Here is a 123,284-nt window from a genome sequence, read left to right as displayed (position 1 = left end):
GTCCTTCAGATGGTCACAATTTGAGACCCAAAATATCCACAGGAAAATACACAACGCCGGCATACTAATAAGTGATAGAAATTTCAACTTCAGTACCGCCACTCTAAAAAGTTGTATTAACAGTACATTCCTGTGGATATTTTGACCATCTGAAGGATCAACACCACGGACCACCAGTAGAGTAAGTGTTAAATAAAATGACATTGAAATTCTGGCTTGTAGAGAGAACTGAAATGATTTTGCAATCATTAGTTTCAGTCTGTATACCAGAAGGTGGTAAGTGCCTTCCGAAAGCATTCATACCCCTTGACCTATTTCACTTTTTTTTTTTGTGACAGCCTGAATTCAAAACGGATGAAATAAAAAATTCTAACCAGTCTACACAAAATACCCCATAATGACAGTGAAAATATTTTGGGAAATATTTGCGTGATTATTGAAAATGAAACCATTTTCAGGTCTTGCTGTAGATTTGTCAAAACTGTAACTTCGGCCACTCTGGAACATTCTGTCTTGGTAAACGACTCCAATGCAGATTTGCCCTTGTGTTTTAGGTTATTGTTCTGCTGAAAGGTGAATTATTTTCCCAGTGTCTGGTGGAAAGCAGACAATACCAGGATTTTCTCTAGGATCTTGCTTGTGTTTAGCTCATTCTGTCTTTTTTCGTTTTTATCCTGAAACTTCCCCAGTCCGCAATGATAAGCATACCCATAACATGATGCAACCACCACTGCTTGAAAATATGAAGTGGTACTCAATAATCTATTGGATTAGCCTCTCATTACACTCTGTATTCAAGACAAAAGATAATTGCTTTGACATTTTTGCACTATTACTTTAGTGCCTTATTGCAAACAGGATGCATGTTTTGGAATTGTATTCTATACAGGCTTCCTTTTCACTGTCAATCAGGTTAGTATTGTAGAGTAACTACAATGTTGTTCCATTCTCAGTTTTCTCCTATCACAGCCATTAAAGTCACCATTGGGCTCGTGGTGAAATCCCTGAGCGGTTTCCTTCTTCTCCGGCAACTGACTCAGGAAAGATACCTGTGTGTTTGTAGGGACTGGGTGATTAGATTTGGAACACCTAGTATTGAGTTGCACCCCCCTTTGCCCTCAGAAAAGCCTCAATTCGTCAGGGCATGGACTCTACAAGATGTCGAGCGTTCCACAGGAATGCTGGCCCCATGATTTCCCCAATGCTTCCCATCGTTGTGCCCAGTTGGCTGGTAGTGGATCTCTAATCCGAAATGGCTCGTTCCATCTCATCCCACAGATGCTTAATTGGATTGAGATCTGGTGACTGGGCAGGCCACTGCATTAAGCTGAATTCACTGTCATGTTTGTGGAACCATTCCTGGCCTTGTGGCATGGGGCATTATCCTGCTGAAAAATCCCTTCACAGATGGATACACTACTGCCATGAAGGGATGCACCTGGTTTTCAATTATGTTCAGATATCCTGTGGCGTTCAAACGTTGCTCTACTTTTATCATGTGTGCCGTGAACGTGTCACACTGCCTCTCACCAGCCTGCAATGTTGCCTCACGGCATGATGGATGCATGTGGTTTTCTCTATACCCTAGTCCTCCCATCAGCGTGAAATTGCAAAAACGGGATTCATCAGACCAGATGACAGATTTTTAAGACTAGGTGTTTTGTTCTACAGGAAGACCGATTAGCTGTGAAGTCACTTTGGCCGGAGAATGAAGGAGTCACTTCTATCCCCTACAAGATCAACGGTGATCTGGGTGAGTGTCGAATACAGTAGGAGAGATGAGCACTAACACTAGATGATTTCTAATACAGTGAGAATGATATGCATTGTCTCTGATCCCCCACAGTGGACAGAAAGGAAACTATGCTAGCAGCGTTCAAGATGATTTCAGACCAGACGTGTATCCTCTTCCACGAATACACCAATGAGATTAACTACATAGAGTTCATCTCTGGGACAGGGTGAGTCCAAAATGGTCACATTAACACACTCTCCTTCCCAGCAGTTTACAGTTAACTCACAACCGCTCCTTCATTTCCCCTTTATTTTTCTCTCTTCCTGTCATATCCACTCTTTCTCCCCCCCTTCTCTCACCTTTCTTCCCTTAACTCTAGCTGTGCGTCGTATGTAGGTTTTCAGGGCGGGGCCCAGCCTCTGTACTTCGGTAGAGCCTGTAACGTGGGGAACCTGTGTCATGAGCTGATGCATGCCCTGGGCCTGCACCACGAGCACACACGGCCAGACCGTGACCAATACATCACCATACAGTGGGACAACGTGGTCTCAGGTAACTCACACCAACACATGCTAAACCACCTCACGGGCATTGTATGTGGACCAGGGGCAGGGCTGGTCAATTTGTCCCATGAAGAGCTGCAGTGTGCAGGCATTTGTACCAGCCCAACACTAGCACACCTTGTTGAGCTTTTGTAGTCTGGAGTGAAGACCGTATAGAATAACTATTGACATTAGGTACTGCTAAAGCAGCAGCTGCTCTTCCTGGGGTCCAGACACCATGAAAACCTACATAACAAAAATAGACAGTACACCACAAGGACAGAACAACAGGCGTTCATATATAAATGTTCCATTTATCATGTACTCATTACTGCAGCCATTAATTTCCCCATACATTGCAACCCTGTTCTCTACTGTTAAAATAGCTTTGTCTAAGCAGGTCCTGATAGCCTAATATCATAGTAACCTTGAATCCTGATATCCTAATCTCACAGCACCAGCTCTATAACCATCAGTGTTCTTCAGTTTGAAACCAATACTATGTATTTCATAGACTAATTTCCAATTATGTGGAATATAACTGAATTCGTTAACTCCTGCGAATTTCCCCTGGTGTGAACGCAGCAACCTTGTTCGCTAAATTCCCCTTACATGAATAGCACCACATTGTCATCTACAGTTGCCACCCGTAATGGGTATCCTGGGATAACATGTAAGCTCTTGAACTTGAAGGCCACCCGCTACGGGTTTCCTTAGGTAAGATGCAATAGTCATGCCTTGAATCGTGTAGAGTTTCCTCCTGCTAGAGGTTCAACTTAATGGTTTCCATCTCAACAACTTGTCTAGATTTCCACTTTCATTCCCCTATATCACAATCACACCCAGCAGTGTCCACCAGTCACGTCTGCCTCTTTTAACTTCCAGGAAAAGAAGATAACTTTAAGGTGAAGGAAGGAGACACTCAGGATCTGGCCTATGACTACGACTCCATAATGCACTACGGAACGTCAGTCACACTCCTCTCCTCCTTCTTCCCAATGAAGTCTCAATTTTCCTCGCCTTGTTTTTAAACTGCTAGCAATAAGTAAAGATGAGTTGTACAGTATCCAGCTCCAGTAACCTTTCTCTGTGTCCCAAATGGCTCCCTATTTAAGTCACGACTTTTTTACCTGGGCTCTGGTCAAACTAGGTGCACTATATTGGGAATAGGGTGACATTGTGATGCAGTCCTTGTTAAAGTAGCATTTCCTCAAATCCCCATTGTTGGGTTTCTCCTGGCAGTTATTACTTCTCATCAAACCAGAACCCCACTATTGACTCCAAGAAGAGTGGAGTCCAGATTGGACAGAGAAATCACCTGAGCCCCTGGACATAGCACGCCTTAACAAACTCTATCAATGTGGTAAAGACGTGTGCACACAGACAGGAAAAATATCAGAATTGGGCTGCCTTTGTAAATGTAGTTATTATCACACTGTATTCTAACCATGTTCCTGTCCTGTCTTTCCCAGAATAACAATGCACAGTTTAGCATTTATTACACCATCGAAGAAGATTCCAACACCACTGCTGCCGACTGATTCCAACACACATGGCACTGACATCCTAACTTCTCTTCACAACAATGAATAAGTTGGACAAGTCCCTTAAAGCTTTCTGATGTATTATACGTGTGGCTGACTGCAGGCAGTGGTTTTATTTCTCCTGTGTACTCTTGCTGCCTTGAATTAGGCCTATACCACTGCACTTGTCTTGGAAATAAATAAAATGACCTAGACTGAAAAGAATCCACTGTGTGATGTTGCTTGCAGTGTTCTATTTCATTCTAGAATGGACCTTCTCAGCTATGCTCATCATACGTCCCAGGGTGGGATCAGAGAGGAAGTAGATGTAGTGTACCAGGAGAGACTTAAATTAATGGTTGTTTATACCTTGAACTTGGCCGACTAGCTAGGCAACAAATTATTTAAACGATGACGCTGTAACTCAGGACTTACACAGCAGGGCTCATAGATTCACCAAAATCTGAATGTTGCCCTCTAGGAAGGTGTAGTACGAAACCGGTTTGAGGAGTTGGCGAGGTAACTTTGGTGAGCTCAACTCAGGATAACCGGTAGCATTAAAAGTGGCTCACCTTTTAGCAAGGAATATATTTGTTTTTTTAACTTGGCAAGTGAGTTAAGAATAAATTCTTATTTACAATGACGGCCAAACCTGGATGACCCTGGGCCAATTGTGAGCCGCCCTATGGGACTCCCAATCACGGCCGAATGTGATGCAGCCTGGATTCAAACCAGGGACTGTGGTGTCGCCTCTTGCACGGAGATGCAGTGCTTTAAACCTCTGCGCCACTCGGGAGGCCAATATAAACGTAACTTCAAAGAATTTACTGAGTTAGTCCATATAAGGAAGTCAGTCAATTGAAATGAATTCATTAGTCCTAATCTATGGATTTCGCATGACAGTGCAAGGGTGCAGCCATGGGGTGGGCCTTGGAGGCTCTTGCAGCCAGGCCCGGCCAGGCCAATCAGAATGAGTTCGTCCCCACAAAAGGGGCAATATTAGATGGAAATAGTAGCCAGCGGGGTTACAACTTCTCTGAAACGATGTTTGAGGCAGCTTATGGTAAAGAAATGAACATTCAATTCTCTAGCAACTGCTCTGGTGGGCCTTCCTGCAGTCAGCATGCCAATTGCACACTCCCTCAACTTGAGACATCTGTGCCTTTGTGGCTTTTTATTGTCCCCAGCATAAGGTGCACCTGTGTAATGACCATGCTATTTCAGTTTCTTGATATGCCACACCTGTCAGGTGGAAGGATTATCTTGGCAAAGGAGAAATCCTCACACTAACAGCAATGTAAACAAATGTGTGCACAAAAGATGGCAAAGTACTTAAGTAAAAATAATTTAAAGTACTACTAAAGTCATTTTTTTTGGGGGTATCTGTACTTTACTATTTATATTTTTGACAGTTGACTTTTCCTCCACTACATTTCTAAAGAAAATATGTACTTTTACACCCGTACAATTTCCCTGACACCAAGAAGTACTTATTTAGAATGTTCATGCAGGAAAGCATTATGGTCCGATTCAAGCGCCTATCAATATGTATATTGTCATAAGTTGTCATACTCTTTTTTTATTTCACCTTTATTTAACCAGGTAGGCTTGTTGAGAACAAGTTCTCGTTTGCAAATGCGACTTGGCTAAGATAAAGCATAGCAATTCAACACATAACAACACAGAGTTACACATGGAATAAACAAAACATACAGTCAATAATACATTAGAAAAACTAAAAGTCTGTATACAGTGAGTGCAAATGAGGTAAGACAAGGGAGTTAAGGCAATAAATAGGCCATGGTGGCGAAGTAATTACAATATGGCAATTAAAAACTGGAATGGTAGATGTGCAGAAGATGAATGTGGAAGTCGAGATACTGGGGTGTAAAGGAGCAAAAAAATACAGCATGGGGATGAGGTAGATAGATAGTCTGTTTACAGATGGGCTATGTACAGGTGCAGTGATCTGTGAGCTGCTCTGACAGCTGGTGTTTAAAGCTAGTGAGGGAGATATGAGTCTCCAGCTTCAGTGATTTTTGCAGTTCGTTCCAGTCATTGGCAGCAGAGAACTGCAAGGAAAGGCGACCATAGGAGGAATTGGCTTTGGGGTGACCAGTGAGATATACCTGCTGGAGCGCGTGCTACGAGTGAGTGCTGCTATGGTGACCAGTGAGCTGAGATAAGGCGGGCCTTTACCTAGCAGAGACTTGTAGATGACCTGTAGCCAGTGGGTTTGGCGACGAGTATGAAGCGAGGGCCAACCAACGAGAGCGTACAGGTTGAAGCGGTGGTAGTTGTTAAAGGAATTTCATTCCTATATGTTCATCAACCAATTCAATTAAAACACTGCACATTTCTAAGAATTTGTAAGATACTTATTTGCATAAAATGGACAGAAACCAGTCTCAAAATCAATCAATAGCGTTTATTCTCGAGAGTACTACATATAAATCATGTACATTAGTTTATATACCTCCTATTTTGTCATAAACGCTCAAGGTACTAAAAGATATCATAACCGCCATCGATAAAAGACAGTACTGTGCAGCCGTCTTCATCGACCTTGCCAAGGCACGAGGCATTGACTCTGTCAATCACCATATTCTTATCGGCAGACTCAGTAGCCTCGGTTTTTCTGATGACTGCCTTGCCTGGTTCACCAACTACTTTGCAGACCGAGTTCAGTGTGTCAAATCGGAGGTTATGCTGTCCACAGGGTTCAATTATCGGGCCGACTCTTTTCTCTGTATATATCAATGATGTTGCTCTTGCTGCGGGCGATTCCCTGATCCACCTCTACGCAGACGACACCATTCTGTATACTTCCGGCCCGTCCTTGGACACTGTGCTATCTAACCTCCAAACGAGCTTCAATGCCATACAACACTCCTTCCGTGGCCTCCAACTGCTCTTAAACGCTAGTAAAACCAAATGCATGCTTTTCAACCGTTCGCTGCCTGCACCCGCACGCCCGACTAGCATCACCACCCTGGATGGCTCCGACCTAGAATATGTGGACATCTATCAGTACCTAGGTGTCTGGCTAGACTGTATACTCTCCTTCCAGACTCATATCAAACATCTCCAATCTAAAATCAAATCTAGAGTCGGCTTTCTATTCCGCAACAAAGCCTCCTTCACTCACGCCGCCAAACTTACCCTAGTAAAACTGACTATCCTACCGATCCTCAACTTCGGCGATGTCATCTACAAAATAGCTTCCAATACTCTACTCAGCAAACTGGATGCAGTTTATCACAGTGCCAACCGTTTTGTTACTAAAGCACCTTATACCACCCACCACTGCGACCTGTATGCTCTAACCGGCTGGCCCTCGCTACATATTCGTCGCCAGACCCACTGGCTCCAGGTCATCAACAAGTCCATGCTATGTAAAGCTCCTCCTTATCTCAGTTCACTGGTCACGATGGCAACACCCACCCGTAGCACGAGCTCCAGCAGGTGTATCTCACTGATCATCCCTAAAGCCAATACCTCATTTGGAGGTGAAGTTTGAAGTTGGAGACTTTTATCTCCCTCACCAACTTCAAACATCTGCTATCTGAGCAGGTAACCGATCGCTGCAGCTGTACATAGTCTATCGGTAAATAGCCCACCCAATTTTACCTACCCCATCCCCATACTGTTTATATTTATGTACTTTTCTGCTCTTTTGCACACCAATATCTCTACCTGTACATGACCATCTGATCATTTATCACTCCAGTGTTAATCTGCTAAATTGTAATTATTCACCTACCTCCTCGTGCCTTTTGCACACAATGTATATAGACTCTCTTTTTTGTCTACTGTGTTATTGACTTGTTAATTGTTTACTCCATGTGTAACTCTGTGTTGTCTGTTCACACTGCTATGCTTTGTCTTGGCCAGGTCGCAGTTGCAAATGAGAACGAAGTCGAGGATCGGTAGGATGGTCAGTTTTACGAGGTTTTTACAGTTCCTGCGTCTTTTAGGCTGATGAATCCGATTGATACCACCTTCTGGTATACACAGCCTGAAGCTAATGACTGCAAAATAATTCAAGCCAGATTGTTGACTAGAAGTACATTTGAACTTGCTCTACCGGTTGGTTGTCCATGGTGTTGGTCCTTCAGATGGTCACAATTTGAGACCCAAAATATCCACAGGAAAATACACAACGCCGGCATACTAATAAGTGATAGAAATTTCAACTTCAGTACCGCCACTCTAAAAAGTTGTATTAACAGTACATTCCTGTGGATATTTTGACCATCTGAAGGATCAACACCACGGACCACCAGTAGAGTAAGTGTTAAATAAAATGACATTGAAATTCTGGCTTGTAGAGAGAACTGAAATGATTTTGCAATCATTAGTTTCAGTCTGTATACCAGAAGGTGGTAAGTGCCTTCCCGAAAGCATTCATACCCCTTGACCTATTTCACTTTTTTTTGTGACAGCCTGAATTCAAAACGGATGAAATAAAAATTCTAACCAGTCTACACAAAATACCCCATAATGACAGTGAAAATATTTTGGGAAATATTTGCGTGATTATTGAAAATGAAACCATTTTCAGGTCTTGCTGTAGATTTGTCAAAACTGTAACTCGGCCACTCTGGAACATTCTGTCTTGGTAAACGACTCCAGTGCAGATTTGCCCTTGTGTTTTAGGTTATTGTTCTGCTGAAAGGTGAATTATTTTCCCAGTGTCTGGTGGAAAGCAGACGATACCAGGATTTTCTCTAGGATCTTGCTTGTGTTTAGCTCATTCTGTCTTTTTCGTTTTTATCCTGAAACTTCCCAGTCCGCAATGATAAGCATACCCATAACATGATGCAACCACCACTGCTTGAAAATATGAAGTGGTACTCAATAATCTATTGGATTAGCCTCTCATTACACTCTGTATTCAAGACAAAAAGATAATTGCTTTGACATTTTTGCACTATTACTTTAGTGCCTTGTTGCAAACAGGATGCATGTTTTGGAATTGTATTCTATACAGGCTTCCTTTTCACTGTCAATCAGGTTAGTATTGTAGAGTAACTACAATGTTGTTCCATTCTCAGTTTTCTCCTATCACAGCCATTAAAGTCACCATTGGGCTCGTGGTGAAATCCCTGAGCGGTTTCCTTCTTCTCCGGCAACTGACTCAGGAAAGATACCTGTGTGTTTGTAGGGACTGGGTGATTAGATTAGGAACACCTAGTATTGAGTTGCACCCCCCTTTGCCCTCAGAAAAGCCTCAATTCGTCAGGGCATGGACTCTACAAGATGTCGAGCGTTCCACAGGAATGCTGGCCCCATGATTTCCCCAATGCTTCCCATCGTTGTGCCCAGTTGGCTGGTAGTGGATCTCTAATCCGAAATGGCTCGTTCCATCTCATCCCACAGATGCTTAATTGGATTGAGATCTGGTGACTGGGCAGGCCACTGCATTAAGCTGAATTCACTGTCATGTTTGTGGAACCATTCCTGGCCTTGTGGCATGGGGCATTATCCTGCTGAAAAAAATCCCTTCACAGATGGATACACTACTGCCATGAAGGGATGCACCTGGTTTTCAATTATGTTCAGATATCCTGTGGCGTTCAAACGTTGCTCTACTTTTATCATGTGTGCCGTGAACGTGTCACACTGCCTCTCACCAGCCTGCAATGTTGCCTCACGGCATGATGGATGCATGTGGTTTTCTCTATACCCTAGTCCTCCCATCAGCGTGAAATTGCAAAAACGGGATTCATCAGACCAGATGACAGATTTTTAAGACTAGGTGTTTTGTTCTACAGGAAGACCGATTAGCTGTGAAGTCACTTTGGCCGGAGAATGAAGGAGTCACTTCTATCCCCTACAAGATCAACGGTGATCTGGGTGAGTGTCGAATACAGTAGGAGAGATGAGCACTAACACTAGATGATTTCTAATACAGTGAGAATGATATGCATTGTCTCTGATCCCCCACAGTGGACAGAAAGGAAACTATGCTAGCAGCGTTCAAGATGATTTCAGACCAGACGTGTATCCTCTTCCACGAATACACCAATGAGATTAACTACATAGAGTTCATCTCTGGGACAGGGTGAGTCCAAAATGGTCACATTAACACACTCTCCTTCCCAGCAGTTTACAGTTAACTCACAACCGCTCCTTCATTTCCCTTTATTTTCTCTCTTCCTGTCATATCCACTCTTTCTCCCCCTTCTCTCACCTTTCTTCCCTTAACTCTAGCTGTGCGTCGTATGTAGGTTTTCAGGGCGGGGCCCAGCCTCTGTACTTCGGTAGAGCCTGTAACGTGGGAACCTGTGTCATGAGCTGATGCATGCCCTGGGCCTGCACCACGAGCACACACGGCCAGACCGTGACCAATACATCACCATACAGTGGGACAACGTGGTCTCAGGTAACTCACACCAACACATGCTAAACCACCTCACGGGCATTGTATGTGGACCAGGGGCAGGGCTGGTCAATTTGTCCCATGAAGAGCTGCAGTGTGCAGGCATTTGTACCAGCCCAACACTAGCACACCTTGTTGAGCTTTTTGTAGTCTGGAGTGAAGACCGTATAGAATAACTATTGACATTAGGTACTGCTAAAGCAGCAGCTGCTCTTCCTGGGGTCCAGACACCATGAAAACCTACATAACAAAAATAGACAGTACACCACAAGGACAGAACAACAGGCGTTCATATATAAATGTTCCATTCATCATGTACTCATTACTGCAGCCATTAATTTCCCCATACATTGCAACCCTGTTCTCTACTGTTAAAATAGCTTTGTCTAAGCAGGTCCTGATAGCCTAATATCATAGTAACCTTGAATCCTGATATCCTAATCTCACAGCACCAGCTCTATAACCATCAGTGTTCTTCAGTTTGAAACCAATACTATGTATTTCATAGACTAATTTCCAATTATGTGGAATATAACTGAATTCGTTAACTCCTGCGAATTTCCCCTGGTGTGAACGCAGCAACCTTGTTCGCTAAATTCCCTTACATGAATAGCACCACATTGTCATCTACAGTTGCCACCCGCTACGGGTTTCCTTAGGTAAGATGCAATAGTCATGCCTTGAATCGTGTAGAGTTTCCTCCTGCTAGAGGTTCAACTTAATGGTTTCCATCTCAACAACTTGTCTAGATTTCCACTTTCATTCCCCTATATCACAATCACACCCAGCAGTGTCCACCAGTCACGTCTGCCTCTTTTAACTTCCAGGAAAAGAAGATAACTTTAAGGTGAAGGAAGGAGACACTCAGGATCTGGCCTATGACTACGACTCCATAATGCACTACGGAACGTCAGTCACACTCCTCTCCTCCTTCTTCCCAATGAAGTCTCAATTTTCCTCGCCTTGTTTTTAAACTGCTAGCAATAAGTAAAGATGAGTTGTACAGTATCCAGCTCCAGTAACCTTTCTCTGTGTCCCAAATGGCTCCCTATTTAAGTCACAACTTTTTTACCTGGGCTCTGGTCAAACTAGGTGCACTATATTGGGAATAGGGTGACATTGTGATGCAGTCCTTGTTAAAGTAGCATTTCCTCAAATCCCCATTGTTGGGTTTCTCCTGGCAGTTATTACTTCTCATCAAACCAGAACCCCACTATTGACTCCAAGAAGAGTGGAGTCCAGATTGGACAGAGAAATCACCTGAGCCCCCTGGACATAGCACGCCTTAACAAACTCTATCAATGTGGTAAAGACGTGTGCACACAGACAGGAAAAATATCAGAATTGGGCTGCCTTTGTAAATGTAGTTATTATCACACTGTATTCTAACCATGTTCCTGTCCTGTCTTTCCCAGAATAACAATGCACAGTTTAGCATTTATTACACCATCGAAGAAGATTCCAACACCACTGCTGCCGACTGATTCCAACACACATGGCACTGACATCCTAACTTCTCTTCACAACAATGAATAAGTTGGACAAGTCCCTTAAAGCTTTCTGATGTATTATACGTGTGGCTGACTGCAGGCAGTGGTTTTATTTCTCCTGTGTACTCTTGCTGCCTTGAATTAGGCCTATACCACTGCACTTGTCTTGGAAATAAATAAAATGACCTAGACTGAAAAGAATCCACTGTGTGATGTTGCTTGCAGTGTTCTATTTCATTCTAGAATGGACCTTCTCAGCTATGCTCATCATACGTCCCAGGGTGGGATCAGAGAGGAAGTAGATGTAGTGTACCAGGAGAGACTTAAATTAATGGTTGTTTATACCTTGAACTTGGCCGACTAGCTAGGCAACAAATTATTTAAACGATGACGCTGTAACTCAGGACTTACACAGCAGGGCTCATAGATTCACCAAAATCTGAATGTTGCCCTCTAGGAAGGTGTAGTACGAAACCGGTTTGAGGAGTTGGCGAGGTAACTTTGGTGAGCTCAACTCAGGATAACCGGTAGCATTAAAAGTGGCTCACCTTTTAGCAAGGAATATATTTGTTTTTTTAACTTGGCAAGTGAGTTAAGAATAAATTCTTATTTACAATGACGGCCAAACCTGGATGACCCTGGGCCAATTGTGAGCCGCCCTATGGGACTCCCAATCACGGCCGAATGTGATGCAGCCTGGATTCAAACCAGGGACTGTGGTGTCGCCTCTTGCACGGAGATGCAGTGCTTTAAACCTCTGCGCCACTCGGGAGGCCAATATAAACGTAACTTCAAAGAATTTACTGAGTTAGTCCATATAAGGAAGTCAGTCAATTGAAATGAATTCATTAGTCCCTAATCTATGGATTTCGCATGACAGTGCAAGGGTGCAGCCATGGGGTGGGCCTTGGAGGGCTCTTGCAGCCAGGCCCGGCCAGGCCAATCAGAATGAGTTCGTCCCCACAAAAGGGGCAATATTAGATGGAAATAGTAGCCAGCGGGGTTACAACTTCTCTGAAACGATGTTTGAGGCAGCTTATGGTAAAGAAATGAACATTCAATTCTCTAGCAACTGCTCTGGTGGGCCTTCCTGCAGTCAGCATGCCAATTGCACACTCCCTCAACTTGAGACATCTGTGCCTTTGTGGCTTTTTATTGTCCCCAGCATAAGGTGCACCTGTGTAATGACCATGCTATTTCAGTTTCTTGATATGCCACACCTGTCAGGTGGAAGGATTATCTTGGCAAAGGAGAAATCCTCACACTAACAGCAATGTAAACAAATGTGTGCACAAAAGATGGCAAAGTACTTAAGTAAAAATAATTTAAAGTACTACTAAAGTCATTTTTGGGGGTATCTGTACTTTACTATTTATATTTTTGACAGTTGACTTTTCCTCCACTACATTTCTAAAGAAAATATGTACTTTTTACACCCGTACAATTTCCCTGACACCAAGAAGTACTTATTTAGAATGTTCATGCAGGAAAGCATTATGGTCCGATTCAAGCGCCTATCAATATGTATATTGTCATAAGTTGTCATACTCTTTTTTTATTTCACCTTTATTTAACCAGGTAGGCTTGTTGAGAACAAGTTCTCGTTTGCAAATGCGACTTGGCTAAGATAAAGCATAGCAATTCAACACATAACAACACAGAGTTACACATGGAATAAACAAAACATACAGTCAATAATACATTAGAAAAACTAAAAGTCTGTATACAGTGAGTGCAAATGAGGTAAGACAAGGGAGTTAAGGCAATAAATAGGCCATGGTGGCGAAGTAATTACAATATGGCAATTAAAAACTGGAATGGTAGATGTGCAGAAGATGAATGTGGAAGTCGAGATACTGGGGTGTAAAGGAGCAAAAAAATACAGCATGGGGATGAGGTAGATAGATAGTCTGTTTACAGATGGGCTATGTACAGGTGCAGTGATCTGTGAGCTGCTCTGACAGCTGGTGTTTAAAGCTAGTGAGGGAGATATGAGTCTCCAGCTTCAGTGATTTTTGCAGTTCGTTCAGTCATTGGCAGCAGAGAACTGCAAGGAAAGGCGACCATAGGAGGAATTGGCTTTGGGGGTGACCAGTGAGATATACCTGCTGGAGCGCGTGCTACGAGTGAGTGCTGCTATGGTGACCAGTGAGCTGAGATAAGGCGGGCCTTTACCTAGCAGAGACTTGTAGATGACCTGTAGCCAGTGGGTTTGGCGACGAGTATGAAGCGAGGGCCAACCAACGAGAGCGTACAGGTCGAAGCGGTGGGTAGTTGTTAAAGGAATTTCATTCCTATATGTTCATCAACCAATTCAATTAAAACACTGCACATTTCTAAGAATTTGTAAGATACTTATTTGCATAAAATGGACAGAAACCAGTCTCAAAATCAATCAATAGCGTTTATTCTCGAGAGTACTACATATAAATCATGTACATTAGTTTATATACCTCCTATTTTGTCATAAACGCTCAAGGTACTAAAAGATATCATAACCGCCATCGATAAAAGACAGTACTGTGCAGCCGTCTTCATCGACCTTGCCAAGGCACGAGGCATTGACTCTGTCAATCACCATATTCTTATCGGCAAACTCAGTAGCCTCGGTTTTTCTGATGACTGCCTTGCCTGGTTCACCAACTACTTTGCAGACCGAGTTCAGTGTGTCAAATCGGAGGTTATGCTGTCCACAGGGTTCAATTATCGGGCCGACTCTTTTCTCTGTATATATCAATGATGTTGCTCTTGCTGCGGGCGATTCCCTGATCCACCTCTACGCAGACGACACCATTCTGTATACTTCCGGCCCGTCCTTGGACACTGTTCTATCTAACCTCCAAACGAGCTTCAATGCCATACAACACTCCTTCCATGGCCTCCAACTGCTCTTAAACGCTAGTAAAACCAAATGCATGCTTTTCAACCGTTCGCTGCCTGCACCCGCACGCCCGACTAGCATCACCACTCTGGATGGCTCCGACCTAGAATATGTGGACATCTATCAGTACCTAGGTGTCTGGCTAGACTGTATACTCTCCTTCCAGACTCATATCAAACATCTCCAATCTAAAATCAAATCTAGAGTCGGCTTTCTATTTCGCAACAAAGCCTCCTTCACTCACGCCGCCAAACTTACCCTAGTAAAACTGACTATCCTACCGATCCTCGACTTCGGCGATGTCATCTACAAAATTACTTACAATACTCTACTCAGCAAACTGGATGCAGTTTATCACAGTGCCATCCGCTTTGTTACTAAAGCACCTTATACCACCCACCACTGCGACCTGTATGCTCTAGTCGGCTGGCCCTCGCTACATATTTGTCGCCAGACCCACTGGCTCCAGGTCATCAACAAGTCCATGCTAGGTAAAGCTCTGCCTTATCTCAGTTCACTGGTCACGATGGCAACACCCACCCGTAACACGCACTCCAGCAGGTGTATCTCACTGATCATCCCTAAAGCCAACACCTCATTTGGCCGCCTTTCCTTCCAGTTCTCTGCTGCCTGTGACTGGAACGAATTGCAAAAATCGTTGAAGTTGGAGACTTTTATCTCCCTCACCAACTTTAAACATCTGCTATCTGAGCAGGTAATCGATCGCTGCAGCTGTACCTAGTCCATCGGTAAATAGCCCACCCAATTTACCTACCTCATCCCCATACTGTTTTTATTCATTTACTTTTCTGCTCTTTTGCACACCAGTATCTCTACCTGCACATGACCATCTGATCATTTATCACTCCAGTGTTAATCTGCTAAATTGTCATTATTCGCCTACCTCCTCATGCCTTTTGCACACAATGTATATAGATGCTTTTTTCATATATATATATATTTTTAAAGTCTACTGTGTTATTGACTTGTTTATTGTTTACTCCATGTGTAACTCTGTGTTGCTGTCTGTTCACACTGCTATGCTTTATCTTGGCCAGGTCGCAGTTGTAAATGAGAACTTGTTCTCAACTAGCCTACCTGGTTAAATAAATGTGAAATAAAAAATAATAAATACGTTTAAATCAGAACTATAACTAAACAGATTACTACTATGTTACTGTATGGATGTATGAATCTTATTATAATCATAATACTGAATGTAATGTGTGTAGTTTTCGTCAAGAATTAGAAGGACTTTCTGTTCCTTGTTGGAAACGAATGGAGCTATCGTCAGACTGGCTGGAATGCTGTGTTGCTTACAGGACATCCTGTCTCTATCCAGGGAGGGAGAGACCTTGGGCTAGTAGTAGATTGTTTACATTTACATTTAAGTCATTTAGCAGACGCTCTTATCCAGAGCGACTTACAAATTGGTGCTTTCACCTTATGACATCCAGTGGAACAGCCACTTTACAATAGTGCATCTAGGTCTTTTAAGGGGGGTGAGAAGGATTACTTTATCCTATCCTAGGTATTCCTTAAAGAGGTGGGGTTTCAGGTGTCTCCGGAAGGTGGTGATTGACTCCGCTGTCCTGGCGTCGTGAGGGAGTTTGTTCCACCATTGGGGGCCAGAGCAGCGAACAGTTTTGACTGGGCTGAGCGGGAACTGTACTTCCTCAGTGGTAGGGAGGCGAGCAGGCCAGAGGTGGATGAACGCAGTGCCCTTGTTTGGGTGTAGGGCCTGATCAGAGCCTGGAGGTACTGAGGTGCCGTTCCCCTCACAGCTCCGTAGGCAAGCACCATGGTCTTGTAGCGGATGCGAGCTTCAACTGGAAGCCAGTGGAGAGAGCGGAGGAGCGGGGTGACGTGAGAGAACTTGGGAAGGTTGAACACCAGACGGGCTGCGGCGTTCTGGATGAGTTGTAGGGGTTTAATGGCACAGGCAGGGAGCCCAGCCAACAGCGAGTTGCAGTAATCCAGACGGGAGATGACAAGTGCCTGGATTAGGACCTGCGCCGCTTCCTGTGTGAGGCAGGGTCGTACTCTGCGGATGTTGTAGAGCATGAACCTACAGGAACGGGCCACCGCCTTGATGTTATTTGAGAACGACAGGGTGTTGTCCAGGATCACGCCAAGGTTCTTAGCGCTCTGGGACGAGGACACAATGGAGTTGTCAACCGTGATGGCGAGATCATGGAACGGGCAGTCCTTCCCGGGAGGAAGAGCAGCTCCGTCTTGCCGAGGTTCAGCTTGAGGTGATGATCCGTCATCCACACTGATATGTCTGCCAGACATGCAGAGATGCGATTCGCCACCTGGTCGTCAGAAGGGGGAAAGGAGAAGATTAATTGTGTGTCGTCTGCATAGCAATGATAGGAGAGACCATGTGAGGTTATGACAGAGCCAAGTGACTTGGTGTATAGCGAGAATAGGAGAGGGCCTAGAACAGAGCCCTGGGGGACACCAGTGGTGAGAGCACGTGGTGAGGAGACGGATTCTCGCCACGCCACCTGGTAGGAGCGACCTGTCAGGTAGGACGCAATCCAAGCGTGGGCCGCGCCGGAGATGCCCAACTCGGAGAGGGTGGAGAGGAGGATCTGATGGTTCACAGTATCGAAGGCAGCTGATAGGTCTAGAAGGATGAGAGCAGAGGAGAGAGAGTTAGCTTTAGCAGTGCGGAGCGCCTCCGTGATACAGAGAAGAGCAGTCTCAGTTGAATGACTAGTCTTGAAACCTGACTGATTTGGATCAAGAAGGTCATTCTGAGAGAGATAGCGGGAGAGCTGGCCAAGGACGGCACGTTCAAGAGTTTTGGAGAGAAAAGAAAGAAGGGATACTGGTCTGTAGTTGTTGACATCGGAGGGATCGAGTGTAGGTTTTTTCAGAAGGGGTGCAACTCTCGCTCTCTTGAAGACGGGAGGGACGTAGCCAGCGGTCAGGGATGAGTTGATGAGCGAGGTGAGGTAAGGGAGAAGGTCACCGGAGATGGTCTGGAGAAGAGAGGGAGGGGATAGGGTCAAGCGGGCAGGTTGATGGGCGGCCGGCCGTCACAAGACGCGAGATGTCATCTGGAGAGAGAGGGGAGAAAGAGGTCAGAGCACAGGGTAGGGCAGTGTGAGCAGAACCAGCGGTGTCGTTTGACTTAGCAAACGAGGATCGGATGTCGTCGACCTTCTTTTCAAAATGGTTGACGAAGTCATCTGCAGAGAGGGAGGAGGGGGAGGGGAGGAGGATTCAAGAGGGAGGAGAAGGTGGCAAAGAGCTTCCTAGGGTTAGAGGCAGATGCTTGGAATTTAGAGTGGTAGAAAGTGGCTTTAGCAGCAGAGACAGAGGAGGAAAATGTAGAGAGGAGGGAGTGAAAGGATGCCAGGTCCGCAGGGAGGCGAGTTTTCCTCCATTTCCGCTCGGCTGCGATAAATGATAAGGATGTTAAGCTTGAAAGGGCTGGTAACTGTGACAGCATGGAATTCAAAGGAGGCGATAGACAGATGGGTAAGGGGAGAAAGAGAGAATGACCACTTGGGAGAGATGAGGATCCCGGTACCACCACCCCGCTGACCAGAAGCTCTCGGGGTGTGCGAGAGCACGCGGGCGGACGAAGAGAGAGCAGTAGGAGTAGCGGTGTTGTCTGTGGTGATCCATGTTTCCGTCAGAGCCAAGAAGTCGAGGGACTGGAGGGAGGCATAGGCTGAGATGAACTCTGCCTTGTTGGCCGCAGATCGGCAGTTCCAGAGGCTACCGGAGACCTGGAACTCCACGTGGGTCGTGCGCTGGGACCACCAGATTAGGGTGGCCGCGGCCATGCGGTGTGGAGCGTTTGTATGGTCTGTGCAGAGAGGAGAGAACAGGGATAGACAGACACATAGTTGACAGCCTAGAGAAGAGGCTACGCTGATGCAGAGGAGATTGGAATGACAAGTGGACTACATGTCTCGAATGTTCAGAAAGTTAAGCTTACGTAGCAAGAATCTAATTGACTAAAATGATTAAAATGATACAGTACTGCTGAGGTAGGCTAGCTGCGTTGTTGACACTACCCTAATCAAGTCGTTCCGTTGAGTGTGAAGTTTCTACAATGCTGCTTTTCGGGGGCAAGCTGGCTAGCTAGCAGTGTTGGTTACGTTACGTTGCGTTAGGAGAACGACAATAGCTGGCTAGCTAACCTAGAAAATCGCTCTAGACTACACAATTATCTTTGAAACAAAGACGGATATGTAGCTAGCTATGTAGCTAGCTACGATCAAACAAATCACACCGTTGGGACTGTAATGAAATGAAATGAAAATATGATACTACCTGTGGAGCGAAGCGGAATGCGACCGGAATGGTGGCAGACAATGTGGGAAGGCTTGTGAACTACACTGCTAAAATAAATAAAGGGAACACTAAAATAACACTTCCTAGATCTGAAGGAATGAAATATTCTTACTAAATACTTTTTTTCTTTACATAGTTGAATGTGCTGACAACAAAATCACACAAAAATGATCAATAGATATCAAATTTATCAACCCATGGAATTTGGAGTCACACTCAAAATTAAAGTGGAAAACCACACTACAGGCTGATCCAACTTTGATGTAATGTCCTTAAAACAAGTCAAAATGAGGCTCAGTAGTGTGTGTGTGGCCTCCACGTGCCTGTATGACCTCCCTACAACGCCTGGGCATGCTCCTGATGAGGTGGTGGATGGTCTCCTGAGGGATCTCCTCCCAAACCTGGACTAAAGCATCCGCCAACTCCTGGATAGTCTGTGGTGCAACATGGCATTGGTGGATGGAGCGAGACATGATGTCCCAGATGTGCTCATTTGGATTCAGGTCTGGGGAACGGGCGGGCCAGTCCATACCATCAATGCCTTCCTCTTGCAGGAACTGCTGACACACTCCAGCCACATGAGGTCTAGCATTGTCTTGCATTAGGAGGAACCCAGGGCCAACCGCACCAGCATATGGTCTCACAAGGGGTCTGAGGATCTCATCTCGGTACCTAATGGCAGTCAGGCTACCTCTGGCGAGCACACGGAGGGCTGTGCGGCCCCCCAAAGAAATACCACCCCACACCATGACTGATCCACCGCCAAACCGGTCATGCTGGAGGATGTTGCAGGCAGCAGAACGTTCTCCACGGCATTTCCAGACTGTCACGTCTGTCACGTGCTCAGTGTGACCCTGCTTTCATCTGTGAAGAGCACAGGGCGCCAGTGGCGAATTTGCCAATCTTGGTGTTCTCTGGCAAATGCCAAACGTCCTGCACGGTGTTGGGCTGTAAGCAGAACCCCCACCTGTGGACGTCAGGCCCTCATACCACCCTCATGGAGTCTGTTTCTGACCGTTTGAGCAGACACATGCACATTTGTGGCCTGCTGGCGGTCATTTTGCAGGGCTCTGGCAGTGCTCCTCCTGCTCCTCCTTGCACAAAGGCGGAGGTAGCGGTCCTGCTGCTGGGTTGTTGCCCTCCTACGGCCTCCTCCACGTCTCCTGATGTACTGGCCTGTCTCCTGGTAGCGCCTCCATGCTCTGGACACTACGCTGACAGACACAGCAAACCTTCTGGCCACAGCTCGTATTGATGTGCCATCCTGGATGAGCTGCACTACCTGAGCCACTTGTGTGGGTTTTAGACTCCGTCTCATGCTACCACTAGAGTGAAAGCACCGCCAGCATTCAAAAGTGACCAAAACATCAGCCAGGGAGCATAGGAACTGAGAAGGGGTCTGTGGTCACCACCTGCAGAACCACTCCTTTATTGGGGGTGTCTTGCTAATTGCCTATAATTTCCACCTGTTGTCTATTTCATTTGCACAACAGCATGTGAAATTTATTGTCAATCAGTGTTGCTTCCTAAGTGGACAGTTTGATTTCACAGTAGTGTGATTGACTTGGAGTTACATTGTGTTGTTTAAGTGTTCCCTTTATTCTTTTGAGCAGTGTATATTGCCATTGTATCTGAGAGGAGGAGAGACATTTTTTTGTTATTTTTTATTTTGTATTGATTTATTATGGTCCGATTCAAGCACCTATCAAGTTACCTATCAATATGTATATTGTCATAAGTTGTCATACTTTATGTTTTATTTCACCTTTATTTAACCAGGTAGGCTAGTTGAGAACAAGTTCTCATTTGCAACTGCGACCTGGCCAAGATAAAGCATAGCAGTGTGAACAGACAACACAGAGTTACACATGGAGTAAACAATTAACAAGTCAATAACACAGTAGACAAAAAAGAGAGTCTATATACATTGTGTGCAAAAGGCACGAGGAGGTAGGTGAATAATTAAAATTTAGCAGATTAACACTGGAGTGATAAATGATCAGATGGTCATGTACAGGTAGAGATATTGGTGTGCAAAAGAGCAGAAAAGTACATAAATATAAACAGTATGGGGATGGGGTAGGTAAAATTGGGTGGGCTATTTACCGATAGACTATGTACAGCTGCAGCGATCGGTTACCTGCTCAGATAGCAGATGTTTGAAGTTGGTGAGGGAGATAAAAGTCTCCAACTTCAAACTTCACCTCCAAATGAGGTGTTGGCTTTAGGGATGATCAGTGAGATACACCTGCTGGAGCGCGTGCTACGGGTGGGTGTTGCCATCGTGACCAGTGAACTGAGATAAGGCGGAGCTTTACATAGCATGGACTTGTTGATGACCTGGAGCCAGTGGGTCTGGCGACAAATATGTAGCGAGGGCCAGCCGGTTAGAGCATACAGGTTGCTACCTAATGGCAGTCAGGCTACCTCTGGCGAGCACATGGAGGGCTGTGCGGCCCCCCAAAGAAATACCACCCCACACCATGAATGATCCACCGCCAAACCGGTCATGCTGGAGGATGTTGCAGGCAGCAGAACGTTCTCCACGGCGTTTCCAGACTCTGTCACGTCTGTCACGTGCTCAGTGTGACCCTGCTTTCATCTGTGAAGAGCACTGGGCGCCAGTGGCGAATTTGCCAATCTTGGTGTTTTTTAAAACATGCGGCCTTATAAGGAATTTGATGTATAACATTTATTTATTTATCTCTATGGGGGTGCCACAGGGTTAAATTTTCTACCACTGTACTTAAGTACATTTAAAACCAGATACTTTTAGACTTTTACTCAAGTAGTGTTTCACTGGGTTACTGTTACTTGAGTCTATTAAAGTATCTTTACTTTGACTCAAGAATGACTATTGCGTACTTTTTCCAGCACTGCGTGTTTAACTACAACCAGTTCGCATGTCTGACATTTCAGAGTTTCCTAGTTCCGAGTAGCACTTGAACACGGCATATCACTGCCACGTTTTTACTGTTTAACAGCGAGGCACATTCTTCTTCTTCCTTAGGTCGAAATGGCAGGAAATTGAGTCGAGAGACACTTAGCGCCATATGTTGTTGAGGTTGAGAACTTAAAAGCAAGTGACCACACCAGCACCTGTTACTTTGTGATTGCTGCCCCACCCACTCTTTGACTGGAAAGAGAGCAAGTGTGTGAATTTGTTTGTGCCCTTTCTTTGGTTCTTTTCTCCCAAATCCTGGGGGACGATCATCGTTGCAACATGGTTTGGCTTTTGATTCTCTGGGTTGTCCAAGGTAGGACCAGTAATTTTGTTGTTGTGACGTCCTACTTTTGAGTGTTTTCCAATTGAGGTACTGTAGGCCAGGCCAATTTCACAGAGGCCAATTGGTTGACCATGTTATTATTATGTCACATGTAATATGTTTCCCTTGTGTGTTTCAGTGGGCAGTGTTCCCATAGCCAATTTCACAAATGCTACTACTTCAAATGCTACTTTCCCTGCCACAGGTAGGCAGGCCTGCATTGGGGACCAGTCATTTCGTTAGGTGATAGTCTGAAAGCTAGGCCTCTTTCCTGTTTTTCACTTTTTTATTTAATGTATGCCAGCCGTACTGCAAAACTATGTTATTGTACTGTTCTGCTTAGTAATGTTTTTATTTCTTCTGTGTTTCAGTGGACAACTCTACAAACCCCATCAACAATTCTACAAATGTGACTTTCTCTGCCACAGGTAGGCCTATACTGTGATTATCAAGTCAGTCTCTTGGGGTGATGGGGCCCAAAGAAACAACTCAATCTGTTGTCTTCAAGTTTATGCCTTATCTATCAATAAACAATGATATATTATAAATGTAGTTTGTTGACAATTCCCTTCAGGTTCTACTGCCTCGACGGGGCCACGTCGCAGACAAAATGATTGGTATAAAACACCTGAAACCAGAGAAGGTAACGCATTCATTAGATGAAGCGTGCAATCCTGGACCTCTATCATGAGGTCTGGACTTTAATGGTACTGGAGGTAGTGACGTGTAACCAGTACATGTTGTTTCAGACCCTCTCTCTCTGTTACAGAGGACTTACAGTTCGACCTTGCTATCATGGAGGGAGACATTCTGGTTTCGGTGAGTCTATGATCCCTGCTTTCTCTCCTGTTACTTGCGTCTTTTAGGCTGATGAATCCGATTGATACCACCTTCTGGTATACACAGCCTGAAGCTAATGACTGCAAAATAATTCAAGCCAGATTGTTGACTAGAAGTACATTTGAACTTGCTCTACCGGTTGGTTGTCCATGGTGTTGGTCCTTCAGATGGTCACAATTTGAGACCCAAAATATCCACAGGAAAATACACAACGCCGGCATACTAATAAGTGATAGAAATTTCAACTTCAGTACCGCCACTCTAAAAAGTTGTATTAACAGTACATTCCTGTGGATATTTTGACCATCTGAAGGATCAACACCACGGACCACCAGTAGAGTAAGTGTTAAATAAAATGACATTGAAATTCTGGCTTGTAGAGAGAACTGAAATGATTTTGCAATCATTAGTTTCAGTCTGTATACCAGAAGGTGGTAAGTGCCTTCCCGAAAGCATTCATACCCCTTGACCTATTTCACTTTTTTTTTGTGACAGCCTGAATTCAAAACGGATGAAATAAAAATTCTAACCAGTCTACACAAAATACCCCATAATGACAGTGAAAATATTTTGGGAAATATTTGCGTGATTATTGAAAATGAAACCATTTTCAGGTCTTGCTGTAGATTTGTCAAAACTGTAACTCGGCCACTCTGGAACATTCTGTCTTGGTAAACGACTCCAATGCAGATTTGCCCTTGTGTTTTAGGTTATTGTTCTGCTGAAAGGTGAATTATTTTCCCAGTGTCTGGTGGAAAGCAGACAATACCAGGATTTTCTCTAGGATCTTGCTTGTGTTTAGCTCATTCTGTCTTTTTTCGTTTTTATCCTGAAACTTCCCCAGTCCGCAATGATAAGCATACCCATAACATGATGCAACCACCACTGCTTGAAAATATGAAGTGGTACTCAATAATCTATTGGATTAGCCTCTCATTACACTCTGTATTCAAGACAAAAAGATAATTGCTTTGACATTTTTTGCACTATTACTTTAGTGCCTTGTTGCAAACAGGATGCATGTTTTGGAATTGTATTCTATACAGGCTTCCTTTTCACTGTCAATCAGGTTAGTATTGTAGAGTAACTACAATGTTGTTCCATTCTCAGTTTTCTCCTATCACAGCCATTAAAGTCACCATTGGGCTCGTGGTGAAATCCCTGAGCGGTTTCCTTCTTCTCCGGCAACTGACTCAGGAAAGATACCTGTGTGTTTGTAGGGACTGGGTGATTAGATTTGGAACACCTAGTATTGAGTTGCACCCCCCTTTGCCCTCAGAAAAGCCTCAATTCGTCAGGGCATGGACTCTACAAGATGTCGAGCGTTCCACAGGAATGCTGGCCCCATGATTTCCCCAATGCTTCCCATCGTTGTGCCCAGTTGGCTGGTAGTGGATCTCTAATCCGAAATGGCTCGTTCCATCTCATCCCACAGATGCTTAATTGGATTGAGATCTGGTGACTGGGCAGGCCACTGCATTAAGCTGAATTCACTGTCATGTTTGTGGAACCATTCCTGGCCTTGTGGCATGGGGCATTATCCTGCTGAAAAAATCCCTTCACAGATGGATACACTACTGCCATGAAGGGATGCACCTGGTTTTCAATTATGTTCAGATATCCTGTGGCGTTCAAACGTTGCTCTACTTTTATCATGTGTGCCGTGAACGTGTCACACTGCCTCTCACCAGCCTGCAATGTTGCCTCACGGCATGATGGATGCATGTGGTTTTCTCTATACCCTAGTCCTCCCATCAGCGTGAAATTGCAAAAACGGGATTCATCAGACCAGATGACAGATTTTTAAGACTAGGTGTTTTGTTCTACAGGAAGACCGATTAGCTGTGAAGTCACTTTGGCCGGAGAATGAAGGAGTCACTTCTATCCCCTACAAGATCAACGGTGATCTGGGTGAGTGTCGAATACAGTAGGAGAGATGAGCACTAACACTAGATGATTTCTAATACAGTGAGAATGATATGCATTGTCTCTGATCCCCCACAGTGGACAGAAAGGAAACTATGCTAGCAGCGTTCAAGATGATTTCAGACCAGACGTGTATCCTCTTCCACGAATACACCAATGAGATTAACTACATAGAGTTCATCTCTGGGACAGGGTGAGTCCAAAATGGTCACATTAACACACTCTCCTTCCCAGCAGTTTACAGTTAACTCACAACCGCTCCTTCATTTCCCTTTATTTTTCTCTCTTCCTGTCATATCCACTCTTTCTCCCCCCCTTCTCTCACCTTTCTTCCCTTAACTCTAGCTGTGCGTCGTATGTAGGTTTTCAGGGCGGGGCCCAGCCTCTGTACTTCGGTAGAGCCTGTAACGTGGGGAACCTGTGTCATGAGCTGATGCATGCCCTGGGCCTGCACCACGAGCACACACGGCCAGACCGTGACCAATACATCACCATACAGTGGGACAACGTGGTCTCAGGTAACTCACACCAACACATGCTAAACCACCTCACGGGCATTGTATGTGGACCAGGGGCAGGGCTGGTCAATTTGTCCCATGAAGAGCTGCAGTGTGCAGGCATTTGTACCAGCCCAACACTAGCACACCTTGTTGAGCTTTTTGTAGTCTGGAGTGAAGACCGTATAGAATAACTATTGACATTAGGTACTGCTAAAGCAGCAGCTGCTCTTCCTGGGGTCCAGACACCATGAAAACCTACATAACAAAAATAGACAGTACACCACAAGGACAGAACAACAGGCGTTCATATATAAATGTTCCATTTATCATGTACTCATTACTGCAGCCATTAATTTCCCCATACATTGCAACCCTGTTCTCTACTGTTAAAATAGCTTTGTCTAAGCAGGTCCTGATAGCCTAATATCATAGTAACCTTGAATCCTGATATCCTAATCTCACAGCACCAGCTCTATAACCATCAGTGTTCTTCAGTTTGAAACCAATACTATGTATTTCATAGACTAATTTCCAATTATGTGGAATATAACTGAATTCGTTAACTCCTGCGAATTTCCCCTGGTGTGAACGCAGCAACCTTGTTCGCTAAATTCCCCTTACATGAATAGCACCACATTGTCATCTACAGTTGCCACCCGTAATGGGTATCCTGGGATAACATGTAAGCTCTTGAACTTGAAGGCCACCCGCTACGGGTTTCCTTAGGTAAGATGCAATAGTCATGCCTTGAATCGTGTAGAGTTTCCTCCTGCTAGAGGTTCAACTTAATGGTTTCCATCTCAACAACTTGTCTAGATTTCCACTTTCATTCCCCTATATCACAATCACACCCAGCAGTGTCCACCAGTCACGTCTGCCTCTTTTAACTTCCAGGAAAAGAAGATAACTTTAAGGTGAAGGAAGGAGACACTCAGGATCTGGCCTATGACTACGACTCCATAATGCACTACGGAACGTCAGTCACACTCCTCTCCTCCTTCTTCCCAATGAAGTCTCAATTTTCCTCGCCTTGTTTTTAAACTGCTAGCAATAAGTAAAGATGAGTTGTACAGTATCCAGCTCCAGTAACCTTTCTCTGTGTCCCAAATGGCTCCCTATTTAAGTCACGACTTTTTACCTGGGCTCTGGTCAAACTAGGTGCACTATATTGGGAATAGGGTGACATTGTGATGCAGTCCTTGTTAAAGTAGCATTTCCTCAAATCCCCATTGTTGGGTTTCTCCTGGCAGTTATTACTTCTCATCAAACCAGAACCCCACTATTGACTCCAAGAAGAGTGGAGTCCAGATTGGACAGAGAAATCACCTGAGCCCCTGGACATAGCACGCCTTAACAAACTCTATCAATGTGGTAAAGACGTGTGCACACAGACAGGAAAAATATCAGAATTGGGCTGCCTTTGTAAATGTAGTTATTATCACACTGTATTCTAACCATGTTCCTGTCCTGTCTTTCCCAGAATAACAATGCACAGTTTAGCATTTATTACACCATCGAAGAAGATTCCAACACCACTGCTGCCGACTGATTCCAACACACATGGCACTGACATCCTAACTTCTCTTCACAACAATGAATAAGTTGGACAAGTCCCTTAAAGCTTTCTGATGTATTATACGTGTGGCTGACTGCAGGCAGTGGTTTTATTTCTCCTGTGTACTCTTGCTGCCTTGAATTAGGCCTATACCACTGCACTTGTCTTGGAAATAAATAAAATGACCTAGACTGAAAAGAATCCACTGTGTGATGTTGCTTGCAGTGTTCTATTTCATTCTAGAATGGACCTTCTCAGCTATGCTCATCATACGTCCCAGGGTGGGATCAGAGAGGAAGTAGATGTAGTGTACCAGGAGAGACTTAAATTAATGGTTGTTTATACCTTGAACTTGGCCGACTAGCTAGGCAACAAATTATTTAAACGATGACGCTGTAACTCAGGACTTACACAGCAGGGCTCATAGATTCACCAAAATCTGAATGTTGCCCTCTAGGAAGGTGTAGTACGAAACCGGTTTGAGGAGTTGGCGAGGTAACTTTGGTGAGCTCAACTCAGGATAACCGGTAGCATTAAAAGTGGCTCACCTTTTAGCAAGGAATATATTTGTTTTTTTAACTTGGCAAGTGAGTTAAGAATAAATTCTTATTTACAATGACGGCCAAACCTGGATGACCCTGGGCCAATTGTGAGCCGCCCTATGGGACTCCCAATCACGGCCGAATGTGATGCAGCCTGGATTCAAACCAGGGACTGTGGTGTCGCCTCTTGCACGGAGATGCAGTGCTTTAAACCTCTGCGCCACTCGGGAGGCCAATATAAACGTAACTTCAAAGAATTTACTGAGTTAGTCCATATAAGGAAGTCAGTCAATTGAAATGAATTCATTAGTCCCTAATCTATGGATTTCGCATGACAGTGCAAGGGTGCAGCCATGGGGTGGGCCTTGGAGGGCTCTTGCAGCCAGGCCCGGCCAGGCCAATCAGAATGAGTTCGTCCCCACAAAAGGGGCAATATTAGATGGAAATAGTAGCCAGCGGGGTTACAACTTCTCTGAAACGATGTTTGAGGCAGCTTATGGTAAAGAAATGAACATTCAATTCTCTAGCAACTGCTCTGGTGGGCCTTCCTGCAGTCAGCATGCCAATTGCACACTCCCTCAACTTGAGACATCTGTGCCTTTGTGGCTTTTTATTGTCCCCAGCATAAGGTGCACCTGTGTAATGACCATGCTATTTCAGTTTCTTGATATGCCACACCTGTCAGGTGGAAGGATTATCTTGGCAAAGGAGAAATCCTCACACTAACAGCAATGTAAACAAATGTGTGCACAAAAGATGGCAAAGTACTTAAGTAAAAATAATTTAAAGTACTACTAAAGTCATTTTTTGGGGGGTATCTGTACTTTACTATTTATATTTTTGACAGTTGACTTTTCCTCCACTACATTTCTAAAGAAAATATGTACTTTTTACACCCGTACAATTTCCTGACACCAAGAAGTACTTATTTAGAATGTTCATGCAGGAAAGCATTATGGTCCGATTCAAGCGCCTATCAATATGTATATTGTCATAAGTTGTCATACTCTTTTTTTATTTCACCTTTATTTAACCAGGTAGGCTTGTTGAGAACAAGTTCTCGTTTGCAAATGCGACTTGGCTAAGATAAAGCATAGCAATTCAACACATAACAACACAGAGTTACACATGGAATAAACAAAACATACAGTCAATAATACATTAGAAAAACTAAAAGTCTGTATACAGTGAGTGCAAATGAGGTAAGACAAGGGAGTTAAGGCAATAAATAGGCCATGGTGGCGAAGTAATTACAATATGGCAATTAAAAACTGGAATGGTAGATGTGCAGAAGATGAATGTGGAAGTCGAGATACTGGGGTGTAAAGGAGCAAAAAAATACAGCATGGGGATGAGGTAGATAGATAGTCTGTTTACAGATGGGCTATGTACAGGTGCAGTGATCTGTGAGCTGCTCTGACAGCTGGTGTTTAAAGCTAGTGAGGGAGATATGAGTCTCCAGCTTCAGTGATTTTTGCAGTTCGTTCCAGTCATTGGCAGCAGAGAACTGCAAGGAAAGGCGACCATAGGAGGAATTGGCTTTGGGGGTGACCAGTGAGATATACCTGCTGGAGCGCGTGCTACGAGTGAGTGCTGCTATGGTGACCAGTGAGCTGAGATAAGGCGGGCCTTTACCTAGCAGAGACTTGTAGATGACCTGTAGCCAGTGGGTTTGGCGACGAGTATGAAGCGAGGGCCAACCAACGAGAGCGTACAGGTTGAAGCGGTGGGTAGTTGTTAAAGGAATTTCATTCCTATATGTTCATCAACCAATTCAATTAAAACACTGCACATTTCTAAGAATTTGTAAGATACTTATTTGCATAAAATGGACAGAAACCAGTCTCAAAATCAATCAATAGCGTTTATTCTCGAGAGTACTACATATAAATCATGTACATTAGTTTATATACCTCCTATTTTGTCATAAACGCTCAAGGTACTAAAAGATATCATAACCGCCATCGATAAAAGACAGTACTGTGCAGCCGTCTTCATCGACCTTGCCAAGGCACGAGGCATTGACTCTGTCAATCACCATATTCTTATCGGCAGACTCAGTAGCCTCGGTTTTTCTGATGACTGCCTTGCCTGGTTCACCAACTACTTTGCAGACCGAGTTCAGTGTGTCAAATCGGAGGTTATGCTGTCCACAGGGTTCAATTATCGGGCCGACTCTTTTCTCTGTATATATCAATGATGTTGCTCTTGCTGCGGGCGATTCCCTGATCCACCTCTACGCAGACGACACCATTCTGTATACTTCCGGCCCGTCCTTGGACACTGTGCTATCTAACCTCCAAACGAGCTTCAATGCCATACAACACTCCTTCCGTGGCCTCCAACTGCTCTTAAACGCTAGTAAAACCAAATGCATGCTTTTCAACCGTTCGCTGCCTGCACCCGCACGCCCGACTAGCATCACCACCCTGGATGGCTCCGACCTAGAATATGTGGACATCTATCAGTACCTAGGTGTCTGGCTAGACTGTATACTCTCCTTCCAGACTCATATCAAACATCTCCAATCTAAAATCAAATCTAGAGTCGGCTTTCTATTCCGCAACAAAGCCTCCTTCACTCACGCCGCCAAACTTACCCTAGTAAAACTGACTATCCTACCGATCCTCAACTTCGGCGATGTCATCTACAAAATAGCTTCCAATACTCTACTCAGCAAACTGGATGCAGTTTATCACAGTGCCAACCGTTTTGTTACTAAAGCACCTTATACCACCCACCACTGCGACCTGTATGCTCTAACCGGCTGGCCCTCGCTACATATTAGTCGCCAGACCCACTGGCTCCAGGTCATCAACAAGTCCATGCTATGTAAAGCTCCTCCTTATCTCAGTTCACTGGTCACGATGGCAACACCCACCCGTAGCACGAGCTCCAGCAGGTGTATCTCACTGATCATCCCTAAAGCCAATACCTCATTTGGAGGTGAAGTTTGAAGTTGGAGACTTTTATCTCCCTCACCAACTTCAAACATCTGCTATCTGAGCAGGTAACCGATCGCTGCAGCTGTACATAGTCTATCGGTAAATAGCCCACCCAATTTTACCTACCCCATCCCCATACTGTTTATATTTATGTACTTTTCTGCTCTTTTGCACACCAATATCTCTACCTGTACATGACCATCTGATCATTTATCACTCCAGTGTTAATCTGCTAAATTGTAATTATTCACCTACCTCCTCGTGCCTTTTGCACACAATGTATATAGACTCTCTTTTTTGTCTACTGTGTTATTGACTTGTTAATTGTTTACTCCATGTGTAACTCTGTGTTGTCTGTTCACACTGCTATGCTTTGTCTTGGCCAGGTCGCAGTTGCAAATGAGAACGAAGTCGAGGATCGGTAGGATGGTCAGTTTTACGAGGTTATGTTTGGCAGCATGAGTGAAGGACGCTGTGTTGCGATATAGGAAGCCGATTCTAGATTTCATTTTGGATTGGAGATGCTTAATGTGAGTCTGGAAGGAGAGTTTACAGTCTAACCAGACACCTAGGTATTTGTAGTTGTCCACGTATTCTAAGTCAGAGCCGTCCAGAGTAGTGATGCTGGACGGGCGGGCAGGTTCCGGGGGGTGACCGATTGAATAGCATGCATTTAGTTTTACTTGCATTTGAGAGCAGTTGGAGGCCACGGAAGGAGAGTTGTATGGCATTGAAGCTCATCTGGAGGTTAGTTAACACAGTATCCAAAGAGGGGCCAGAAGTATACAGAATGGTGTCGTCTGCGTCGAGGTGGATCAGAGAATCACCAGCAGCAAGAGCGACATCATTGATGTATACAGAGAAGAGAGTCGGCCCGAGAATTGAACCCTGTGGCACCCCCATAGAGACTGCCAGAGATCCGGATAACAGGCCCTCCGATTTGACACACTGAACTCTATCAGAGAAGTAGTTGGTAAACCAGGCGAGCCAATCATTTGAGAAACCAAGGCTGTCGAGTCTGCCAATAAGAATGTGGTGATTGACAGAGTCGAAAGCCTTGGCCAGGTCAATGAATACGGCTGCACAGTAATGTCTCTTATCTATGGCGGTTATGATATAATTTAGGACCTTGAGCGTGGCTGTGGTGCACCCATGACCAGCTCTGAAACCAGATTGCATAGCGGAGAAGGTACGGTGGGATTCGAAATGGTCGGTAATCTGTTTGTTAACTTGGCTTTCGAAGACCTTAGAAAGACAGGGTAGGATAGCTATAGGTCTGTAGCAGTTTGGGTCTAGAGTGTCACCCCCTTTGAAGAGGGGGATGACTGCGGCAGCATTCCAATCTTTGGGAATCTCAGACGATACGAAAGAGAGGTTTAACAGGCTAGTAATAGGGGTTGCAACAGTTTCAGAAGATCATTTTAAAAAGCGAGGGTCCAGATTGTCTAGCCCGGCTGATTTGTAAGGGTCCAGATTTTGCAGCTTTTTCAGAACATCAGCTATCTGGATTTGGGTGAAGGAGGGCTTGGGCGGGTTGCTGTTGATGGTGCCGGGTAATTGACCGGGGTAGGGGTAGCCAGGTGGAAAGCATGGCCAGCCGTAGAGGAATGCTTATTGAAATTCTCAATTATAGTGGATTTATCGGTGGTAACAGTGTTTCCTAGCCTCAGAGCAGTGGGCAGCTGGGAGAAGGTGCTCTTAATCTCCATGGACTTTACAGTGTCCCAGATCTGAGTGCACCCTGTCAGTCCATAAATACATTTTTTAAAACATGCGGCCTTATAAGGAATTTGATGTATAACATGTATTTATTTATCTCTATGGGGGTGCCACAGGGTTAAATTTTCCACCACTGTACTTAAGTACATTTAAAACCAGATACTTTTAGACTTTTACTCAAGTAGTGTTTCACTGGGTTACTGTTACTTGAGTCTATTAAAGTATCTTTACTTTGACTCAAGAATGACTATTGCGTACTTTTTCCAGCACTGCGTGTTTAACTACAACCAGTTCGCATGTCTGACATTTCAGAGTTTCCTAGTTCCGAGTAGCACTTGAACACGGCATATCACTGCCACGTTTTTACTGTTTAACAGCGAGGCACATTCTTCTTCTTCCTTAGGTCGAAATGGCAGGAAATTGAGTCGAGAGACACTTAGCGCCATATGTTGTTGAGGTTGAGAACTTAAAAGCAAGTGACCACACCAGCACCTGTTACTTTGTGATTGCTGCCCCACCCACTCTTTGACTGGAAAGAGAGCAAGTGTGTGAATTTGTTTGTGCCCTTTCTTTGGTTCTTTTCTCCCAAATCCTGGGGGACGATCATCGTTGCAACATGGTTTGGCTTTTGATTCTCTGGGTTGTCCAAGGTAGGACCAGTAATTTTGTTGTTGTGACGTCCTACTTTTGAGTGTTTTCCAATTGAGGTACTGTAGGCCAGGCCAATTTCACAGAGGCCAATTGGTTGACCATGTTATTATTATGTCACATGTAATATGTTTCCCTTGTGTGTTTCAGTGGGCAGTGTTCCCATAGCCAATTTCACAAATGCTACTACTTCAAATGCTACTTTCCCTGCCACAGGTAGGCAGGCCTGCATTGGGGACCAGTCATTTCGTTAGGTGATAGTCTGAAAGCTAGGCCTCTTTCCTGTTTTTCACTTTTTTATTTAATGTATGCCAGCCGTACTGCAAAACTATGTTATTGTACTGTTCTGCTTAGTAATGTTTTTATTTCTTCTGTGTTTCAGTGGACAACTCTACAAACCCCATCAACAATTCTACAAATGTGACTTTCTCTGCCACAGGTAGGCCTATACTGTGATTATCAAGTCAGTCTCTTGGGGTGATGGGGCCCAAAGAAACAACTCAATCTGTTGTCTTCAAGTTTATGCCTTATCTATCAATAAACAATGATATATTATAAATGTAGTTTGTTGACAATTCCCTTCAGGTTCTACTGCCTCGACGGGGCCACGTCGCAGACAAAATGATTGGTATAAAACACCTGAAACCAGAGAAGGTAACGCATTCATTAGATGAAGCGTGCAATCCTGGACCTCTATCATGAGGTCTGGACTTTAATGGTACTGGAGGTAGTGACGTGTAACCAGTACATGTTGTTTCAGACCCTCTCTCTCTGTTACAGAGGACTTACAGTTCGACCTTGCTATCATGGAGGGAGACATTCTGGTTTCGGTGAGTCTATGATCCCTGCTTTCTCTCCTGTTACTTGCGTCTTTTAGGCTGATGAATCCGATTGATACCACCTTCTGGTATACACAGCCTGAAGCTAATGACTGCAAAATAATTCAAGCCAGATTGTTGACTAGAAGTACATTTGAACTTGCTCTACCGGTTGGTTGTCCATGGTGTTGGTCCTTCAGATGGTCACAATTTGAGACCCAAAATATCCACAGGAAAATACACAACGCCGGCATACTAATAAGTGATAGAAATTTCAACTTCAGTACCGCCACTCTAAAAGTTGTATTAACAGTACATTCCTGTGGATATTTTGACCATCTGAAGGATCAACACCACGGACCACCAGTAGAGTAAGTGTTAAATAAAATGACATTGAAATTCTGGCTTGTAGAGAGAACTGAAATGATTTTGCAATCATTAGTTTCAGTCTGTATACCAGAAGGTGGTAAGTGCCTTCCCGAAAGCATTCATACCCCTTGACCTATTTCACTTTTTTTTTTTTGTGACAGCCTGAATTCAAAACGGATGAAATAAAAATTCTAACCAGTCTACACAAAATACCCCATAATGACAGTGAAAATATTTTGGGAAATATTTGCGTGATTATTGAAAATGAAACCATTTTCAGGTCTTGCTGTAGATTTGTCAAAACTGTAACTCGGCCACTCTGGAACATTCTGTCTTGGTAAACGACTCCAGTGCAGATTTGCCCTTGTGTTTTAGGTTATTGTTCTGCTGAAAGGTGAATTATTTTCCCAGTGTCTGGTGGAAAGCAGACGATACCAGGATTTTCTCTAGGATCTTGCTTGTGTTTAGCTCATTCTGTCTTTTTCGTTTTTATCCTGAAACTTCCCCAGTCCGCAATGATAAGCATACCCATAACATGATGCAACCACCACTGCTTGAAAATATGAAGTGGTACTCAATAATCTATTGGATTAGCCTCTCATTACACTCTGTATTCAAGACAAAAAGATAATTGCTTTGACATTTTTTGCACTATTACTTTAGTGCCTTGTTGCAAACAGGATGCATGTTTTGGAATTGTATTCTATACAGGCTTCCTTTTCACTGTCAATCAGGTTAGTATTGTAGAGTAACTACAATGTTGTTCCATTCTCAGTTTTCTCCTATCACAGCCATTAAAGTCACCATTGGGCTCGTGGTGAAATCCCTGAGCGGTTTCCTTCTTCTCCGGCAACTGACTCAGGAAAGATACCTGTGTGTTTGTAGGGACTGGGTGATTAGATTAGGAACACCTAGTATTGAGTTGCACCCCCCTTTGCCCTCAGAAAAGCCTCAATTCGTCAGGGCATGGACTCTACAAGATGTCGAGCGTTCCACAGGAATGCTGGCCCCATGATTTCCCCAATGCTTCCCATCGTTGTGCCCAGTTGGCTGGTAGTGGATCTCTAATCCGAAATGGCTCGTTCCATCTCATCCCACAGATGCTTAATTGGATTGAGATCTGGTGACTGGGCAGGCCACTGCATTAAGCTGAATTCACTGTCATGTTTGTGGAACCATTCCTGGCCTTGTGGCATGGGGCATTATCCTGCTGAAAAAAATCCCTTCACAGATGGATACACTACTGCCATGAAGGGATGCACCTGGTTTTCAATTATGTTCAGATATCCTGTGGCGTTCAAACGTTGCTCTACTTTTATCATGTGTGCCGTGAACGTGTCACACTGCCTCTCACCAGCCTGCAATGTTGCCTCACGGCATGATGGATGCATGTGGTTTTCTCTATACCCTAGTCCTCCCATCAGCGTGAAATTGCAAAAACGGGATTCATCAGACCAGATGACAGATTTTTAAGACTAGGTGTTTTGTTCTACAGGAAGACCGATTAGCTGTGAAGTCACTTTGGCCGGAGAATGAAGGAGTCACTTCTATCCCCTACAAGATCAACGGTGATCTGGGTGAGTGTCGAATACAGTAGGAGAGATGAGCACTAACACTAGATGATTTCTAATACAGTGAGAATGATATGCATTGTCTCTGATCCCCCACAGTGGACAGAAAGGAAACTATGCTAGCAGCGTTCAAGATGATTTCAGACCAGACGTGTATCCTCTTCCACGAATACACCAATGAGATTAACTACATAGAGTTCATCTCTGGGACAGGGTGAGTCCAAAATGGTCACATTAACACACTCTCCTTCCCAGCAGTTTACAGTTAACTCACAACCGCTCCTTCATTTCCCTTTATTTTTCTCTCTTCCTGTCATATCCACTCTTTCTCCCCCCCTTCTCTCACCTTTCTTCCCTTAACTCTAGCTGTGCGTCGTATGTAGGTTTTCAGGGCGGGGCCCAGCCTCTGTACTTCGGTAGAGCCTGTAACGTGGGGAACCTGTGTCATGAGCTGATGCATGCCCTGGGCCTGCACCACGAGCACACACGGCCAGACCGTGACCAATACATCACCATACAGTGGGACAACGTGGTCTCAGGTAACTCACACCAACACATGCTAAACCACCTCACGGGCATTGTATGTGGACCAGGGGCAGGGCTGGTCAATTTGTCCCATGAAGAGCTGCAGTGTGCAGGCATTTGTACCAGCCCAACACTAGCACACCTTGTTGAGCTTTTTGTAGTCTGAAGTGAAGACCGTATAGAATAACTATTGACATTAGGTACTGCTAAAGCAGCAGCTGCTCTTCCTGGGGTCCAGACACCATGAAAACCTACATAACAAAAATAGACAGTACACCACAAGGACAGAACAACAGGCGTTCATATATAAATGTTCCATTTATCATGTACTCATTACTGCAGCCATTAATTTCCCCATACATTGCAACCCTGTTCTCTACTGTTAAAATAACTTTGTCTAAGCAGGTCCTGATAGCCTAATATCATAGTAACCTTGAATCCTGATATCCTAATCTCACAGCACCAGCTCTATAACCATCAGTGTTCTTCAGTTTGAAACCAATACTATGTATTTCATAGACTAATTTCCAATTATGTGGAATATAACTGAATTCGTTAACTCCTGCGAATTTCCCCTGGTGTGAACGCAGCAACCTTGTTCGCTAAATTCCTCTTACATGAATAGCACCACATTGTCATCTACAGTTGCCACCCGTAATGGGTATCCTGGGATAACATGTAAGCTCTTGAACTTGAAGGCCACCCGCTACGGGTTTCCTTAGGTAAGATGCAATAGTCATGCCTTGAATCGTGTAGAGTTTCCTCCTGCTAGAGGTTCAACTTAATGGTTTCCATCTCAACAACTTGTCTAGATTTCCACTTTCATTCCCCTATATCACAATCACACCCAGCAGTGTCCACCAGTCACGTCTGCCTCTTTTAACTTCCAGGAAAAGAAGATAACTTTAAGGTGAAGGAAGGAGACACTCAGGATCTGGCCTATGACTACGACTCCATAATGCACTACGGAACGTCAGTCACACTCCTCTCCTCCTTCTTCCCAATGAAGTCTCAATTTTCCTCGCCTTGTTTTTAAACTGCTAGCAATAAGTAAAGATGAGTTGTACAGTATCCAGCTCCAGTAACCTTTCTCTGTGTCCCAAATGGCTCCCTATTTAAGTCACAACTTTTTTACCTGGGCTCTGGTCAAACTAGGTGCACTATATTGGGAATAGGGTGACATTGTGATGCAGTCCTTGTTAAAGTAGCATTTCCTCAAATCCCCATTGTTGGGTTTCTCCTGGCAGTTATTACTTCTCATCAAACCAGAACCCCACTATTGACTCCAAGAAGAGTGGAGTCCAGATTGGACAGAGAAATCACCTGAGCCCCTGGACATAGCACGCCTTAACAAACTCTATCAATGTGGTAAAGACGTGTGCACACAGACAGGAAAAATATCAGAATTGGGCTGCCTTTGTAAATGTAGTTATTATCACACTGTATTCTAACCATGTTCCTGTCCTGTCTTTCCCAGAATAACAATGCACAGTTTAGCATTTATTACACCATCGAAGAAGATTCCAACACCACTGCTGCCGACTGATTCCAACACACATGGCACTGACATCCTAACTTCTCTTCACAACAATGAATAAGTTGGACAAGTCCCTTAAAGCTTTCTGATGTATTATACGTGTGGCTGACTGCAGGCAGTGGTTTTATTTCTCCTGTGTACTCTTGCTGCCTTGAATTAGGCCTATACCACTGCACTTGTCTTGGAAATAAATAAAATGACCTAGACTGAAAAGAATCCACTGTGTGATGTTGCTTGCAGTGTTCTATTTCATTCTAGAATGGACCTTCTCAGCTATGCTCATCATACGTCCCAGGGTGGGATCAGAGAGGAAGTAGATGTAGTGTACCAGGAGAGACTTAAATTAATGGTTGTTTATACCTTGAACTTGGCCGACTAGCTAGGCAACAAATTATTTAAACGATGACGCTGTAACTCAGGACTTACACAGCAGGGCTCATAGATTCACCAAAATCTGAATGTTGCCCTCTAGGAAGGTGTAGTACGAAACCGGTTTGAGGAGTTGGCGAGGTAACTTTGGTGAGCTCAACTCAGGATAACCGGTAGCATTAAAAGTGGCTCACCTTTTAGCAAGGAATATATTTGTTTTTTTAACTTGGCAAGTGAGTTAAGAATAAATTCTTATTTACAATGACGGCCAAACCTGGATGACCCTGGGCCAATTGTGAGCCGCCCTATGGGACTCCCAATCACGGCCGAATGTGATGCAGCCTGGATTCAAACCAGGGACTGTGGTGTCGCCTCTTGCACGGAGATGCAGTGCTTTAAACCTCTGCGCCACTCGGGAGGCCAATATAAACGTAACTTCAAAGAATTTACTGAGTTAGTCCATATAAGGAAGTCAGTCAATTGAAATGAATTCATTAGTCCCTAATCTATGGATTTCGCATGACAGTGCAAGGGTGCAGCCATGGGGTGGGCCTTGGAGGGCTCTTGCAGCCAGGCCCGGCCAGGCCAATCAGAATGAGTTCGTCCCCACAAAAGGGGCAATATTAGATGGAAATAGTAGCCAGCGGGGTTACAACTTCTCTGAAACGATGTTTGAGGCAGCTTATGGTAAAGAAATGAACATTCAATTCTCTAGCAACTGCTCTGGTGGGCCTTCCTGCAGTCAGCATGCCAATTGCACACTCCCTCAACTTGAGACATCTGTGCCTTTGTGGCTTTTTATTGTCCCCAGCATAAGGTGCACCTGTGTAATGACCATGCTATTTCAGTTTCTTGATATGCCACACCTGTCAGGTGGAAGGATTATCTTGGCAAAGGAGAAATCCTCACACTAACAGCAATGTAAACAAATGTGTGCACAAAAGATGGCAAAGTACTTAAGTAAAAATAATTTAAAGTACTACTAAAGTCATTTTTTGGGGGGTATCTGTACTTTACTATTTATATTTTTGACAGTTGACTTTTCCTCCACTACATTTCTAAAGAAAATATGTACTTTTTACACCCGTACAATTTCCCTGACACCAAGAAGTACTTATTTAGAATGTTCATGCAGGAAAGCATTATGGTCCGATTCAAGCGCCTATCAATATGTATATTGTCATAAGTTGTCATACTCTTTTTTTATTTCACCTTTATTTAACCAGGTAGGCTTGTTGAGAACAAGTTCTCGTTTGCAAATGCGACTTGGCTAAGATAAAGCATAGCAATTCAACACATAACAACACAGAGTTACACATGGAATAAACAAAACATACAGTCAATAATACATTAGAAAAACTAAAAGTCTGTATACAGTGAGTGCAAATGAGGTAAGACAAGGGAGTTAAGGCAATAAATAGGCCATGGTGGCGAAGTAATTACAATATGGCAATTAAAAACTGGAATGGTAGATGTGCAGAAGATGAATGTGGAAGTCGAGATACTGGGGTGTAAAGGAGCAAAAAAATACAGCATGGGGATGAGGTAGATAGATAGTCTGTTTACAGATGGGCTATGTACAGGTGCAGTGATCTGTGAGCTGCTCTGACAGCTGGTGTTTAAAGCTAGTGAGGGAGATATGAGTCTCCAGCTTCAGTGATTTTTGCAGTTCGTTCCAGTCATTGGCAGCAGAGAACTGCAAGGAAAGGCGACCATAGGAGGAATTGGCTTTGGGGGTGACCAGTGAGATATACCTGCTGGAGCGCGTGCTACGAGTGAGTGCTGCTATGGTGACCAGTGAGCTGAGATAAGGCGGGCCTTTACCTAGCAGAGACTTGTAGATGACCTGTAGCCAGTGGGTTTGGCGACGAGTATGAAGCGAGGGCCAACCAACGAGAGCGTACAGGTCGAAGCGGTGGGTAGTTGTTAAAGGAATTTCATTCCTATATGTTCATCAACCAATTCAATTAAAACACTGCACATTTCTAAGAATTTGTAAGATACTTATTTGCATAAAATGGACAGAAACCAGTCTCAAAATCAATCAATAGCGTTTATTCTCGAGAGTACTACATATAAATCATGTACATTAGTTTATATACCTCCTATTTTGTCATAAACGCTCAAGGTACTAAAAGATATCATAACCGCCATCGATAAAAGACAGTACTGTGCAGCCGTCTTCATCGACCTTGCCAAGGCACGAGGCATTGACTCTGTCAATCACCATATTCTTATCGGCAAACTCAGTAGCCTCGGTTTTTCTGATGACTGCCTTGCCTGGTTCACCAACTACTTTGCAGACCGAGTTCAGTGTGTCAAATCGGAGGTTATGCTGTCCACAGGGTTCAATTATCGGGCCGACTCTTTTCTCTGTATATATCAATGATGTTGCTCTTGCTGCGGGCGATTCCCTGATCCACCTCTACGCAGACGACACCATTCTGTATACTTCCGGCCCGTCCTTGGACACTGTTCTATCTAACCTCCAAACGAGCTTCAATGCCATACAACACTCCTTCCATGGCCTCCAACTGCTCTTAAACGCTAGTAAAACCAAATGCATGCTTTTCAACCGTTCGCTGCCTGCACCCGCACGCCCGACTAGCATCACCACTCTGGATGGCTCCGACCTAGAATATGTGGACATCTATCAGTACCTAGGTGTCTGGCTAGACTGTATACTCTCCTTCCAGACTCATATCAAACATCTCCAATCTAAAATCAAATCTAGAGTCGGCTTTCTATTTCGCAACAAAGCCTCCTTCACTCACGCCGCCAAACTTACCCTAGTAAAACTGACTATCCTACCGATCCTCGACTTCGGCGATGTCATCTACAAAATTACTTACAATACTCTACTCAGCAAACTGGATGCAGTTTATCACAGTGCCATCCGCTTTGTTACTAAAGCACCTTATACCACCCACCACTGCGACCTGTATGCTCTAGTCGGCTGGCCCTCGCTACATATTTGTCGCCAGACCCACTGGCTCCAGGTCATCAACAAGTCCATGCTAGGTAAAGCTCTGCCTTATCTCAGTTCACTGGTCACGATGGCAACACCCACCCGTAACACGCACTCCAGCAGGTGTATCTCACTGATCATCCCTAAAGCCAACACCTCATTTGGCCGCCTTTCCTTCCAGTTCTCTGCTGCCTGTGACTGGAACGAATTGCAAAAATCGTTGAAGTTGGAGACTTTTATCTCCCTCACCAACTTTAAACATCTGCTATCTGAGCAGGTAATCGATCGCTGCAGCTGTACCTAGTCCATCGGTAAATAGCCCACCCAATTTACCTACCTCATCCCCATACTGTTTTTATTCATTTACTTTTCTGCTCTTTTGCACACCAGTATCTCTACCTGCACATGACCATCTGATCATTTATCACTCCAGTGTTAATCTGCTAAATTGTCATTATTCGCCTACCTCCTCATGCCTTTTGCACACAATGTATATAGATGCTTTTTTCATATATATATATATTTTTAAAGTCTACTGTGTTATTGACTTGTTTATTGTTTACTCCATGTGTAACTCTGTGTTGCTGTCTGTTCACACTGCTATGCTTTATCTTGGCCAGGTCGCAGTTGTAAATGAGAACTTGTTCTCAACTAGCCTACCTGGTTAAATAAATGTGAAATAAAAAATAATAAATACGTTTAAATCAGAACTATAACTAAACAGATTACTACTATGTTACTGTATGGATGTATGAATCTTATTATAATCATAATACTGAATGTAATGTGTGTAGTTTTCGTCAAGAATTAGAAGGACTTTCTGTTCCTTGTTGGAAACGAATGGAGCTATCGTCAGACTGGCTGGAATGCTGTGTTGCTTACAGGACATCCTGTCTCTATCCAGGGAGGGGAGAGACCTTGGGCTAGTAGTAGATTGTTTACATTTACATTTAAGTCATTTAGCAGACGCTCTTATCCAGAGCGACTTACAAATTGGTGCTTTCACCTTATGACATCCAGTGGAACAGCCACTTTACAATAGTGCATCTAGGTCTTTTAAGGGGGGGGGGTGAGAAGGATTACTTTATCCTATCCTAGGTATTCCTTAAAGAGGTGGGGTTTCAGGTGTCTCCGGAAGGTGGTGATTGACTCCGCTGTCCTGGCGTCGTGAGGGAGTTTGTTCCACCATTGGGGGGCCAGAGCAGCGAACAGTTTTGACTGGGCTGAGCGGGAACTGTACTTCCTCAGTGGTAGGGAGGCGAGCAGGCCAGAGGTGGATGAACGCAGTGCCCTTGTTTGGGTGTAGGGCCTGATCAGAGCCTGGAGGTACTGAGGTGCCGTTCCCCTCACAGCTCCGTAGGCAAGCACCATGGTCTTGTAGCGGATGCGAGCTTCAACTGGAAGCCAGTGGAGAGAGCGGAGGAGCGGGGTGACGTGAGAGAACTTGGGAAGGTTGAACACCAGACGGGCTGCGGCGTTCTGGATGAGTTGTAGGGGTTTAATGGCACAGGCAGGGAGCCCAGCCAACAGCGAGTTGCAGTAATCCAGACGGGAGATGACAAGTGCCTGGATTAGGACCTGCGCCGCTTCCTGTGTGAGGCAGGGTCGTACTCTGCGGATGTTGTAGAGCATGAACCTACAGGAACGGGCCACCGCCTTGATGTTATTTGAGAACGACAGGGTGTTGTCCAGGATCACGCCAAGGTTCTTAGCGCTCTGGGACGAGGACACAATGGAGTTGTCAACCGTGATGGCGAGATCATGGAACGGGCAGTCCTTCCCCGGGAGGAAGAGCAGCTCCGTCTTGCCGAGGTTCAGCTTGAGGTGATGATCCGTCATCCACACTGATATGTCTGCCAGACATGCAGAGATGCGATTCGCCACCTGGTCGTCAGAAGGGGGAAAGGAGAAGATTAATTGTGTGTCGTCTGCATAGCAATGATAGGAGAGACCATGTGAGGTTATGACAGAGCCAAGTGACTTGGTGTATAGCGAGAATAGGAGAGGGCCTAGAACAGAGCCCTGGGGGACACCAGTGGTGAGAGCACGTGGTGAGGAGACGGATTCTCGCCACGCCACCTGGTAGGAGCGACCTGTCAGGTAGGACGCAATCAAGCGTGGGCCGCGCCGGAGATGCCCAACTCGGAGAGGGTGGAGAGGAGGATCTGATGGTTCACAGTATCGAAGGCAGCTGATAGGTCTAGAAGGATGAGAGCAGAGGAGAGAGAGTTAGCTTTAGCAGTGCGGAGCGCCTCCGTGATACAGAGAAGAGCAGTCTCAGTTGAATGACTAGTCTTGAAACCTGACTGATTTGGATCAAGAAGGTCATTCTGAGAGAGATAGCGGGAGAGCTGGCCAAGGACGGCACGTTCAAGAGTTTTGGAGAGAAAAGAAAGAAGGGATACTGGTCTGTAGTTGTTGACATCGGAGGGATCGAGTGTAGGTTTTTTCAGAAGGGGTGCAACTCTCGCTCTCTTGAAGACGGGAGGGACGTAGCCAGCGGTCAGGGATGAGTTGATGAGCGAGGTGAGGTAAGGGAGAAGGTCACCGGAGATGGTCTGGAGAAGAGAGGAGGGGATAGGGTCAAGCGGGCAGGTTGATGGGCGGCCGGCCGTCACAAGACGCGAGATGTCATCTGGAGAGAGAGGGGAGAAAGAGGTCAGAGCACAGGGTAGGGCAGTGTGAGCAGAACCAGCGGTGTCGTTTGACTTAGCAAACGAGGATCGGATGTCGTCGACCTTCTTTTCAAAATGGTTGACGAAGTCATCTGCAGAGAGGGAGGAGGGGGGGGAGGGGGAGGAGGATTCAAGAGGGAGGAGAAGGTGGCAAAGAGCTTCCTAGGGTTAGAGGCAGATGCTTGGAATTTAGAGTGGTAGAAAGTGGCTTTAGCAGCAGAGACAGAGGAGGAAAATGTAGAGAGGAGGGAGTGAAAGGATGCCAGGTCCGCAGGGAGGCGAGTTTTCCTCCATTTCCGCTCGGCTGCGATAAATGATAAGGATGTTAAGCTTGAAAGGGCTGGTAACTGTGACAGCATGGAATTCAAAGGAGGCGATAGACAGATGGGTAAGGGGAGAAAGAGAGAATGACCACTTGGGAGAGATGAGGATCCCGGTACCACCACCCCGCTGACCAGAAGCTCTCGGGGTGTGCGAGAGCACGCGGGCGGACGAAGAGAGAGCAGTAGGAGTAGCGGTGTTGTCTGTGGTGATCCATGTTTCCGTCAGAGCCAAGAAGTCGAGGGACTGGAGGGAGGCATAGGCTGAGATGAACTCTGCCTTGTTGGCCGCAGATCGGCAGTTCCAGAGGCTACCGGAGACCTGGAACTCCACGTGGGTCGTGCGCGCTGGGACCACCAGATTAGGGTGGCCGCGGCCATGCGGTGTGGAGCGTTTGTATGGTCTGTGCAGAGAGGAGAGAACAGGGATAGACAGACACATAGTTGACAGCCTAGAGAAGAGGCTACGCTGATGCAGAGGAGATTGGAATGACAAGTGGACTACATGTCTCGAATGTTCAGAAAGTTAAGCTTACGTAGCAAGAATCTAATTGACTAAAATGATTAAAATGATACAGTACTGCTGAGGTAGGCTAGCTGCGTTGTTGACACTACCCTAATCAAGTCGTTCCGTTGAGTGTGAAGTTTCTACAATGCTGCTTTTCGGGGGCAAGCTGGCTAGCTAGCCGTGTTGGTTACGTTACGTTGCGTTAGGAGAACGACAATAGCTGGCTAGCTAACCTAGAAAATCGCTCTAGACTACACAATTATCTTTGAAACAAAGACGGATATGTAGCTAGCTATGTAGCTAGCTACGATCAAACAAATCACACCGTTGGGACTGTAATGAAATGAAATGAAAATATGATACTACCTGTGGAGCGAAGCGGAATGCGACCGGAATGGTGGCAGACAATGTGGGAAGGCTTGTGAACTACACTGCTAAAATAAATAAAGGGAACACTAAAATAACACTTCCTAGATCTGAAGGAATGAAATATTCTTACTAAATACTTTTTTTCTTTACATAGTTGAATGTGCTGACAACAAAATCACACAAAAATGATCAATAGATATCAAATTTATCAACCCATGGAATTTGGAGTCACACTCAAAATTAAAGTGGAAAACCACACTACAGGCTGATCCAACTTTGATGTAATGTCCTTAAAACAAGTCAAAATGAGGCTCAGTAGTGTGTGTGTGGCCTCCACGTGCCTGTATGACCTCCCTACAACGCCTGGGCATGCTCCTGATGAGGTGGTGGATGGTCTCCTGAGGGATCTCCTCCCAAACCTGGACTAAAGCATCCGCCAACTCCTGGATAGTCTGTGGTGCAACATGGCATTGGTGGATGGAGCGAGACATGATGTCCCAGATGTGCTCATTTGGATTCAGGTCTGGGGAACGGGCGGGCCAGTCCATACCATCAATGCCTTCCTCTTGCAGGAACTGCTGACACACTCCAGCCACATGAGGTCTAGCATTGTCTTGCATTAGGAGGAACCCAGGGCCAACCGCACCAGCATATGGTCTCACAAGGGGTCTGAGGATCTCATCTCGGTACCTAATGGCAGTCAGGCTACCTCTGGCGAGCACACGGAGGGCTGTGCGGCCCCCCAAAGAAATACCACCCCACACCATGACTGATCCACCGCCAAACCGGTCATGCTGGAGGATGTTGCAGGCAGCAGAACGTTCTCCACGGCATTTCCAGACTGTCACGTCTGTCACGTGCTCAGTGTGACCCTGCTTTCATCTGTGAAGAGCACAGGGCGCCAGTGGCGAATTTGCCAATCTTGGTGTTCTCTGGCAAATGCCAAACGTCCTGCACGGTGTTGGGCTGTAAGCAGAACCCCCACCTGTGGACGTCAGGCCCTCATACCACCCTCATGGAGTCTGTTTCTGACCGTTTGAGCAGACACATGCACATTTGTGGCCTGCTGGCGGTCATTTTGCAGGGCTCTGGCAGTGCTCCTCCTGCTCCTCCTTGCACAAAGGCGGAGGTAGCGGTCCTGCTGCTGGGTTGTTGCCCTCCTACGGCCTCCTCCACGTCTCCTGATGTACTGGCCTGTCTCCTGGTAGCGCCTCCATGCTCTGGACACTACGCTGACAGACACAGCAAACCTTCTGGCCACAGCTCGTATTGATGTGCCATCCTGGATGAGCTGCACTACCTGAGCCACTTGTGTGGGTTTTAGACTCCGTCTCATGCTACCACTAGAGTGAAAGCACCGCCAGCATTCAAAAGTGACCAAAACATCAGCCAGGGAGCATAGGAACTGAGAAGGGGTCTGTGGTCACCACCTGCAGAACCACTCCTTTATTGGGGGTGTCTTGCTAATTGCCTATAATTTCCACCTGTTGTCTATTTCATTTGCACAACAGCATGTGAAATTTATTGTCAATCAGTGTTGCTTCCTAAGTGGACAGTTTGATTTCACAGTAGTGTGATTGACTTGGAGTTACATTGTGTTGTTTAAGTGTTCCCTTTATTCTTTTGAGCAGTGTATATTGCCATTGTATCTGAGAGGAGGAGAGACATTTTTTTGTTATTTTTTATTTTTTATTGATTTATTATGGTCCGATTCAAGCACCTATCAAGTTACCTATCAATATGTATATTGTCATAAGTTGTCATACTTTATTTTTTATTTCACCTTTATTTAACCAGGTAGGCTAGTTGAGAACAAGTTCTCATTTGCAACTGCGACCTGGCCAAGATAAAGCATAGCAGTGTGAACAGACAACACAGAGTTACACATGGAGTAAACAATTAACAAGTCAATAACACAGTAGACAAAAAAGAGAGTCTATATACATTGTGTTCAAAAGGCACGAGGAGGTAGGTGAATAATTAAAATTTAGCAGATTAACACTGGAGTGATAAATGATCAGATGGTCATGTACAGGTAGAGATATTGGTGTGCAAAAGAGCAGAAAAGTACATAAATATAAACAGTATGGGGATGGGGTAGGTAAAATTGGGTGGGCTATTTACCGATAGACTATGTACAGCTGCAGCGATCGGTTACCTGCTCAGATAGCAGATGTTTGAAGTTGGTGAGGGAGATAAAAGTCTCCAACTTCAAACTTCACCTCCAAATGAGGTGTTGGCTTTAGGGATGATCAGTGAGATACACCTGCTGGAGCGCGTGCTACGGGTGGGTGTTGCCATCGTGACCAGTGAACTGAGATAAGGCGGAGCTTTACATAGCATGGACTTGTTGATGACCTGGAGCCAGTGGGTCTGGCGACGAATATGTAGCGAGGGCCAGCCGGTTAGAGCATACAGGTCGCAGTGGTGGGTGGTATAAGGTGCTTTAGTAACAAAACGGTTGGCACTGTGATAAACTGCATCCAGTTTGCTGAGTAGAGTATTGGAAGCTATTTTGTAGATGACATCGCCGAAGTTGAGGATCGGTAGGATAGTCAGTTTTACTAGGGTAAGTTTGGCGGCGTGAGTGAAGGAGGCTTTGTTGCGGAATAGAAAGCCGACTCTAGATTTGATTTTAGATTGGAGATGTTTGATATGAGTCTGGAAGGAGAGTATACAGTCTAGCCAGACACCTAGGTACTGATAGATGTCCACATATTCTAGGTCGGAGCCATCCAGGGTGGTGATGCTAGTCGGGCGTGCGGGTGCAGGCAGCGAACGGTTGAAAAGCATGCATTTGGTTTTACTAGCGTTTAAGAGCAGTTGGAGGCCACGGAAGGAGTGTTGTATGGCATTGAAGCTCGTTTGGAGGTTAGATAGCACAGTGTCCAAGGACGGGCCGGAAGTATACAGAATGGTGTCGTCTGCGTAGAGGTGGATCAGGGAATCGCCCGCAGCAAGAGCAACATCATTGATATATACAGAGAAAAGAGTCGGCCCGATAATTGAACCCTGTGGACCGGACAGCATAACCTCCGATTTGACACACTGAACTCGGTCTGCAAAGTAGTTGGTGAACCAGGCAAGGCAGTCATCAGAAAAACCGAGGCTACTGAGTGTGCCGATAAGAATATGGTGATTGACAGAGTCGAAAGCCTTGGCAAGGTCGATGAAGACGGCTGCACAGTACTGTCTTTTATCGATGGCGGTTATGATATCTTTTAGTACCTTGAGCGTTTATGACAAAATAGGAGGTATATAAACTAATGTACATGATTTATATGTAGTACTCTCGAGAATAAACGCTATTGATTGATTTTGAGACTGGTTTCTGTCCATTTTATGCAAATAAGTATCTTACAAATTCTTAGAAATGTGCAGTGTTTTAATTGAATTGGTTGATGAACATATAGGAATGAAATTCCTTTAACAACTACCCACCGCTTCGACCTGTACGCTCTCGTTGGTTGGCCCTCGCTTCATACTCGTCGCCAAACCCACTGGCTACAGGTCATCTACAAGTCTCTGCTAGGTAAAGGCCCGCCTTATCTCAGCTCACTGGTCACCATAGCAGCACTCACTCGTAGCACGCGCTCCAGCAGGTATATCTCACTGGTCACCCCCAAAGCCAATTCCTCCTATGGTCGCCTTTCCTTGCAGTTCTCTGCTGCCAATGACTGGAACGAACTGCAAAAATCACTGAAGCTGGAGACTCATATCTCCCTCACTAGCTTTAAACACCAGCTGTCAGAGCAGCTCACAGATCACTGCACCTGTACATAGCCCATCTGTAAACAGACTATCTATCTACCTCATCCCCATGCTGTATTTTTTTGCTCCTTTACACCCCAGTATCTCGACTTCCACATTCATCTTCTGCACATCTACCATTCCAGTTTTTAATTGCCATATTGTAATTACTTCGCCACCATGGCCTATTTATTGCCTTAACTCCCTTGTCTTACCTCATTTGCACTCACTGTATACAGACTTTTAGTTTTTCTAATGTATTATTGACTGTATGTTTTGTTTATTCCATGTGTAACTCTGTGTTGTTATGTGTTGAATTGCTATGCTTTATCTTAGCCAAGTCGCATTTGCAAACGAGAACTTGTTCTCAACAAGCCTACCTGGTTAAATAAAGGTGAAATAAAAAAAGAGTATGACAACTTATGACAATATACATATTGATAGGCGCTTGAATCGGACCATAATGCTTTCCTGCATGAACATTCTAAATAAGTACTTCTTGGTGTCAGGGAAATTGTACGGGTGTAAAAAGTACATATTTTCTTTAGAAATGTAGTGGAGGAAAAGTCAACTGTCAAAAATATAAATAGTAAAGTACAGATACCCCCAAAAATGACTTTAGTAGTACTTTAAATTATTTTTACTTAAGTACTTTGCCATCTTTTGTGCACACATTTGTTTACATTGCTGTTAGTGTGAGGATTTCTCCTTTGCCAAGATAATCCTTCCACCTGACAGGTGTGGCATATCAAGAAACTGAAATAGCATGGTCATTACACAGGTGCACCTTATGCTGGGGACAATAAAAAGCCACAAAGGCACAGATGTCTCAAGTTGAGGAGTGTGCAATTGGCATGCTGACTGCAGGAAGGCCCACCAGAGCAGTTGCTAGAGAATTGAATGTTCATTTCTTTACCATAAGCTGCCTCAAACATCGTTTCAGAGAAGTTGTAACCCCGCTGGCTACTATTTCCATCTAATATTGCCCCTTTTGTGGGGACGAACTCATTCTGATTGGCCTGGCCGGGCCTGGCTGCAAGAGCCCTCCAAGGCCCACCCCATGGCTGCACCCTTGCACTGTCATGCGAAATCCATAGATTAGGGACTAATGAATTCATTTCAATTGACTGACTTCCTTATATGGACTAACTCAGTAAATTCTTTGAAGTTACGTTTATATTGGCCTCCCGAGTGGCGCAGAGGTTTAAAGCACTGCATCTCCGTGCAAGAGGCGACACCACAGTCCCTGGTTTGAATCCAGGCTGCATCACATTCGGCCGTGATTGGGAGTCCCATAGGGCGGCTCACAATTGGCCCAGGGTCATCCAGGTTTGGCCGTCATTGTAAATAAGAATTTATTCTTAACTCACTTGCCAAGTTAAAAAAACAAATATATTCCTTGCTAAAAGGTGAGCCACTTTTAATGCTACCGGTTATCCTGAGTTGAGCTCACCAAAGTTACCTCGCCAACTCCTCAAACCGGTTTCGTACTACACCTTCCTAGAGGGCAACATTCAGATTTTGGTGAATCTATGAGCCCTGCTGTGTAAGTCCTGAGTTACAGCGTCATCGTTTAAATAATTTGTTGCCTAGCTAGTCGGCCAAGTTCAAGGTATAAACAACCATTAATTTAAGTCTCTCCTGGTACACTACATCTACTTCCTCTCTGATCCCACCCTGGGACGTATGATGAGCATAGCTGAGAAGGTCCATTCTAGAATGAAATAGAACACTGCAAGCAACATCACACAGTGGATTCTTTTCAGTCTAGGTCATTTTATTTATTTCAAGACAAGTGCAGTGGTATAGGCCTAATTCAAGGCAGCAAGAGTACACAGGAGAAATAAAACCACTGCCTGCAGCCAGCCACACGTATAATACATCAGAAAGCTTTAAGGGACTTGTCCAACTTATTCATTGTTGTGAAGAGAAGTTAGGATGTCAGTGCCATGTGTGTTGGAATCAGTCGGCAGCAGTGGTGTTGGAATCTTCTTCGATGGTGTAATAAATGCTAAACTGTGCATTGTTATTCTGGGAAAGACAGGACAGGAACATGGTTAGAATACAGTGTGATAATAACTACATTTACAAAGGCAGCCCAATTCTGATATTTTTCCTGTCTGTGTGCACACGTCTTTACCACATTGATAGAGTTTGTTAAGGCGTGCTATGTCCAGGGGGCTCAGGTGATTTCTCTGTCCAATCTGGACTCCACTCTTCTTGGAGTCAATAGTGGGGTTCTGGTTTGATGAGAAGTAATAACTGCCAGGAGAAACCCAACAATGGGGATTTGAGGAAATGCTACTTTAACAAGGACTGCATCACAATGTCACCCTATTCCCAATATAGTGCACCTAGTTTGACCAGAGCCCAGGTAAAAAGTCGTGACTTAAATAGGGAGCCATTTGGGACACAGAGAAAGGTTACTGGAGCTGGATACTGTACAACTCATCTTTACTTATTGCTAGCAGTTTAAAAACAAGGCGAGGAAAATTGAGACTTCATTGGGAAGAAGGAGGAGAGGAGTGTGACTGACGTTCCGTAGTGCATTATGGAGTCGTAGTCATAGGCCAGATCCTGAGTGTCTCCTTCCTTCACCTTAAAGTTATCTTCTTTTCCTGGAAGTTAAAAGAGGCAGACGTGACTGGTGGACACTGCTGGGTGTGATTGTGATATAGGGGAATGAAAGTGGAAATCTAGACAAGTTGTTGAGATGGAAACCATTAAGTTGAACCTCTAGCAGGAGGAAACTCTACACGATTCAAGGCATGACTATTGCATCTTACCTAAGGAAACCCGTAGCGGGTGGCCTTCAAGTTCAAGAGCTTACATGTTATCCCAGGATACCCATTACGGGTGGCAACTGTAGATGACAATGTGGTGCTATTCATGTAAGGGGAATTTAGCGAACAAGGTTGCTGCGTTCACACCAGGGGAAATTCGCAGGAGTTAACGAATTCAGTTATATTCCACATAATTGGAAATTAGTCTATGAAATACATAGTATTGGTTTCAAACTGAAGAACACTGATGGTTATAGAGCTGGTGCTGTGAGATTAGGATATCAGGATTCAAGGTTACTATGATATTAGGCTATCAGGACCTGCTTAGACAAAGCTATTTTAACAGTAGAGAACAGGGTTGCAATGTATGGGGAAATTAATGGCTGCAGTAATGAGTACATGATAAATGGAACATTTATATATGAACGCCTGTTGTTCTGTCCTTGTGGTGTACTGTCTATTTTTGTTATGTAGGTTTTCATGGTGTCTGGACCCCAGGAAGAGCAGCTGCTGCTTTAGCAGTACCTAATGTCAATAGTTATTCTATACGGTCTTCACTCCAGACTACAAAAAGCTCAACAAGGTGTGCTAGTGTTGGGCTGGTACAAATGCCTGCACACTGCAGCTCTTCATGGGACAAATTGACCAGCCCTGCCCCTGGTCCACATACAATGCCCGTGAGGTGGTTTAGCATGTGTTGGTGTGAGTTACCTGAGACCACGTTGTCCCACTGTATGGTGATGTATTGGTCACGGTCTGGCCGTGTGTGCTCGTGGTGCAGGCCCAGGGCATGCATCAGCTCATGACACAGGTTCCCCACGTTACAGGCTCTACCGAAGTACAGAGGCTGGGCCCCGCCCTGAAAACCTACATACGACGCACAGCTAGAGTTAAGGGAAGAAAGGTGAGAGAAGGGGGGGAGAAAGAGTGGATATGACAGGAAGAGAGAAAAATAAAGGGAAATGAAGGAGCGGTTGTGAGTTAACTGTAAACTGCTGGGAAGGAGAGTGTGTTAATGTGACCATTTTGGACTCACCCTGTCCCAGAGATGAACTCTATGTAGTTAATCTCATTGGTGTATTCGTGGAAGAGGATACACGTCTGGTCTGAAATCATCTTGAACGCTGCTAGCATAGTTTCCTTTCTGTCCACTGTGGGGATCAGAGACAATGCATATCATTCTCACTGTATTAGAAATCATCTAGTGTTAGTGCTCATCTCTCCTACTGTATTCGACACTCACCCAGATCACCGTTGATCTTGTAGGGGATAGAAGTGACTCCTTCATTCTCCGGCCAAAGTGACTTCACAGCTAATCGGTCTTCCTGTAGAACAAAACACCTAGTCTTAAAAATCTGTCATCTGGTCTGATGAATCCCGTTTTTGCAATTTCACGCTGATGGGAGGACTAGGGTATAGAGAAAACCACATGCATCCATCATGCCGTGAGGCAACATTGCAGGCTGGTGAGAGGCAGTGTGACACGTTCACGGCACACATGATAAAAGTAGAGCAACGTTTGAACGCCACAGGATATCTGAACATAATTGAAAACCAGGTGCATCCCTTCATGGCAGTAGTGTATCCATCTGTGAAGGGATTTTTTCAGCAGGATAATGCCCCATGCCACAAGGCCAGGAATGGTTCCACAAACATGACAGTGAATTCAGCTTAATGCAGTGGCCTGCCCAGTCACCAGATCTCAATCCAATTAAGCATCTGTGGGATGAGATGGAACGAGCCATTTCGGATTAGAGATCCACTACCAGCCAACTGGGCACAACGATGGGAAGCATTGGGGAAATCATGGGGCCAGCATTCCTGTGGAACGCTCGACATCTTGTAGAGTCCATGCCCTGACGAATTGAGGCTTTTCTGAGGGCAAAGGGGGGTGCAACTCAATACTAGGTGTTCCTAATCTAATCACCCAGTCCCTACAAACACACAGGTATCTTTCCTGAGTCAGTTGCCGGAGAAGAAGGAAACCGCTCAGGGATTTCACCACGAGCCCAATGGTGACTTTAATGGCTGTGATAGGAGAAAACTGAGAATGGAACAACATTGTAGTTACTCTACAATACTAACCTGATTGACAGTGAAAAGGAAGCCTGTATAGAATACAATTCCAAAACATGCATCAAGGCACTAAAGTAATAGTGCAAAAATGTCAAAGCAATTATCTTTTTGTCTTGAATACAGAGTGTAATGAGAGGCTAATCCAATAGATTATTGAGTACCACTTCATATTTTCAAGCAGTGGTGGTTGCATCATGTTATGGGTATGCTTATCATTGCGGACTGGGGAAGTTTCAGGATAAAAACGAAAAAAGACAGAATGAGCTAAACACAAGCAAGATCCTAGAGAAAATCCTGGTATCGTCTGCTTTCCACCAGACACTGGGAAAATAATTCACCTTTCAGCAGAACAATAACCTAAAACACAAGGGCAAATCTGCACTGGAGTCGTTTACCAAGACAGAATGTTCCAGAGTGGCCGAGTTACAGTTTTGACAAATCTACAGCAAGACCTGAAAATGGTTTCATTTTCAATAATCACGCAAATATTTCCCAAAATATTTTCACTGTCATTATGGGGTATTTTGTGTAGACTGGTTAGAATTTTTATTTCATCCGTTTTGAATTCAGGCTGTCACAAAAAAAAAGTGAAATAGGTCAAGGGGTATGAATGCTTTCGGGAAGGCACTTACCACCTTCTGGTATACAGACTGAAACTAATGATTGCAAAATCATTTCAGTTCTCTCTACAAGCCAGAATGTTAAATAAAATGACATTGAAACTTACTCTACTGGTGGTCCGTGGTGTTGATCCTTCAGATGGTCAAAATATCCACAGGAATGTACTGTTAATACAACTTTTTAGAGTGGCGGTACTGAAGTTGAAATTTCTATCACTTATTAGTATGCCGGCGTTGTGTATTTTCCTGTGGATATTTTGGGTCTCAAATTGTGACCATCTGAAGGACCAACACCATGGACAACCAACCGGTAGAGCAAGTTCAAATGTACTTCTAGTCAACAATCTGGCTTGAATTATTTTGCAGTCATTAGCTTCAGGCTGTGTATACCAGAAGGTGGTATCAATCGGATTCATCAGCCTAAAAGACGCAAGTAACAGGAGAGAAAGCAGGGATCATAGACTCACCGAAACCAGAATGTCTCCCTCCATGATAGCAAGGTCGAACTGTAAGTCCTCTGTAACAGAGAGAGAGGGTCTGAAACAACATGTACTGGTTACACGTCACTACCTCCAGTACCATTAAAGTCCAGACCTCATGATAGAGGTCCAGGATTGCACGCTTCATCTAATGAATGCGTTACCTTCTCTGGTTTCAGGTGTTTTATACCAATCATTTTGTCTGCGACGTGGCCCCGTCGAGGCAGTAGAACCTGAAGGGAATTGTCAACAAACTACATTTATAATATATCATTGTTTATTGATAGATAAGGCATAAACTTGAAGACAACAGATTGAGTTGTTTCTTTGGGCCCCATCACCCCAAGAGACTGACTTGATAATCACAGTATAGGCCTACCTGTGGCAGAGAAAGTCACATTTGTAGAATTGTTGATGGGGTTTGTAGAGTTGTCCACGGAAACACAGAAGAAGAAATAAAAACATTACTAAGCAGAACAGTACAATAACATAGTTTTGCAGTACGGCTGGCATACATTAAATAAAAAAGTGAAAAACAGGAAAGAGGCCTAGCTTTCAGACTATCACCTAACGAAATGACTGGTCCCCAATGCAGGCCTGCCTACCTGTGGCAGGGAAAGTAGCATTTGAAGTAGTAGCATTTGTGAAATTGGCTATGGGAACACTGCCCACTGAAACACACACAAGGGAAACATATTACATGTGACATAATAATAACATGGTCAACCAATTGGCCTCTGTGAAATTGGCCTGGCCTACAGTACCTCAATTGGAAAACACTCAAAAGTAGGACGTCACAACAACAAAATTACTGGTCCTACCTTGGACAACCCAGAGAATCAAAAGCCAAACCATGTTGCAACGATGATCGTCCCCCAGGATTTGGGAGAAAAGAACCAAAGAAAGGGCACAAACAAATTCACACACTTGCTCTCTTTCCAGTCAAAGAGTGGGTGGGGCAGCAATCACAAAGTAACAGGTGCTGGTGTGGTCACTTGCTTTTAAGTTCTCAACCTCAACAACATATGGCGCTAAGTGTCTCTCGACTCAATTTCCTGCCATTTCGACCTAAGGAAGAAGAAGAATGTGCCTCGCTGTTAAACAGTAAAAACGTGGCAGTGATATGCCGTGTTCAAGTGCTACTCGGAACTGGGAAACTCTTCGTACCTTAGTTTTAAATTACTTGGTTTTAATTGCACTTATGTACAGTGGTGGAAAAATGATTCAATTGTCATAAAGTAAAAGCAGGATTTTTTTTTAAATGTATATGAACAGACATGGTAGGTTACACTCCAACATTGATTGCATCAGATCCGAAGCAGTAAGTAGTAAGCAGTGAGACAACTTGTTATATTGAGGTTAAATAATATTAAATAAAAAATACAAAGATAATTATTGATAGGTGCAAGAATCGGACCATATTGCTGTGCTGCATGAGCATACTAAATAATAAGGACTTTTTGGTGTCAGGGAAAATGTATTGGGGTTAAAAGTACATATTTTCTTTAGAAATGTAGTGGAGTAAATAATAAAGTACAAATACGCAAAAAACTACTTCAGTAGTACTTTAAATCATTTTTACTTAAGTACTTTAGACTACCGTATACACGTACTGCGTTCAAGCTGTTAGCAAGTCGGAAATTTCAGTTTCCTTGTTCCGACTAGCAAATGAACGCAGCAATAGTTTATTCAAGCTACATTTATTCTGATCACATTATTTAACTAAATGTATCTGTTACTGGATTGCTGTGAAATACATTCTGCTCCAAAAAAAAATCATAAATCACTGATGGCATAGCAGTCAGACTTCCTTTGTCCTCGTCTTGTCGTGTCCTGTGTATATATATATTTACATATTTTCCTCGCATATCTTTTTATATATATTTTTTCTAAAAATCTCAACTTCAAAACACTCTCCTGCAACCCGCCTCACCAATTAAAAAAAAAAAGAAAGTATTATTCACCTCAAATCTGAAGTGTTAGAAGCTAGCCAGAAGCTAGCCAGTTTACTGGCTAACGTTAGTATTCAGCTAACCACGGTTGGTGGTCATCAGCTATCCTTTAGCTCGAGAAGCTAACGGCAGTTTTTGTACAACGCGACTCAGACCAGAGCATACCGGACCTATTTTCTCCCCATATCCCCGGATTTCAACCGCAAGCTCTGGACATTTACACCTGGATCTTGCAGCTAGCTAGCTGCTATCCGAGTGACTATTACTTACGTCGGTCCCGGAGCAAACATCAATTATCCCGGAGCGAGCCAGCTGAGGAGTTCCATCAGCCACTCCTGGGCTACAATCACCTATCCGGACCCGTTTCACTGCCGATGCGGAGCCCCACCGGGCCTTCACAACTGGACTACCGACATTATCCGCCCGAGGGAGTTAGCCAACTGGCCCCTCCGTCGCGACGTTACCTGAACGCCCATCCATGGCCCGCTAATCGTTAGTTGTCTTATCGGCTGCTATCTGAATAGGTCTATCGGACAATTTTCTTGGGTCACTATAACTATATCTATTTTCCCCATTGGATTGATCCCCTCTCCCACACGGAACGCCACTAATCTACCGATGGAAACGCACGAGGTGGCTAAAAAAAAGACCTCCATCCTCTGCTAGCTTGCTACCCATGGCCCGGCTAGCTGTCTGAATCGCCGTGACCCCAACCAACCTCACTACTCACTGGACCCTTATGATCACTCGGCTAAGCATGCCTCTCCTTAATGTCCTTAATGTCAATATGCCTTGTCCATTGCTGTTCTGGTTAGTGTCTATCCCTGCTCATTATACCTTATCCAACCACACATGCAATGACATCACCTGGTTTCAAGGATGTTTCTAGAGACAATATCTCTCTCATCATCACCCAATGCCTAGGTTTACCTCCACTGTATTCACATCCTACCATATCTTTGTCAGTACATTATACCTTGAAGCTATTTTATCGCCCCCAGAAACCTCCTTTTACTCTCTGTTCCGGATGTTCTAAACGACCAATTCTCATAGCTTTTAGCCATACCCTTATCCTACTCCTCCTCTGTTCCTCTGGTGATATAGAGGTGAATCCAGGCCCTGCAGTGCCTAACTCCTATTCCCCAGGAACTCTCTTTTAATGACTTCTGTAACCGTAATAGCCTTGGTTTCATGCATGTTAACATTAGAAGCCTCCTCCCTTAGTTTGTTTTATTCACTGCTTTAGCACACTCTGCCAACCCGGATGTTCTAGCCGTGTCTGAATCCTGGCTTAGGAAGACCACCAAAAACTCTAAAATCTCCATCCCTAACTACAACATTTTCAGACAAGATAGAACTGCCAAAGGGGGCGGTATTGCAATCTGCTGCAGCGATAGCCTGCAGAGTTGCCTGTCCTACTATCCAGGTCTGTACCCCAAAAATTTGAACTTCTACTTTTAAAAATCCACCTCTCTAAAAACACGTCTCTCACCGTTGCCGCCTGCTATAGACCACCCTCTGCCCCCAGCTGTGCTCTGGACACCATATCTGAACAGAGGTCGTGCTGCTAGGCGACCTAAACTGGAACATGCTTAACACCCCAGCCATCCTACAATCTAAGCTTGATGCCCTCAATCTCACACAAATTATCAATGAACCTACCAGGTACCACCCCAAAGCAATTTTTTATTTTTATTCTACCTTTATTTTACTAGGCAAGTCAGTTAAGAACAAATTCTTATTTTCATTGACGGCCTAGGAACAGTGGGTTAACTGCCTGTTCAGGGGCAGAACGACAGATTTTGTACCTTGTCAGCTCGGGGATTTGAACTTGCAACCTTTCGGTAACTAGTCCAATGCTCTAACCACTAGGCTACCCTGCCGCCCATTAACACGGGCACCCTCATAGATATCATCCTAACCAACTTGCCCTCCAAATACACCTCTACTGTTTTCAACCAAGATCTCAGCAATCACTGCCTCATTGCCTGCATCCGTAATGGGTCAGCGGTCAAGCGACCTCCACTTATCACTGTCAAGCGCTCCATCAGGCCTTTCTAATCGACCTGGCCCGGGTATCCTGGAAGGATATTGACCTCACCCCGTCAGTAGAGGATGCCTGGTTATTTAAAAAAATGCCTTCCTCACCATCTTAAATAAGCATGCCCCATTCAAGAAATGTAGAACTAGAAACAGATATAGCCCTTGGTTCTCTCCAGACCTGACTGCCCTTAAGCAACACAAAAACATCCTATGGCGTTCTGCATTAGCATCGAACAGCCCCCGTGATATGAAACTTTTCAGGAAAGCTAGAAACCAATATACACAAAGGCTAGCTTTTTCAAGCAGATATTTGCTTCCTGCAACAGAAACTCAAAAAAGTTATGGGACACTGTAAAGTCCAGGGAGAATAAGAACACCTCCTCCCAGATGCCCACTGCACTGAGGATAGGAAACTCTGTTACCACCGATAAATCCACTATAATTGAGAATTTCAATAAGCATTTTTCTACGCTGGCCATGCTTTCCACCTGGCTACCCCTACCCCGGCCAACTGCACTGTACTCCCCACAGCAACTCGCCCAAGCCTTCCCCATTTCTCCTTCTCCCAAATACAGTCAGCTGATGTTCTGAAAGAGCTGCAAAATCTGGACCGCTACAAATCAGCCGGGCTAGACAATCTGGACCCTTTCTTTCTAAAAGTATCTGCCAAAATTGTTGCAACCCCTATTACTAGCCTGTTAAACCTCTCTTTCATTTTGTCTGAGATTCCCAGAGATTGGAAAGCAGCTGTGGTCATCCCCCTCTTCAAAGGGGTGGGACACTCTACATCCAAACTGCTACAGACCTATCTCTATCCTGCCCTGCCTTTCTAAGGTCTTCGAAAGCCAAGTCAACAAACAGATTACCGACCATTTCGAATCCCACCGCACCTTCTCCGCTATGCAATCAGGTTTCAGAGTTGGTCATGGGTGCACCACAGCCACGCTCAAGGTCCTAAATTATATCATTACCGCCATCGATAAGAGACAATACTGTGCAGCCGTATTCATTGACCTGGCCAAGGCTTTCGACTCTGTCAATCACCACATCCTCATCGGCAGACTCGATAGCCTTGGTTTCTCAAATGATTGCCTCGCCTGGTTCACCAACTACTTCTCTGATAGAGTTCAGTGTGTCAAGTCGGAGGGCCTGTTGTCCGGGCCTCTGGCAGTCTCTATGGGGGTGCCACAGGGTTCAATTCTTGGGCCGACTGTATACATCAATGATGTCGCTCTTGCTGCTGGTGAGTCTCTGATCCACCTCTACGCAGACGACACCATTCTGTATACTTATGGCCCTTCTTTGGACACTGTGTTAACAACCTTCCAGACGAGCTTCAATGCCATACAACTCTCCTTCCGTGGCCTCCAACTGCTCTTAAATACAAGTAAAACTAAATGCATGCTCTTCAACGGATGGCTGCCTGCACCTGCCCGCCCGCCCGTCCAGCATCACTACTCTGAACGGTTCTGACTTAGAATATGTGGACAACTACAAATACCTAGGTGTCTGGTTAGACTGTAAACTCTCCTTCTAGACTCACATCAAACATCTCCAATCCACCTTTCTTGGTTGCTAGGTGCAACTTTAAGAAAAATATTATATTATAAGAAAAATATTATTATTTCACAAAAGTATGGCACTGGGCCTTTACTAGTCCTGTATTAGCGGACCGATTTAGCCATCTGTAGCGTGGGGTAAAAAACAAAATCTAAACAGCAGGTTCGAGTCCCAGTCGGGGCTACCCCAATAATTCACTACATTGGACTATAGGACATAGTGACACACAACCTCTCCTATCTCTTCATTCTTCTCTCTCTCCCTCTGTCTGTCTCTCTGTCTGCCCCTCTCCAGCTGTGTTTTAACTGTAGGAATCCTGGCTATGGATTGGCTGACTGTCCGGAGGCGGACAGAGACAGGAGATGGGAAGGGACATCTGCTACCGCTGTGGATCCACTGAACACGAGATCAAAAGCTACCTCGCTAAAATAGACCCAGCACTGGATGTGTGCCTCAATAAGCTGTTGCACTATCGTATGAGAAGGAAAAAGAGAGAAGGGGGGGCTTAGGAAGGGAGCGATATAAGAGGGAGAGAGTGTGTATCCAGCAGTGTGTTGTTTGTTGTACCTATGTGTGAGTGCGTGTGTTGTCTGAGACGAATGGTAGAATCGTGTGCTGTTTTGTTGCAGCTCCTGACTCATTTGTGATCTCCCTCTCTCAGGTGAATGCCCATATGCCAAGAGTTTCATCTGTGGTAAGACTGATTACATGTCCAGGTCCTGCCCAGACAACCCCAAAGGACTACACCGCAGGTGCAGTATTCACACACACACACACACTCTCATAGTACTAAACTATGCAAATACATCAAACAGACAATCCATAACATTGTCTCTTCTCCTTATATGTAGAAGGATATTGTCTTGTGTGTGGTTCAGTAGAACACATCCAGAAGGATTGTCCTGAGCACCAGGCTGCATGTTAGTAACCTATTCTACATACAATATATTTCTCTCTGAATATCCCTCTCTTGTCAGTTCTATACAATATATTTCTATCTGTATGTCCTTCTTGTCTGTTCTATTTAATCTATTTCTATCTGAAAGTTCTGTACAGTTTCTGTCCTTAATGCACTCCAAGATGTTACTTGACTGATGTGTGTTTGTCCAATACCCCTGTAGCTAAGCAAGTGACCTTGGGCTGGCTGTTCAATAACATGAGTACTGACCATGAGGAAGTGCACGTGCCTGTGAAGAAACTCCCTCCCAAACAGGCCAAGGTAGTGATCTTCTGACCTGCCAATCAACCCAAAGGACTCACCAGATTGGACAGGACTGACTAGCACAGAGCAGACTGCACATCCCAGGACTAAATCCATGAAGGTCACTGTTCTTGCTCAGAGCATTAAAAAAACAACATCCACAGATCCATAGTCAGTGGAAATGGATAGCTTCTCTTGAAAGAGGTCTGTGTTCTCACACCGTGGACACCGTTTTTGGAATGTATGTGATTCATATGGAGGGACTAGACTATATTAGACTGGAGACTGTGGTGTGCTGTACACCAGCTAACAAGGGTGTGTTCAGTTCAATTAAACATTTGCCATGTTCAGTAATGGCTTGTACTGAACGACACATTTCCCCAAAACGTTCTTGAGCAGCCCAAGTAGTGCCATGGTCTGATGTCACAGGAGAAGGAGAGGTGTGTTGGATCTATGTGAATGATATGATAAGTTCAACTGATATTATGAATTGATTTTGTATATGATGAATTTCCTTTTAATAAAGGAGGAGTTAAACAGTCCCTCTATCCTCTCCTGTATCTAAAGATGTGTTTGTCTGGTAGCCCTCTTTGTTATAGGTTTCCTGTTTAGTGATGTATTATAGTGATGTATTCTATCTCTTCCATCCCCAGCTGTCAAAGAGAAAAATCTAAGGTAAAACATTTAGCTTTTATTTGTTATTTACAGAATAGGTTTTGTCATTATGAGTATCATTATGTCACTGTACATTACTCGCATCAACATCTGAAATATTTATAGAAAAAATAATTAAATAAGACCTACACCACATACATGAGCTAAATTTGCTCTGAATTGTTACAGAAACGTCACAAATACATTTTGGGTAACTGTAAATGTAACACCTGTATTAGCAGCCATGGACAGTTCTGTACTGTTAGAATCTGTGCTGCTGTGTCAGTTCACCATCATAGACTGATGCTTAGTGTGTGAGTCAGTAGAGGGTAGTGATGAGGTCTCTCTCCAGGAAGGTGGTACATGCGCTAGCCGTCTCCTCCATAGACTTGGACCAGCCTGCCAGGTTACCTGCTACATACGGCAAAACACCTGACGTCACCTGGTTGTAGTAACACACCTGGAACACAAAATAAGACACCTGGTGTTAACACATTTGATGAATAGTGAGGTCTATGGAGGGCTACTGAAGACGTTATGAAAGCTAACAAGTTATTATACTGTGCTTATTAACCCTATAAAAAATTTCATTTAAATGACTTTCATTTATCTGCATGACTTTATATTTAGCCTCACAATGAATTGTTTCACCATTTTCTTTTCAGGAAACTAGGGCTACAAGTATAACCCAATTTGAAATAAACAGTTGCATTCATGAATTTTATTGACAAATGTCCATTTAAAAAAATAAGATCCGCCAAAGAAAAAAAACAGACAAAAAAAATTTATAAGCATTTATAAGTCCAGATGGTTTGCACTGTGGGAAGTGAAGATCCTACTAGTGAGTGACAACTATGTGAGCTTATTGCAGTATTATAGACACTAGGTGGTGAGGGTAGGTAGCAACACATCTGCCACGCTGATCCTCAACACTAGAGCTCCCCAGGGGTACGTGCTCAGACCCCTCCTGTACTCCCTGTTCACCCACAACTGCATGGCCAGGCACGACTCCAACACCATTAAGTTTGCAGACGACACAACAGTGGTAGGCCTGATCACCGACAATAACGAGACAGCCTATAGAGAGGAGGTCAGAGACCTGGCCGGGTGGTGCCAGAATAACAACCTATCCCTCAACGTAACCAAGACTAAGGAGATACAGGAGAGACTACAGGAAAAGGAAGACCGAGCACGCCCCCATTCTCATCGACGGGGCTGTAGTGGAGCAGGTTGAGAGCTTCAAGTTCCTCGGTATCCACATCACCAACAAACTAGAATGGTCCAAACACACCAAGACAGTTGTGAAGAGGGCACGACAAAGCCTATTCCCCATCAGGAAACTAAAAAGATTTGGCATGAGTCCTCAGTTCCTCAAAGGTTCTACAGTTGCAACATCGAGAGCATGCTGACTGGTTGCATCACTGCCTGGTACGGCTATTGCTCGGCCTCCGACCGCAAGGCACTACAGAGGGTAAAAATGGTCAAAGACCCCAGCCACCCTAGTCATAGACTGTTCTCTCTACTACCGCATGGCAAGCAGTGCCGGAGTGCCAAGTGTCAGGGGTGGGACTGTAGGAGTTAATGGACTCTGCCGTGTGTCAGGGGTGGGACTGTAGGAGTTAATGGACTGTGCGGTGTGTCAGGGGTGGGACTGTAGGAGTTAATGGACTCTGCCGTGTGTCAGGGGTGGGACTGTAGGAGTTAATGGACTGTGCGGTGTGTCAGGGGTGGGACTGTAGGAGTTAATGGACTGTGCGGTGTGTCAGGGGTGGGACTGTAGGAGTTAATGGACTGTGCCGTGTGTCAGGGGTGGGACTGTAGGAGTTAATGGCCTCTGCCGTGTGTCAGGGGTGGGACTGTAGGAGTTAATGGCCTCTGCCGTGTGTCAGGGGTGGGACTGTAGGAGTTAATGGCCTCTGCCGTGTGTCAGGGGTGGGACTGTAGGAGTTAATGGCCTCTGCCGTGTGTCAGGGGTGGGACTGTAGGAGTTAATGGACTGTGCGGTGTGTCAGGGGTGGGACTGTAGGAGTTAATGGACTCTGCCGTGTGTCAGGGGTGGGACTGTAGGAGTTAATGGCCTCTGCCGTGTGTCAGGGGTGGGACTGTAGGAGTTAATGGACTGTGCCGTGTGTCAGGGGTGGGACTGTAGGAGTTAATGGACTGTGCGGTGTGTCAGGGGTGGGACTGTAGGAGTTAATGGACTGTGCGGTGTGTCAGGGGTGGGACTGTATGAGTTAATGGCCTCTGCCGTGTGTCAGGGGTGGGACTGTAGGAGTTCATGTCCTCTGGCGTGTGTCAGGGGTGGGACTGTAGGAGTTAATGGACTGTGCCGTGTGTCAGGGGTGGGACTGTAGGAGTTAATGGCCTCTGCCGTGTGTCAGGGGTGGGACTGTAGGAGTTAATGGCCTCTGCCGTGTGTGCGTGCGTGTTAGTGATGTGCAGTTCGCCAACAATTTGTTATTTTTCAACAACTCTTTTTACTGACTCGAGAGTCCCGATTCGTTTTTCTGAGTGACACGTTCATTATAGTAATTTGCCTCTGCTCAACAAACTCGAACTCGAGAATTAATGGTTGGGGAGGGGCTTCTGCAGTTCGCAAATTATATTGTGCTTATCACCCTCACAGCAGTCAAGCAGTTGCATGACACCAAGAATCATTCACAATCTAGTCCTGTTGTGGCCACAACTAGACCTCGTTTCAAAGGAATCAAGGAATAATCGTATATGTATGACTAGCAATCACATGTACATAGTTTAAATCACAATTTTGCAAGGCTGTCACAAATGACAGCGCCAATAAGCCTTTTTTGGTGAATGAGATGTGACTCTGAGAGGCTTGTAGAGTCATGACTCAAGGTTTCAGTTCATCGTTCGCCGGTAGGGGGTCTTGCATGCACTGGGTATTACTTAATCAAATGAACAAAATTAGTTTAAAGATTTGTTCTTTTAACTGAACGACTCAAAAAGATCAAAGTCAGTAAAACGAGCCAAACTTCCCATCACTAGATGGGAATAGACCTCGATGAAAAGGTAGTGTAGGCAAATGAGAAAGCCAAAACAAAATCATACAAAGCAAGACTACACGGAGGTCCAAGGGAGTGTCGTAGGCAGTCAGTGTGTTGGTGCGTCTGCCTCACCTTGCAGCTGTTGAGTCCCAGGCTGTGGATGAGGAAACCTGCACACTTGGCCTCGCTACGGAGGAAACCCTCCACAGGGGGAACTGTTGTCACAGTTACCGACCTCAGGGCCACCACATAGGGGTCACTGTAGAAGAAACACACATATAGTTACAGAAATCAGAATGAACACATACCCATAACCCCTGTAGAAGACAGGAACACACACACACACAAACATTATTCTGAAAGAAACCTTACCCGTCTTTGCAGGGCTGCCTCTTTGATAGCAGGAACACAAAGTCACGGCTCTTGCCTCCATTGATGGGGGGGCATTTAATATGATATACTGTCTCTTCCTCATCCGCCCTCTCCACCTCCTCACAGCTCCTACAGAAAGAAGGGGGTGTGAGAGGTTAAAGGTTTAGTTAGTTTAATGAATATAAAGCTCTGTGTTGGTCATACTTACAGGTAGTGTTTATCCCAAAGAGGTCGCAGCGTGAGGTCAGCCAGTAAGGTGAAGGCATGGAGGGCAGAGGTCATGACCTCCATCTGAACTTGGACACAAAGCAGCTCCACCTCCTCATGGACATACACAGCGACCTGGATACACAAACATACAACAGAGAAAAGACAACGTGAAAGCAAAATGGTGTCCAACTCCAAAAAGGACAGAGAATCTCCTTTACAAAATTGCCATATAATGCCTCCGTTCATGCATGTGTGTGTTTCTTACTCTGTCACTGATGCTGCTGGCTTCCCAGTCTTGTTTCCCAGCCAGTACAGTCAGAGCTGCTACATTGTTATAGCCCAGATACACCTGCAGGGGGCGATAGGAGAGAGAGACGGTCAGCTGAGAAATAATGAGTGTATCTCAGCTTCAAACAACTTGTCATCTGGCATGGCAGCTGTGGTAGAAAAAGTTCTCAATTGTCATACTTGAGTAGAAGTAAAGATACCTTAATAGAAAATGAAAAGTGAAAGTCACCCAGTAAAATACTACTTGAGTAAAAGTCTAAAAGTATTTGGTTTTAAATATACGTAAGTATCAAAAGTAAAAGTATAAATTATTTCAAATTCCTTATATTAAGCAAACCAGAGTAATTTACAGATAGCCAGATGGCACACTCTAACATCCTTTACAAACAAAGCATTTAAGTACAAATACTTTAAAGTACTACTTAAGTACTTTACACCACTGCATGGCAGCAATGTGGCTAGAACAATGGTTGCTGGTAGTGTCATGTTCATTACATGGCTGTAGTACCTGGTTGCTTTTGTCCCAGGGGACAGAGAGGGGAGCCTCCTCCTTACAGGATAGGATGTGCTTTCTAGCCATGCGTATTCTCTTCCTGACAATGGCAGACAGATATCTTCTCTCCCCGTCCTGAGTGGTGTATGTGACTTGGGGGAAGGCAGGTACGTCACCAGGTGTGTTAGCTAGCTGGTAGATGAGGAAGGCACTGTTGATGTGACGCGGTTTGTTCGCGGTCCACTCCTCACAGTTATAGGCCTCCACTCGGACACCTACCTCGATACTATACACACAGGCGCACACACATTTTAAATTCTGTGCTAATTACATTTCCATGGGATGCGATTATCTGAAAGGTAAGACAGATGACTAGAAGTTTTACCTGTTGTTAAATGTGTTGTTGACCACAGCCTTAAAGACCAGTCTGTCACCTACAGAGGAGGGCCCTCTGAAGCGGAACATGTCTACAGACCTCAGAGAGGGGAAGCAGCCACACAGACGACTGGAGAGAGAGAAGAGACAGAGAGGGTTAGTTTTGTGTGTGTGTGTGTGTGTGTGTGTGTGTGTGTGTGTGTGTGTGTGTGTGTGTGTGTGTGTGTGTGTGTGTGTGTGGTGTGTGTGTGTGTGTGTGTGTGTGTGTGTGTGTGTGTGTGTGTGTGTGTCTACCTGGCTGCCACTGTGGCTGCATTCTCCATCCAGGCCATGATCTGTCCTCCGAAGGTGTTGCCATGGTGATTAGCATGTGGAGGCAGTACCAGCTCGATGCTCTCTACACGCGTGAACTCTGTGGACACAGCAGACAGCGGGTCTCTCCTGCTACACACACCCGGAGAGGAATAGTTACCTGATGGGGAGGAACAGGTACAGACATGGGGATTAAAAAGAGATGCAATGACACGCCTAGAACAGCTAATCACCAACTCAGCAATAGCCCTCAGACAGACATGTACGTTGCTTCATCATGTGGCTCTGACAGAGAGCATTACACATAGATAACCCACTGGGCACACTGTGTCATTTCAACGTGGATAATTGGGTAATTTATTTATCCGTTATTTTACCAGGTAAGTTGACTGAGAACACATTCTCATTTGCAGCAACGACCTGGGGAATAGTTTCAGGGATGAATGAGCCAATTGTAAACTGGGGATTATTAGGTGACCGTGATGGTTTGAGGGCCAGATTGGGAATTTAGCCAGGACACCGGGGTTAACACCCCTACTCTTACGATAAGTGCCATGGGATCTTTAATGACCTCAGAGAGTCAGGACACCCATTTAACGTCCCATCCAAAAGACAGCACCCTACACAGGGCAGTGTGTAGGGGTATTGGGATATTTTTTTTAGACCAGAGGAAAGAGTGCCTCCTACTGGCCCTCCAAAACCACTTCCAGAAGAATCTGGTCTCCCATCCAGGAACTGACCAGGACCAACCCTGCTTAGCATCAGAAGCAAGCCAGCAGTGGTATGCAGGGTGGTATGCTGTTGGTAATATTTGGTTGAGATGTTGATCAATGAGATTACCCACTCAAAAAGACAGCCAAAGGTTTATTGAATTTCCTATGTGTTATCACTACATTTTCAACCATTTCAAAGAAGAGCAAAGTTCAATTGGGAATAAAATGTCAGATATTTTGTTTATTTATTCAACAGATTAATGTGATATCACTGTACTCCATCTAATAGCAGAACCAAATTACCTGGATTCCAGTTGAGATTACATTAAAAATACATCATGGTGCAAGTGATCAATGCTGTTTGAGATATTGCGCAGATTATTACAGAAATTGTGAAGATCTCCACAGACCCGCTATCTTCAACTTGCATGACTTATACGATTACATATGAAGATATGTATAGTCATAGTAACCTCAATGTGGCCATGCATTTGTTACCCATTTTAAGGTTGAATGTTACATAACTTTAGGCTATTTGCTGTATTACAAAAGTAGTATTGAATTGTGTTTGGTTGACAACGCAACCAAATATCAACATTAAAAAGACATATCTACTGCTTGGATAGTTCCATCTGAGCCACTGTTATGTTTGGTTGAGTTGGAGACATGAATCTAATATAACATGTGTTAACTTATCAACAAGTTAACACACTATTTATTGTATTTTAAAAAGTGATAGTGAATTATTTTTGGTTGTCAACAAATATAACGTCTGCTTGGCTAGCCAGACTAAGTCAGTGGTACAGATGGAACTATCCAAGCAGAAGATGCATCTCCTTCAAATGTTGATATATGGTTGTGTTGACAACCAAACACAATTCAATATCACTACATTTTAAATCAAGCTTGAAACCCCAGGTCTATTGTATGGTCTATTTTTAGTTGATTACTGGGATCAATCAAACATTTCCCGATGATGTCTTTGTAAATGCTATATAGGCTGACATAGCATCATTGATGATTGATAAAGTATGGTCACATTTCATTTGCTCTGTTAAACCTACCCTTTGGAATGACTTTGATGGTAACAGTGAATGTATTTAGTTTTTAAGTGGAGATCTCTCAGCAATCCTTCTCACGATAGCACATTGGTAACAGATCTAACAGCTGGGCTTAGTTAATACCTTGGATGTGAGACCAACATGTAGCTGTAGATAGATACATTTTCCAGTAGGAGGTGCTGCCCAGCCTATAGTTTTTTTCTGGATAGTGGATATAACTTACAAAATCTTACATTGTTTAAAAAGTACAAATTCAACATAATAAGGTTTTTGTATTTTGAAATGTGGTTTCCATGATGACATAATGCTGTGGTTGAAGTTTCACTCTAACAACAGTTTACATTGATTACTTTTTTTAGAAACACTTTTTTCCCCCCACATGGTTTCCATGTCACAACACATTGAACAATTACGTTGAAACAACGTTGATTCAACCAGTTTGTGCCCAGTGGATCTGAAAAAAATATGTGTTGGCTCTTCTCTTTGTGTTGGTGTGTATGTGAGTGTGGATGTCTTTCTCTGTCCTCTTGCTGACTCTTAGCCCTTTCCATCAGAGCACTGTACCAAACAAACTCTATCTCTCCTCTTTCTGAGCTACAAAGGTATTTATTTGTTTATATTTGCCGATTGAAAATGAGTTCAAGGGGCAATTATAGTTCCTCTCAGAACAAGATAACCTAAGTCAAGATAACGATACAGATTAGGACACAATATCCCAGGCTGACACACACACACACACACAGATGTGAGAGAGGAGCGAGAGAGAGAAATAGAGAGAGGTCTAGAAAGAGAGAGCGAGAAATACAGAGAGACTGACCGTTGGCTAGTGTGTGGTAGTCTTGTAGCAAGGTACTGAAGGTCTGTTCATTGTAAAGGCGAAGTCTCCGTCTCTCTGAGGCCAGAGAATGCTGCAGCTGCTCCTCTGCAGAACACAGATCCTCCACCGGCCGCAACAACACTTTCTGTGGTCCCGCTGGCTTTCCAACAAAGGTGGAGTAGGCCACACATACCAACCTCTCCACATGTTCCCTCACATCCTGCACTGACACACGGATTCCAACCTACACACACACACAATTGTTATATTATACATTCAAATATATATAAAACTTGTACATGCGTGCATATGTGTGTGTGTGTGCGCGGGTGCGTGCGTGTGTGTAGTCTTACCTCCATGCTAGTGGTGAACGCTCTGTTGACTTTGGACTTGATGGTGATCACCTGACCAACCCTGCAAACAACATTAGAAATATTAAAAACGTTACATGCATTTGATTGATTGATTGACTGATTGGTTGACGCGTACCTTCCAGTCTCCTCAAACTGGATGTCGTCCATGGATAGTGTGACACATGCCATCCCAGCATGACGCTCAGCTAAGGGACACACACACACAATTATCTCACATTGTTAATCTTTATATTTACAGTATTTATGTTTCATCTCTCCAACTGTGGCCCGAACTACAATTACATGCCAATCCTTAACATCCTCATGGTGGATAACACAAATCTCTTATTATGTGTTATTGTGCACGCACGCACGCACACACACACACACACACACACACACACACACACACACACACACACACACACACACACACACACACACACACACACACACACACACACACACACACACACACACACACACACACACACACACACACACACACACACACACACACACACACACACACACACACACACACACACACACACACACACACACACAGGGGAATGTTAGTAGGTGAGGGGTCAGTGCACTGCTGTTACCCTGTCTGTCCAGCAATGGCCACTGAAGGTCAGCTCTGTCACACACACCCTACTTGCGTAACTGAGGTGGTGTGTGTGGGGGTGTGTGTGAGGTGGCAGACACTACCCCTGACATCTAATCCGTTTCTATTCCTGAACTCTGAACTGTTACTAGTCTCTATATTGTTAACATTTGCTCAGCATTTACACCAGAGGAAACTCTCCACCTGATATATAAAATATACATATACAGATGTGAATAGCGGTGTAAAGTTTCCATGAACTTTACATGGTCTACTTGTCTGTCTTCTTTGCATGGAAAGACACAAAGACACACACGTACACACACAGCCACATGCGCGCGCACCAGCACACACACACACACACTAAATACTGACCAGCGAGGCAGGCGATTGTGTCCATCCATTTGAGTAGCTGCCCAGCACTCAGGTCTCCTTGGTGATCTGCATGGCATGGCTGTATAGACTGGCACATCTGGACATCCATAGGTGCAGGGGTTTGCACACGACATGAGCCCAGGAGAGGAGCAGCCTGAGCAGACCGATGCTTCTGGATCTCTTGGTCCTTATGGGGCTCCACAGGGCATGACCCCCGGTGTACACCCAGGCTCGGAGCATATTGAGTGGGCACAGGGACAGGCCCCTTCAGATCCCGGAGGTAGTGGTTGTCCAGAGTGAAGCCATTCTGGAGGCTTTGGGTCATCATGACCCTGTTGCTTCTCTGAGTAAGTGCAGAGAAAATCAGTATACCAGCCTATCTGAGTCCCTGAGTGAGAGCGAGTGAGCGAGATGGCAGTGTAACACCACTCTGTCCCTCCCTCCTTCCCTCTCTCCGTCTGTAAATCTTATCTGTGGTAAATCTTATCTGCGGCTCTAAGCCCTATGACGTAAACACACACCGTTACACACTGTGGCAATGAGTTTCAATCATAGTTCTCACTCAATTTGAGGACACACTCCGACTTTGGGGGGTCTGGCAAGAGAGATGGAAAACTGGACTGGAAACGGTCACCAAACAGAGCCAAACTCAGTCACATGATATGACACACAATCCTCTACATTCTTGAAACTTGGCTGGTACACAAACGTGCGTGCGCACACACATACCTAGCACACACTACAGATGGACTCTGACAGCCCGGTGTGCTGATAGTACTCGTGACCCCGGAATAGACCAATAATATCTATCTGCAGACTGCAGTAACTACAAGGGATGATTATAGCCTACCTTATCATTTAGTTTTAGGAGAAACAGAGAAAACTAAATCATACAGCTGTTTTCTATTTTTTTTTACATATAACTTTGGATGCTAGCTAGCAAGCAGACCTCCTTGAAGATAGACCAAAGTATCAGCTATCACACCATGTAAAGGAACAACCTCCACGTTTCTCTCAGAAAATGCAACTAACTGGATTTATGTCAACTCCGTCAGACACTCCGTCAGAATTTTACAATTCCTGTCCAACAAGTGTTTAAATGCCTTGATTATTTCATTCTAAAATTAAATTATTTAAATATGCAATACAATAAGGGGTCCTTATGGTATGGCTGACCCTGCTCATTTCTGATTCCTTTAGGGTTATAGGCAAGTCTGATGGAGTTAACCAAATCTCCCAACACATCTTTTAGGAATCAACATTTTGAGATAAATATGATTTAAAGTCAAATGATCATTTTTTCTGTTTGCATCCATTATTGACAGGTTTTAGAATTTTAAACCCTTTTTGGGAGAGTTTGAAACTGGTCTCCTTGGCTCCGGACAAGGGTATTTCCAAGCATAGAGCCGACATGGAAATGAATAGTATCACCAGTATTTTGAGAATATCCCCCCAAAATATTTTCCCTCATAGATACCCCTAAATTAAAATGTTAAGCTCAAATAATGCAACAAAATACATATTTTTTTCAACTATAAAAAAATGTCCCTGTCGGAAAAAGATTGTCCCAGCTTTCAAGAATCGATGATCTATTGGATGCTTTCTTCATTCATAAAGACTTTTTTATTCAATTTTGATACATTTATTAGCAGAGACCATGTGATATGGAGTGTCATTCTAACTTGTAGGGGACATGGGGCCATCAGTTGGACATTGCAGTTGGACATTGATTAGATCACTATATATATACACAAATGTATGTGGACACCCCTTCAAATGAGTTAATTCGTTTTTTTTCAGCCACATCCGTTGCTGACAGGTGTATACAATCTAGCACACAGCCATGCAATCTCAATAGCTAAACAGTGTAGAATGGCCTTAAGAGCTCAGTGACTTTCAACGTGGCGCTGTCATAGGATGACACCTTTCCAACAAGTCAGTTTGTCATATTTCTGCCCTGCTAGAGCTGCCTCAGTCAACTGTCAGTGCTGTTAATTTGAAGAGGAAACGTCTAGGAGCAGCAACGCTTAGTGGTAGGCCACATAAGCTCACAGAACGGGACCGCTGAAGTGCGTCTGTCCTCGTTTGCAACACTCACTACCGAGTTCCAAACTGCCTCTGGAAGCAACATGAGCACAATAACTGTTCGTAGGGAGTGACCGAGCAGCCGCATACAAGCCTAAGATCACCATGTGCAATGCCAAGCGTCGGCTGGAGGGGTGTAAAGCTCGCTGCCATAGGAGGAATAATGGTCTGGGGTTGGTTTCCATGGTTTGGGCAGACCCGTTAGTTCCAGTGAAGGGAAATCTTAACGCTACAGCAACTTTGTGGCAATAGTTTGGGGGAAAGCCCTTTCCTACTTCAGTATGACAATACCCCCAAGCACAAAGCCAAGTCCATACAGAAATGGTTTGTCGAGATTGGTATGGAAGAAATTGACTGGCCTGCACAGAGCCCTGACCTCAACCCCATCGAACACCTTTGGGATGAATTGGAACGCCGACTGCGAGCCAGGGCTAATCGCTCAACATCAGTGCCCGACCACACTAATGCTTAGCAATGTTCCAACATCTTGTGGAAAGCCTTGCCAGAAGAGTGGAGGCTGATATAGTCATGTAGTGTATCTTCAATCTACTGTTTGATCAGGAACTGGGTGAAGTGGGCTGGTTACCGCACTGGGCACACACTGGTTGAATCAACATTGTTTCCAAGTCATTTACACCGAAATTACGTTGAAACAACGTGGACTAGATGTTGAATAGAGTATGTGCCAAGCGAGACAAAAGGTGCTCTTTGCTATCATCCAGGCCCCCGATCAAGATAGCAATAAAACAAACATGAGCTGTGGAATGACAAACTCTTGTGTTTTTAAATTATCTAGGCAAATGAATACATGAAGGAATTCAATTAATTCACTCATCCTGAAAGATATATTAGTGAAACCACATGTTGGGGATATTATCTTGAAACTCCGTCAGTATAGCAGAAGGGGCAGTGTGTAAACTCCAAATCTGATTGGATGTTGTCTCATTCCCCCTCCGCAAACGAGATCCCGGAGCCTTGGTAAGAAACGTGTTTTGTTTTGAGAGTGCTCTTTTAATTTGTTAAACTTTCTCAGAAACATTGAAAACCTTGAACAGAATGGGCCTATTGCAACCATCGATGACTACCAGGTTATCGCCAGCTGATCTCTCCTTAATAAACAATCACATACAATCACCCGCACAGCTGATCTCATTTGCATACTTTGTTGGCCATCATATTACCATTCCCTAAAGCTGATGTCTGTGTTAACTTTTAAGTTCTGCATTCAACCAAAATCTCTGCTATAAAAAAAACTTGTTTGCCCCTCAACACAGCAGATCACTTGATGTCGCTTCGGTGTCAAACAAGCTTGAAAGCAGACCGCTTTTTGGAGAGAAAAAACGATATTGCCTTCTCACTTCCAGGATTGTTGAACGTTGGTCAAACATTTTAAGGTTTACAATCTAGCTAGTTAGCTACATCAATGTAGAACCGCAATATTGCGACAAGAATACACAAAGCATGCATGCTAGCTAGCTACACTGAACAGAAATATAAATGCAATATGTAAAGTGTTGGTCCCAGGTTTCATGAGCTGAATTAAAACAAACCAGAACGTTGCCATATGAACAAAAATATTATTTCTCTAAAATGTGTTAGTGAGCATTTCTCCCTTTCCAAGACAATGTATCCACCTGACAGGTGTGGCATATCAAGGAGCTGATTAAACAGCATGATCATTACACAGGTGCACCTTGTGCTGCGGACAAAAAAGGCCACTCTAAAAAGTGCAGTTCTGTCACCCAACACATCTCAAGGAGTGTGCAATTGGCATGCTGACTGCAGAAATGTCCACCAGAGCTGTTGCCAGAGAATTGAATGTTCCTTTCTGAACCATAAACCGCCTCCAATGTTGTTTTAGAGAATTTAGCAGTACGTCCAACCGGCCTCACTACCTCAGACCACGTGTAACCACGCCAGCCCAGGACCTCCCCATCTGGCTTCTTCACCTGCGGGATCATCTGGGTCCAGACACCCGGACATCTGATGAAACTGTGGGTTTGCACAACTGAAGAATTTCTGCAAAAACTGTCAGAAACCGTCTCAGGGAAGCACATCTGTGTGCTCGTTCTCCTCACCAAGGTCTTGGCCTGACTAGTTCAGCATCATAGGAAAATGCTCACCTTCAATGGCTACTGGCACGCTGGAGAAGTGTGCTCTTCTTGGATGAATCCCAGTTTCAACTGTACCGGGCACATGGCAGACAGAAACCGTTTCAGGGAAGGTCATCTGTGTGCTCGTCGTCCTTACCAGGGTCTTGGCCTGACTGTAGTTTGGCGTGTATGGCGTCGTGTGGGCGAGCGGTTTGCTGATGTCAATGTTGTGATTAGAGTGCCCCATGGTGCCTGTGGGGTTATGGTATGGGCAGGCATAAACTGGCATAGGCTACGGACAATGAACACAATTGCATTTTATCGATGGCAATTTGAATGCACAGAGATGTTTCCGCATCATAATGCACGGCCCCATGTCGCAAGGATCTGTACGCAATTCCTGGAAGCTGAAATGAAAATGTCCCAGTTCTTCCATGGCCTGCATACTCATCAGACATGTCACCCATTCCGCATATTTGGGATGCTCTGGATCGACGTGTAAGACAGCGTGTTCCAGTTCCTGCCAATATCCAGCAAGTTCACACAGCCATTGAAGAGGAGTGGGGTAACATTCCACAGACCACAATCAACAGCCTGATTAACTCTATGCGAAGTGTATTGTGCAGCATGAGGCAATTGGTGGTCACACCAGATAGTGTGACCACCATATATGTGAGCAACAGATGCATTTCCATATTCCCAGTCATGTGAAATCCATAGATTAGGGCCTAATTCACTTTTATAAATTGACTGATTTCATTTTATGAACTGTAACTCAGTAAAATCTTAGACATTTTTGCATGTTTTTGTTCAGTGTCGTTTCAGTTAACTACCAGCCGTACAGTAAACTACCAGCCGTACAGTAAACTACCAGCCGTACAGTCGCATATCTTCTTCTGTAGCCCATCTCTCTCATATCTTCTTCTGTAGCCCATCTCTCTCATATCTTCTTCTGTAGCCCATCTCTCTCATATCTTCTTCTGTAGCCCATCTCTCTCATATCTTCTTCTGTACCCCATCTCTCTCATATCTTCTTCTGTAGCCCATCTCTCTCATATCTTCTTCTGTAGCCCATCTCTCTCATATCTTCTTCTGTAGCCCATCTCTCTCATATCTTCTTCTGTAGCCCATCTCTCTCATATCTTCTTCTGTAGCCCATCTCTCTCATATCTTCTTCTGTAGCCCATCTCTCTCATATCTTCTTCTGTAGCCCATCTCTCTCATATCTTCTTCTGTAGCCCATCTCTCTCATATCTTCTTCTGTAGCCCATCTCTCTCATATCTTCTTCTGTAGCCCATCTCTCTCTTATCTTCTTCTGTAGCCCATCTCTCTCATATCTTCTTCTGCAGCCCATCTCTCTCATATCTTCTTCTGTACCCCATCTCTCTCATATCTTCTTCTGTACCCCATCTCTCTCATATCTTCTTCTGTACCCCATCTCTCTCATATCTTTTTCTGTAGCCCATCTCTCTCATATCTTCTTCTGTAGCCCATCTCTCTCATATCTTCTTCTGTAGCCCATCTCTCTCATATCTTCTTCTGTAGCCCATCTCTCTCATATCTTCTTCTGTAGCCCATCTCTCTCATATCTTCTTCTGTAGCCCATCTCTCTCATATCTTCTTCTGTAGCCCATCTCTCTCATATCTTCTTCTGTACCCCATCTCTCTCATATCTTTTCTGTAGCCCATCTCTCTCATATCTTCTTCTGTAGCCCATCTCTCTCATATCTTCTTCTGTAGCCCATCTCTCTCATATCTTCTTCTGTAGCCCATCTCTCTCATATCTTCTTCCGTAGCCCATCTCTCTCATAGCTTCTTCCGTAGCCCATCTCTCTCATATCTTCTTCTGTACCCCATCTCTCTCTTATCTCCCTCATCTCCTCCTGTACCCCATCTCTCTCAAATCTTCTTCTGTAGCCCATCTCTCTCATATCTTCTTCTGTAGCCCATCTCTCTCATATCTTCTTCTGTACCCCATCTCTCTCATATCTTCTTCTGTAGCCCATCTCTCTCATATCTTCTTCTGTAGCCCATCTCTCTCATATCTTCTTCTGTAGCCCATCTCTCTCATATCTTCTTCTGTAGCCCATCTCTCTCATATCTTCTTCTGTAGCCCATCTCTCTCATATCTTCTTCTGTAGCCCATCTCTCTCATATCTTCTTCTGTAGCCCATCTCTCTCATATCTTCTTCTGTAGCCCATCTCTCTCTTATCTTCTTCTGTAGCCCATCTCTCTCATATCTTCTTCTGCAGCCCATCTCTCTCATATCTTCTTCTGTACCCCATCTCTCTCATATCTTCTTCTGTACCCCATCTCTCTCATATCTTCTTCTGTACCCCATCTCTCTCATATCTTCTTCTGTAGCCCATCTCTCTCATATCTTCTTCTGTAGCCCATCTCTCTCATATCTTCTTCTGTAGCCCATCTCTCTCATATCTTCTTCTGTAGCCCATCTCTCTCATATCTTCTTCTGTAGCCCATCTCTCTCATATCTTCTTCTGTACCCCATCTCTCTCATATCTTCTTCTGTACCCCATCTCTCTCATATCTTTTTCTGTAGCCCATCTCTCTCATATCTTCTTCTGTAGCCCATCTCTCTCATATCTTCTTCTGCCCATCTCTCTCATATCTTCTTCTGTAGCCCATCTCTCTCATATCTTCTTCCGTAGCCCATCTCTCTCATATCTTCTTCTGTAGCCCATCTCTCTCATATCTTCTTCTGTAGCCCATCTCTCTCATAGCTTCTTCCGTAGCCCATCTCTCTCAAATCTTCTTCTGTACCCCATCTCTCTCTTATCTCCCTCATCTCCTCCTGTACCCCATCTCTCTCAAATCTTCTTCTGTAGCCCATCTCTCTCAAATCTTCTTCTGTAGCCCATATCTCTCATATCTTCTTCTGTAGCCCATTTCTCTCATATCTTCTTCTGTAGCCCATCTCTCTCATATCTTCTTCTGTAGCCCATCTCTCTCATATCTTCTTCTGTAGCCCATATCTCTCATATCTTCTTCTGTAGCCCATCTCTCTCATATCTTCTTCTGTAGCCCATCTCTCTCATATCTTCTTCTGTACCCCATCTCTCTCTTGTCTCCCTCATCTCCTCCTGTACCCCATCTCTCTCAAATCTTCTTCTGTAGCCCATATCTCTCATATCTTCTTCTGTAGCCCATCTCTCTCAAATCTTCTTCTGTAGCCCATATCTCTCATATCTTCTTCTGTAGCCCATCTCTCTCATATCTTCTTCTTTACCCCATCTCTCTCATATCTCCCTCATCTCCTCTTGTACACCATCTCTCTCATCCTCATCTCCTCCTGTACCCCATCTCATCCTCATCTCCTCCTGTACCCCATCTCATCCTCATCTTCTCCTGTACCCCATCTCTCTCATCGTCTCCCTAATGTCCTCCTGTACCCCAATTCTCATCTCATCTCCTCCTGTACCCCAACTCTCTCATATCTCGCTCATATTATCCTGTGCCCCATCTCATCCTCATCTCCTCCTGTACCCCATCTCTCATCCATCTCCTCCTGTACCCCATCCCTAATTCCTGTACCCCATCTCTCTCAGCCTCATCTCCTCCTGTACCCCATCTCTCTTATCCTCATTTCCTCCTGTACCCCAATTATCTCATCCTCATCTCCTCCTGTAACCCAATTCTCTCATCCTCATCTCCTCCTGTACCCCAATTCTCTCATCCTCATCTCCTCCTGTACCCCATCTCTCTCATCCCCATCTTCTTCGTCTCCCTAATGTCCCCATCCCAACTCTCTCATCCTGTACCCCAACTCTCATCTCCCTCATCTCCTCCTGTACCCTCTCTCTCATCTCCTCCTGTATCTTCTTCTGTTCCCCCCCATTCTCATCCTCATCTCCTCCTCTACCCCAACTCTCTCATCCTCATCTCCTCCTTTACCCCATCTCTCTCATCCTCATCTCTTCCTGTACCCCATCTCTCATCCTCATCTCCTGTACCGCAATCTCTCATCCTCATCTCCTCCTTTACCCCATCTCTCTCATCCTCATCTCTTCCTGTACCCCATTCTCTCATCCTCATCTCCTGTACCGCAATTCTCTCATCCTCATCTCCTCCTGTACCCCATCTCTCTCATCTCATCTTCTTCCTGTACCCCATCCCTCTCATCCTCATCTCCTCCTGTATTTCTCTCTCCTCATCTCCTCCTGTACCCCAATTCTCTCCTCCTGTACCCTCTCTCATCTCTCCTCTACCCCAACTCTCTCATCCTCATCTCCTCCTTTACCCCATCTCTCTCATCCTCATCTCATCCTGTACCCCATCTCTCTCATCCTCATCTCCTCCTGTACCTCATCCCTCTCATCCTCATCTGCTCCTGTACCCCATTTCTCTCATCATCTCCTCCTGTACCCCATCTTCTCCTCATCTCCTCCTGTACCCCAAATCTCTCATCCTCATCTCCTCCTGTACTGCAATTATCTCATCCTCATCTCCTACTGTACCCCAATTCTCTCATCCTCATCTCCTCCTGTACCCCAATTCTCTCATCCTCATCTCATCCTGTACCCCATCTCTCTCAAATCTTCTTCTGTAGCCCATATCTCTCATATCTTCTTCTGTAGCCCATTTCTCTCATATCTTCTTCTGTAGCCCATCTCTCTCATCTTCTTCTGTAGCCCATCTCTCTCAAATCTTCTTCTGTATCTCTCTCATATCTTCTTCTGTAGCCCATCTCTCTCAAATCTTCTTCTGTAGCCCATCTCTCTCATATCTTCTTCTTTACCCCATCTCTCTCATATCTCCCTCATCTCCTCTTGTACACCATCTCTCTCATCCTCATCTCCTCCTGTACCCCATCTCATCCTCATCTCCTCCTGTACCCCATCTCATCCTCATCTTCTCCTGTACCCCATCTCTCTCATCGTCTCCCTAATGTCCTCCTGTACCCCAATTCTCATCGCTCTCTCATCTCCTCCTGTACCCCAACTCTCTCATATCTCGCTCATATTATCCTGTGCCCCACTTCTCTCATCCTCATCTCCTCCTGTACCCCATCTCTCATCCTCATCTCCTCCTGTACCCCATCCCTCTAATCCTGTACCCCATCTCTCTCAGCCTCATCTCCTCCTGTACCCCATCTCTCTTATCCTCATTTCCTCCTGTACCCCAATTATCTCATCCTCATCTCCTCCTGTAACCCAATTCTCTCATCCTCATCTCCTCCTGTACCCCAATTCTCTCATCCTCATCTCCTCCTGTACCCCATCTCTCTCATCCCCATCTCTCTCATCGTCTCCCTAATGTCCCCCTGTATCCCAACTCTCTCATCCTGTACCCCAACTCTCATCGCTCCCTCATCTCCTCCTGTACCCTCTCTCTCATCTCCTCCTGTACCCCAACTCTCTCATATCTCCCTCATATTCTCCTGTGCCCCACTTCTCTCATCCTCATCTCCTCCAACTCTCTCCCTCTCTCCTCCTTTACATCTCTCTCATCCTCATCTCTTCCTGTACCCCAATTCTCTCATCCTCATCTCCTGTACCCCAATCTCTCTCATCCTCATCTCCTCCTTTACCCCATCTCTCTCATCCTCATCTCTTCCTGTACCCCAATTCTCTCATCCTCATCTCCTGTACCGCAATTCTCTCATCCTCATCTCCTCCTGTACCCCATCTCTCTCATCCTCATCTCTTCCTGTACCCCAATTCTCTCATCCTCATCTCCTGTACCGCAATTCTCTCATCCTCATCTCCTCCTGTACCCCATCTCTCTCATCCTCATCTCATCCTGTACCTCATCCCTCTCATCCTCATCTCCTCCTGTACCCCATTTCTCTCATCCTCATCTCCTCCTGTACCCCAATTCTCTCCTCCTGTACCCTCTCTCATCTCCTCCTCTACCCCAACTCTCTCATCCTCATCTCCTCCTTTACCCCATCTCTCTCATCCTCATCTCATCCTGTACCCCATCTCTCTCATCCTCATCTCCTCCTGTACCCCATCTCTCTCATCCTCATCTCCTCCTGTACCCCATCTCTCTCATCTTCATCTCCTCCTGTACCCCATCTCTCTCATCCTCATCTCCTCCTGTACCTCATCCCTCTCATCCTCATCTCCTCCTGTACCCCATTTCTCTCATCCGCATCTCCTCCTGTACCCCAATTCTCTCATCCTCATCTCCTCCTGTACCCCCAAATCTCTCATCCTCATCTCCTCCTGTACTGCAATTATCTCATCCTCATCTCCTACTGTACCCCAATTCTCTCATCCTCATCTCCTCCTGTACCCCAATTCTCTCATCCTCATCTCATCCTGTACCCCATCTCTCTCAAATCTTCTTCTGTAGCCCATATCTCTCATATCTTCTTCTGTAGCCCATTTCTCTCATATCTTCTTCTGTAGCCCATCTCTCTCATATCTTCTTCTGTAGCCCATCTCTCTCAAATCTTCTTCTGTAGCCCATCTCTCTCATATCTTCTTCTGTAGCCCATCTCTCTCAAATCTTCTTCTGTAGCCCATCTCTCTCATATCTTCTTCTTTACCCCATCTCTCTCATATCTCCCTCATCTCCTCTTGTACACCATCTCTCTCATCCTCATCTCCTCCTGTACCCCATCTCATCCTCATCTCCTCCTGTACCCCATCTCATCCTCATCTTCTCCTGTACCCCATCTCTCTCATCGTCTCCCTAATGTCCTCCTGTACCCCAATTCTCATCGCTCTCTCATCTCCTCCTGTACCCCAACTCTCTCATATCTCGCTCATATTATCCTGTGCCCCACTTCTCTCATCCTCATCTCCTCCTGTACCCCATCTCTCATCCTCATCTCCTCCTGTACCCCATCCCTCTAATACTGTACCCCATCTCTCTCAGCCTCATCTCCTCCTGTACCCCATCGCTCTTATCCTCATTTCCTCCTGTACCCCAATTATCTCATCCTCATCTCCTCCTGTAACCCAATTCTCTCATCCTCATCTCCTCCTGTACCCCAATTCTCTCATCCTCATCTCCTCCTGTACCCCATCTCTCTCATCCCCATCTCTCTCATCGTCTCCCTAATGTCCCCCTGTATCCCAACTCTCTCATCCTGTACCCCAACTCTCATCGCTCCCTCATCTCCTCCTGTACCCTCTCTCTCATCTCCTCCTGTACCCCAACTCTCTCATATCTCCCTCATATTCTCCTGTGCCCCACTTCTCTCATCCTCATCTCCTCCAACTCTCTCATCCTCATCTCCTCCTTTACCCCATCTCTCTCATCCTCATCTCTTCCTGTACCCCAATTCTCTCATCCTCATCTCCTGTACCGCAATTCTCTCATCCTCATCTCCTCCTTTACCCCATCTCTCTCATCCTCATCTCTTCCTGTACCCCAATTCTCTCATCCTCATCTCCTGTACCGCAATTCTCTCATCCTCATCTCCTCCTGTACCCCATCTCTCTCATCCTCATCTCCTCCTGTACCCCATTTCTCTCATCCTCATCTCCTCCTGTACCCCAATTCTCTCCTCCTGTACCCTCTCTCATCTCCTCCTCTACCCCAACTCTCTCATCCTCATCTCCTCCTTTACCCCATCTCTCTCATCCTCATCTCATCCTGTACCCCATCTCTCTCATCCTCATCTCCTCCTGTACCCCATCTCTCTCATCCTCATCTCCTCCTGTACCCCATCTCTCTCATCTTCATCTCCTCCTGTACCCCATCTCTCTCATCCTCATCTCCTCCTGTACCTCATCCCTCTCATCCTCATCTCCTCCTGTACCCCATTTCTCTCATCTGCATCTCCTCCTGTACCCCAATTCTCTCATCCTCATCTCCTCCTGTACCCCCAAATCTCTCATCCTCATCTCCTCCTGTACTGCAATTATCTCATCCTCATCTCCTACTGTACCCCAATTCTCTCATCCTCATCTCCTCCTGTACCCCAATTCTCTCATCCTCATCTCATCCTGTACCCTCTCTCTCTCATCTCCTCCTGTACCCCAAATCTCTCATCCTCATTTCCTCCTGTGCTTCAACTCTCTCATATCTCCCTCATCTCCTCCTGTACCCCAACTCTCTCATCTCTTCCTGTTCCCCATCTTTTTCATATTGCCCTCATCTCCTTCTGTACCCCATCTCTCTCATCCTCTCCCTCATCTCTTTCATATCTCCCCCATCTCCTCTCTAGAGATGAGTAGCTGTTTTCTGAATTAGGAAAGGTTAGAGTCCTTTCTTTAAGACCGCCTGGATGGGCCACCCCTAAACTGGCTTCCTCTCTAGGTTTGTTCCCTCTAGGGAGTTTTCCTGACCACTGTGCTAGGCTGGGTAACAGACTGTAAAGCACTTTCTGACAACTAATGCAAAAAAGGGTTTTATAAAACACATTTAATTGATACAAGGGTTCTGAGGACGGCTACCTGAGGAAGACTGCACTGGGGACCGGCAGAAGCAGATCTAAGAGAACAGGACCAGCAAGGAATCTGTTCAGACCAGCACCAGGAGAGGACCTCCCCTCTCTTCCTCTATGATGATGATGGATCAGTATGTTGTACACAGTAGTGGTGCTCCTCTACTCCTGCAGCTACTTCACTCCTGTCCTCTACTTCAGAGACTCAACCCTTGGTATGTAGCAAGACAACACTGGCTGATTTACAAGAGTAAGTTATTTTCCTTCTCATCCAGTCATTCTCTTCCCCCTATCTTCCATCTCTCTGTGAAGATTCTGCTTTGATGAATCTCTCTCTCTAAGGATATGAGTGTGTGTTTAGAGGAGGTATGGGACAGTGTTAATCCTAACTACTACTTCTGTAGACTACAGAATGGACCCTGGGATATCATCACACAACAGGTTGGTACCGCTCTCCTCCTTTCCCCCCTCTACACATATCTCTCCATCCCTTTCTTTATCCCCCCCCCCCCATCTACCTTTCACTCACTTAACACTTCTATGGTTACCTTTTTCTCCCGACTCTCTCATTTACTAGGCCAGTCGTTCTTTGTGCTCCAACACTGCAGGACAGAAGTGTTTATAAAGCCTGTAGGTCAAGCTCCCCTGGAGGAACAGCTATGAGTCAGAGACTCAACCCACATTATATCTGAGAGTAATAATAAGAAGAAGATGGCTTATATTTGTACTATTTCACAAGTGTGTATTAATATGCATGTGTGAATTGGAGATGTGTTTTTTTGTATATCCAATTCCCCGAGACACCCTCGGAGAGTGGGTTCACAGCAAGGGTCTGCCATTATCAAAGGCGACCCTGGAGCAATTAGGGTTAAGTGCCTTGCTCAAGGGCATAGACCGATTTTTCACCTTGTTGGCTCGGGGATTCAAACTAGCGACCTTTTGGTTTCTAGCCCAACGCTCTAACGGCCAAGCGACCTGCCGCTGAGTATTACACCTGTATATTTTATTGTGTGTGACCTTTTCCCTCTACCTCGCTCTGTACAGACAGGTGAACTACATAGTGAGCTGGCTCAGTGTGGTGGGTCCTATAGTGGTACTTGACATTCCTTTCAGCTACTGTAAACAGGTATCTGCTGCACACCACACACACTCCCTCCACAGCCCCCTGCCCTTGGGACACAGACAGACTGAGTGGACCTCTCACAAACAAGCATCACATCTAGTGTGGACAACATGTGACACGCAAGTGAATTTCCACTGGAAGCACATTTGGCTACAGCTTGAGAGAAGCGTGTTGATGAGGCCTGTCCAGTGGGCCGAAGAGGAGAGTGAGGAGGGTTATGGCTAGAAGGAATACAGCTTTTATCAAAATAACATCAAGTTGAATTGTTTTGCATTTGAACTCTAACCCTTTTCTTAACCTTAACCCACTTATCCTAACCTGCTGCATAAATTCTGCTAATCTACTACAAAAAGTCAAATCTGACAAAAACTGTATCCCATCTGGTCAAAACCAGTGACAAAGAGACCGATGCCCAGCAGATCTAAAGAGAACCAGTGTGTGACGCACTGCTGACACCTACTGGTGATAAAGAAACATTACAATGTTTCAGCCATGTCAGAACTGCTAGGATGATTCAGCCGTGTGATGGACTAATCCCCGAAGACAAGTAGATCTGGACAGAGTCCACTATGTGCATGAGCGCTGATATCTGTGAAAAGGGAACAGACACCTTTCCTTCTGTCAGAGACAGAGCAGACCTGGTCATAGGAGACTAGACAACCATGGAGCAATCAAAGAGATATTTATTCATTTCTATGGGAGCAACTCTATCCTCCTCAAATTTGTTTTGGAATAACACAAATAAAGTACATTGTATCCCTGTCTGGGGGACTGAAGATGAAATCAGCCATTACAGATGTGTTTCCCATGTCCTCTAACCTTTAACTATAAATACTCCTCTCATTATCACCTAACATGGCCAACAATCATTTTGTAACTGACATTTCTTGGGAATAAAGTTTGTCTAACATATTGTCTCCATTGACTGAGAGCCTGGACCTGTTTCTCATTGAATAACATTGTCGATTTGCTTTGATTTAGAAATTGTTGCATGTTGTAACACCAATGGCAGCTGTGTATAATGGCAACTCTCCCATCTCAGTCCAGAAATAACACAACATGTATGATTGTATCTAGTGAAGCTACATGCCAATGAACACAGTAGATACAGGAGCAGAAGTCAGTCATCAGGTAAATATAGACTACGTCAGCCACTCTTGTGGTAATGACTATGGTGCCCTTAGTCACACACACATTCTATCCAATCTGCCCCTAACACAGAAATGCTCATATAAAATGTCCCAGTGGAGCTCGGGCAATGTTAGATTAGTGTGTGTAATCAGTTATCCATGTTTTAAAATAATACATGGTTTGTATTTGTATTTATTATGGATCCCCATTAGCTGTTGCCAAGGCAGCAGTTAATTTTTGCTGGACCTCAGGAACAGTAAGGCAGTAATAGACATTAGAATACAATTTTTAAACATTCTAATACATTTCACAACAGTGGTGACATGTCTTGTAGGGTATGCATAGGTGTCCAAGCTGTGTGCTAGTAGGTTAAAACAGACAGCTCAGTGCATTCAACATGTCAATACTTCTTACAAAAACAAGTAGAGATGAATTTCTCCTCTCCTTTGAGCCATGAGAGATGTACATGCATACTATTCATGTTAACGCTATGTGAACATTTAAGGGCAGGAGTTGCTCAATACCAACCCTGCATAAACAACAATTGGAACCACATGGCTGTTTCTGAACATAGCGAGAGGTCCTGGTGACTTTCAGAGCACTGATTCCCGAATCAACAGCAGAGAGAGAAAATAAACAGTAGATTTTGTGACTGAGCCGTAGCTGATTTTGAGCCTGGGAAACAGTGAATAGGATGGATGAGCACTAGTGAACTGTAGCTATTGTACTACAGGCTGTACGTATGCATTACTATATACCGATACACTGCAGAATTAGTTCTGCATATGTGACCCACTGGGTTCACCTGTGGAAATCATGTAACTCAAGACAGTGTTAGCCCACCGAGCTACAGCCTACTAGGCTAAGTAAGCCAAGCACACAGCTTCTCACATATATCAGAGTGAAACAATTCTCTGTCTCGCTCTCCTTCCTGCTTTTATAACCTGATTAGATTTTACATTGATAACAAAGTAAGCTTTAGCTTCAATGAATGCTATAATCTTCTGACAATATTTTCATTTTCTCAAAGACTTGTTTCCTTTAATAAAGTGCTGTGATAATGACATTGACATTTCTCTCTCTCTCCCTTCCTCTCTTTATGAAACAGCAGAGAATCAGTTTCCTGGTTCCACTCCAACCTCTTAACTGTGGGAAACAAACTACTGGGGATGATAACATTGCTAGCACGCTGAGACACAGAAGACACAGTGTGTGTGTGTATGTGTCCCATTGAAGCCAGAAAAGAGTCCCATGACACTGATGATGTCAGAGCTCTCATACAGGACACTTTCTCTCCACCTTTCTTATTTGGTCCCTCTTTCTTTTTATCCCCCTATTTCTTTGTCATTCTCTTGGTCACAACATACACACAAACACAGTGGTATACAGGAGGTTGGGAGTCATGCTGGTCGTGTTAACATACACCCTCCCCCTCCTCTGATCCAGACTCCAGCTCACGGAAGAGACCCATCTGGAGAGAGTTACTGACACACAGACATACACACTAGGGGTTGTAACCGGTTCAGGGAACAGAACCAAAAAAAATACATTTTCAGAGGAACGGAAACAGAACCAGGAACGAAAGTGATCTCTAGTGTTATGGAACAGAACCGCTATATTCAAATCTTGAAAACCAGTTGGTAATGTTATTTTTTTTGTCACAAAATATTCCTAATGTCTAGTATATAATTCTGTAATGCAGTGGTCTTCTTGCCCAGGGACCCTCTCCCAAGCAAACCGGCAACCCAGGGACCCCATCATACGTTAGCAAAAACAAAACAACAAATTCACATCTGGTCTCATCATCAGGTGAATGAGAATGGAGAGAAGTAATCAGCAGTTTAAAATGAATAGATTTGGTAGGTTGTTGTCATGATGTTGACCTCCCTACATTATAACTGGAAGTGTAAACTCTAACATAGCCTATTAGCTAGAAAAGTAACTCCAAACGCATTTTCGCTAAGAGAAGCTGGTTAAACACAGGTTAGCCATGTGTTGGAAAAAATGTATGTCTAAGTCATGAAAGTTTAGAGGCAGCCAGTGGCATTCGCGGGTGCTTTTCAAAGCCTATGTCAGATACTCCAACGAGTGTAATCTGCTCAATATTAGGAGTTGACGTCATTAAAAAGTTGACATCATTAGAAAGATATTCCCCTCTTTTATACTGTAGGTATGTAATTCCAAATGTGTTTCTTCTGTTATTGCTACCGATATTCATAAGAACATTGAAGAAAATAGAAATTCCACTTTTTTTTTATATATTGACACACACATATGTGGACCCTCTTCTGTAATGCATTGAAGAAATGATGTAATAGCCTAAAGTCATTCCAACCCACATCACATCGTGACGCTCAGTGCTTCAAGCCGAGCCCCCTCCATGCCCCACCCCTCTCTCTCTTTCCTCACCCGTGGAATTGCAATCGCATCGCACGCCTGCACTTATCTGTCCATCGACCATGTAAACAACTAGCTCGGCCGTTCCATAGCATGCTGCTCTATCCACACTAATTGGTGTTGTAAATGAATGAGCTACTATATGAACCGTTCGACCCGGTTCAGATCTTTAGAATTCTGGTCTGAATATTGGAACCGAAATAAATATAAATAAATACATAGGGGTTCTGCTCAGAACGATTGGAAAATAATTTTGGTTCCAACGACACACAGAGACACACATACACTGACCTTATCTGTGGACGGTATAAATCAGGTTTATTACACACCTTCATTTTACTCCTTTAGTTGTTATTTCCTTATCATTGCCATATCATCTCTTCTATTCTCTCACTATCTTTCTGAGTCTCTCAGAATTCATGTCTGAATACATCAGAACCACCAATGGCTTTGTACTAAAACACACACACACACACACACACACACACACACACACATTTTGTATTGCTCTCCTTGTGGGGACAAATAATTGATTCCCATCCAAAATCCTATTTTCCCTAACCTAACATAACTTTAACCAAAACCCTCTAATGCTAAAACTATACCTAACCCTAACTCCTAACCATAACCCTAATTGTAACCCTAACCCCCATCCTTGGTATCCACAAGGATGGGTAAACAAAAACACACATGATACAATCACTATGAGGTTAAAGTGCAGACTGTCAACTTTCATTTGAGGGTATTTTTATCCATATCGGGTGAAAAGTTTAGAAATTTACGGCACTTTTTGTGTACTGATTGACTGATTTCCTTCTATGAACTGTAACTCAGTTGCATGTTGCATTGTTGCATTTATATTTTTGCCTTTGTAAAGTATTAAGGCCCCTTGACTTTTTCCATATTTTGTTACATTACAGCCTTACTCTAAAATGGATTAAATAAATTCAAAATCGCAGGAATCTACACACAATACCGCAGAATGAGAAAGCAACTACAGAACTTTCGAAATGTTGCTAATTTATTAAAAATAGAAAACAGAAATACCTTATTTACATACAGTGGGGCAAAAAAAGTATTTAGTCAGTCAACAATTGTGCAAGTTCTCCCACTTAAAAAGAGGAGAGAGGCCTGTAATTTTCATCATAGGTACACTTCAACTATGACAGACAAAATGAGAAGGAAAGAAAATCCAGAAAATCACATTGTAGGATTTTTAATGAATTTATTTGCAAATTATGGTGGAAAATAAGTATTTGGTCACCTACAAACAAGCAAGATTTCTGGCTCTCACAGACCTGTAACTTCTTCTTCAAGAGGCTCCTCTGTCCTCCACTCGTTACCTGTATTAATGGCACCTGTTTGAACTTGTTATCAGTATAAAAGACACCTGTCCACAACCTCAAACAGTCACACTCCAAACTCCACTATGGCCAAGACCAAAGAGCTGTCAAAGGACACCAGAAACTACATTTTAGACCTGCACCAGGCTGGGAAGACTGAATCTGCAATAGGTAAGCAACTTGGTTTGAAGAAATCAACTGTGGGAGCAATTATTAGGAAATGGAAGACATACAAGACCACTGATAATCTCCCTCGATCTGGGGCTCCACGCAAGATCTCACCCCGTGGGGTCAAAATGATCACAAGAACGGTGAGCAAAAATCCCAGAACCACACGGGGGGACCTAGTGAATGACCTGCAGAGAGCTGGGACCAAAGTAACAAAGCCTACCATCAGTAACACACTACGCCGCCAGGGACTCAAATCCTGCAGTGCCAGACGTGTCCCCCTGCTTAAGCCAGTACATGTCCAGGCCCATCTGAAGTTGGCTAGAGAGCATTTGGATGATCCAGAAGAAGATTGGGAGAATGTCATATGGTCAGATGAAACCAAAATATAACTTTTTGGTAAAAACTCAAGTTGCATCCAAAGAACACCATACCTACTGTGAAGCATGGGGGTGGAAACATGCTTTGGGGCTGTTTTTCTGCAAAGGGACCAGGACGACTAATCCGTGTAAAGGAAAGAATGAATGGGGCCATGTATTGTGAGATTTTGAGTGAAAACCTCCTTCCATCAGCAAGGGCATTGAAGATGAAACGTGGCTGGGTCTTTCAGCATGACAATGATCCCAAACACACCGCCCGGGCAACAAAGGAGTGGCTTCGTAAGAAGCATTTCAAGGTCCTGGAGTGGCCTAGCCAGTCTCCAGATCTCAACCCCATAGAAAATCTTTGGAGGGAGTTGAAAGTCTGTGTTGCCCAGCAACAGCCTCAAAACAACACTGCTCTAGAGGAGATCTGCATGGAGGAATGGGCCAGCAACAGTGTGTCTTGTGTAAGTCTTGTGAAGACTTACAGAAAACGTTTGACCTCTGTCATTGCCAACAAATGGTATATAACAAAGTATTGAGATAAACTTTTGTTATTGACCAAACATAATTTGCATTAAATTCATAAAAAATCCTACAATGTGGTTTTCTGGATTTTTTTCTCATTTTGTCTGTCATAGTTGAAGTGTACCTATGATTAAAATTACAGGCCTCTCTCATCTTTTTAAGTGGGAGAACTTGCACAATTGGTGGCTGACTAAATACTTTTTTGCCCCACTGTAAGTATTCAGACCCTTTGCTATGAGACTCAATAATTGAGCTCAGGTGCATCCTGTTTCCTTTGATCATCCTTGAGATGTTTCTACAACTTGATAGGAGTCCACCTGTGGTCAATTCAATTGATTGGACATGATTTGGAAAGGCACACACCTGTCTAAATAAAGTCCCACAGTTGACAGTGCATGTCAGAGCAAAAACCAGGCCGTGGTTGAAGGAATTGTCCATAGTGCTCAGAGACAGGATTGTGTCGAAGCACAGATCTGGGGAAGGGTACAAAAAATCCCCACGGTGAAGCATGTTTGTGGTAGCATCATGCTGTGGGGATGTTTTTCAGCGGTAGAGACTGGGATACTCATCAGGCTTGAAGGAAAAATGAACGGAGTAAAGTACAGAGATCCTTGAAGAAAACCTGCTCCAGGGTGCTCAGGACCTCAGACTGGGGCGAAGGTTCACCTTCCAACAGGACAACATCCCTAAGCACACAGCCAAGACAACGCAGGAATGGCTTTGGGACAAGTCTCTGAATGTCCTTGAGTGGCCCAGCCAAAGCCCGAACCCGATCGACCATCTCTGGAAAGACCTGAAAATACCTGTGCAGAAACACTCCCCATCCAACCTGACAGAGCTTGAGAGGCTCTGCAGAGACCCTCCCAAACACAGGTGTGCCAAAGCTTGAAGCATCATACCCAAGAAGACTTGGTTGTAACCACTGCCAAAAGTGCTTAAACAAAGTACTGAATACTTATGTGAATGTGATTTCAGTTAAAAAAAGTTATCAATTTTAGAATAAGTTTATAACATAACATGTGGAAAAAGTCCAGGTGTCTGAATACTTTCCGAATGCACTATACATAATCCCCCCCATTTTAGGGGACAAAGTTTTGGGTCAAATTCGCTTATACAGAATGTGTATTAAAGTAGTCAAAGTTTAGTATTTGGTCCCAAATTCCAGGCCCTCAATGATCACCTCAACCTTGGGGCCAGTCGTAAGTCCACAGCTTCAGTTTCTAGCCTCTGAACTGTAGTAGTTTCCCCCTGAGAGAAAGAGAGAGGTCGAGAGGAGAAATTTCTGATGGAGAAGAGAATCTGTTGAGTAGGCCAAACTTCACAGCTTAACTACCTTGACCCAGACTCCTCTCCTATAACGTTAGCAAACATTAGGGAAGTTAACGTAGTAGAATATAACACATTAGGTCTGGTAAAAGATAATACAAAAAAAAAACGTGTTCATTTTTTTTAAATGCAAGAGAAATGCCATACTTTCAGATAGGAGTCTAGGTGTAATTTAGATTTGGCCACCAGATGGCAGCAGTGTGTGCAAAAGTTTAGACTGACCAGTGAAGAATCACATTAGTGCACAATATTTTGTATCAAGTCTGCCAGGAGTTTGCCCAAATGTGCCAAATTGGTCAATTGATAGATTTAAGTACATAACTATAGAGAACATACAAAAATGCTATGGTAATAAAACATTAAGTTCACACTCCCAGGAATGTCATACATGATGGATCATTAGCTTCTACACTAACTTACACACATCTAGATGGCCGGGCGGGGTGGGTGTGGAGCCAGAGACAGCAATGGGGTCAAACTGTAGACCCCAGTTCCTACATTTTATCAAACAAAACTATGCTACATTTTATCTCTGGGACCCTCAGGACGACAAATCAGAGCAAGTTTACTGAAGTACATTATTTACCTTCAGAGGTGAATGCATCAAACCAGTTGCCGTGATAAAAGTTGTTGTCCACTCTCCTCAAACAATAGCATGGTATTTTTTTCACTATAATAGCTACTGTTAATAAGACACTGTTTGATTAACAGCAATTTAAGCTTTCTGCCCATATAAGACATGTCTATCTCCTGGAAAGTTGTCTGTTGTATACAACAACCGTCCCAGTTTAGTGACACTGATCCGGTAGAGGTTAAAGACAATTTCTCAAATGTGCTGCTCTATAATGCGCCTTGGATTGAAACTCACCAGGTATTACAATTGAAAACTGAATTGACCCCCAACTCTGGTATACAGTAATGGCTTCAGATGACTTCAGTTGAGTAGTTGAGCTGTTTAGTGTTGGCCAATGACACATTTTACCTCCCTTATTCAGCACAATCACCCTTTGTGGGGAAAAGTGTTTGCAGAGATTGGTGAAATCAAAGGCCAGATGACCTGATAATTCTTCAGGCCATCAACGGTGTGTGTGCATACATCCATCCATGCGTGTCTGTGAGGGCATGTTTGTGTGCACGCGCATAACCACGAGACAGCTTGAAGCTCTTTTCCAGTCCCATCTATTTCTCTGGCAGTCAGTGTCCCCATCATCAAACAAACTATATTGGTTCAGAGCCAAGATCGAGTCCTGGAGTACACTCCCGAATGGGCACCACACTGTTGAGTTTCACAAGGCCTAATGCAGATCCTCAGTGTTTAGAAGTGAAACTGTGGGCTGGGGGGGGATCAAGGCTGGAGTCAAGCCAGAGGTCCCTGCCAGCTCACATATCTGTGATGTTGATTAAGCAACTCACCCAAACGTTTCATCCAGGGGTGGTGGGGGAGGGTCCAGATGGAGTGAGGAGTTGATGTGGGGGGCTCATAACAAAAGCACAGAGGGTCCATTCACTAAGGAAGAGGCCTTCTCAGGTTTCCTGGTTTAATGTAAGACAAGTTGCAGTACCCCCAGATGTCTCCCCAAAGCCATAATTTCCCTCCTTCTCCCATCTTTCTTTCCCTGTCCCTCAGATGTCTCCTCAAAGCCATCATTTCCCTCCTTCTCCCATCTTTCTTTCCCTCTGTCCCCCAGATGTCTCCCCAAAGCCATCATTTCCCTCCTCCTCCCATCTTTCTTTCCCTCTGTCCCCCAGATGTCTCCTCAAAGCCATCATTTCCCTCCTTCTCCCATCTTTATTTCCCTCTGTCCACCAGATGTCTCCCCAAAGCCATCATTTCCCTCCTTCTCCCATCTTTCTTTCCCTCTGTCCCCCAGATGTCTCCCCAAAGCCATCATTTCCCATCTTTGTTTCCCTCTGTCCCCCAGATGTCTCCCCAAAGCCATCATTTCCCTCCTTCTCCCATATTTCTTTCCCTCTGTCCCCCAGATGTCTCCTCAAAGCCATCATTTCCCTCCTTCTCCCATCTTTCTTTCCCTCTGTCCCTCAGATTTCTCTATCATGGTAAAAAAAAACTACTACATACCTTTTCATTCCTAGAACCGAGACCAGTCTTAAGTCCACAGCTTCAGTTTCTAGAATCTAAACTCTAGTAGTTTCCCAGAGAGCGAGAGAGAGAAAGAGCGAGGTCGAGAGAAGACTGGCGAGTTTCTGATGGAGATGAATCTTTTGAGTAGGCCAAACTTCACAGCTTAATCACCTTGGCCCAGACTCCTCTCCTATAACGTTAGCAAACATTAGGGAAGCGTTATGGGAACATTAGCTAGCGTTGTGTAAGTATGTGTATGTGTGTGTGTTAGTCAGCAAGGACTAATGGGGCTGGAACACACAGTAGACCTCAGGTGCTCCATCCCAGGCCTGTGTTAAAGTATGTTTAATAAGGACATGTGGACACAGTGCTGCTTTGAGAAACTAACTGGCCAGATAAACCACAGTGAATGGCTTCTCCTGTTACTGTTTAACACTTAAAAACTGAAGAAAGGTTTAATAGAGTCCCATAGTCTCAGTGAAAGCTTTATTAGTGGAGTCTGTTAGAGACTGGAGGGGGGATAGAGCGGAGTCAGGGGTGCTAGGTCAGCCTCATTTCTCCCAGCTGTGTAGCTAGCTGTCTAAAACCCTGCCTAAAAGCCTGTCTGAACTGGCTCCCTCTGCATCCATCACCCTCTCTTTTAGGTCACATACGTAAACACTGGCAAACACACTACAGATCCTGGAAAGAGAGAGAAACGGCAAGAACTGACAGCACTGTATCTGGGTTACAGAGCTTACACACAATTCCAAACTCCAGCTCTTTATAGATCCCTCTCCGTGGTGTCTGAAGGCTGGAGTTACTAGATCTGCTGAGCCAATGGCTGAGTCTGAGTCCAGTTCTGTCACTACAATAGGCAGTCACTCTAACCCTACACAGTAAGGAGTAACAGACGCATGCATGCACACGCAAGTGCACACACACACTGAGCTGACTCTAGTAGTGTCTGTGCCCATCAGTCTACCCTCACACAGCACAGTAGGGCTAAAGACACTGGACAAACAAGGTAGTTAATGTCAGCAGAATTTATCCTCACAGCTTAGCAGTAGCTGAGGTGGTGTGTGCGTTCTGGCCCACTACTTCTGCCCTGTTGTTTCTCATAGTAACAAGTAGCAAGCAGTGTTATAACTCTCTAGTTCTAAAATGGCCCTGTTTCACCACAGTAGCACAGGGAACTCTTCATTAAAATGGTCCTGTTTCACCACAGTAGCACAGGGAACTCTTCATTAAAATGGTCCTGTTTCACCACAGTAGCACAGGGAACTCTTCATTAAAATGGCCCCGTTTCACCACAGGGAACTCTTCATTAAAATGGCCCCGTTTCACCACAGGGAACTCTTCATTAAAATGGCCCCGTATCACCACAGGGAACTCTTCATTAAGATGGCCCCGTTTCACCACAGGGAACTCTTCATTAAAATGGCCCCGTTTCACCACAGGGAACTCTTCATTAAGATGGCCCCGTTTCACCACAGGGAACTCTTCATTGAACTTAAAATAAAATGGTGAATCCTAAACAGAAACATTAGCCCTGAACCCTGGAATTAATAATGTGAAAAAGTACATAAGTCAGTCCTCATCCCCATCAGCATAAATAGCCATGGAAGTGTAAGTTCCTCTGAGCCAAAGGAATAAAGGAGTGCAGGGTGACCAGTAAGTCAGTTCTACTAACAGGGTCTACAACACACAGAATTACCACTGCAACTTCTAACCACCAAATACAATTCAATTAACATCAGATAGCTCTTATTATACTTGCTCATCAGCTCTGATGATACGGCCAATTTAGACACATTTATTCTTTCTAGAATGGCTAGATAGTGACTGTACATGTCTTTCATCACCTGAGACCCGAGGCAGACGACAGAAAGTCCTCATTACCTCCAGCTCATCCTGGAAGCCATTTAGACCAGGGTGTGTATATATATATGTGTGTGAAGCCATCAGGGGCGGAAGGATAGTTTAGGGCCTGTGAGTGGAGTGATGCTAAAGTGAGATGGAAGGAAGGTTCCCCTGGGCAGAGGAGAGAAAGTCCTCATTACCTCCAGCTCATCCTGGAAGCCATTTAGACCAGGGTGTGTATATATATGTGTGTGAAGCCATCAGGGGCGGAAGGATAGTTTAGGGCCTGTGAGTGGAGTGATGCTAAAGTGAGATGGAAGGAAGGTTCCCCTGGGCAGAGGAGAGAAAGTCCTCATTACCTCCAGCTCATCCTGGAAGCCATTTAGACCAGGGTGTGTATATATATGTGTGTGAAGCCATCAGGGGCGGAAGGATAGTTTAGGGCCTGTGAGTGGAGTGATGCTAAAGTGAGATGGAAGGAAGGTTCCACTGGGCAGAGGAGAGAAAGAGAGATGAAAGTGAGGAGCGTGGAGTCGAGATCAGACACTCAGACCCTGTTCTGCCAGGGTTAACGAGGTTAACAAGTGTGTGTGTGTGTGTTAATAAGCCTATTCTGTCCTTCAGGTGTGGCTGTAGGCCAGTGGTAAACATGCTGTAGTTGATGTGCTTGGTCAGCATAATATTCAACAGGATTTAGGTTAGGTAGGTCACAGCACTGTAGGCCTCTCTGACACAAAAATGACAGGATACAGCAGGACCCTTAAAGTACACAGTCAGTCAACCCAGAATTCAAAGGGTCCACTCCTGTCAACTAACTAACTGATTCCCTGCACAAGTAACAGGGACACTTATAGAACTCAATAAACCAATCAGCAGTAGGTTGTGTTAGCAGTAGGGGTTGGAACCATTTCAGGAAACCGAACCAACACCCAGAAAATAAGAACATGAGGAACAGAATCAGAACCGAAGTGATCTATACTGTTCCGGAACAGAACCATTATTTTAAACGCATGGGAACAGGTTAATAATGTTATTTTACATTCCAAGCATTTTCTTTCCCCAGTCCCAAAAAAAATACACAAGTGCCTATGCAAAGCCCTCTATCACTCAGTTTTTCCAGCTAGAAATCTTTGCAGGTCTAACCTCTAACATTAACTCCTGCAGAATTAAGCATTTCTTGCAGTAAAATGATACACCAAATGTAGGCTAGGAAACAGGAGTGGAGAAATAGGATTTATTTATTTCAGCATCTTGAGAGAATGCGAATGCGCAGCTAGCACCTCTACAGAGACTATCATAAAAGCTGATAAAAGCTAAAAGTATTTCAACCACATAAAATGTGCATCCAAGCCAAACTGAAATCTAATCAGAAACATGTTGGGTTGTTTTCACAGCTTTCTATTTCCAAACAACCAGTCAAACTGTTGTCATTTGGACATTTTGCACACAAAAAAAAAACTGGAAAGATTTTTTTAGCAATTGCATTTTCTCCACGAGCCCCAAAAACCTTTGCTCTGCAAAAGAAGCAGAGATTAAATTACTTTACCGATGTCAACTAGATTGAAACACTCATTCTATTGATTTATGACATTCTGGTGAGCAAGGTTTTATTTAGACTAGGGAAACAATGGCAGACGAGAAGTTGCATGTATCTACGTTAACTAACAAATAGTCTACCAAAATGTCTGAAATTATAAGCGGAAACATTTAAAAATCAGACAAAAAGATTCAAAAAACATCGTTGGACTGAATCCTACCACGCATTTTCTAAATTAGAGGGTTAGTCGAGTGCGGGCCTCAGATTTTCAGGTTATCACATATAGTTTTAGCCGGGCAGGTTCTTTTTTAAAAATTGAACCTTTAACTAGGGAGGTCAGTTAAGAACACATTGTTATTTACAATGACGGCCTAGGAACAGCAGGTTAACTGCCTTGTTCAGGGACAGAACGACAGGGGCTGACCTCGTCAACATTTTGGTTACTGGCCCAATTCTCTAACCACTAGGCTACCTGCAGCCCCGCGTACCTCTACTACCTTCATCTACTAGCCTACTGACATTACAAGCTGTTCGTCTCTGCAGTTGGACCATTCCTAGATGGGAGACATGTCTGACCTGCCAAATGAAATAAATGATCCAGACGTTGGCTGGAGTGAGTTCATTTGTTGACCCACATCAACCTAACAAACTCCAGTACGACTGCTAATCCCTCCACACCAGCCCCCCACCCAACACCAATCCCTCCACGACAGTCCCCCTAAAACCAATCTCTCGAGAACAGTCCCCCTAACACAAATCACCCCAGCCTTCCGAGAGGGAAAATCTATAGTCAAGATCTGCAAATACAACCATTATTCTAGGCTACCAGGCTTTGGATAAGGGTCCGGGTCCAGTGTGTGTGTAGCCATTAGGTAGATGAGATTTGGCCTGTTTTCCAGTTTCTTAATGTGTATTAGGAGATTCTGTCAGTTGTATGTACAGGCAACAAGTCAAACAGGAAAAGAGTCCCTCAGGAGACGACAACAGTTGTCTTTATTTCAGATTTAATGACAGTTTGGCTGTAGTGCTGTCATAATGAGCATGTTCCAGGTCCTATTGATTTCAGTCACGCTACACAGTAACTCAAAAGGCACTCGCACATCTGAGCAATCTTTTTTTGCAGGTGTATGGTAACAATTAGACAAGCTGAGGGAAAAAGGAAACTGCACACTGTTCTTGATAGTGTCACTGATCTTTAATAAGCTTATGTATCAGCCTCACGGCCTGTCGCGCTGCACAGACCATCAGATCTCACGACTGCAACAAAAAAAAGACAACATGGAATTTTTAAAAAACGACAACATGGAACACTACCACAGGGTCACGTTTCACCAAACAGGATCAGTTAGCTAGTTAACACTAATCAAATACTTCTTTTCTAAATGAGAATTTAAGTTGAATACGGGGTTAATGTTTCTGAAATTTAGCCACTTCGTGACATACCCCCAGTGATCAATGAAAAAAACTGAATCCTGGGTTACAGAAAGGCACAACTGTCCAATAGTCTAATCAATGGAGTCTTATGTACAGAAAAACAGTCAACTCCTCAAAACACTCCTCCCCAAAATCTGTCCATCTACCATATGGACCTCATTACAAATCAGAGTGCAGTGAAAAACATGGGGCAATCCCTACGGTTAATATCAGAGGACAACAACTGTCAGTGTTTACAGAGAGATCCAGGAGGCCGTTGGTTAACAACTGATTGAGGCTAAACTGTGAAATGGCCACCAGAAGGATGGAGGGAGTGATGGAGAAGGAGGCTTGTGATCTTCTCTATGTGTTACTACAGAACATTAACCGCGCCCCCTGCGGCACCCCACCGAAGAGAAACACAGCTGTGTCCCATACAGGCCTCCTCTGTGAGAGTGGAGATACTGCTGCTGCTTCTCCTGAATGACTCAGTCTTCTTTATTCTGCCACTAGGAATCCCAGTGTACAGGGCGTGGCGGGGCAGGGTGGGATGCTAGTCGGAGAAGAGGATGGAGAGGGCCATGACGACACAACAAACCGCCACGTACGGACTCTTCCTCTCACCTGGGGGGGCAGATGGTAGAGGTCAGAGGTGATGGAGAGTTCAGAAGCTAACAGGGAAATAGTGAATGCTTTTGTGGTGTTCAGAAAAACCTCTGACCACAGTATTTCAACACTGGGCTCTAAAAGTGCAACAACTTATAGATAGATGGCCATCAGCACATGTCTTCTAGATCTGGGTTCAACATACCTATTCTAGCACATTTCCAGAAGATACCCAAGAGGCTGAAAAAAGAAAGAAGTAATTTTAATTAGCTAGGTAAAGAGTAGATTAAGAGAGAGATACAGACAGTCCATATAGACTGTAAGGAAGAGGACAGTCGGTGAACTGACATCAGGGGGTTGTGAGTTTAGTAAACACACATGTGGACTGACAGTGGGTGACTGAGGTACAGTAAGGTGATGCTAGAGGCTACTAATTAGCCCACAACTGAACTGGCAGAGGGAAATGATGTGTGTCCATATCTTGATGGGAATGATGAGGGGGATCAGACAGTTGAATTAATTTCCTTCCCCTCAGCGGCCATAGAGGAGGAGGGAGAGGGGAAGAGCCCCCCCCCCCCGACATATGTCTAATTTTATTCTTGACCTCAGAAATAAAGACAGATGTGCGAGAAGTGCAGCGGGAAAATAAAATCCAGGCCCATGTATGTATGTATGAGGAAGACCAGACAAGAAACCATGTGAGAGACATGGGACTGAGCCCAACATCAGCTCTGTGACAAAGGTCAGGGGTTAGAGGTCAGAGTGTAGACTGCGCGTAAGCACTCCTCTGGGAGTCGGTCTGCGCTGGAGTTTTAAACCCACAACAGAACACACTATCCTCTCTCCATCACTCATCTCTGTAGAAAAGCTTTAGCCACCAGAACTGCTACTGGAGACAGATTCACATTGGTTCAGCCAACACTCTTCCTATTTTCCGCCGTCTTCCCATCACTTTCCTTTCTTTAGCCTAAAGAGGAGAAGAGCTGGTTCAGTTGCTTGTCTAAACACACTCAGCACCATATCACTGCTGAATGATACCAGTCCCCTTAGAACACAAATAACAATATCCAATATTTAGATTAGTAGAACATATTCAGAAAGTGGAAAAGATGTGTTAACGCCAGCACTGTAATGCCCAGGCAGTGTGTCATTCTAATTTGTCTTGGAGAGTGTGTGTTTTCCAAGCTCAGATCACTGGCTCACAATAATCCCCTAATTTTCCCCTAACCCAACATGTGGCACACAGCTTGTTGCCTTAGCCTCCCTCACTCAGAGGATAGAGGGAAAAAACAGTTGTGAAAAGAGAGAAAGAAAGACTGAACTGTTGTGATGTTATCAGCGCTTAGGTTCCCCCTACCAAGAACAACATTGAACTAATGTGATGTGTATGTATGATGTGGTCCCAAATACCAAACTCACTCAGATTCAGAAACAGTCACTTGTCTAGTTTATGATAGTGATAGTCTTGTTTATCACCGCTAGTAGCTGCAAACACTTCCAATCCTCTAAAGGAACACATAAAAACACAAAGCTCTACTCTCCTCCCCAGAGCATTACATGGATGAAGTGGAATAGTCAACACAGCCAAAAGATCTGAGTAGAGATCTACTACTCTGAGTAGAGACCTATGCGAAGAGTCAGTGACAGACAGAATAGTCTCTTGAGGTAGTTAGCTGGCTACCAAGTGTGAGATTTGGTTAAGGGTTCCCAGAATGGTGAGAGTGCTTGGAAAGGCATCATGGATTGAGCAATGATGTTAGTGTATCAGAGATGGATTACTGCTGGGGTTAAAGTTGGCCGTTGGGGTAACATCGCTTTCCATGAATGTTGTCTTTCAGAAACTAACAAATATAGGCCTCTAGGCTTTAACTCAGTGGATGAACATCACTGTCTGTGTGGGTGTTTTGGTGTGATAGAGAAGAAAAATACTTGGACATTGGCTCTAGCAGGCTAAGTCCAGGGCGGTGGATGGGTAGTTAACAACTAGGGCTTTAGCTCAGTGGGATAACACTGTCAGTACATACTAGAACAATAAACCAAAAGTTTAGACACAGACCATAACATATCGCTGGCATTTGACTGATATTGTTCATCACGATAAGTAGCCTATACTAGAAAAATGCGATGTTTTAAACAAAATACGTTTGTTAATATGGGTGACTGTTAATCAAACTAGTAGTAGTAGTTTAAAGGATCATAAGAAGAAAAAAAACTGGTGCACATTAATGTTATAAACGTGTCTTTACATTTATCGTTACCACATCTAATACTGTCAGTAAGTACCCGGTCTTGTTCTTGTCCAGGAGACTGGGTGCCATGGCTCTGAGATAGGCACAGGTGCAGATGAGCAATAGGATCACTGTCAGCAGGCTCTGGAAGTTAAATATGGCAGACTAGAGAGGGAATGAGAGCGGTTATCGCTGGTTCAACATCCATCATCTTTCTGGGATGCATTTATGACAATTCTGGATAAATCAAGTTAGCTAGCTAGCTCAGCTGGCTTCGCTGAGGTATTTGCGAATAGCTAAATAGTTAGCCACCTGTCTACCTAACTAGGGACAGTGGCTCGTAATAAGAACGGTTTAAAGAGTGAAAGAAATTCCACATAATTCACAAAACATATCTTAATGCGGCGATTGAAGTTATTACATCTATGCTGATGTTTAAGACTCACCATGTCGGAGGTAGGTCCGCTACCTAGCTAGCTGCCACCTCACAATTCCCGTAGCGTCGCAGACAGATGACGTGTAGGGAACAAGAGACGACCTGAAACCGCGGCGCTTTGCCATTTAAACTATATTTTTGCAGCGGTTGTAGGTTTAAATGTCGACCGTCAGATATTAAAAGACACATCCAACTATCTAACAACGTAGGCTGGTGCAGTTTGAGGTAGGTCGGACATTCAGGTACGTGCGACATGTTTTGCATTTAGCCACACGTGTGCAGTGCAAGCTACGTTGCCTGAGCTTTGTTTACAAACAAACGTATGGAAACAAAGATATAGCAATTTATAGAAATCAACATGGAACTAGCATTCGGTTGATTGCAAATTAAGTAGGCTGCTTACTATGAGAATCTCATGTCGGTCGATCTCTGTCATGCAGTCTATTCGCACTCTGTAACATGGCCCAATCCCGTCTTCGTCATCATCTTCTTCTTGTTGTATGGTATAGTGGCGTTCGCAACAATTATATGTGCATTCCGCCACCTACTGTACAGGTGGATAATAAAGATCCCAAAAGGTAAAAATGAGGGTTACATTTTTTAAATAATAATAATAATAAATACAATAATAATACATAGAAAACAATCCATGCAAACTATCAATAATGACATTTTTATTCAACTAAATCATCCTGCTTTACTGTTTTAATCAGGTCCCCTACACAGGCCCCGAAGGATCCTGTGAGGGCGGACATTTCCTAGCGACAGTAGTCCCTGCAGTGCGTCTGCCGTTAAGAAAACTTGTCGGCTGCAGATATAATGAGGTCTAGCTTCTAGGACATCTTAGACACTTGTACCGTTAATAACTGTGGCTATAAATGCTACAAAATCCACCTTATTCACAATAAGTGTATCCAGATCACATGATTAACATGTAACATTTGCATCTGTTTGTGGTTCATCCGCCGACATATCTTCTTCGGAACTGTGGCCTCTTGTCCCTTCAACACTCTTCACCACCTCCACATAGGGGATTTGCTGTACAGCCCTGATCCTTGTCAATGGCCCAGTCCCAAAACCTAGACCTCACTTTAGTCTAGTCTACCCGAACCCTACTCTAGTCTGATTAATCAGGCTGTAATACACAATTCATTGGTATATACAGCCTGAAACGAATGCCTGCAAAATCGTGTATATGTTCCTTACAAGCCAGAATGTTGGATACAATTATATTTAAACTTACTCTACCGGTTGTCTGTGCGCTTTGTCTTTCAGCTGCTCGAAATTTGAGGCAAAATATCCATAGGAGAGTATTGTTTACCTGACCTTTTAGAGAGGTATTTGTTTTGGTTCGGCACCGATGTAAAGTTAGTTTTATATATTCTCACCTCAAGAGCTATTGAATCAAGCATGCCAAGACAATGAGTGTTTATCTGAATCAGGGTAGGATGTAGAACAATCCATAGCTATGTTAGTTAGCCAAGATAATAAATGAAGCCAAGATGGTGCATTTACATTCTCCTTCTCTCCTTTAATGGTGTTGTTTTACTGACTGAATCTATTAATTACCAAGAGGAGAATGATTGAGGAAACTCGGAGAACAGAGGTTGTTTCAGGACCAGTGTGAGCAGGAAAGAGGAGGGACAGAAAAACACACATTTTAACAGAGGAGTGGGGAGTTTTAAGTCTGTGGCAGTAGCACTCAGTGGTGGACAAACTCATGAATTGTGACTTGGTTAGATGGGTAGGTGTAATGGCTCTCGTTGGTGGTAGGAGAAGACCAAGGTGAAGCGTGGTAAGCATACATTTTACTTTCATTTTAAATGTTCCACCAAAATACCAATTCAACAAACAAAAAGCTAGTAGTGCAACACAAAAAGACAAGCTCCCACAACAGAAAGTGGGAAAAGGGGCTGCCTAAGTATGATCCTCAATCAGAGACAACGATAGACAGCTGCCTCTGATTGGGAACCATACTCGGCCAAAAACAAAGAAATAAACAACATAGAATGCCCACCCCAAATCACACACTGACCTCACCAAATAGAGAAATAAAACGTCTCTCTAAGGTAAGGGTGTGACAGTAGGAGAAGCTAAAGCCTACTATTACAGAGTTGTACATAGCTGTGGTTGCTGGCTGGCTTCTCTCTGAAAAACACTGTACACTTTTGCAAAGAGCCTTTGATTCGGCCAGATGGCTGAGCTTATTATCAGACTTCACTGGAAGGTAAAGTTGCCACTAATAATGGTTATAATAAAAAAATAATAACATCATTATAAAGGTTAACTTAAGAACGTGGTTATAACAATGGTTCCGGGTTGGAGCGAGCGGTCGCATCTGCACTCGGTCCGCAGGTAGTATTACATTTCATTACATTTCATTATAGTACAACGGTTTGATTTGTCTAATCTTAGCAATTTCTTCTTAGCTAGCTACACAGCCGTCTTTGTATCATAGATAATTGCGTAATTATCGTATTTCGTCGTCCTAACGCAGTCTACACTGCCCTGCAGCTAGCCAGCTAGCTAACGTCCACCGTTAGCTAGTCCACCGTCTACCGATTAGCAGCACAACTATTACACTCAACTGAACGACTTGATTAGTGTAGTGTTAGCTAGCTACATAGTTGTCTTTGCTGTCTTCGTACCCAAGATAATTGTGTAGTTTAGAGTGTGTAGTTTTATGTCGTCCTTAACATAGGAGACTCTGCTAGCTAGCCAACAGCTAGCCAACGTCTACCGAACAGAACTTCTGCACTCAACAATCCGGTCGCATTTCGCTTCGCTCCACAGGTAGTATCACATTTTTCATTTCATTTCATTACAGTACAACGGCTTGATTTGTTTGATCGTAGCTAGCTACATAGCTAGCTACATAGCCGTCTTTGTATCAAAGATAATTGTGTAGTCTAGAGCTATTTCCTAGGTTAGCTAGCCAGCTATTGTCGTTCTTTTAACGCAACGTAACGTAATCAACACTGCTAGCTAGCCAGCTAGCCCCGAATAGCAGCACAGTAGAAACTATTACACTCAACGGAACGACTTGATTAGTGTAGTGTCAACAACGCAGCCAATGCCAACTAGCCTACTTAGTCAACAACGCAGCCTCTGCCAGCTAGCCTACTTCAGCAGTACTGTATCATTTTAATCATTTTAGTCAATAAGATTCTTGCTACGTAAGCTTAACTCTCTGAACACTCGTGACGTGTAGTCCACTTGTCATTCCAATCTCCTTTGCATTAGCGTAGCCTCTTGTGTAGCCTGTCAACTATGTGTCTGTCTATCCCTGTTCTCTCCTCTCTGCACAGACCATACAAACGCTCCACACCGCGTGGCCGCGGCCACGCCAATCTGGTGGTCCCAGCGCGCACGACCCACGTGGAGTTCCAGGTCTCCGGTAGCCTCTGGAACTGCCGATCTGCGGCCAACAAGGCAGAGTTCATCTCCGCCTATGTCTCCCTCCAGTCCCTCGACTTCTTGGCACTGACGGAAACATGGATCACCACAGACAACACTGCTACTCCTACTGCTCTCTCTTCGTCTGCCCACGTGTTCTCGCACACCCCGAGAGCTTCTGGTCAGCGGGGTGGTGGCACCCGGGATCCTCATCTCTCCCAAGTGGTCATTCTCTCTTTCTCCCCTTACCCATCTGTCTATCGCCTCCTTTGAATTCCATGCTGTCACAGTTACCAGCCCTTTCAAGCTTAACATCCTTATCATTTATCGCCTCCAGGTTCCCTCGGAGAGTTCATCAATGAGCTTGATGCCTTGATAAGCTCCTTTCCTGAGGACGGCTCACCTCTCACAGTTCTGGGCGACTTTAACCTCCCCACGCCTACCTTTGACTCATTCCTCTCTGCCTCCTTCTTTCCACTCCTCTCCTCTTTTGACCTCACCCTCTCACCTTCCCCCTACTCACAAGGCAGGAAATACGCTCGACCTCATCTTTACTAGATGCTGTTCTTCCACTAACCTCGTTGCAACTCCTCCAAGTCTCCGACCACTACCTTGTATCCTTTTCCCTCTCGCTCTCATCCAACACTTCCCACACTGCCCCTACTCGGATGGTATCGCGCCGTCCCAACCTTCGCTCTCTCTCCCCCGCTACTCTCTCCTCTTCCATCCTATCATCTCTTCCCTCTGCTCAAACCTTCTCCAACCTATCTCCTGATTCTGCCTCCTCAACCCTCCTCTCCTCCCTTTCTGCATCCTTTGACTCTCTATGTCCCCTATCCTCCAGGCCGGCTCGGTCCTCCCCTCCCGCTCCGTGGCTCGACGACTCATTGCGAGCTCACAGAACAGGGCTCCGGGCAGCCGAGCGGAAATGGAGGAAAACTCGCCTCCCTCTGCGGACCTGACATCCTTTCACTCCCTCCTCTCTACATTTTCCTCTTCTCTCTCTGCTGCTAAAGCCACTTTCTACCACTCTAAATTCCAAGCATCTGCCTCTAACCCTAGGAAGCTCTTTGCAACCTTCTCCTCCCTCCTGAATCCTCCTCCCCCCTCCTCCCTCTCTGCAGATGACTTCGTCAACCATTTTGAAAAGAAGGTCGACGACATCCGATCCTCGTTTGCTAAGTCAAACGACACCGCTGGTTCTGCTCACACTGCCCTACCCTGTGCTCTGACCTCCTTCTCCCTCTCTCTCCAGATGAAATCTCGCGTCTTGTGACGGCCGGCCGCCCTACAACCTGCCCGCTTGACCCTATCCCCTCCTCTCTTCTCCAGACCATCTCCGGTGACCTTCTCCCTTACCTCACCTCGCTCATCAACTCATCCCTGACCGCTGGCTACGTCCCTCCCGTCTTCAAGAGAGCGAGAGTTGCACCCCTTCTGAAAACCTACACTCGATCCCTCCGATGTCAACAACTACAGACCAGTATCCCTTCTTTCTTTTCTCTCCAAAACTCTTGAACGTGCCGTCCTTGGCCAGCTCTCCCGCTATCTCTCTCAGAATGACCTTCTTGATCCAAATCAGTCAGGTTTCAAGACTAGTCATTCAACTGAGACTGCTCTTCTCTGTATCACGGAGGCGCTCCGCACTGCTAAAGCTAACTCTCTCTCCTCTGCTCTCATCCTTCTAGACCTATCGGCTGCCTTCGATACTGTGAACCATCAGATCCTCCTCTCCACCCTCTCCGAGTTGGGCATCTCCGGCGCGGCCCACGCTTGTTGCGTCCTACCTGACAGGTCGCTCCTACCAGGTGGCGTGGCGAGAATCCGTCTCCACACCACGTGCTCTCACCACTGGTGTCCCCAGGGCTCTGTTCTAGGCCCTCTCCTATTCTCGCTATACACCAAGTCACTTGGCTCTGTCATAACCTCACATGGTCTCTCCTATCATTGCTATGCAGACGACACACAATTAATCTTCTCCTTTCCCCCTTCTGATGACCAGGTGGCGAATCGCATCTCTGCATGTCTGGCAGACATATCCGTGTGGATGACGGATCACCACCTCAAGCTGAACCTCGGCAAGACGGAGCTGCTCTTCCTCCCGGGGAAGGACTGCCCGTTCCATGATCTCGCCATCACGGTTGACAACTCCATTGTGTCCTCCTCCCAGAGCGCTAAGAACCTTGGCGTGATCCTGGACAACACCCTGTCGTTCTCAACTAACATCAAGGCGGTGGCCCGTTCCTGTAGGTTCATGCTCTACAACATCCGCAGAGTACGACCCTGCCTCACACAGGAAGCGGCGCAGGTCCTAATCCAGGCACTTGTCATCTCCCGTCTGGATTACTGCAACTCGCTGTTGGCTGGGCTCCCTGCCTGTGCCATTAAACCCCTACAACTCATCCAGAACGCCGCAGCCCGTCTGGTGTTCAACCTTCCCAAGTTCTCTCACGTCACCCCGCTCCTCCGCTCCCTCCACTGGCTTCCAGTTGAAGCTCGCATCCGCTACAAGACCATGGTGCTTGCCTACGGAGCTGTGAGGGAACGGCACCTCAGTGCCTCCAGGCTCTGATCAGGCCCTACACCCAAACAAGGGCACTGCGTTCATCCACCTCTGGCCTGCTCGCCTCCCTACCACTGAGGAAGTACAGTTCCCGCTCAGCCCAGTCAAAACTGTTCGCTGCTCTGGCCCCCCAATGGTGGAACAAACTCCCTCACGACGCCAGGACAGCGGAGTCAATCACCACCTTCCGGAGACACCTGAAACCCCACCTCTTTAAGGAATACCTAGGATAGGATAAAGTAATCCCTCTCACCCCCCCTCCCCCTGAAAAGATTTAGATGCACTACTGTTCCACTGGAGGTCATAAGGTGAATGCACCAATTTGTAAGTCGCTCTGGATAAGAGCGTCTGCTAAATGACTTAAATGTAAATGTAAATGTTTGTTTTGGGGCAGAAATAGAAGCACCTGTGTTTCGTATTTTCAATTTCCCCTGTTCTTTTGAAGTTCCTGTGCGCTCTCTTTCTGTCATTGTGTCTGTCATTATTCAGAGGTTGTGCGTGCATGTGATTGTGAAGGTGTCTGTGTGTTTTATTACAGATTGTGTGTGTCTTTTTGTCAGTCTCTCTGTCATTACAAGCCAGCTGGTGTGTGTCTGTCAGTCTGTCTGTCATTACTGTCCGGCTGGTGTGTGTCTGTCAGTCTGTCTGTCATGCTGGTGTGTAGATGCTAGGTGGAGATATTACAGATGTTACTAGGGGTTAATGAATGACTGTCCAACAGGGTGGGTTAAGCTCCATGGTCCTCATTTACAATCTAAACTTACATCACTGAGCTCTACTGTGTGCAACTTCTTGGTGTAACAGAGTATAGGCCTAGTGAGAGTCTGAGGGGAACCATTAATTATTCTCCTCTCAACTCTCCTCTCAGCTCCGTAGTTAGGAAGGAAACATAAGGGCCTGTTACAGTTTCTGAAGCTTTGATGACAAACCCAGTGAGGCTGCCAGTCACTGCCTGATGCTTTACAGATCCAAACACCCTCATAGTTACAGTTTCTGAAGCTTTGATGACAAACCCAGTGAGGCTGCCAGTCACTGCCTGATGGTTTACAGATCCAAACCCCCTCATAGTTACAGTTTCTAAAGCTGTGATGACAAACCCAGTGAGGCTGCCAGTCACTGCCTGATGGTTTACAGATCCAAATCCCCTCATAGTTACAGTTTCTAAAGCTGTGATGACAAACCCAGTGGGGCTGCCAGTCACTGCCTGATGCTTTACAGATCCAAACCCCTCATAGTTACAGTTTCTAAAGCTGTGATGACAAACCCAGTGAGGCTGCCAGTCACTGCCTGATGGTTTACAGATCCAAACCCCCTCATAGTTACAGTTTCTAAAGCTGTGATGACAAACCCAGTGAGGCTGCCAGTCACTGCCTGATGGTTTACAGATCCAAACCCCCTCATAGTTACAGTTTCTAAAGCTGTGATGACAAACCCAGTGGGGCTGCCAGTCACTGCCTGATGGTTTACAGATCCAAACCCCCTCATAGTTACAGTTTCTAAAGCTGTGATGATAAACCCAGTGGGGCTGCCAGTCACTGCCTGATGGTTTACAGATCCAAACCCCCTCATAGTTACAGTTTCTAAAGCTGTGATGATAAACCCAGTGGGGCTGCCAGTCACTGCCTGATGCTTTACAGATCCAAACCCCCTCATAGTTACAGTTTCTAAAGCTGTGATGACAAACCCAGTGAGGCTGCCAGTCACTGCCTGATGGTTTACAGATCCAAACCCCCTCATAGTTACAGTTTCTAAAGCTGTGATGACAAACCCAGTGGGGCTGCCAGTCACTGCCTGATGCTTTACAGATCCAAACCCCTCATAGTTACAGTTTCTAAAGCTGTGATGACAAACCCAGTGAGGCTGCCAGTCACTGCCTGATGGTTTACAGATCCAAACCCCTCATAGTTACAGTTTCTAAAGCTGTGATGACAAACCCAGTGGGGCTGCCAGTCACTGCCTGATGGTTTACAGATCCAAACCCCCTCATAGTTACAGTTTCTAAAGCTGTGATGACAAACCCAGTGGGGCTGCCAGTCACTGCCTGATGGTTTACAGATCCAACCCCCTCATAGTTACAGTTTCTAAAGCTGTGATGACAAACCCAGTGGGGCTGCCAGTCACTGCCTGATGGTTTACAGATCCAAACCCCCTCATAGTTACAGTTTCTAAAGCTGTGATGACAAACCCAATGAGGCTGCCAGTCACTGCCTGATGGTTTACAGATCCAAACCCCCTCATAGTTACAGTTTCTAAAGCTGTGATGACAAACCCAGTGAGGTTGCCAGTCACTGCCTGATGGTTTACAGATCCAAACCCCCTCATAGTTACAGTTTCTAAAGCTGTGATGACAAACCCAGTGGGGCTGCCAGTCACTGCCTGATGGTTTACAGATCCAAACCCCTCATAGTTACAGTTTCTAAAGCTGTGATGACAAACCCAGTGGGGCTGCCAGTCACTGCCTGATGGTTTACAGATCCAAACCCCCTCATAGTTACAGTTTCTAAAGCTGTGATGACAAACCCAGTGGGGCTGCCAGTCACTGCCTGATGGTTTACAGATCCAAACACCCTCATAGTTACAGTTTCTAAAGCTGTGATGACAAACCCAGTGGGGCTGCCAGTCACTGCCTGATGGTTTACAGATCCAAACCCCCTCATAGTTACAGTTTCTAAAGCTGTGATGATAAACCCAGTGGGGCTGCCAGTCACTGCCTGATGGTTTACAGATCCAAACCCCCTCATAGTTACAGTTTCTAAAGCTGTGATGACAAACCCAGTGGGGCTGCCAGTCACTGCCTGATGCTTTACAGATCCAAACCCCCTCATAGTTTCCCCTTCTGATGACCAGGTGGCGAATCGCATCTCTGCATGTCTGGCAGACATATCCGTGTGGATGACGGATCACCACCTCAAGCTGAACCTCGGCAAGACGGAGCTGCTCTTCCTCCCGGGGAAGGACTGCCCGTTCCATGATCTCGCCATCACGGTTGACAACTCCATTGTGTCCTCCTCCCAGAGCGCTAAGAACCTTGGCGTGATCCTGGACAACACCCTGTCGTTCTCAACTAACATCAAGGCGGTGGCCCGTTCCTGTAGGTTCATGCTCTACAACATCCGCAGTGACCCTGCCTCACACAGGAAGCGGCGCAGGTCCTAATCCAGGCACTTGTCATCTCCCGTCTGGATTACTGCAACTCGCTGTTGGCTGGGCTCCCTGCCTGTGCCATTAAACCCCTACAACTCATCCAGAACGCCGCAGCCCGTCTGGTGTTCAACCTTACCAAGTTCTCTCACGTCACCCCGCTCCTCCGCTCCCTCCACTGGCTTCCAGTTGAAGCTCGCATCCGCTACAAGACCATGGTGCTTGCCTACGGAGCTGTGAGGGGAACGGCACCTCAGTACCTCAGGCTCTGATCAGGCCCTACACCCAAACAAGGGCACTGCGTTCATCCACCTCTGGCCTGCTCGCCTCCCTACCACTGAGGAAGTACAGTTCCCGCTCAGCCCAGTCAAAACTGTTCGCTGCTCTGGCCCCCCAATGGTGGAACAAACTCCCTCACGACGCCAGGACAGCGGAGTCAATCACCACCTTCCGGAGACACCTGAAACCCCACCTCTTTAAGGAATACCTAGGATAGGATAAAGTAATCCCTCTCACCCCCTCCCCTGAAAAGATTTAGATGCACTACTGTTCCACTGGAGGTCATAAGGTGAATGCACCAATTTGTAAGTCGCTCTGGATAAGAGCGTCTGCTAAATGACTTAAATGTAAATGTAAATGTAATAGTTACAGTTTCTAAAGCTGTGATGACAAACCCAGTGGGGCTGCCAGTCACTGCCTGATGGTTTACAGATCCAAACCCCCTCATAGTTACAGTTTCTAAAGCTGTGATGACAAACCCAGTGGGGCTGCCAGTCACTGCCTGATGGTTTACAGATCCAAACCCCCTCATAGTTACAGTTTCTAAAGCTGTGATGACAAACCCAGTGGGGCTGCCAGTCACTGCCTGATGGTTTACAGATCCAAACCCCCTCATAGTTACAGTTTCTAAAGCTGTGATGATAAACCCAGTGGGGCTGCCAGTCACTGCCTGATGGTTTACAGATCCAAACACCCTCATAGTTACAGTTTCTAAAGCTGTGATGACAAACCCAGTGAGGCTGCCAGTCACTGCCTGATGGTTTACAGATCCAAACCTCCTCATAGTTACAGTTTCTAAAGCTGTGATGACAAACCCAGTGAGGCTGCCAGTCACTGCCTGATGGTTTACAGATCCAAACCCCCTCATAGTTACAGTTTCTAAAGCTGTGATGACAAACCCAGTGGGGCTGCCAGTCACTGCCTGATGGTTTACAGATCCAAACAACCTCATAGTTACAGTTTCTAAAGCTGTGATGATAAACCCAGTGGGGCTGCCAGTCACTGCATGATGGTTTACAGATCCAAACCCCCTCATAGTTACAGTTTCTAAAGCTGTGATGACAAACCCAGTGGGGCTGCCAGTCACTGCCTGATGGTTTACAGATCCAAACCCCCTCATAGTTACAGTTTCTAAAGCTGTGATGACAAACCCAGTGGGGCTGCCAGTCACTGCCTGATGCTTTACAGATCCAAACCCCTCATAGTTACAGTTTCTAAAGCTGTGATGACAAACCCAGTGAGGCTGCCAGTCACTGCCTGATGGTTTACAGATCCAAACCCCCTCATAGTTACAGTTTCTAAAGCTGTGATGACAAACCCAGTGAGGCTGCCAGTCACTACCTGATGGTTTACAGATCCAAACCCCCTCATAGTTACAGTTTCTAAAGCTGTGATGACAAACCCAGTGGGGCTGCCAGTCACTGCCTGATGCTTTACAGATCCAAACCCCCTCATAGTTACAGTTTCTAAAGCTGTGATGACAAACCCAGTGGGGCTGCCAGTCACTGCCTGATGGTTTACAGATCCAAACCCCCTCATAGTTACAGTTTCTAAAGCTGTGATGACAAACCCAGTGGGGCTGCCAGTCACTGCCTGATGGTTTACAGATCCAAACCCCTCATAGTTACAGTTTCTAAAGCTGTGATGACAAACCCAGTGGGGCTGCCAGTCACTGCCTGATGGTTTACAGATCCAAACCCCCTCATAGTTACAGTTTCTAAAGCTGTGATGACAAACCCAGTGAGGCTGCCAGTCACTGCCTGATGGTTTACAGATCCAAACCCCCTCATAGTTACAGTTTCTAAAGCTGTGATGACAAACCCAGTGGGGCTGCCAGTCACTGCCTGATGCTTTACAGATCCAAACCCCTCATAGTTACAGTTTCTAAAGCTGTGATGACAAACCCAGTGAGGCTGCCAGTCACTGCCTGATGGTTTACAGATCCAAACCCCCTCATAGTTACAGTTTCTAAAGCTGTGATGACAAACCCAGTGAGGCTGCCAGTCACTGCCTGATGCTTTACAGATCCAAACCCCCTCATAGTTACAGTTTCTAAAGCTGTGATAACAAACCCAGTGAGGCTGCCAGTAACTGCCTGATGCTTTACAGATCCAAACCCCCTCATAGTTACAGTTTCTAAAGCTGTGATGACAAACCCAGTGAGGCTGCCAGTCACTGCCTGATGGTTTACAGATCCAAACCCCCTCATAGTTACAGTTTCTAAAGCTGTGATGACAAACCCAGTGAGGCTGCCAGTCACTGCCTGATGGTTTACAGATCCAAACCCCCTCATAGTTACAGTTTCTAAAGCTGTGATGACAAACCCAGTGAGGCTGCCAGTCACTGCCTGATGGTTTACAGATCCAAACCCCCTCATAGTTACAGTTTCTAAAGCTGTGATGACAAACCCAGTGGGGCTGCCAGTCACTGCCTGATGGTTTACAGATCCAAACACCCTCATAGTTACAGTTTCTAAAGCTGTGATGATAAACCCAGTGAGGCTGCCAGTCACTGCCTGATGGTTTACAGATCCAAACCCCCTCATAGTTACAGTTTCTAAAGCTGTGATGACAAACCCAGTGGGGCTGCCAGTCACTGCCTGATGGTTTACAGATCCAAACCCCCTCATAGTTACAGTTTCTAAAGCTGTGATGATAAACCCAGTGGGGCTGCCAGTCACTGCCTGATGCTTTACAGATCCAAACCCCTCATAGTTACAGTTTCTAAAGCTGTGATGACAAACCCAGTGAGGCTGCCAGTCACTGCCTGATGGTTTACAGATCCAAACCCCCTCATAGTTACAGTTTCTAAAGCTGTGATGACAAACCCAGTGGGGCTGCCAGTCACTGCCTGATGCTTTACAGATCCAAACCCCTCATAGTTACAGTTTCTAAAGCTGTGATGACAAACCCAGTGGGGCTGCCAGTCACTGCCTGATGGTTTACAGATCCAAACCCCCTCATAGTTACAGTTTCTAAAGCTGTGATGACAAACCCAGTGAGGCTGCCAGTCACTGCCTGATGGTTTACAGATCCAAACCCCTCATAGTTACAGTTTCTAAAGCTGTGATGACAAACCCAGTGGGGCTGCCAGTCACTGCCTGATGCTTTACAGATCCAAACCCCTCATAGTTACAGTTTCTAAAGCTGTGATGACAAACCCAGTGAGGCTGCCAGTCACTGCCTGATGGTTTACAGATCCAAACCCCTCATAGTTACAGTTTCTAAAGCTGTGATGACAAACCCAGTGAGGCTGCCAGTCACTGCCTGATGCTTTACAGATCCAAACCCCTCATAGTTACAGTTTCTAAAGCTGTGATGACAAACCCAGTGGGGCTGCCAGTCACTGCCTGATGGTTTACAGATCCAAACCCCCTCATAGTTACAGTTTCTAAAGCTGTGATGATAAACCCAGTGGGGCTGCCAGTCACTGCCTGATGCTTTACAGATCCAAACCCCTCATAGTTACAGTTTCTAAAGCTGTGATGACAAACCCAGTGAGGCTGCCAGTCACTGCCTGATGGTTTACAGATCCAAACCCCTCATAGTTACAGTTTCTAAAGCTGTGATGACAAACCCAGTGGGGCTGCCAGTCACTGCCTGATGCTTTACAGATCCAAACCCCTCATAGTTACAGTTTCTAAAGCTGTGATGACAAACCCAGTGAGGCTGCCAGTCACTGCCTGATGGTTTACAGATCCAAACCCCTCATAGTTACAGTTTCTAAAGCTGTGATGACAAACCCAGTGAGGCTGCCAGTCACTGCCTGATGGTTTACAGATCCAAACCCCTCATAGTTACAGTTTCTAAAGCTGTGATAACAAACCCAGTGAGGGCTGCCAGTAACTGCCTGATGCTTTACAGATCCAAACCCCTCATAGTTACAGTTTCTAAAGCTGTGATGACAAACCCAGTGAGGCTGCCAGTCACTGCCTGATGGTTTACAGATCCAAACCCCTCATAGTTACAGTTTCTAAAGCTGTGATGACAAACCCAGTGAGGCTGCCAGTCACTGCCTGATGGTTTACAGATCCAAACCCCCTCATAGTTACAGTTTCTAAAGCTGTGATGACAAACCCAGTGAGGCTGCCAGTCACTGCCTGATGGTTTACAGATCCAAACCCCCTCATAGTTACAGTTTCTAAAGCTGTGATGACAAACCCAGTGGGGCTGCCAGTCACTGCCTGATGGTTTACAGATCCAAACAACCTCATAGTTACAGTTTCTAAAGCTGTGATGATAAACCCAGTGGGGCTGCCAGTCACTGCCTGATGGTTTACAGATCCAAACCCCCTCATAGTTACAGTTTCTAAAGCTGTGATGACAAACCCAGTGGGGCTGCCAGTCACTGCCTGATGGTTTACAGATCCAAACCCCTCATAGTTACAGTTTCTAAAGCTGTGATGACAAACCCAGTGGGGCTGCCAGTCACTGCCTGATGCTTTACAGATCCAAACCCCTCATAGTTACAGTTTCTAAAGCTGTGATGACAAACCCAGTGAGGCTGCCAGTCACTGCCTGATGGTTTACAGATCCAAACCCCCTCATAGTTACAGTTTCTAAAGCTGTGATGACAAACCCAGTGAGGCTGCCAGTCACTACCTGATGGTTTACAGATCCAAACCCCCTCATAGTTACAGTTTCTAAAGCTGTGATGACAAACCCAGTGGGGCTGCCAGTCACTGCCTGATGCTTTACAGATCCAAACCCCTCATAGTTACAGTTTCTAAAGCTGTGATGACAAACCCAGTGGGGCTGCCAGTCACTGCCTGATGGTTTACAGATCCAAACCCCTCATAGTTACAGTTTCTAAAGCTGTGATGACAAACCCAGTGGGGCTGCCAGTCACTGCCTGATGGTTTACAGATCCAAACCCCCTCATAGTTACAGTTTCTAAAGCTGTGATGACAAACCCAGTGGGGCTGCCAGTCACTGCCTGATGGTTTACAGATCCAAACCCCCTCATAGTTACAGTTTCTAAAGCTGTGATGATAAACCCAGTGGGGCTGCCAGTCACTGCCTGATGGTTTACAGATCCAAACACCCTCATAGTTACAGTTTCTAAAGCTGTGATGACAAACCCAGTGAGGCTGCCAGTCACTGCCTGATGGTTTACAGATCCAAACCCCCTCATAGTTACAGTTTCTAAAGCTGTGATGACAAACCCAGTGGGGCTGCCAGTCACTGCCTGATGGTTTACAGATCCAAACACCCTCATAGTTACAGTTTCTAAAGCTGTGATGATAAACCCAGTGAGGCTGCCAGTCACTGCCTGATGGTTTACAGATCCAAACCCCCTCATAGTTACAGTTTCTAAAGCTGTGATGACAAACCCAGTGGGGCTGCCAGTCACTGCCTGATGGTTTACAGATCCAAACCCCCTCATAGTTACAGTTTCTAAAGCTGTGATGATAAACCCAGTGGGGCTGCCAGTCACTGCCTGATGGTTTACAGATCCAAACCCCCTCATAGTTACAGTTTCTAAAGCTGTGATGATAAACCCAGTGGGGCTGCCAGTCACTGCCTGATGCTTTACAGATCCAAACCCCCTCATAGTTACAGCTTCTAAAGCTGTGATGACAAACCCAGTGGGGCTGCCAGTCACTGCCTGATGGTTTACAGATCCAAACCCCCTCATAGTTACAGTTTCTAAAGCTGTGATGACAAACCCAGTGGGGCTGCCAGTCACTGCCTGATGCTTTACAGATCCAAACCCCTCATAGTTACAGTTTCTAAAGCTGTGATGACAAACCCAGTGAGGCTGCCAGTCACTGCCTGATGGTTTACAGATCCAAACCCCCTCATAGTTACAGTTTCTAAAGCTGTGATGACAAACCCAGTGAGGCTGCCAGTCACTGCCTGATGGTTTACAGATCCAAACCCCCTCATAGTTACAGTTTCTAAAGCTGTGATGACAAACCCAGTGGGGCTGCCAGTCACTGCCTGATGCTTTACAGATCCAAACCCCTCATAGTTACAGTTTCTAAAGCTGTGATGACAAACCCAGTGGGGCTGCCAGTCACTGCCTGATGGTTTACAGATCCAAACCCCTCATAGTTACAGTTTCTAAAGCTGTGATGACAAACCCAGTGGGGCTGCCAGTCACTGCCTGATGGTTTACAGATCCAAACCCCTCATAGTTACAGTTTCTAAAGCTGTGATGATAAACCCAGTGGGGCTGCCAGTCACTGCCTGATGGTTTACAGATCCAAACACCCTCATAGTTACAGTTTCTAAAGCTGTGATGACAAACCCAGTGGGGCTGCCAGTCACTGCCTGATGGTTTACAGATCCAAACCCCTCATAGTTACAGTTTCTAAAGCTGTGATGACAAACCCAGTGAAGCTGCCAGTCACTGCCTGATGGTTTACAGATCCAAACCCCTCATAGTTACAGTTTCTAAAGCTGTGATGACAAACCCAGTGAGGCTGCCAGTCACTGCCTGATGGTTTACAGATCCAAACCCCTCATAGTTACAGTTTCTAAAGCTGTGATGACAAACCCAGTGAGGCTGCCAGTCACTGCCTGATGGTTTACAGATCCAAACCCCTCATAGTTACAGTTTCTAAAGCTGTGATGACAAACCCAGTGGGGCTGCCAGTCACTGCCTGATGGTTTACAGATCCAAACCCCTCATAGTTACAGTTTCTAAAGCTGTGATGACAAACCCAGTGGGGCTGCCAGTCACTGCCTGATGCTTTACAGATCCAAACCCCTCATAGTTACAGTTTCTAAAGCTGTGATGACAAACCCAGTGGGGCTGCCAGTCACTGCCTGATGGTTTACAGATCCAAACCCCCTCATAGTTACAGTTTCTAAAGCTGTGATGACAAACCCAGTGGGGCTGCCAGTCACTGCCTGATGGTTTACAGATCCAAACCCCTCATAGTTACAGTTTCTAAAGCTGTGATGACAAACCCAGTGGGGCTGCCAGTCACTGCCTGATGGTTTACAGATCCAAACCCCTCATAGTTACAGTTTCTAAAGCTGTGATGACAAACCCAGTGGGGCTGCCAGTCACTGCCTGATGGTTTACAGATCCAAACCCCTCATAGTTACAGTTTCTAAAGCTGTGATGACAAACCCAGTGGGGCTGCCAGTCACTGCCTGATGGTTTACAGATCCAAACCCCCTCATAGTTACAGTTTCTAAAGCTGTGATGACAAACCCAGTGGGGCTGCCAGTCACTGCCTGATGGTTTACAGATCCAAACCCCTCATAGTTACAGTTTCTAAAGCTGTGATGATAAACCCAGTGGGGCTGCCAGTCACTGCCTGATGGTTTACAGATCCAAACCCCTCATAGTTACAGTTTCTAAAGCTGTGATGACAAACCCAGTGGGGCTGCCAGTCACTGCCTGATGGTTTACAGATCCAAACCCCTCATAGTTACAGTTTCTAAAGCTGTGATGACAAACCCAGTGGGGCTGCCAATCACTGCCTGATGGTTTACAGATCCAAACCCCTCATAGTTACAGTTTCTAAAGCTGTGATGACAAACCCAGTGGGGCTGCCAGTCACTGCCTGATGGTTTACAGATCCAAACCCCCTCATAGTTACAGTTTCTAAAGCTGTGATGACAAACCCAGTGGGGCTGCCAGTCACTGCCTGATGGTTTACAGATCCAAACCCCTCATAGTTACAGTTTCTAAAGCTGTGATGACAAACCCAGTGGGGCTGCCAGTCACTGCCTGATGGTTTACAGATCCAAACCCCTCATAGTTACAGTTTCTAAAGCTGTGATGACAAACCCAGTGAGGCTGCCAGTCACTGCCTGATGGTTTACAGATCCAAACCCCTCATAGTTACAGTTTCTAAAGCTGTGATGACAAACCCAGTGAGGCTGCCAGTCACTGCCTGATGGTTTACAGATCCAAACCCCCTCATAGTTACAGTTTCTAAAGCTGTGATGACAAACCCAGTGGGGCTGCCAGTCACTGCCTGATGGTTTACAGATCCAAACCCCTCATAGTTACAGTTTCTAAAGCTGTGATGACAAACCCAGTGGGGCTGCCAGTCACTGCCTGATGGTTTACAGATCCAAACCCCCTCATAGTTACAGTTTCTAAAGCTGTGATGACAAACCCAGTGGGGCTGCCAGTCACTGCCTGATGGTTTACAGATCCAAACCCCCTCATAGTTACAGTTTCTAAAGCTGTGATGACAAACCCAGTGGGGCTGCCAGTCACTGCCTGATGGTTTACAGATCCAAACCCCCTCATAGTTACAGTTTCTAAAGCTGTGATGACAAACCCAGTGGGGCTGCCAGTCACTGCCTGATGGTTTACAGATCCAAACCCCCTCATAGTTACAGTTTCTAAAGCTGTGATGACAAACCCAGTGGGGCTGCCAGTCACTGCCTGATGGTTTACAGATCCAAACCCCCTCATAGTTACAGTTTCTAAAGCTGTGATGACAAACCCAGTGGGGCTGCCAGTCACTGCCTGATGGTTTACAGATCCAAACCCCTCATAGTTACAGTTTCTAAAGCTGTGATGACAAACCCAGTGGGGCTGCCAGTCACTGCCTGATGGTTTACAGATCCAAACCCCTCATAGTTACAGTTTCTAAAGCTGTGATGATAAACCCAGTGGGGCTGCCAGTCACTGCCTGATGGTTTACAGATCCAAACCCCTCATAGTTACAGTTTCTAAAGCTGTGATGACAAACCCAGTGGGGCTGCCAGTCACTGCCTGATGGTTTACAGATCCAAACCCCCTCATAGTTACAGTTTCTAAAGCTGTGATGACAAACCCAGTGAGGCTGCCAATCACTGCCTGATGGTTTACAGATCCAAACAACCTCATAGTTACAGTTTCTAAAGCTGTGATGATAAACCCAGTGGGGCTGCCAGTCACTGCCTGATGGTTTACAGATCCAAACCCCCTCATAGTTACAGTTTCTAAAGCTGTGATGACAAACCCAGTGGGGCTGCCAGTCACTGCCTGATGGTTTACAGATCCAAACCCCCTCATAGTTACAGTTTCTAAAGCTGTGATGACAAACCCAGTGGGGCTGCCAGTCACTGCCTGATGGTTTACAGATCCAAACCCCTCATAGTTACAGTTTCTAAAGCTGTGATGACAAACCCAGTGGGGCTGCCAGTCACTGCCTGATGGTTTACAGATCCAAACCCCCTCATAGTTACAGTTTCTAAAGCTGTGATGACAAACCCAGTGAGGCTGCCAGTCACTGCCTGATGGTTTACAGATCCAAACCCCCTCATAGTTACAGTTTCTAAAGCTGTGATGACAAACCCAGTGGGGCTGCCAGTCACTGCCTGATGCTTTACAGATCCAAACCCCCTCATAGTTACAGTTTCTAAAGCTGTGATGACAAACCCAGTGGGGCTGCCAGTCACTGCCTGATGGTTTACAGATCCAAACCCCCTCATAGTTACAGTTTCTAAAGCTGTGATGACAAACCCAGTGGGGCTGCCAGTCACTGCCTGATGGTTTACAGATCCAAACCCCTCATAGTTACAGTTTCTAAAGCTGTGATGACAAACCCAGTGGGGCTGCCAGTCACTGCCTGATGGTTTACAGATCCAAACCCCTCATAGTTACAGTTTCTAAAGCTGTGATGACAAACCCAGTGGGGCTGCCAGTCACTGCCTGATGGTTTACAGATCCAAACCTCCTCATAGTTACAGTTTCTAAAGCTGTGATGACAAACCCAGTGGGGCTGCCAGTCACTGCCTGATGGTTTACAGATCCAAACCCCCTCATAGTTACAGTTTCTAAAGCTGTGATGATAAACCCAGTGGGGCTGCCAGTCACTGCCTGATGGTTTACAGATCCAAACACCCTCATAGTTACAGTTTCTAAAGCTGTGATGACAAACCCAGTGAGGCTGCCAGTCACTGCCTGATGGTTTACAGATCCAAACCCCTCATAGTTACAGTTTCTAAAGCTGTGATGACAAACCCAGTGGGGCTGCCAGTCACTGCCTGATGGTTTACAGATCCAAACACCCTCATAGTTACAGTTTCTAAAGCTGTGATGATAAACCCAGTGAGGCTGCCAGTCACTGCCTGATGGTTTACAGATCCAAACCCCCTCATAGTTACAGTTTCTAAAGCTGTGATGACAAACCCAGTGGGGCTGCCAGTCACTGCCTGATGGTTTACAGATCCAAACCCCTCATAGTTACAGTTTCTAAAGCTGTGATGATAAACCCAGTGGGGCTGCCAGTCACTGCCTGATGGTTTACAGATCCAAACCCCCTCATAGTTACAGTTTCTAAAGCTGTGATGATAAACCCAGTGGGGCTGCCAGTCACTGCCTGATGCTTTACAGATCCAAACCCCCTCATAGTTACAGCTTCTAAAGCTGTGATGACAAACCCAGTGGGGCTGCCAGTCACTGCCTGATGGTTTACAGATCCAAACCCCCTCATAGTTACAGTTTCTAAAGCTGTGATGACAAACCCAGTGGGGCTGCCAGTCACTGCCTGATGCTTTACAGATCCAAACCCCTCATAGTTACAGTTTCTAAAGCTGTGATGACAAACCCAGTGAGGCTGCCAGTCACTGCCTGATGGTTTACAGATCCAAACCCCCTCATAGTTACAGTTTCTAAAGCTGTGATGACAAACCCAGTGAGGCTGCCAGTCACTGCCTGATGGTTTACAGATCCAAACCCCCTCATAGTTACAGTTTCTAAAGCTGTGATGACAAACCCAGTGGGGCTGCCAGTCACTGCCTGATGCTTTACAGATCCAAACCCCTCATAGTTACAGTTTCTAAAGCTGTGATGACAAACCCAGTGGGGCTGCCAGTCACTGCCTGATGGTTTACAGATCCAAACCCCTCATAGTTACAGTTTCTAAAGCTGTGATGACAAACCCAGTGGGGCTGCCAGTCACTGCCTGATGGTTTACAGATCCAAACCCCCTCATAGTTACAGTTTCTAAAGCTGTGATGATAAACCCAGTGGGGCTGCCAGTCACTGCCTGATGGTTTACAGATCCAAACACCCTCATAGTTACAGTTTCTAAAGCTGTGATGACAAACCCAGTGGGGCTGCCAGTCACTGCCTGATGGTTTACAGATCCAAACCCCTCATAGTTACAGTTTCTAAAGCTGTGATGACAAACCCAGTGAAGGGCTGCCAGTCACTGCCTGATGGTTTACAGATCCAAACCCCTCATAGTTACAGTTTCTAAAGCTGTGATGACAAACCCAGTGAGGCTGCCAGTCACTGCCTGATGGTTTACAGATCCAAACCCCCTCATAGTTACAGTTTCTAAAGCTGTGATGATAAACCCAGTGGGGCTGCCAGTCACTGCCTGATGCTTTACAGATCCAAACCCCCTCATAGTTACAGCTTCTAAAGCTGTGATGACAAACCCAGTGGGGCTGCCAGTCACTGCCTGATGGTTTACAGATCCAAACCCCCTCATAGTTACAGTTTCTAAAGCTGTGATGACAAACCCAGTGGGGCTGCCAGTCACTGCCTGATGCTTTACAGATCCAAACCCCTCATAGTTACAGTTTCTAAAGCTGTGATGACAAACCCAGTGAGGCTGCCAGTCACTGCCTGATGGTTTACAGATCCAAACCCCTCATAGTTACAGTTTCTAAAGCTGTGATGACAAACCCAGTGAGGCTGCCAGTCACTGCCTGATGGTTTACAGATCCAAACCCCCTCATAGTTACAGTTTCTAAAGCTGTGATGACAAACCCAGTGGGGCTGCCAGTCACTGCCTGATGCTTTACAGATCCAAACCCCCTCATAGTTACAGTTTCTAAAGCTGTGATGACAAACCCAGTGGGGCTGCCAGTCACTGCCTGATGGTTTACAGATCCAAACCCCCTCATAGTTACAGTTTCTAAAGCTGTGATGACAAACCCAGTGGGGCTGCCAGTCACTGCCTGATGGTTTACAGATCCAAAC

General features: G+C 45.1%; 6 protein-coding genes and 2 pseudogenes across 8 annotated transcripts; 5 read left to right on the top strand and 3 right to left on the bottom strand.

Moving 5' to 3' along the window:
* The first annotated feature begins 1,674 nt into the window (after window positions 1-1,674).
* LOC135570974 (astacin-like metalloprotease toxin 4) lies at window positions 1,675-4,015 on the top strand. The gene is made up of 6 exons (XM_065016800.1): window positions 1,675-1,753; window positions 1,847-1,961; window positions 2,115-2,287; window positions 3,163-3,244; window positions 3,520-3,640; window positions 3,750-4,015. Exons 2-5 carry the CDS (start codon window positions 1,864-1,866, stop codon window positions 3,611-3,613), a joined length of 447 nt encoding a protein of 148 aa, XP_064872872.1. The 5' UTR covers window positions 1,675-1,753; window positions 1,847-1,863; the 3' UTR covers window positions 3,614-3,640; window positions 3,750-4,015.
* A 703-nt stretch (window positions 4,016-4,718) lies between these two features.
* On the top strand, window positions 4,719-11,866 carry LOC135571502 (astacin-like metalloprotease toxin 5; annotated as a pseudogene).
* A 10,059-nt stretch (window positions 11,867-21,925) lies between these two features.
* LOC135570965 (astacin-like metalloprotease toxin 5) lies at window positions 21,926-27,151 on the top strand. The gene is made up of 11 exons (XM_065016791.1): window positions 21,926-22,130; window positions 22,279-22,344; window positions 22,511-22,567; window positions 22,714-22,782; window positions 22,909-22,958; window positions 24,809-24,890; window positions 24,984-25,098; window positions 25,251-25,423; window positions 26,300-26,381; window positions 26,656-26,776; window positions 26,886-27,151. Exons 1-10 carry the CDS (start codon window positions 22,097-22,099, stop codon window positions 26,747-26,749), a joined length of 822 nt encoding a protein of 273 aa, XP_064872863.1. The 5' UTR covers window positions 21,926-22,096; the 3' UTR covers window positions 26,750-26,776; window positions 26,886-27,151.
* A 5,460-nt stretch (window positions 27,152-32,611) lies between these two features.
* On the top strand, window positions 32,612-37,840 carry LOC135570956 (astacin-like metalloprotease toxin 5). The gene is made up of 11 exons (XM_065016779.1): window positions 32,612-32,816; window positions 32,965-33,030; window positions 33,197-33,253; window positions 33,400-33,468; window positions 33,595-33,644; window positions 35,497-35,578; window positions 35,672-35,786; window positions 35,939-36,111; window positions 36,988-37,069; window positions 37,345-37,465; window positions 37,575-37,840. Exons 1-10 carry the CDS (start codon window positions 32,783-32,785, stop codon window positions 37,436-37,438), a joined length of 822 nt encoding a protein of 273 aa, XP_064872851.1. The 5' UTR covers window positions 32,612-32,782; the 3' UTR covers window positions 37,439-37,465; window positions 37,575-37,840.
* A 12,541-nt stretch (window positions 37,841-50,381) lies between these two features.
* LOC135570948 (astacin-like metalloprotease toxin 5) lies at window positions 50,382-55,579 on the bottom strand. The gene is made up of 11 exons (XM_065016769.1): window positions 55,373-55,579; window positions 55,158-55,222; window positions 54,931-54,988; window positions 54,716-54,784; window positions 54,540-54,589; window positions 52,620-52,701; window positions 52,413-52,527; window positions 52,088-52,260; window positions 51,130-51,211; window positions 50,734-50,855; window positions 50,382-50,624 (listed from the first exon to the last, which is right to left on the bottom strand). The coding sequence occupies exons 1-11, from the start codon at window positions 55,404-55,406 to the stop codon at window positions 50,620-50,622; spliced, it is 855 nt and encodes a 284-aa protein (XP_064872841.1). The 5' UTR covers window positions 55,407-55,579; the 3' UTR covers window positions 50,382-50,619.
* Window positions 55,580-56,877: 1,298 nt separating this feature from the next.
* LOC115124689 (zinc finger CCHC domain-containing protein 9-like) lies at window positions 56,878-61,849 on the top strand (annotated as a pseudogene).
* Window positions 61,850-61,983: 134 nt separating this feature from the next.
* LOC115124688 (acetyl-coenzyme A thioesterase) lies at window positions 61,984-75,602 on the bottom strand. Its single transcript, XM_029654128.2, has 12 exons — window positions 70,946-75,602; window positions 70,097-70,166; window positions 69,961-70,021; window positions 69,608-69,851; window positions 66,999-67,176; window positions 66,715-66,834; window positions 66,345-66,615; window positions 65,814-65,897; window positions 65,547-65,680; window positions 65,339-65,467; window positions 65,099-65,225; window positions 61,984-62,421 (listed from the first exon to the last, which is right to left on the bottom strand). The coding sequence occupies exons 1-12, from the start codon at window positions 71,271-71,273 to the stop codon at window positions 62,281-62,283; spliced, it is 1,887 nt and encodes a 628-aa protein (XP_029509988.1). The 5' UTR covers window positions 71,274-75,602; the 3' UTR covers window positions 61,984-62,280.
* Window positions 75,603-98,293: 22,691 nt separating this feature from the next.
* Window positions 98,294-102,518, bottom strand: LOC115124690 (protein kish-A). 3 transcript variants are annotated; one of them, XM_029654131.2, is made up of 5 exons: window positions 102,414-102,495; window positions 102,021-102,112; window positions 101,630-101,739; window positions 99,552-99,586; window positions 98,294-99,364 (listed from the first exon to the last, which is right to left on the bottom strand). In XM_029654131.2, exons 2-5 carry the CDS (start codon window positions 102,021-102,023, stop codon window positions 99,294-99,296), a joined length of 219 nt encoding a protein of 72 aa, XP_029509991.1. In that variant the 5' UTR covers window positions 102,024-102,112; window positions 102,414-102,495; the 3' UTR covers window positions 98,294-99,293. The 3 variants fall into 3 exon arrangements, with proteins under 3 accessions (XP_029509991.1, XP_029509989.1, XP_029509990.1); XM_029654129.2 differs by lacking the exon at window positions 102,021-102,112 and having other exon boundaries at window positions 102,414-102,518; XM_029654130.2 differs by having other exon boundaries at window positions 102,021-102,496.
* Between the last annotated feature and the right edge of the window lie 20,766 nt (window positions 102,519-123,284).

Source organism: Oncorhynchus nerka, linkage group LG4, assembly GCF_034236695.1.
Source record: "Oncorhynchus nerka isolate Pitt River linkage group LG4, Oner_Uvic_2.0, whole genome shotgun sequence".
NCBI classification, from domain to species: domain Eukaryota; kingdom Metazoa; phylum Chordata; class Actinopteri; order Salmoniformes; family Salmonidae; genus Oncorhynchus; species Oncorhynchus nerka.
This window is presented reverse-complemented; position numbering and strand designations above follow the sequence as displayed.

What these genes read in the sequence shown, in the direction of transcription:
- LOC135570974 (XM_065016800.1), top strand. Translation starts at nt 1,864, where the DNA reads ATGCTAGCAGCGTTCAAGATGATTTCAGACCAGACGTGTATCCTCTTC. An exon ending in GAGTTCATCTCTGGGACAGG is followed by an intron (nt 1,962 to 2,114) that starts GTGAGTCCAAAA and finishes CCTTAACTCTAG; the next exon opens with CTGTGCGTCGTATGTAGGTT. An exon ending in TCCATAATGCACTACGGAAC is followed by an intron (nt 3,245 to 3,519) that starts GTCAGTCACACT and finishes TTCTCCTGGCAG; the next exon opens with TTATTACTTCTCATCAAACC.
- LOC135570965 (XM_065016791.1), top strand. Translation starts at nt 22,097, where the DNA reads ATGGTTTGGCTTTTGATTCTCTGGGTTGTCCAAG. An exon ending in TGCTACTTTCCCTGCCACAG is followed by an intron (nt 22,345 to 22,510) that starts GTAGGCAGGCCT and finishes TCTGTGTTTCAG; the next exon opens with TGGACAACTCTACAAACCCC. An exon ending in GTGGGACAACGTGGTCTCAG is followed by an intron (nt 25,424 to 26,299) that starts GTAACTCACACC and finishes TTTAACTTCCAG; the next exon opens with GAAAAGAAGATAACTTTAAG.
- LOC135570956 (XM_065016779.1), top strand. Translation starts at nt 32,783, where the DNA reads ATGGTTTGGCTTTTGATTCTCTGGGTTGTCCAAG. An exon ending in TGCTACTTTCCCTGCCACAG is followed by an intron (nt 33,031 to 33,196) that starts GTAGGCAGGCCT and finishes TCTGTGTTTCAG; the next exon opens with TGGACAACTCTACAAACCCC. An exon ending in CAAGATCAACGGTGATCTGG is followed by an intron (nt 35,579 to 35,671) that starts GTGAGTGTCGAA and finishes GATCCCCCACAG; the next exon opens with TGGACAGAAAGGAAACTATG.
- LOC135570948 (XM_065016769.1), bottom strand. Translation starts at nt 55,406, where the DNA reads ATGGTTTGGCTTTTGATTCTCTGGGTTGTCCAAG. An exon ending in GATTCTCTGGGTTGTCCAAG is followed by an intron (nt 55,223 to 55,372) that starts GTAGGACCAGTA and finishes TGTGTGTTTCAG; the next exon opens with TGGGCAGTGTTCCCATAGCC. An exon ending in ATGCTACTTTCCCTGCCACA is followed by an intron (nt 54,989 to 55,157) that starts GGTAGGCAGGCC and finishes TTCTGTGTTTCC; the next exon opens with GTGGACAACTCTACAAACCC.
- LOC115124688 (XM_029654128.2), bottom strand. Translation starts at nt 71,273, where the DNA reads ATGATGACCCAAAGCCTCCAGAATGGCTTCACTCTGGACAACCACTAC. An exon ending in CACAATCGCCTGCCTCGCTG is followed by an intron (nt 70,167 to 70,945) that starts GTCAGTATTTAG and finishes TGTGTCCCTTAG; the next exon opens with CTGAGCGTCATGCTGGGATG. An exon ending in CAGTTTGAGGAGACTGGAAG is followed by an intron (nt 70,022 to 70,096) that starts GTACGCGTCAAC and finishes TGTTGTTTGCAG; the next exon opens with GGTTGGTCAGGTGATCACCA.
- LOC115124690 (XM_029654129.2), bottom strand. Translation starts at nt 102,446, where the DNA reads ATGACAGAGATCGACCGACATGAGATTCTCATA. An exon ending in ACCGACATGAGATTCTCATA is followed by an intron (nt 101,740 to 102,413) that starts GTAAGCAGCCTA and finishes TTCCCTCTCTAG; the next exon opens with TCTGCCATATTTAACTTCCA. An exon ending in CTGGAAATGTGCTAGAATAG is followed by an intron (nt 99,365 to 99,551) that starts GTATGTTGAACC and finishes CTGCCCCCCCAG; the next exon opens with GTGAGAGGAAGAGTCCGTAC.